The sequence below is a fragment of the Drosophila erecta genome, unplaced genomic scaffold (assembly GCF_003286155.1).
Source record: "Drosophila erecta strain 14021-0224.00,06,07 unplaced genomic scaffold, DereRS2 tig00000294-arrow-arrow-pilon, whole genome shotgun sequence".
Classification (NCBI taxonomy): domain Eukaryota; kingdom Metazoa; phylum Arthropoda; class Insecta; order Diptera; family Drosophilidae; genus Drosophila; species Drosophila erecta.
Window position 1 is genome coordinate 405,666 of NW_020825218.1, and position 144,179 is coordinate 549,844.

The 144,179-nt window shown below is 35.3% G+C and overlaps 7 protein-coding genes across 23 annotated transcripts in view; 6 read left to right on the forward strand and 1 right to left on the reverse strand.

Moving 5' to 3' along the window:
• Nucleotides 1–287: 287 nt before the first annotated feature.
• On the reverse strand, nucleotides 288–10,276 carry LOC6555835 (metabotropic glutamate receptor). Its single transcript, XM_001982665.3, has 9 exons — nucleotides 10,020–10,276; nucleotides 7,072–7,877; nucleotides 5,931–6,474; nucleotides 4,452–4,705; nucleotides 4,264–4,370; nucleotides 3,830–3,955; nucleotides 3,250–3,769; nucleotides 2,902–3,197; nucleotides 288–917 (listed from the first exon to the last, which is right to left on the reverse strand). Exons 2-9 carry the CDS (start codon nucleotides 7,757–7,759, stop codon nucleotides 525–527), a joined length of 2,928 nt encoding a protein of 975 aa, XP_001982701.2. The 5' UTR covers nucleotides 7,760–7,877; nucleotides 10,020–10,276; the 3' UTR covers nucleotides 288–524.
• A 2,269-nt stretch (nucleotides 10,277–12,545) lies between these two features.
• LOC6555836 (eukaryotic translation initiation factor 4 gamma 1) lies at nucleotides 12,546–33,471 on the forward strand. Of its 3 annotated transcripts, XM_015153198.2 has the most exons (17): nucleotides 12,546–12,799; nucleotides 13,252–13,303; nucleotides 13,366–13,569; nucleotides 15,880–16,644; nucleotides 17,453–18,100; nucleotides 18,214–18,394; nucleotides 18,476–18,587; nucleotides 19,101–19,156; nucleotides 23,596–25,898; nucleotides 26,206–26,443; nucleotides 26,499–26,653; nucleotides 30,060–30,528; nucleotides 30,735–30,958; nucleotides 32,484–32,630; nucleotides 32,690–32,912; nucleotides 33,032–33,133; nucleotides 33,194–33,471. In XM_015153198.2, the coding sequence occupies exons 3-17, from the start codon at nucleotides 13,492–13,494 to the stop codon at nucleotides 33,253–33,255; spliced, it is 5,763 nt and encodes a 1,920-aa protein (XP_015008684.1). In that variant the 5' UTR covers nucleotides 12,546–12,799; nucleotides 13,252–13,303; nucleotides 13,366–13,491; the 3' UTR covers nucleotides 33,256–33,471. The 3 variants fall into 3 exon arrangements, with proteins under 3 accessions (XP_015008684.1, XP_001982702.2, XP_026839258.1); XM_001982666.3 differs by lacking the exon at nucleotides 15,880–16,644 and having other exon boundaries at nucleotides 12,596–12,799; XM_026983457.1 differs by lacking the exons at nucleotides 12,546–12,799; nucleotides 15,880–16,644 and adding an exon at nucleotides 12,823–13,048 and having other exon boundaries at nucleotides 33,194–33,459.
• A 2,213-nt stretch (nucleotides 33,472–35,684) lies between these two features.
• LOC6555838 (protein unc-13 homolog A) lies at nucleotides 35,685–72,542 on the forward strand. 5 transcript variants are annotated; one of them, XM_026983347.1, is made up of 25 exons: nucleotides 35,685–35,850; nucleotides 37,081–37,215; nucleotides 37,270–37,726; nucleotides 37,970–42,159; nucleotides 55,084–55,215; nucleotides 55,519–55,527; nucleotides 57,227–57,301; nucleotides 57,581–57,800; nucleotides 57,859–57,979; nucleotides 58,218–58,324; nucleotides 62,461–62,602; nucleotides 66,326–66,650; nucleotides 66,736–67,008; nucleotides 67,080–67,238; nucleotides 67,293–67,418; nucleotides 67,814–67,981; nucleotides 68,037–68,318; nucleotides 69,066–69,287; nucleotides 69,388–69,554; nucleotides 69,619–69,910; nucleotides 69,972–70,329; nucleotides 71,721–71,819; nucleotides 71,875–72,037; nucleotides 72,107–72,233; nucleotides 72,299–72,542. In XM_026983347.1, the coding sequence occupies exons 2-25, from the start codon at nucleotides 37,210–37,212 to the stop codon at nucleotides 72,458–72,460; spliced, it is 8,382 nt and encodes a 2,793-aa protein (XP_026839148.1). In that variant the 5' UTR covers nucleotides 35,685–35,850; nucleotides 37,081–37,209; the 3' UTR covers nucleotides 72,461–72,542. The 5 variants fall into 5 exon arrangements, with proteins under 5 accessions (XP_026839148.1, XP_026839147.1, XP_026839145.1 ...); XM_026983346.1 differs by lacking the exon at nucleotides 35,685–35,850 and adding an exon at nucleotides 35,897–36,240 and having other exon boundaries at nucleotides 37,270–42,159; XM_026983344.1 differs by lacking the exons at nucleotides 35,685–35,850; nucleotides 37,081–37,215; nucleotides 37,270–37,726; nucleotides 37,970–42,159 and adding exons at nucleotides 45,578–45,745; nucleotides 46,285–46,340; nucleotides 46,394–52,353.
• A 2,065-nt stretch (nucleotides 72,543–74,607) lies between these two features.
• On the forward strand, nucleotides 74,608–84,261 carry LOC6555839 (GIGYF family protein CG11148). 5 transcript variants are annotated; one of them, XM_026983214.1, is made up of 9 exons: nucleotides 74,608–74,871; nucleotides 75,384–75,753; nucleotides 75,812–75,985; nucleotides 76,048–76,342; nucleotides 77,504–80,107; nucleotides 81,728–82,693; nucleotides 82,750–82,824; nucleotides 83,748–83,902; nucleotides 83,982–84,261. In XM_026983214.1, the coding sequence occupies exons 1-9, from the start codon at nucleotides 74,858–74,860 to the stop codon at nucleotides 84,105–84,107; spliced, it is 4,779 nt and encodes a 1,592-aa protein (XP_026839015.1). In that variant the 5' UTR covers nucleotides 74,608–74,857; the 3' UTR covers nucleotides 84,108–84,261. The 5 variants fall into 5 exon arrangements, with proteins under 5 accessions (XP_026839015.1, XP_001982705.2, XP_015008686.1 ...); XM_001982669.3 differs by having other exon boundaries at nucleotides 74,608–74,678; XM_015153200.2 differs by having other exon boundaries at nucleotides 74,613–74,684.
• Nucleotides 84,262–93,238: 8,977 nt separating this feature from the next.
• Nucleotides 93,239–98,261, forward strand: LOC6555840. Its single transcript, XM_001982670.3, has 2 exons — nucleotides 93,239–93,530; nucleotides 96,298–98,261. The coding sequence occupies exon 2, from the start codon at nucleotides 96,361–96,363 to the stop codon at nucleotides 98,173–98,175; it is 1,815 nt and encodes a 604-aa protein (XP_001982706.1). The 5' UTR covers nucleotides 93,239–93,530; nucleotides 96,298–96,360; the 3' UTR covers nucleotides 98,176–98,261.
• A 2,313-nt stretch (nucleotides 98,262–100,574) lies between these two features.
• Nucleotides 100,575–136,252, forward strand: LOC6555841 (transcription factor SOX-5). 4 transcript variants are annotated; one of them, XM_001982671.3, is made up of 6 exons: nucleotides 100,575–100,592; nucleotides 101,171–101,422; nucleotides 107,187–107,267; nucleotides 112,956–113,073; nucleotides 133,296–134,219; nucleotides 134,553–136,252. In XM_001982671.3, exons 4-6 carry the CDS (start codon nucleotides 112,975–112,977, stop codon nucleotides 135,378–135,380), a joined length of 1,851 nt encoding a protein of 616 aa, XP_001982707.1. In that variant the 5' UTR covers nucleotides 100,575–100,592; nucleotides 101,171–101,422; nucleotides 107,187–107,267; nucleotides 112,956–112,974; the 3' UTR covers nucleotides 135,381–136,252. The 4 variants fall into 4 exon arrangements, with proteins under 4 accessions (XP_001982707.1, XP_026838982.1, XP_015008687.1 ...); XM_026983181.1 differs by lacking the exons at nucleotides 100,575–100,592; nucleotides 101,171–101,422; nucleotides 107,187–107,267; nucleotides 112,956–113,073 and adding exons at nucleotides 129,964–130,231; nucleotides 130,446–130,491; XM_015153201.2 differs by lacking the exons at nucleotides 100,575–100,592; nucleotides 101,171–101,422; nucleotides 107,187–107,267; nucleotides 112,956–113,073 and adding an exon at nucleotides 129,964–130,231.
• Nucleotides 136,253–141,747: 5,495 nt separating this feature from the next.
• LOC6555842 (mediator of RNA polymerase II transcription subunit 26) overlaps nucleotides 141,748–144,179 on the forward strand; it is a 9,724-nt gene continuing 7,292 nt past the window's right edge. Inside the window, exons 1-3 of one of the 4 annotated variants that reach the window (XM_001982672.3) lie at nucleotides 141,748–141,947; nucleotides 142,123–142,251; nucleotides 142,306–143,140. In XM_001982672.3, coding sequence (XP_001982708.1) covers nucleotides 142,186–142,251; nucleotides 142,306–143,140 — 901 coding nt within the window. In that variant the 5' untranslated portion in view covers nucleotides 141,748–141,947; nucleotides 142,123–142,185. Of the gene's footprint in view, nucleotides 141,948–141,990; nucleotides 142,252–142,305; nucleotides 143,141–143,190; nucleotides 143,358–144,179 lie in introns of those variants that run through there. The other 3 variants (XM_026983208.1, XM_026983206.1, XM_026983207.1) reach the window with 3 other exon arrangements.

A 144,179-nucleotide genomic window follows, 5' to 3' on the forward strand; every position in this document is an offset into this window, starting at 1 on the left:
CAACTTTACTTTACAAGTTGGTGACGCCTCCACATATCGTACAGTCATACATTTTTATCAGTCTACTTTTCCTTTCCTAAACTATATTCCTACCGAAAAGTATTCAAGTCAAATTAATATTCCATATGGTATGATTTGAATACTATTTTGGTAATAACTTTAGTGTCTATTGAAAAAGTACGCCTTGGTGTGAATTACTGATTTTAAATTCCATAACGGGTCCCCGATAGTTGAGGCACTCGGCTATATCAATTCATCCTGTTATTTTTGTGAATAAGCAACGTATATTGAACTTATAAAAATGTTATTTATTATGATGAACAGATACCGAACACAAATCAATAAATTCCGACTAAAAAATTATAAAATGAATTGAAAATACGCATCTGAAAGTTTGAATGTTACAAATGTTCTAACTTTGAGGACCTATTCTTCTAAGTCCTTGCATTAGGGACCAGATTCACAATTTATTTTCTCATTTTGTAGCACAGTGTTATAATGTTATATTTTCCTCGTTATTAATCTTACTTATTTACTCGATTACAGATTGGCCCAACGCAATCGCCTTCTTCGGGTAGAAATTCTCCATTGCTCTTGTGAATAACATTTGTTTGGCTTGAAGCTTCATCATTTTGGCTATTTTGTGTCGGAAGCGCACTTGAAGACGCATTTGTTCCTACCGCACCTCCAGTTATGGCAGTGGTGCCTGGCGCCTGCGTGTGACTATATCCAGAGCTGGTTGGTGCACCCTGAGCTCCTGCCGCCGCCGATCGCCTGTAGACGGTGCTGTTCATAGTTAGTTTGCGGACATTCTTGTCCGGGTGAAAGACGAGGATGTATACTTTAGGTGAATATAGACATACAAGAGCCACTGATGCACTAAGACTTATTGAAATGCACAGAGTAGTAGTTTGCACCTAAAAAGAAAATACGATACTTCGTTGTAGTTATCTATACCGTGTAGCTAGAAACCAGCAGCTCCGTTACAGTAAAACGATTTCCTTGATGATGTTTTGGGATATAATAAAACAGTCTAAACAGTTTAAACCTAAATTAACCTAACTTAACTTATAGTAAAAACACCGTAGTAGGTATTTCAAAAACATAATCAATCCGTAAAGTTTATACTGATTTTAGTTAGAAGTTTGAAACACTGTGAATAAGAATATAAGATTTTAATTTAGTTTGATCGACATCGGAAGACTATATAATACAGCTGCCATTGGAACAGTCGAAAAATGACTAGCCAATTATTGTGAAAAAAATCGTAACTTCGATGCCTTTGATCGTAAAGCGATTTTTATATCAGTTTTTTTTTTGTAATATAATAGTTTTAATTTGTAATATAATAAAAATCAAACGACTATATCATATATGAATTGAAAATATTAAATAAGAAGTCGAATTTTGGTTATTCTTCTGTGCTCAAATTCTTATATAATGTACAGTAATTATATTCACTTATATTATAATAGGTTGGCAAATATCTCCCGCTATCCGCTTTTTTTGCTCCTTATTCAATGCTTTATAAAAAGTGTTACAGTGATCGGATTTTTTTCAAATATGCGCCGTTTTGTTCGATAATCTGTTTCCATCTAGACGGCAACTTCATAATACCTCCCTCGTAGAAGCCCCCCTCCTTATTTGCGAAGAACTCGGACAGCCACTTTTCACAAGCATCTTTTGAGTTCAACTTTACACCACCAAGGGCATTCGCCATGGACAGGAACAGGTGGTAATCACTTGGCGCTATGTCCGGGCTATATGGTGGATGCGATAAAACCTCCCATCCGAGCTCCCGTAGCTTCTGACGAGTCAACAACGAAGTGTGTGGTCTGACGTTGTCCTGGTGGAACACTACACCCTTCCTGTTGGCCAATTCTGGACGTTTCTGGTCGATCGCCTGCTTCAAGCGGTCCAGTTGTTCGCAGTAGATGGTAGAATTAAGCGTCTGGCCATATGGGAGCAGCTCATAGTGGATGATTCCCTTCCAGTCCCACCAAACACACAGCAAAACCTTCCTGGCCGTCAATCCCGGCTTGGCCACTGTTTGGGACGATTCACCGGCCTTCGACCACGACCGTTTTCGCTTGATATTGTCGTATGTGATCCATTTTTCGTCGCCAGTCACCATCCGCTTCAAGAATGGGTCGAGTTCGTTCCGTTTCAGCAGCATATCGCAGGCGTTGATTCGGTCCAGAAGGACCGAAGGACCGAAGCAGCATGCGGCACCTAAACATCAAGCTTTTTTTTGTATCCAGCCTTCTGCAGATGGTTTAAAATGGTTTGGTGACTAACTCCCATCTCCTGTGCGATGTCACGAGATGCCACATGCCGGTCTAACTCGATGTATTCCATGATTTGATCGGTATTTGTCGTCACAGGTCTTCCGCCGGCTGGCTTATCCATGGTGTCGTTTTCACCGGCTCTGAATCGTCGAAACCATTCCTTCGCGGTTCGAAGTGATAGAGTACCATCCCCCAAAACACCATTAATCTCACAGAACGTTTCTCTAGCGGATTTGCCTTTAACGAAGGAAAACTTTAAAATAGCGCGAATTTCGGCGTTAGTGAACTCCATGTTTACACGTCTATAACTGTTGAACGCAATATCCAAACTAATCATGCATAGCGTTTTTTAGGTTATGTCAAGACCTTTCAAATTATGTATAGTATTGCCAGATACGAGCTCTGTAGCGCTTTGTACATACCCGCGAAATTCAAAAGACAAAAGGGCGGAAGGGAGATATTTGCCAAACTAATATATAGTATATTCACTTCGGGTAGCCAAAGCTGGTTTCCTATCTTGTTTAAATCATAATTTGGTCTCATTAACTATATAACTTATGTGTAATTTCACCAACGTAAACAAAATCACCACAATAAATTAACAAATACATACCTCATAGGAATTTCCAGTTCCAAAATATATGGGCACAAACGCAAGCCATATTATACATGTGGTATACATGGTAAATCCTATAAACTTTGACTCATTAAAGTTTTCAGGTATTTTTCTCGTTTTAATGGCATAAATAGTGCAAATGGTTATGAGAATCATATTATAAAGCTGAGAAAAGAGAAAAGACATGTCTTGTATTTTGCACTTTAGAATCACCTCTCTTCGGTCTGGGTAATAGAATCGAGTTCCTGGTGGTTCAACAACCATCCAAATCATTGTGATTAGTACCTGTATAGCTGAAAGGATTTAACATTAATGAAGGACCTTTAATAAAAGTAAATATTTTACCGATCAAAGAGGTGGTAATCACCACTTGTGATTGTGGACTAATATACTTAAGGCGTTGAGCTGACTTAGAAGCAGAGTGAAAGATTCGTGAAATTCGATTTGTTTTTGTTAGCAGGGCACTGTATATAATGGAAAAACCAACCCCAATACCAAACCTCTGCAGAACACATGAGCCAATTGTTGGTTTAGCTATCAGCGCAAAAGTATTACAATAACAAACCAATATACCAAAGAGAAGAGTATAGCTTAGCTCCCGACCTGATGCTCTTACCAATGGAGTGTCATGATTTTTTGCAAATAATACTATTACAATAATGGTCACTGCAATACCAAAGATTGCAATAGCCATCGGAATAAGGGCAAACAACGAGTTCCATTTCATATACTGGATGTCTAAAGCATAGCAGGAAAGCTTGTCAGCATAGGGCCAAAGCCCAGGACCGCAGTCTTTACACGTAAACTCATTATATACGTATTCAAAAGATTCACAGCTGTCGCATATCCAGCAACAGGTATCCCCCTATAAGATTAAAATTCGGTATAAATATGACATGACGAAATTGGCTGAAATGTTATTTACCTGTTGTTTCTTGATCATCCCAACTTCACATGGTAGTGAACAGGCCGAAGTAGGTTGTTCGCTTTCCTTGTTCCACACAACTGTTTCTGAGTTTAGTTGCAACCCATTAAACCATTTGCCAATAACCTGAAAATTCATTCGGCTATAGTTAGATACATTACAATTCTCAGGTTTTAATATATATGTGTTTGGATATTATTAACCGAATCGCTTTCTAGCCATTTAAACTTTACGATATCAAAATGCTGATGATAAGAGCAACTAATTGTGTAACATGATAAAGCTTTTAGTTTTGCTTTTGTGTCTTCTCCGTGATAATAAACAAATAAAAATAGTATATATTGGGAATCCCATAACATTATTTGTGTCATTTTTGAAAAACTTTTATTAATTTACTTCGTTTCACTTTAAAAAATGTGTGTATTTTATAGTACCTTATACTGATATCCTGAAGAGTTTTCTAGCCGTTGATAATTCAAAATGTCATATCTAGCCAAACCATCGCCCTGCCGATCAAATTTGACTTCGCTGCCAGCAAGATCTATTCAGGACGAACCCCATGCAGGATAACAAAGTCAATTACATATTAGTGAAAAATATTAATCAAAAGGAAGTACTCAACCTATAAATGATACGTTCAAAAGGTAATTGTTGTAAAAATCTTTTCCGTCATAATTAACCATGTCAGGACACGCTTGGGACTTGGTATCCGTCGAAAGTTTTCGATACCACACAGATTCGCTCTGTAGATGCTTCCTTGTCTCAGAAGTTTGGTCGCTTTGCGTTTTACAACGATCATTATGCAAATTATGAAGTGCATAGGCAAATGCGTAGACGGCATCCACAACGAATTGAGTCTTTGACTCCTGTTCGTATCTGTAGAAATATTGTGTCCTTGTTATTATTCCATTTCATTAAAGTCAACTTGTTGCTTATAATTAATATTAATAATATATATTTTTAATAATATTTTAGGGGCAGGCTTTAATAAAGAAGAAAACAAAAAAGAAAACGATGAGGGTAGTGTGCAGTTCTCTGCGCACTTTTGAAGGTGAACGCTAGACAATATAGCGTCACAAGATCATTTAAAGAAATTTTAACGAATTCGAAAGCTAATTAAAATTCTCCAACGCTTCTATGAAAATTTTTTTTTTTTCATAAAAAAGTTTGAATTTTTTTTTACAAAAAACGGCACTTCCCTGAAGACACTAACAATACTAAGGCAGAAAGTGCAAATTTATAGTTAAAATCACTTAATTGGTCCAGGTCCTTATTACGCGTCACTCGTGATCGCCACTGGCCCTAATCACGGCGGAAAATAAGGTGGACTTTAAACAGACCCCCAGCGCCAAGAAAGCAATATGGGCTGTAGCAAGAGAGCGTATAGCAAAACCCCAGCCTCGAGGAGTGGATTAGGCCGAAGAATGTAAAAAAAAACTTCCATCTGATCTGGCTGCTTTCGCAATTTTTTGAAGCACTTTGGCCACGGGAGTGTCCATGGTGTGGAAATGGATGGAGCGACACCGTAATGCACGTGCTTTTCAAGTGTGGCAAGTTAGTGAAAGGGAGGATAACCATTGAATCCTTGCTTGGTAACAGTCTGAGTACGGACAACCTGATCCCATTTATGCCTTAAGAAGAGGAGGAGTGGCAAGCGGCTAACAGCTCGCTGCAGTGGAGACAACCAAGCTCAGAGAAACAGGAACAGGAGATAGCGTGTGTGAACGGTCCCACCATTCCCCCTAACAACTGCAGAGAGCGATCCCTTTGCATATGAAGATCAAAATCCCAATTATTTATTTGTCATAGCCAAGAAAATTATCCGAAAGGTTTTATTCAAAGTTTATATATTGAGCTACAATTTGTATAGGTAATTTTGTTTTATTTTTACATTATATATGTAAGTATACAAGGCTTTTATATATTATACATGGCAAGCAATGCCATATTCTGTCCACAGGAAAATCAGAACTGTTTACCTCCTATACTTAAAATCTTTACATTATTATAGACAGACGGATAAACGGACATCCTGATTTAGAGTATCCTTTTGATCTATAAGTATTAATGGTCTAAAAATAATAAACTAGTTGGAACTTACCCAACTTTTTCTGATAACCGGTAACTATCGTCGCATGTTGTTTTAGTCTTGACGCCGATTATATTGTCAGTAGAATCAACTGATTTTGCAGTATCAGATTTATCCGAACCAGATGTCAGAACACAGTTGAAAGTATCCTCCCAGTACTCAGCAAACCATGGATTCCTTTGATTTGTCTCTGGGGACAGCTGCATCATGTAGCGATCAAAATCTGAGATTATCTCTGACTGCAGTTCTACAGTAATTGCACCCTCAGCAATGTCCTCTAAGCCGTCGAGTAGTTTTTGTTGTTTCCCCCAACCATCACTTGCTATCCAATGAAACGGTTGGGATAGGTTAGCTCGTTTAGCTGCTTGTAGAATTCGACGCGCATCTTCAGCTCTCGTAAAAAGTACTACGCCGCGAGCGTTAGGCTTCTTTTGAAGTTTGCTTATAATGGAATCAAAAACTTTGTCGTCTGCGGCACTGGGTACTTTCTCGGCTACTGCTATGCATACATTTCGTTCGGTAGCTTCCTTATGCAATGCTTCAATCCCATATTCACCTATTAAATGGTTCATTAAATATCATACAAATAATATCATACATTAATAACGTATATAATTATATAATATATTATATACTATATATAATATATATGTATATTATATATATACATATATAATATATATATTTTATAATATATTATATAGTCGAACTATTTTGATTACATTCAAACCGAATTTATTTGTTTATGACAAAATTATGATTTCTTTTCTATTAATATGTATAAATATATATATATATATTATATATTAATATATATATATATTATATTATATATTATATTATATATTAATATTATATACATATATATGAATAGAAAAGAAATCATAATTTTGTTGTTAGTGACCATAAACAAATAAATTCGGTTTGAATGTAATCACAATAGTCGACTATATAATATAACTGCTAGTCGGAAAATTAATTGCAAATATTAAAAAAGAAATCATTGCTTCGTTGTTATTAATTATAAACTATTCTTATTCGGGTACAGCCGAATTTATTTAATTAATTTGATTATTTTTTGTATTTAATTATGATAAATAATTACAGCAAGGGTATATAACCTTCGGATTGCCGAAGACTGATTAAAACTCACCATAAGATCCTTCCGAATGTATCGTTGATACGTAGGACCAGTTAAAGTTTTTTAGTATATCCACGAGGGCTACGGATTGGAAAGTGTCTGGCGGTACTGTTCTAGCAAACAGATCAAAGCGTGATTTGTCCGAAAGTGTCTTAGCGGTTGACGCCGGTGATACTTGAGGAATATGAAACAGACGCAGCAAATTTGCCACTTGCAAGGACACTGAACTGTAAGATCCACCAATAACTCCAAAAACTGGCCCCGATGAAGTATTTTTTTTTAGTTGTGGGCTTGACTTATCTGCACACTCAAACACTGATGTGTCTAAATTGTTGAGGGATGCTCTCACAAACTGAAGAGACTGGTTGAGGGCATATGTGTCTCTTGAACAGGTGTCAAGTATATGGACTCCTATCGTAATTCCAGGGAGTATATTGGGGTCATTGTTTACACGATCTATAGCATACAGCATTGCTTCCAGACGTTGAACTCCCCTATTATATACTTTTGGTCCGCATGGAGCACCTTCACCTTTTTCATGGACGGGAAATAGCCCACCTAGTATTATGTCGCCGGGCAGATGAACGGACACTGAATCCTGAGTATGTGCGTTACTGTGACTTTTTAGGTCTACTACTGGACTCCAGGATAGCACAATCACGACGACTAAAATTGTTGCGATATTTTTTTTCTGTTTCATGTTTTCAAAGACGTGAATGATATTATGTGGTAAAATGTATTAAAACCGCGACTTAAAATACCAGTTCATGTTTTTGCCTATCGTTATTGGATGTCTGCCGAAGGGTACCGAGAAAAGTCTATAATTAAAAATATATTACAAGCTGATAATTTTCATATAAAAGCAAGAGAAAATCCTATAGTCGAGTTAATCGACTATCAGATACCCGTTACTCAGATACTGGAAGGGTGCACGAAAAATGTTAACATATCTGCCTGCTTCATTCTCTTCAACGCAACTTGTATACCCTTTTACTCTACAAGTAACGGGTATAACAAGGTAACGGGTATAACTTAAATTTTAAAAATATTTTGTCATATTGATAGAAATTGGTAAGACAAATAATGAAAAAACAAATCAAAAACTGTTAAAAAGTGTGGTTTTAGGCGACTTGCGCTGCGCCTAAATCATTTGAATCTACATGTTTATCCTCAACGTTGTAGGTTCTATAGTACCCGTTGACGTGTTCATACGGGCGGACATGGCTGTATCGACTCCGGCTAGTGATCTTAACCAAAAATAAGGTCGAAATTACTTTCTAGTCGCAGCACATGAGGCATGAAAAATGTTAATATTGGATTAGTGCCAAAGTATGCAAGGCTTTTGAGGATTTGTTACTCAGAATGTTATTAAATCAGTGCCTATTTTTTCTTAAAATAAAACCTTGTCCTGAGGTCTAAAGAAAGAAATAATATGAATATTTATATAAATGTTTTTATGTAATGCTTTTTAAAAGGTTTTTTCTGAATACTGTAAACAAAACAGGAGAGAGTTCCCCAACTATCAAATACCCGTTCCTCAGCTAAAAACTAACCATTTTTCAAATATGTGGGCGTAACAGTTTCGGGAGATTTGTGGGCGTTAGAGTGTGCGTGGAAAAATGTTTTTTGGCAAAACAATAGAACTTTACAAGACTAATAAAAAAATGTAAAAATATCAAAACATTTGTCAAAAGTGTCTCTGGAAGCTGCATGCTCAATCTTCTGATCAAGAATATATATACTTTATATGGATGGAAACGCTTCCTTCTGCCTGTTACATACTTTTCTAAAAATCTAGTATACCCTTTTACTCTAGAGTAACAAGTATAATTAGGGCTCGTTATCCACGACCTAATATACCCATTAACAATAACAAAAAAATATTTTTTATCTAAAACAACGAAACTATGATATCCCTTTTAAAATGTTTAATTAACTGTTCCTTTGGACTGCTCCTATGGTAGCTATAGGATATAGCATTCTAAATTTGATAATATTAAAACCTATCCTAAATGTACTTAAAAAACTCTGTATTCGAGATTAGAAAATCTTATAAGTAAAAAAAATTAGTAAAAACAAGAAAACAATCTCTTTTCTGAAATCTTCAATTAATTGTTCCACTCTTCGAAATTATACATTGTTAAAAACTAGTGTATACCAAATTAGAACACATTAGATCAAAACGACGAAGATTTATTTTCTTCAGACGCTTTTTTTACAACTTTTATATAATAAGTAGGGGTACTAACAATATATTACTTTATATGGTCGGACAAGTTGGTCGGTCCAACGTGCGGTACAAGCTTTGGTCTGAAATAAGTATACTATCTGCAAGGGTATGAACACTAAATAATGCGCGATATACCCATTTTGTAACGAAAAATTACTATTTACTCCCCAAACCCTGTAAAACATTATTTATAGGAACCGTTGTTGGGCACTGCCAACAACAGGTGTGGGATAGTCAGAACACCAGGCAATTGCCTTCATACTTGGTTTTGTATATCATTTTGGAGCTTCGTCAACCCTTCGGTTTTTGACTGTGGTAAAAGCACTCACTATTAACACGAAAGCTTCGAAATGTAAGGACAAGCAAAGAAGTACCAAAAAGAATGGTACTGATGATGGCGTTGCTCTGAAGCTGCAAAAGCAATGTGTTAGCAAAAGCCCTTAAAAAAATAGCACAGTTATATTCATATATGTACAAAGTTATTGTTAAATATCGAATCCCTCTAACAATACATTTTCAAGTACAGCTATCTTATATGTACGCGTAGAAAAGTGTAACTTTTTCAGAAAATTGTGTTTATTTTTTGTCAACGAAATGACTTTATATATGATGAATATTAACTCTCCAACCACTTTTAAATTTGCAATAATTGATGAACTTTTATCACTCCTTTAGAACAAGGTTTTCTTTCCCATAGAACATATATTTTTATTATTCATAATTAAATTACCTCTTTGCTTATTTAAATTCTTATACAACTTTATCGCAAACTTTCTTAAAACTGTATTTATATTTCTCTAATACGCGTACGTCTTGTCCTAGCATTACCAGTTGGTTGACTGATTTATCCATGATAAGCCAACAGAAAATCAGTTCTTGTAGGGGCAGCAGCACAACAACAACCAAGAAATGGGCACCAGCAGCAGTGGCCAAGAAAAAGAACAACAATGGCAGCAGCCATCTACAACAATCCTTCTTAACTGTCCATCTCTCACGGAATTCGAGAGAGAAAAGCACCATAACGGTAGCATACCAAAGAGAAACAACAAAAAGCATCTGTATTCTCTTAAACAAAATGCAATAACATTTCTTAAGAGAGCTGTGCGCGCATAGGGGTATTCCTGATTTTAAAGTAGGTATGTTTTCAATAAATAATTTAAGATTTTCAGGAGTCTGCAACCATTTCTTAATTCTTATTTTAAAATTACAAAATATTAAAATAAATACGAATTTAAATTTGTCCGCATCTGTTCGTAGATAATGCTCAGAGAAAAAGTGGTGGGTCATACATGAGTCGTAAAATACTTACCCTTATTTGACGGATATCTTAATTATGACGGTCTATTTTCATTTATTCATCTAGTGTCAACTAATGTCCGATTCCTTTATTCAAAATAAATTAACTGTAAAATTTCATATCTAAACTCGAAAATTATTATCCATGATCTTAAAATAATTGTTTTCTAATTTAGTCGACGTAATTATCCCTGTTACTCGTAAGTTATACAGATATGCCAGATTGGTTAATAAGTATGCAACAGGTAGAAGGTAGCATTTCCGTCCCTATATCGAATATACATATATTCTAGATCTATTGGCCACGCTTTCTGTAATGCCGACATGCCGCCTTTTTCTTTTCATAATTCGTCTTTGCAAACTTATATATATAAGCCAAAAAATTTTTTTTGCCCAAGCACATCCAACGCTCCTTCTAACACCCACAAACCGCCCAAAACTGTTTCGCCCACATTTTGAAATTTTTGCATTTATTTTGTCAGGGTCTGTCGTTATTTCAGGAAACTAGACTTTAGCGTTCTATCTTATTTTATGTTCCGTAGATTAATTTATTCTTCAGATCTGGACAAATTTTGTGGCGCAAATCCATATGTATATTTCAAAGTCAGTAAAAATTATTTAAATATAATTATTTTTTTTTTTAATTATTTTAATATTAACTAAAAAGCTACAATAATACTGATAAGAAAACTTTCATCGAGTTTGTGTTTAAGGCCTTTAGAGAATAGCTTATGTCATTCTTTACTTGAGTTATCCCGACTTTTACATATAATTAATTAATCGTACATATAATTGTATATTTATTTACATACATTTTTAGAAATGGGATCCGTGATAGGAAAAAAATGGGTCTTAACTACGGATTCTATTTATTTTTTTTCGATTTCCGGGATATCGCTTGTCTATCCCACAGCTGTATGTATTTAATGTGGTGCACATATAAAAAAAAAATTGTTTTTTTTCTATATAGGCGATAAACTGATTTAAACTGTAAAAAATGAAATAATTATATTAAATCTAAATGCAGAAAGGCTGAAACAAATAATTCGTTGTGCATTTTTAAAATTGATATCCCTTCCAATTAATGTTTAAAGAATAAACAATAACACTAGGTGTGGTAGCCACTTCTGCGTTTCTCCGTTTTCATAGATATCGATATATTCTCGCATAAGTATATTTCTATGCTTAATTTAAGACTAATGTCATGGTCCGATGTATTGCTATGGACTTCAGATAACCATGGGGAGAGCAAGCATTTATTAGCGTTAAAGCATATGATAATAGTCTTATTCATTTTTGAGTCTGGTCGAGTCGTGAAAAATTCCGAGGATAAATTCTAACCTTTTGCTCTTGCCATTTTGACTAAAACCATTGCACCAAATTTGATAGAGGATATCGTCGAATTCAGATATTGTATTACTTATGCTTACTATGCACCTATGCACAGTTCAAACATTTTCATTTTATATGACAAATTATATATTAGCAATAAAAAAAAGTATAATAAGTGATTGCTAAAACAAACACAATTAAAAATGCTTGCATTTTAAATAAATTGCCCCGTAAATACATTTTTAACCAATTTTTTTCATCTTCTTATGTATTATGTGTGTGTGACACGGTCTGATGTGGGCAATAATTGACTATTATTAATTTTACTAACAAGTCATCCGTTATATAAACAAGGTAAATCTTTTGTTTTAAAGTGGTTCACAATTAATATTTTATGATATACGGATGTATATATTCAAATGACAAATGGCTTATATTTAAGAATACATTTTTAGTAAGGCAAACCGCAATAGAATAACAAAATACAAAAATTGTAATTTCAAGTATTTTCTTTAAAAAAAATATATATATAATCAGTCTTGAAATATGTGAAATATGTTTCAACAAAAATTATTCTTATATATGTTTAAGCGTTTGAGACTGTTACTTAACTATCGTTGAACAAAATGTTCAGTCATCTGTATTACTTGTGAGTGTGATATCGATGTTTCGAATAATAAATGCAACTCTGTTCCTATGAACAGAACACATTGCATGTGGAAATTGTTAAAAAATAGTTTTTGAATGTAAAGATATAGCTGGAATTACGGCTTGATTAATTAAAATAAATACATTTTCTAAATACACTTAAAGTGGAATTCATAACATTTGTATTTTTTGTACATAATCACATCGGATAGGCACATACACACATTTGCTCAGGTAAATTGATGGGTAACAATGGGCAACAAATATTACATGATACTTTGCAAGCTGACTTCGCAGAGTTCAGGGCAGAAAGATTTTAACACTAACACTTTAAAAAGTGTCTCATCTTTTTAAAAATGATGCAAACCTTGAAATTCGTTGCACGTTTTCACCATATGCACCTTTGTGATAAACGATTAAACGTCCAAAGTCACAACGTCAACGTCGGCAAATAAGTAAGGCTACCAGGATGGACTGATAAAAGTAAATGGAAATTGTTTCTGGGCTTCAGCTCTAGACTTTTTAAATCGAAATAAGTGTACATAATATTTTTATGACATTAATTTCGGTTGAAAACTTAATATTTAAAACTTTTTAATACTTACTTAATATAATACTTTCAAGTTACATCGATATGAGTGTTCTTTCTAGACATTAAAGACATTTAATGATTTTATTCGTGTCAGCTCTTTTAATTTCAGAGACGTTTCTGAAAGTTATACACCAATATATTTCCAGGTAAAATATTTTATGCATACCTGAAATAACGTTTCATTAATTTCAATTAATATTAATTAAAGAATCAAATGGTTGAGTGACGTCTTATTTTAGTGGGTCTAAAATCGCCCCAGAAATCGTCTATGCAACGGCTAAGCTAACCGTTTGGCGATTTCCTACATAACTAACTCTAGGAATAGACATACGTAATGCAACAAGCTATACCAACTTTATCAACACAATCAGATATAGATAAAGTCATGCAGCCCCATTCAGCACAAAATATGGTAAGTCGATATGACAATAACATCTTCAAAATTATGAACATACATATGTATATCCATTTTCACATTATTTGCTATTAAGTATAAATTTCATTGTATTCGTTTTAAATTATTTGGCTGTTTTTCCTCAAATAGTGTTTGAAAAGAGCTCAAATATTTATTTTTATAAGGTTGCCGACTCTTGTCTATGTGAAACAAATGTATTAACATGGTATCACACTTCTCGTACAGTAAAGCGAAATAAAAAAAATTAAAATTTATGGAGTATTTGTGTGTATTTTCCGTACAATTATTAAAATTAAAGTTCGTGTAGATTGTTATCCTGGCACGCACCATCGTGCGTGACAATTTTACGATATTGTCTGTTCATTACCATTTATATCCATTATATATTTGAATATATATATATATATATATCCATATATATTTATATCCATTTGATTTCAAAAAAGATACATTCAGAAAAAATTAGCGGAAAAGTGCGAAAATAACATTTCCAAATGGAATTTGTTGATGCCGATGAAGCAAATTACTTTGAATTACGACGAAACCTCAATAACTGAATGCAAAAAAATATCTGTCGCCAGTAGGCCGTTTGGATTGAAATTTTCGTTGTAGTCTTTTGACCATAGTTATAATTTTATAAAACAGGCCAAGCGAAAAACTGTTGTTTTGCGACCCCGAAAGTTAAACGACTTCAGCGACGAATACAGCTGAATACAGCTCTTTGTAGAAAATTTTAAATTAGGAAATTATAGTCAAAATTAGATTTTGTTTTGTATGTTTTGCGACATAGTTTTTGTAGCACTTTAGATTACCAAACTTTTGGAATACAACACATATCAGTTAAAACTTGCTCTTCGTAGTTATTTTCAATCATAAATGTACTATTTTGTTGTACATACAGGTAAAGCATAGTAGCATTTGAACCAAAATGTTAGAAATGAGTCAGCAAAGCTTAATCCAAATTTGAATTTAATTTAAAATTCTAATTTTTATTTAATTTATTTTTATTTATTTTTTATTTAAATTTAGTCATACCATATTATAAAATCTTTTAGTATTGTTATACTTTATTATTAAAAAAGACATTCCCAAAAATAGTCAATACATGTTATAATTTATTTTTTATTGATATTGTTAGTTTGATAAAAATTGGGGTTTGTATACAAGCTTCTTTATTTAATTATAGAAATATATAGTACATATGTGTGCAATTAAGAGAATAGTCTTCACACAGTTTATTGAAGTTGGCTTACTTAATTAAGTAAAAGTAATAAAAGCAATCTCTAACTTGATTGTTCACTTAACTTCGTGTTAACGTCTTCTGGGCATGGTATGAGGTAACTTATTTTAATACAACAAATCTCATTCTAAAATATTTCGACATCAAACAAAATCACATTTCAAGCCAGGTTCCAAAAACCTTGAATTTCCAAACATATTTTATAAATTTCACAACGTTTTTGTGGGTGCAAGAAAACATTAATTAAATTTTATAATGCTGAAACATGTACCTGTTTGTTGGTGAATGGCAGAATAACTCAACAACGTTTTAATTATCTAAAAGCTAAACTCAAAGGCGGCCTCTTATCCAAACACGTAAATGTTTTAAACAATTAAAAGTGGAAAAGGTTTACAGAATTAAAGGCTCCTAATTTTGATGTTTCAGGGAGAAACTGTTTCATTGCAGTGCTGGCTTTTTATTCGCTGTTTGTGTATTTTTTGAATCGCAAATTGGTCTCTTCAATTTCTAATGTGGGTCAAAACAACGGCCGACTTGTAAACACGACGGTGTCGGCTTTGAAACAGTCTGAAAAGTATTAAAAGCTTAAAGCAAAGAAATTATAGTATTATTAGTTTTAATCATATAGTGTTCTTATTTGATACACACCAGTTTAAATATATAATTACTACAAGGGATAGCTTCCTTCCTTGTTTATTATTAAATTCATCTTGTAATCTATCATTTGAACTGTTAAACAGCTCGATTTTATAAACATTTTGCTTTACGGGATTTAAAAAAACCTGAGGGAATTGCAAAACATATGCACAAAATTGAAGATTGAAAAGTGTATAAAAAACCAAATTGCATAGTGCAGAAGTGTAATACTACGTAAAATTCAGGTTTTTGATTTTTCAATTTCATATTGTTTTAAAAAGGGTTTGTTTAGTTTTTTAAATAAATTTCATTGAAGTCGATAAGTCGACTAATAGTTTTTTTTTTACTCTTCGGCTGAATTTTATGTTTAAATTCATTGTTAATTAAATTTTACAGTCCGAAAATATTCCCACTCTTGTGATCTGTTGTAGATTTTGCCAGCCAATAAAAAGACCAAAAAGTATGATCAACAGGTGCCAACTTCAAAGCCACAATCTCTTCAGCAGGCTCTTCACCAGCAGCATAGCCTTCCCACTGCACAGCCTCAGTTTCAGATAAATAAGGCATACAATGTGGTCTCTATTCTTAAATCATCAGCGCAGAACGCTCAGCAGTCCCCACACTTGACGAATCAGCAGCATCCACCAATCCATCACCTTCAGCAAACACAGCAGCATCAACAAAGCTATGCAAACGTTGTAAATAGAAACTTATCTGCGTCTGAACCAGTTAGAGCCCAGTCATCGGTTATATGTAACGGTTCAAGCATATTGACATTAAATGGTAGTCAACTGAATTCGGGTGATTTGAATTCGACTGCCATTTATAACATATCCAGTTACCGAAAATTAAGTGGAAATCTAGATGGAAACGTTTGCTTTCTAAATATACCGGACATTACAAAAAATGGCAACATCGGTGGGACAACAGTAGTATCAAATAAGGCCATCGCCGGAGTCGGAAATGAAAAAAGTTCTTGTTCTGGAGTCAGTATTAACAACCAAATAGTATTGCCTAATGCGCACATAGGAACTTCTATGGGAATAGCTCTTGGAACGACAACAACAGGCACAAGCTACATGCGCGACAAAAATATCGTTGGCCTTAGCGTCAATTGTGTTAATACTAGTAAAAAGTATAATTTTAATAACAGTAGTTTGGTATCAAATAATAGTTTCCAGGCATCTACAATAGAGGTAAACATTCTAAAATTCTGTGACTTTAGGAAGAGGTGCACTCTAATGTTTAACTTCATTTGACCTCTTTTTTTTTAATAATTAGTTTTTAAATACATAAAAGTCCCTTTATTTATTAATTTGCAATACTATTTTTGGATTAGAGCCCAATTCCTAGCGAGAAAATGTATACATTTATCTCAGAACTACAGTGCCCAATATGTAAAAAAAAGAAAAAAACGCTATAGTCAAGTTCCTCGACCCGTTATTCAGCTATAAGTGCGAAAAAAAATGGTCTACAAATTTCATCGGCGTGTCGATACGAATTCGCAAGAAAAAATTTTGAAGTACAAATGATTTTAACATTTTGGAAGATTGTGGGCATTCTTTTGGGGCTTTTAGTCGTTAGTGGCAATAAATATTTTTGGCATACTGATATAAATTGACAATTCGGGCGTGATAGTTTTGGTCGGATTGTGCGCGTAGCAATCTTCTGATCATAACTGCTTGCGTGCTTTTATATTTTCCGAGAGCGCGGCGTTCATAAGAACGGACAGACGTATATGGCTAGTGAGTCGTATTAAGAATATATATATTTTATAGGGTCTGAAACGCTGCCTTCTACCTGCTACATACTTTTCAACGAATCTAGTGTAGCCTTTTACTCTTCGAATATATATTTGATATATACTGTAATTATTAAAGTTATTGGAAAACAAATGATCAGTGCTCCATTTATTTTCGTTTTTTAATTTTGCAGTATCTTTATAAAACAGACTTTCACTCCATTCTTTTACTGATTTTTATATTTCTTCTCGAATACTTGCAGTATGTTTCAACGGGAAACAACAATGGGAATACCCGATCTAATCCACAAAGTGGCGGAATATTTCGAGGACCACCATCCACGCCGAATGCCCCAAGAGGTGCTAGTGGCGGAGCAACACGCCATGTCCACGTACAACCCATGTACTCACAACCGCTTCACCAGAACATGGTGCTACAACAATACACACAATATAACCCGCGACAACAAACATTTCCAGCTTCTCATTTGCAATATGCACCCGCCCCCATGCCGTACTACCAGTACCAATACGTCCCGACTCTTCAACAACAACCGCCCCATACTCGTAGTGCTGTAACGGTGAATACGAACGTCAATGTGGGAAACAATTTGCAGCCAGTGCAGTCTGGACCTAATGGACCTCTGCCTGGTCCGGGGGCTACTTCGTCGCAACTTCAATTGCTCACAAGCACAGTGCAGCCAGGAGCAAGCACTGTAATGGGCGTTGGCGGTCCTGGTAGTACAATGGGACAAGTGGGTGTGCCCCCGATGGTTGGAGTTGGTGTAATGCCATCAAGTGTGCAACCGCAGTCTGTGCAGGTGCAGCCTCCAGGCCGGCGCCGGCATCAGCATCGTTTGCAGATAATCGATCCGACGACTAAAAAAAATATATTAGACGATTTTGACAAGGCAAGTAATATATGTATTTTATATTTCAAGTCACTTAAAATTATTTGTATTATTAATAAATTTACTTTATATTTCAAGTCATTTAAAATTATTTGTATTTTTTTTTTTTTAAGACAAAATCAAACACAGACAATGACTTTTCCGATCAGGTAATCTCCACAAACACACCAGCAACTGCCCATTCAGAAGGTCAAATACGTATTTCACAGCCAGATAGTTTTGGTATAAATAATTTGGTCAGTTCATCATCACAAGGATCAGAATCAAGGACAAACGCGTCCTATAGCCCCATTGGTAGGTAGTTTGGGAGATGCTTGAAGTTTACCTCACATTTTACAACATGCCGAAATGTAATAATTATTTAATATTTTCCAGAATCAACACCAATAAGTCGAACAGATGTTGGGCAAACTCCAATAGTATCCGCGATGTCTGATGCACCTTCAGTTGAAATATTACCAACGCCCCAAAGAGGGAGAAGCAAAAAGTAAGAAACTCATTGTTTAGGAGCGGATTCTTCCAAATCGTAGAATTTATTCAAAGAAATGATCGGCCATTTCTTAATAATGAGCTTAGAAACACAGGTTAAATTTGTTTTATTATTTTACGTTTCGTTTAAAATGTTACGTAGAGTGACAGTCTTTCAGATGCCTTCAAATTGAATATGTTGTGGGTTGTTTCCGTCCTTTCCGTTTGCTTTTCCGGATAAACGTCGATATTTTGGGAACTATAGAGATTAAGCCTACAGAGTCTAGTGACGCTAAATGTGGAAATTTTATTTTGGTCACATTATCATCTACGACCAAAATTGTTAAAAGCGGGGTACTAGAAACCTTCCCAGAAGTTAATTTAAAGTTCTTTAAACGAGTCCTTTGGCTGAATTTTAGTATTCAATTTCGGCTTGCTGTTGCACATACTTTTCTGCTTCCAAAATATGAGATCCGGGTTCTTTTGTTGTATTGTTAAATAATGTTGTTCAATATTGTTCTAATTTTTTTAGAATTCCCATAGTGCCTCCTAAAAATGTATCTGAGCCCATAGATGCTCCTATCACTGGTAAGTTGTAATAAACGATTTTACGTAGTTCGTAGTTTTAAACAAATAAAGGAGTATTTCTTAAGTTAATGTTCCTAGTCTTTGTCCGTTATATATAAATTATAATATAAAATTATTCTATTTATGAGTGACTAATGTAAAGTACATAGTGAAGTTTTTTTTTTTTTTTTCAAAGAAAGGTCTAAATAAAAGCTATAACGCAGAGTAAGAAGAAATCAACTTTTAAAACTGTGTAAATATTAAATGTCTAGGGATGTAGAATGTTAAGTGACTATACTTATCCGGAGTTTTGAGTTTATTTCACGAGTTTATTTTAACGCTTGAAATAGTAGGGGCTATTTTTTGTTTTATAAACAATGAAAAATAATTATAAATTTGTTCTCATTCTTCATAATAAATTATAATAGATTACGTTCGGTTGCGGCGTTTCTTTTTTTTTTTTTGTTTTCACTTTCGGCGCCAGCTTCTTGTGCTTCCTACAACAGCTAGAATCTTTCTTACAGAAATTGGCATATACTGGCGTTTTATTAATCGATAAAATGTAACGTAAAATACGTGGAAGGCGAAAAATGAAATAGTTTTCAAGAGTATTTGGGGTAATACCCAATTATAGGGATACTGCATTTAATAACTTCGAAGATTTATACGATAATACAACTAGATGAAAATATAAAATATTTGCTAAATACTGTCTAAATAAACTTGATAATTAAGTGTTATAAGGTCGTTTACTTAGGTATTCCAGAAACAACATTGTATATTTTTATAGCCGTTATAATAGATTCGTTGTAAAGTATGAAACACGTATATGAAACCGTTGATCAGGATCAACAGCCGAGTCGACAAGCAGCTCAAAGCTGTCACGCCCACACTTAAATAATTTTACAATTTTTTTTCCCAAATTTTTATTGAGGTGCTAGAGTTTTGGAATTTCTTGTTCTTGTTCTACTAGCTGAGTAGAGGGGATCCCGACTATGTCGTTGTTTTTTTTATTTATTTTTTTTGCGGATGTGTGCAAAATTTTATTACGAACACACAGTACTCAACTTGAGTGTATGTCAACACAAAAAAAGTAGTTTGACTTTTTCTTTATTCGGTTCCAGTTTACTCACAAAAAAAACAGCTTTTGTAAACGGTTCGGTTCGTTTACTAAAACATCTGAGCTGATTTTTTGAAGGGGAAAGGAAATTGTATAAAATGTTGTATACAATGTTAAATTGTATAAAATTGAGGGAAAATGTTGCAACCCAGCAAATGTTGCACCAAAGGAGAATCCGAGAAATTCATGGACTAAGGGGATATTCGCACCATTTAATTCGAACAGCTTGCTTTTTGCAGTGCGCAAAGTTCAGCACACGATATTTTCAATACTATTAAACATTACGCATACGCATTACGCATACAATTGTCTGCAAAAAAGCTTTTGTTGTATTTCTGACAACAAACAGATTGGAAAAATATAATATAAAATACTAATAAATAAAACTCTGCTTAAGTTTACCTTTATTTCAAAAGAAGAACAACTGGCACGTGGTAAGCATATTTGCAACAAAATCAGATAATTGTTTAGATATTATTAAAAATCTGGGAGGACAATTACGGAGATAAGCAAGCAATTACATTTTTTTAAGTCGCCATTGCAAGGGGTGATACAAATTTTCGAGAAAACATGAAACACTGAAAATAATGTTGCAAATAGAGGCCCTACATTACCAATAACACCCCGCGACAAAAGGGAACTGGACAAAATTGTTAGGCCAATCTTTTAAATTTTTGGCTTCTGAGTTGTCACAAAAAATTGGTAAAAACAGTCAAGCGAGAAAGACGCGACAGCAGTTAAAAACAAGATAGCTAATGGAAGTGCAAACGAGAAATTTCAAAATTTTCTGGAATATCGGTAGAAATTTGGGAAAAAGTAATAAATTTGGGCGTGGCAAAAAGTTGTTTTGCAAAAGTGAAAAAATATAAAAAATTGTGAGCGTGACCTTTTGGGCGTGGCAACATCTGCAAATAAACTTTCGCTGCGTCTATGTCTCTGGAAGTGAATGCTTAATCTCAACATTCTAGCTTTTGTAGTTCCTGAGATCAAAGCTTTCATACGGACAGACGGACATGGCCAGATCGACTCGGCTACTGATCCTGATCAAGAATATATATACTTTATATGGAAACGTTTCGTTCTGCCTGTTACATACTTTTCCACGAATCTAGTATACCCTTTTACTCCTCGAGTAACTGGTATAAATATTGTATAGTATTGTAGAGAAATACGCGACGGCAGTCGAAAAATATTGTATAGCACTGCAAGCGTTTATAATGGGCTCGGAAAATGATATTTTGGCCTAAAAGGCAGTAGGACAGCGATGACGCTAAATTTGATGTTAGTGTCACCGGTATGAGAAACCGCTTCATCCGAACAAAGGCAGAAACATACCAGGAAGACTGCCTTAAAAGTTCAGTAAACGTTCTTGCAAGCACTTTGGTGTGAAGATGAGTGTCTGCCAAAAGATTAGAAAAACTGCATTTCATTGAAAAGACTGATAGTGCTGAGAAATTAATAAATGATTATTTTAAAAGAATACCAAAACTGGCAGATTGTGGTGAAGTGCTTAATACAGGTCAGAAAACTGTTTTTTAAAGAAACTAATATATTTATACTACATATTATTTATTAGAATGTAACAAAGACTTCAATTCTTAATGTGTAATGTGGGGTTTGCTGTGTAATCTTATACAAATTAAGGTAATTTCACATTATAAAATCCATTTAGTCAATTTAATTTGATTGTATAACCGGTATATATATTTTTTTAAGGGCACATAAGTGATTTTGCCGAGTATTGGCATTGTTACTAGGTAATTGTATTTACTGACTTCTAGTGTGTCGTCATCCAATACGGACCATTGTTTCTGTAGTTCGTAGCAAATGGATTGTCACCTTGGTATTAGTGTTAGTGAGATACAAAATCATCTGTGTCTATCTATAGCGACTGGGCAATAAAGCGACAGTTGGTCACTAAGACATCGTGCGCTTATGTGAAAGAAGTACAAACACTTGTATGAAGGCATACGTCAGAAATATATAATAGGAAAAACGTGAATACATTTTTTTAAATGTTGGTTTATGAATGTAATAAAGTGAATTGCCTATTCAATGTTAAAAGTGGGTTCTTTTTCGAGTATATAATTTTATAAGTATACCTTATGAACATAACTAGTTCCTTTTATTTAATAGTGTGCCTAAAACACAATAATAAATACTACTACTAAAAATACTACTATTACGAATAATAGATTGCTAGACTTTTTTTATGAGCGTTAAATCGGTATGACCGGTCAGCGGTATGAACGTCCCATTTAGTCTGGCTCTAATATCTATTTTAAAATGGATAAATGAAGGATATATTGGTAAAAATTATTAGGTATCAAAAGCATTACTTTTGTTACATTCTGACATTTTTGTTCACATATATATTTATAAGGTGACATTCTAAAATTGAAACTATAAAAATAATTTTGGAATTATATAAAATAATTTCATGATAATGATAAAAACAAATACAAGAATTTCTACAGACTTTGTAGCAACGCAGTTTACTTTACTTTTTTTTTTTAATTGACTTAGTATATACCTTATATGCACAATAATAGCAAAAAAGCATTTAAATAAATTATTTCTGTTTGCATAACTACATTTTTATATTAGATCTTCCAAATCCTTGGAAATTATTTTTCCAAGTGGGTTTTATACTTTTATGTTTTCCTCACGTAAAGGCCATTTTGCGATTACATTAATTATTAGCAGCAGATTTATATATTTTATAAAAATAATTTACCCGTGACCAGTTGGTTCAAAGTTTTTTGTTGGATTGCCTTTTAATTAAAACTGGATGCCAAAACGCGACTTTTTTAATGTTCTGAATTAAAATGTATTAAAATATTTCGATTTTCTCTAGCTGCTCTTAGGCCGGGACTATAATAGGAATAAAACTAGAGGTTTCTTTTTTTATCGTAGTTTTGTATAATATGGTGTACATTATTCGTTGAATAGCATCTATTTTTTTATATATTAAATTTAATATAAAAGGCACAATGTCATATCAACAGAAATCCATATAAATTAGAACAAAATCCAAAAAAAAAGGGTTGATATTATTTAAAATTGAAATTGGCCATGTGTATGTATGTATATATAAACTATATATTATTTAGTCAATGATAACGTGGGAGCTAAAATTTTATCGATGAACCATTTTTTTAGGTTTAAAAAGATAATATTCCGAGGGTACAAACTTGAATTCCTCTGATTTTATAAAATATGGAAAATCGTTCTTATACCCGTTTCTAGCATGTATAGCGTATAGCATGTAACGTATATTGAAATACATACAAATCGCTCCAGTTCAAAATTAAATGTAAATACAATTATACAACTTCAGATGAAACTGATGATGCAGGAGCAATACCGATATCCGGCGCCACAAAAGAACCTGTGCAACCGAATCTTCCCCATCAAAATTTACACATATCTGAGTCACCGAAACAGAATCAAACGGTATCAAATACTGAGATTACAACGGAAGTGCCAACTGTTTTAAAGGAAACAAATATTGCTGAGCTGAAGTCCAGTGTATCCTCTGAAAATGTTGCTGTCAATGTCAATAAGAGTCCGCAACCATCGGATTTTTCTGCCGATCCTGAAATTGCTAGTATTGACAAATCATCACCTACGAATTTTGCCGCAGATTCTCCTATTATGCAATCAGTTTTAGAATCTACTGAGTCGACTGAAGAATTAGAGAATTCTACTACAGAAAGACTCAAAGATAGCCAAAGCGTAGAGCAACCAACTCATCAAGAACTAAGTTTAGGAAATGTCCCAGATGAGACTGATATATCCTCTATGGCATCCTCTATTCAGGAAGTGAATAGTTTGGATAATCGCCAAACTGAAACAACATACCCTATAAAGTCGAAACAAAATGTCGATGTTTTAAAAGACATCTCCTCAAAAGAGTCAGCAATAAAGTCAATTTCAACGAATAATACAGGAGTAGATGTAGATCTCCAGTCAGACTCTAATCCAGATCCTAAGCCAGAGACTACCCTTGACGATAAACCGGACTCTGATGATCCAAAAGTGAAAGGGTCAGCAAAAACTTCATATATCATAAACTATAATGAGGGTCAATGGTCACCGAGCAATCCAAGCGGAAAAAAACAATACGACCGAGAACAGTTATTGCAGTTACGCGAGGTAAAGGCCTCACGTATACAGCCAGAGGTGAAAAATGTGTCTATTCTTCCTCAACCAAACTTAATGCCATCGTTTATTCGAAATAACAATAATAATAAGCGCGTTCAATCGATGGTTGGTATCATTGGCAATCGTAGCAATGAATCGGCAGGAAATTATATTGGTAAACAAATGTCGATGTCAGGCGTGCAAAGTGGTGGCGGTAGAAGCAGTATGAAAGGCATGATACACGTAAATTTATCATTAAATCAAGATGTAAAGTTAAGTGAAAATGAAAATGCATGGCGCCCTCGAGTCTTAAATAAATCTGATGGTGATAGCGACGCTAAATCAGCGCACGAAAAAAATGAATTAGTACGTCGCGTTCGGGGTATTTTAAATAAGCTTACCCCTGAAAGGTTTGACACACTTGTTGAGGAGATTATAAAATTGAAAATTGATACACCCGACAAAGTGGACGAAGTAATTGTGTTGGTATTTGAAAAGGCCATTGATGAGCCAAACTTTTCTGTGTCTTATGCCAGACTATGTCAACGACTCGCTGTGGAAGTAAAGGTAATAGAAGAGCGCATGGAAAGCGAAGCCAAATCTAATTTGGCACACTTTCGAAATGCATTGTTAGATAAAACTGAACAGGAATTCACCCAAAATGTTTCACAAAGCACCGCAAAGGAAAAAAAATTACAGCCAATTGTGGATAAAATAAAAAAATGTACCGATACCAATGAAAAAGCGGAACTTGAGGCAATTTTGGAAGAAGAAGAACGAAAAATAAGAAGACGATCTGGAGGGACAGTACGATTTATTGGCGAACTGTTTAAGATATCTATGTTGACTGGCAAAATAATATATTCTTGCATTGATACACTTCTTAACCCTCATTCTGAAGACATGCTAGAGTGTTTATGCAAGCTGCTCACAACTGTGGGTGCTAAATTTGAAAAAACACCAGTAAATTCCAAAGACCCAAGTCGGTGTTATTCATTGGAAAAATCGATCACCAGAATGCAGGCCATCGCTTCAAAAACTGACAAAGATGGAGGCAAAGTTAGCTCCCGAGTACGCTTTATGCTTCAAGACGTTATTGATTTGCGTAAGAATAAATGGCAAACATCGAGGAATGAGGCACCCAAAACTATGGGACAAATTGAAAAAGAGGCAAAGAATGAGCAGCTATCTGCACAATATTTTGGTACACTTTCCAGTACTACACCCGGAGGATCGCAGGGCGGCTCTAGCAAACGAGATGACCGTGGCAGCTCTCGATACGGTGAATCTCGTTCAGGTAGCGCGTATGGTGGCAGTCACAGTCAACGCGGTGATAATGGGAATCTTCGACACCAGCAACAAAACAATAGTGTCGGGGGTAACGTCTCTGGAGGTGCTGGACACTCCAATGGAAACAATGATGACAATACTTGGCATGTGCAAACCAGCAAAGGTAGCCGCTCTCTAGCGGTTGACAGCAATAAACTGGAAGGTCTGGTAAGAACTACTTATGGTATATACTATACATATATAGTTTAGTATAAGCACAAAAAATTATTAATTCAATAAATACATCTAGACATATTAAAAATAGGTCGCGAAAACTGTTGTTTGTATAGAGTATAAACACCATATTACTTGATCTTGTATTAAAAAAAAAACACAAAATATTCACAAATTCAGTATTATTTTTGTATCTTTAAAGGGAACTACTTCGATCCATATATTTTTAGTTGGCATCCACTTACAGCACCTTTTCAGTGTATATTTAGGATTAAAAAAAATGTTTTTTTAAATATTTCAGTCTAAACTTTCTGACCAAAACCTAGAAACAAAGAAGATGGGTGGATTGACGCAATTCATTTGGAAGAGCGACGCGACAAGTCAATCGTCGGCACCGACACCAACCCCATCCAATCCTTTCGCTGTGCTCTCATCCCTAATCGATAAAAATAGTAGTGATAGGGATCGCGAACGCAGTGGACCAAGAAACAAGGGGTCATATAACAAAGGTTCTATGGAGCGGGATCGCTATGATAGAGGTAATATTAATAATATTAATAATTGCTTAAAATAATAATATGGCACTATAAAAAGGTCTGCATTCGAGAACTGGATCATCTCAGGGATCACGGGAAAACTCATCCTCCCGCGGTGGCCAGCAGGGACGAACTTTATTGAGTTCAGTTCAAAAATCTGCTAGTCATTCAAAATACACCCAACAGGCACCACCTACACGGCATACTGTAAAAGTAAGTAATAGTTCATGTATATATACATCCATACATAAACCATGTTGATCTAATGCTATTGCACTCTATGTAGAGATTCTTTTCTTGAATTTTAATTGCACTTATTTTATCACCCCTGTTGATGCATTACCTGTAAATTTCTCGTTTAATATGCAGCTTAGATTCTACATAAATAATAATTCACAAGATATTTTCTGATCTCGTATTTATCAGCTACCTAGATAAAGCTAAAGCTTGCAGGAAGACAGTTTTAAAACGTACGGCTCTTAATTCGTTCCGCGCATTTGATCCTGAAAATATATGACTATCTTCAAAGCTCTCTATATAGTATATGGGAGCTCATTGATTTTCCAACACAAAATATAAAACCTTTAAAGTTTAAACTGTTCCAAACGGTTTAGTATTGCATTAAAAACCTACTGTCCGAAACTATTTATGCAAAAAAAGTCAAATTCCGTAGTGTAACATTTTTAATAAGTATTTGGTTATCAAATTTAATTACATTAAATAACCCGTGGGCTCTTTAATAACTCAATCTCTTAAGAATTGTGTAATTTGTTTTCTAAATCCATAACTTTCAAACTTTTAACATACATTTTTTAACATTACATCATAACCCAATAAAATTGAATTTTTACTAAGAACAAGTGGATTAACTTCCTTTTAGCCATGCGTTTTTAGCAATCAAAAAAGCCCCTAGTTTGTATGCCTAGCTATGGAACTATACAAAGATTGAAAAACGTATTTTGACAGCACTTAATATAAAATAATAAAAATTATTAAATGAAAATTTCGAGTGAAACAAAACTCTACCAATATGTAACTTAACATTACATTATTCAAGAGGCAACGATGTTGTCGAGTTCCTCGTCTATACTTGTCACCAGTTACTTGTCCAAATGGAGTAATGGATTGAATTGTCAAATATTCAGTTTTTCGCTAGATGTTGACTGATTTTATTCTTTTGTTTTTATTTTAGTTTATCAGAAACGACTTTTATAATAAATTACACGTTTGAATGTTATATTTTTACTCGGAAAAAATAGGGATGTGCTGAGTTGTTGAATCATAAGACGTTTTGTATCATACGAAAAGATTTAAAATATATATTTAATAATAATATAATATATTTAATAATATATAATATATTTAATATATATAAATATATATAAATAAATAATAATAATAAATAAATAAAATAATAATAAAATATATATATATAAATATAATAAAATAATATTAGTTTGGCAAATATCTCGCCTTTTTGTCTGTTGAATTTCGCGGCTATGTACAAAGCGCTACAGAGCTCGTATCTGACAATACTATACATCATTTGAAAGGTCTTGACATAACCTACAAAACGAGGCTATGCATGATTAGGATATTGCGTTCAACAGTTATAGACGTGTAAACATGGAGTTCACTAACGCCGAAATTCGCGCTATTTTAAAGTTTTCCTTCGTTAAAGGCAAATCCGCTAGAGAAACGTTCTGTGAGATTAATGGTGTTTTGGGGGATGGTACTCTATCACTTCGAACCGCGGAGGAATGGTTTCGACGATTCAGAGCCGGTGAAAACGACACCATGGATAAGCCAGCCGGCGGAAGACCTGTGACGACAAATACCGATCAAATCATGGAATACATCGAGTTAGACCGGCATGTGGCATCTCGTGACATCGCCCAGGAGATGGGAGTTAGTCACCAAACCATTTTAAACCATCTGCAGAAGGCGGGATACAAAAAAAAGCTTGATGTTTGGGTGCCGCATGATTTGACGCAAAACAACCTTCTGGACCGAATCAACGCCTGCGATATGCTGCTGAAACGGAACGAACTCGACCCATTCTTGAAGCGGATGGTGACTGGCGACGAAAAATGGATCACATACGACAATATCAAGCGAAAACGGTCGTGGTCGAAGGCCGGTGAATCGTCCCAAACAGTGGCCAAGCCGGGATTGACGGCCAGGAAGGTTTTGCTGTGTGTTTGGTGGGACTGGAAGGGAATCATCCACTATGAGCTGCTCCCATATGGCCAGACGCTTAATTCTACCATCTACTGCGAACAACTGGACCGCTTGAAGCAGGCGATCGACCAGAAACGTCCAGAATTGGCCAACAGGAAGGGTGTAGTGTTCCACCAGGACAACGTCAGACCACACACTTCGTTGTTGACTCGTCAGAAGCTACGGGAGCTCGGATGGCAGGTTTTATCGCATCCACTATATAACCCGGACATAGCGCCAAGTGATTACCACCTGTTACTGTCCATGGCGAATGCCCTTGGTGGTGTAAAGTTGAACTCAAAAGAGGCTTGTGAAAAGTGGCTGTCCGAGTTCTTCGCAAATAAGGAGGGGGGCTTTTACGAGGGAGGTATTATGAAGTTGCCGTCTAGATGGAAACAGATTATCGAACAAAACGGCGCATATTTGAACTAAATCCGATCACTGTAACACTTTTTATAAAGCATTGAATAAAGAGCAAAAAAGCGGAAGGGAGGTATTTGCCAACCTATTATATTGCAACGGTAATAGTTATACCCGTTACTAATACAGTAAAAGGGTATACTATATTCGTTGAAAAATATGTAACAGCTACAAGAAATCGTTTCCGACCATATAAAGTATATATATATTCTTGATCAGGATCAATAGCCGAGTCGATCTGGCCATGTTCGTCCGTATGAACGTCGAGATCTCAGGGACTATACAAGCTAGAAAGCTGAGATTTGGCATGCAGATTCCAAAGACATAGACGCTGCGCAAGTTTGCCAAATGATGGTGCCACGTTAACGCTCACAAACCGACCAAAACGGCCACGCTCACACATTAGTAAATTTCTCCCACAAACCGCCCAATACTGCCACGCCCAATGTTTGAAAAATTATCTGATATTTTTCCATTGTTTTATTAGTCTAGTAAATTTCTATAAATTTGCCTAAAAATCTTTTGCCGCCCCCACTCTAACGCGTAAAAACCACATAAAACTGTCACTCCCACACTTTTCAAAAAATTTTAAAATTTGTTTTCAATATCTTTTTTCCTAATTCCTACCGATATTCCCAAAAATGTTGAAATTTCTCGTTTGCACTTCCATTAGCTGAGTAACGGGTATCTAATAGTAAGGTAACTCGACTATAGCGTTCTCTCTTGCTTTTATTTATTAACTTTACGTTTACTTTATATGGCTTTGGTTATAGGCGTGGTTGTTTGGCATTTGTTAGAACCTGCTGTACATAACTTATCTTTTTAAGCCCCCTCGTCGCTAAGGCTCGAGGCTAAGGCGTTAACAGTAATATTCACATCTGAATAGTTTGTTATAATAAATAAAATACCGCATGCCAAGAAAATGTTCTTTGATGTACTATGATACAATCTCAAACAATAATTAAACCTTTTTTTCTAGTCGCAGTCATCATTGGGCAGCTCTAACGTTAACACAGGACCACTGTACCGTGGCAGTGATCAGCAATCATCAGCAACCTTCTCGCAGACCACCCGTTCTGTTGCTCCTGTGGCAGTGTTCAATGAAGCTAGCGAAACAGATTTAAAACTTATCAAGTCTGTTGTCTCAGAAATAATAGAGCTGTCAGACGCCTCTAAAGTAGTCACGCCCGGTGTAGTTTCGTGCATAAAACGAGTACCAGAGAAACTACGCTGCAGTTTCATTTATTATATATTGACAGATTATTTGCATTTAGCAAATGTAGGCAAACAGTACAGGCGGTATTTATCTATTGCCGTGTCCCAACTAATTCAGCAGAATTACATCTCTGCCGATCACTTGAGACTGGCGTACAACGAATTTACCGTGTATGCAAACGATTTGATTGTTGATATTCCAGAACTTTGGCTATATATTCTTCAATTTGCCGGTAATGTTGTATTTTATCACGCTTACCTGCATTGTGTATTAGTTTCCATGTATTAGTTTCTCCTGTAGACATGATAACCTACATTATAGGATACAGGCATTCGTTTATTTACAATCGATGGACACTAATACACTTTTGCTGGCAACGGACCTATAACATCTTATTTTATTTGTTCCATAATAAAAATATTGTCCTTTCTTCAACAGGGCCACTAATTGTAAAAAAAATATTGACTATATCAGATGTATGGAACAACAATTTAAAAGAAAATAGCCCTTCAAACGTCTCTAAAAAGTTCCTTAAAACATACTTAATGTATTGTACACAAGAAGTTGGACCAAATTTTGCTCGGAGTATGTGGATCAAGTTTAATCTAAAATGGTCAGATTTTATGCCTGAAAGTGAAGTTGCCGACTTTATTAAATTCAACGTGAGTTACTTTTTTACATACTAATATAATACAATTAATACTAATACATACTAATATTTTATTTTAAGCAAAAAATAATTAAAAAATAATAATATAAGTTAAAAATCAACAATTCATGTCTGTCCTAAAATGAACCCAATTTAATACCTTTATTCTTAGACTTTATTCTCTTATTTTGTTTATGTGCCTTGTTTTTATACCCTTGCAAACTGAATGTTGATATCAGTCAAATTTGGAACGCACTATATAAAGTATTTATCTAGCCGAAGCGATATTGGCATGTTCGTCTGTTCCTACGGAACCTAGTCTCAGTTTAAAAGCTTTAAGAAACCTTTATAAAACTTTTCTTTCTATTGAAGGTAGAGTATAGGTCGGAACGGGCCGGCTTGGACTATTTTATCATATAGCTAACATATAAATATTGGAAAAAATTTACATTCATTGCTCTTGATCATAGTGGGTTATATTTAGGTATACACAAGTTTTTTTACAATATTCAATTATACCCGTTACTCATAGAGTATATCTTGATCATGGCCAATAGCCGAGTCGAACTGGCCTTGTCCGTCTGTCTGGCTGTCTGTCCGTCCATATGAACGTCGAGATTAGGCATTTAGATTCTAGAGACATAGACGAAGTACAAGTTTGTTAAATTATGCTGCCACGCCCACTCTAACGCCTACAAACTGCAAAAAACTGCCACGCTCACACTTAAAAATTGTTTTGATATTTTTAAATTTTTTTTATTAGTCTTTCAAATTTTTATTGAATTGTCATAAAAATCGCCAAGAACTGCCGCGCCCACACCTTTGAAAAATGTACTGAAATTTTTCTTTTTTTGTTAGTTTTGTATATATTTATCGATTGGCCAAAAAACTTGTTGCCACGGCCCACAAACCGTCCAAACCTGTCACGACCACACTTAAACAAATTTTTAAGTTTTTTTTCAATTTCTTCTGATAATCCAGATAATGTTGAAATTTTTCGTTCGCACTTCCACTAGCTGAGTAACGGGTATCTGATAGTCGGGAAATTCGACTATAGCATTCTCTTGTTTTGGTTGCAATTTGAAACAATATCATATGATCGAAATAAATGTTTAAAAATATTTGAGAAGAAATTATAGTCTCGTTCTTTTTAATTATAAAGAATTCGAATTCGATATACATCTGTAGCTTTTAAATATATATTTTTTTCTAAAGAGTATATAAGGATTTGCATGCCGAAGCTAACTTGATTATTTGTGTTATCCTTATATTATTATAAGGTACCAGCACAAATTTATGTCCTGTTTTAGGAATTATAAATAATGCAGATTAAAAAAAAGGCCATATGCGACAAAAATATGCTAAATTGGCATCTGCGCTAATTTCAACAGTTTATTTTCTAATTATAGCAAAAAAATTGTTAGTTAAAAAAGATTAAAGTGTTTCAATTAAATTTATAGACGAAACACGTTGTATTATTTTTATACCTTATTCACCCCTTTTTTTACATTGTAAATTAACTGACGGATTATTAACAGAGACTGGAGTATGTGGAGAACGAATCAAAATCGCCAGTGATTGATCACAGAGAGACTCCAGAAAGACACGTTAAAAATGTGATAGACCATATTGAGCACCTACTGAAGGAAGGAACGACGGCGGATTGCATTATTGATTACAGTAACGTAAGGAATTGAATTCAAATATACTTGTGTCTTTTTTAAAGCTACTTAAATTTCTGTAGGGAAATATAATGGTGGTTGATAAGTTGTTTATCAGAGGATTGACGGAAACATTGAGTAATTTCTCGATACACTACAAAGATAACAGTTACAAGCTTGAGTCCGAAACCTTCCAAAAGTTTTGCATACCTGTTCTACAGAGATACATTGATTCTAACGAAGACCACCAACTTGAATGTTTATATACTATGCAGCTTTTAGTTCACGGCTTGGAACATCCAAGAGGTAAGGACTTCAAACTCTACAATGTGGTTACAGTTTCATATATACTGTCTAACATAACGCAATGTTAATTTCTAACTGCAAGGCCATTGTTCTCATAAAATTGTAATGATTAATTTTAGGATTGCTAAGTGAACTAATTGGCGAGCTATATGATGCCTTTGTAATACAGAAGGAATCGCTCTGTAAGTGGCGCGATTCAAAGGATCAGTCTGCTGGCAAGGGTAATTTTCGTGAACCACTTTTTTCGTACCTACATAATGCCCATTTTTTCTATATTTTAGGAGTTGCTGTAAAAAGTCTTAATCCTTTCTTTAACTCGTTATTGAACGATGAAGCTAACTAAAACCGCAAAGTTTCTGACCTAGACAGATTAACTTTTAAAATTTGTAAAAAAAAAATAATTAATTACAGAGTTGGAGGGTGAAGAAAGTCCATTAGCAGTATATACAATTTTTATATGGACTTATTCAAAGGCGATTCTGGGTCATGCATTAAAAGTATATGCAACAATATAAAAGTGTATAACATATGTAAAATAAAGCGAACCTAAAAAAATAGAGTCTTAACACGTTACTTCTCATGTTATTGAGAGTTTTCTCAAGAAGGTTAAAAAGGGTAATCTTTCAGACAAGATAAGTAATTTAGTGTCAAAAATAAATCAAACCATAAAAAATTAAAAAAAAAAAACTGCGCCAAATTTCCACGCCCGCACGGTTGAAAAATGTTTTGATAGTTTTTCATTTTTTATTAGTCTTGTAAATTTCTATCGACTGGCCAAAAATCGTTTTGCCACGCCCACTCTACAGTCCAAAAACCGCCCAAAACTCTTCCACACTTTTAATAAAAATCACACTTTCTCCCGATATTTCAGAAAACAAAGACATTTCTCGTTTGCACTTTCACTAGCTGAGTAACGGGTGCAATAATACTGCAATGCGCAATTTTAATGGAAATGTGTGAGATATTATGTTAAATATTTCCCCAAGTATTAAACGATCACCACAGTTTTGTATACTACAAAGGAATTCAGCCTTAATTCAGTCTTAATTGAAACATATCTATCAGTAGAGTGGAAGTTGAGTTGAGTGGGATGGATTAAAGTTGAAATTCTGGCGGGAATACGAAATGCCAAATTCACTTAAATAAGGCGCAGCAACATAGAACACAAGTACGGCTCATACGAATGGGAAGAGAGAAGCGCGAAAAAGCTGCAGAAGCAGATAGTAATTGTTTCTATGGCGACTATAACGACTACTGATGCAAATGTGCAACCTGAAACCATCCTAACTACATCTGGAGTTCATGCATCAGAACGACGGACTGAAGTCGACACGGACAGTGGTGTGTCGTTAGTAAGAACGGCAGCGGCGGTTGAATATCCAGAGTATTAGGACGACGATGCTTTACAGCTGAATCCTACGCCTGGACACCGCCGAATGTTAACTATGTTAATAAACCAGTACTCCCGATACTTGCTAAGTAACGCGTACTTTTTTTTAATGACGTATTTACAAATTTTTATTTAAGATAAAATAAGTTTTAATACAAGATTTTGTTTATTCAAAGCAATAATTTTCTAAATGAGTAGTTTAGCATAGTATTAAAGATATAATATATAAAAAAACATTTGGTGATTGGGAGTCTTCAAAGTTTCTGTCGTCGAAAATTTTTGGTGATTTTCTAGTTCAATGCTTACAAGTTGACGAACATCGGGTTGCCTCCAGTTATAGGAAGTTGAGAGAAAGTTGCCGTTAGATGTTAGAGCGGCCGAGTAACCTTTTCCTTTTCTCTCCACAAGTTAAATATATTTTTTTATGTGTTTATATTTAATATTAACTGTGTTAACGGAACCGGGACACCCACCTAAGGGGACCGAAAATAAAAATGGTCGCAAACGGCTGTCTTGCTGGGCTTTGAATTAAATAAAAATTATAAATAATTTAGTCTTATTTCGCGTTGTTGATACATATAAATCTGTAATGTAGTGCCGTTAATATAAAGTCCACCAATTGCGGAGCAAGTTTTTCGAGGTGCTTGCATCTTTTTTAGACCATCTACATATTCAGCCAGGGTATAAATTATCACTATGTGGGAAGATCGAGTTGATGTTGTCGGCGGAAGCGACTCTGGCTTATTCAAAAGGAAACATCACGTTCTAAGGAATCTTGCGAGCATCATAGGCTGGATTGGTGCGCAGTCTACATCTTTATTTATCTTTATTTCATTTAAATTATGTTTACCTTATCGATGTTAGAGATCGTAGTTGCTTCAGTGTTGTGAGGCGTCCGTATCTAGACATTTTTAGTTAAGAGCTTTACAATCGAAAACAAATTCCCTACTCTAAATGATTTTCGATGTCTATGGGAGTCTTGTTAATAATACTTTAGAACTTCATTGAAAGCTATAATGGACAATAACATTTCAAAGTGATACATAATCCGTCACATATTGTTTTAATTTTTATTAGTAAGTGAAATTAATAACACTTATGTTTCTTTTGTGGAGACATTTAATAAAATTTTCTAACGATTTATAAGTGACGAGTACAAAAATGTCGTTTTTATTGTAAGGGATTTTTCAATTGCTGTCAGCTGTTGTGCAATGCTACTAAGTTTTTGACGGCACAGTGTTGAATAACGCTATGGATAAATTAAAAGACTTGCCTTGAATAAACAATTATATAGTTAATACAAATTTATTCTGTCTCACACAGGCCTTGTCTGATGCTGTTGAGAAACTGTTTTCCCTATTACAGGAACGAAACATGGTGTGAAACGCTTCTTTCACTTAATACCATATACACATATTAGCAAATGGGGATGCAAGGTCTCGCAGAGGCCTTATCTAATGAATGGAAAACTGTTTTTCCAATTACAAGAACGAAACATGGAATAAAGAAGATTTGGTAGAGTCTCTAAAATCAAACCTCAAAACAAAAGTAAAAAACATATTTTTAAATATTTATTTTACAATAACATATATTCAAATATTTATCTGGTCAAATATATTTCATCAAAGGAAAGGGTTCCATTGTTCTGTTATCCTCTCTTTGATTTGCGCATGCTCAGTGATTTTTATGGAACTGGAATTATACAATACAAAATAACCATTTTCATTTACTGTGTACAAAATTAGATGCGTTTTAAATGATTCTTGGATGCAATCGGAGTACTTTAAAATATTGCTGTTATACATACGTAACGGAAATTTAGCTTTAATAAAATGTGACATTACAGTCGTGCTCCAATGCTATCTTAAATGGAAATCCTGGAAATAAACAAATCGCAATAAATTGATTACGCATCTATCAACTAGAACATTTTTGCTGGTAAAAAAGGATTACTTGGTTTTCAGCATAAAATTGTGCTCTTAAAAATATTTACAAATGGTGATTGGTCTAAAACAAATAAAACCCTCATATTTTTAATTGTGTATAAGAATACGCAATGTCGATAAAGGTGCGTTGAAATCTGTAATGTGCATACATAGATACGTATGGAATATTGTGCCAAGGTCTTTTAATAATATCAGTCAGCCTAAACATTACACATATGTGTATTTTCACAACATAGATATCCTTACCACATTGTTTATCCCTTGTGGTTTAACACGTCCGACTACAACTGCTAAATGTGGTATAACTTCAAAAAAACAGATAATTTTTTAATAATAATAATGAGAAAAAAACACGATTAATAGCAATTTGGGATTTTCTGTTTGGATGTATTAAGTTCACCTAACATCTATTGACAACATCTATTGTTTTAAGCAGAGCTGGAAAACTATCTATGTTTTGCATTTACATATGTAAGACAATGTTTTTTCTTAATCTCTTTTTAATGCACATATATGTATATTAAAAAGGTCTGTTGTGTTGTGTTAATGTAGTGATTTATTCAACACATACATAGTTTGTAGATCAATTCGCATTCACGGATGTCATCTAATTAAAAACAATTTGATATTTGATAACCTAGTGCAAGTATCCGGTTGTTTGGTATTGATTTCAATATGTAAGGAAGAAGCTTTTTGCAAATTAAAAAGATGCAAAGGCAATATAAAACGGGAAATTGAACCTTTTATTTGTATAATTTATTATTTTATTAATTAATTTTATTAATTATAATTATTATATATTATAAAATATAAATTTTTAATATATTTTAAGCTATTTTTGGCTGTTTGCTTATGATCGGCCGACGCTACAATGTCACAGCATTACTGCATGACTTTTAAGGAATATCACGTAGAAGATAAAGTTTGCAGATAACAGTGCGGGAAAATTACACCGTAAAACATGACCGTAGGTATTTGGTTCACAAAGAGTTGGTTATAATTAAAATGATTTACTTCGCAGCACTACGCAAGGCATGATTACTTTCATAACACCCAAAACGGTGCCTTATCCTCTGACACCGGCCGAATATCTTATAGTCGAATTTCTTACGAAACACAGACGAACAAAGAATATTTTAGCGAGCCATATGCTTTAAGCAATCAAGGACCAGAAGAATACAGTCGTGGGTACCACCTAAACAGTGATACAGTACCTACAACCATAGACAAAAGCAACAATAGTTATGACTACGACTACTTAGAATGTTATGGAGCTGATATCCAGTGTGATCCGGAAGAGGATTCTGTTGACAATTGGAACGAAAACACTTCGGTTGCTGCAGATCAATATGGATTTGAACATGAAAATCTAAAATGTACCTCATCGAAATTATTGCCTAAGCTGCCAAATAATAAAAATGTAAGCGGGTCATCAAACGCATGTGCCCCTCAGATGGAAACAAAGTTTAAAAAAGAAGGTACGTGCATAAAAAGAGACCACAGCTATGGTGTCTGCATGGCCAAGGCACACGACTTCGACGGTCGTCTTTCGCCTAGTAACTACCAGAATATCCTTGGCAATAATCTCAATGGATATGCTGGTTGTGTCTACTCTTCGACAGTCCTAGACAATGCTGTGTCAGCGGCACCATTGCGGGTTTTACCGCAATCAGCGCGGTCTAGCTTTTATTTAGGTCGAGATATAATTGGATTTAATACAGACGCGGCTCAGAGGGATGGATGCGGCTTCGGCATGGATCAAGCTGTTGCGATGGGCTCTGGATCTAGTACATATGAAGTTTATGAAAAAATTCCAAGGCCATACACATCCATGTTGCCGTTAGATTACAGTTATTACCAAGAATGTTGTAACAATACCGACAATCTATCAACATACAGCGACACACCGCCAAGCAATAATGCACAACTAAAGCGGCAAAATCAAAGGAAGATTTCGTTAATGATGGCGATGACTACAGCTTCTGTGATAGCATCTGGTGAGATTAGAGTCCCAGTTCACTCAAAGCAATCTAAGAAATCTACTGAAATTCAAACAGACTCTCTGATAGGAAGCACCATCAGTACCAATGCAGCTGCAAGAGACTTAAACAGATGTTTGGCGGCGGAACCTTGTGGTGTATTTGACTCTGGTAGCGTCACAAATTTCCCATCTACTGCTGTGACAACAATATCAAAGACTAGAAAATTACCAAAGGTTTTACCAACGCCACTGTACAAATCATCTCGTCATCCAATCACCATAGACACCGATGAATTAAATTCATCATTATATACTTCAGATCCTTTACCAGAGAAAAGTCATCGCCCAAAGCAGCTGCCCAAGCTGCCAAAACCATTATCCCAGACCAAAGATCATTCAAGCCTCGATTCGAATTGGACGACCTTACCTGTCCCAGATGCATTAACATTTGATTCGTTGGAACAGAAATCGCCCCCTTCTCCAACGACAACAACAACAATAACAAAGGAAAAAGAAACCATCTCATACCTGTCTAGAACAGCTTCAATTGGTGCCAGGCATAATAACCTTCTTTATTCCTATGATAGTAAAGAACCAAATAAAGCATTTTTGGACAAGTATGTCGAAGCAGAACCATCGCCATCATGGACCCCATCATCGCCAATACAATCAAAACAAAGTCTTAGTCCACCTGTGTCGCTTCCAAGCAATAGTTGTCATAAAGTTTCACTAACATGTCACTTACCTGAAATCGAGACAGCCCGATCTGATATAGAGTCAGCCGTAAATGACCTTGTCATCGAACCGATTCCAGAAAGTGAAAAATCAGCCGACCCATATAGCGGGCCCGATTCAGCCTTATTTAACATATCTGAGTATCTAAAGCCTTATACATTAGATATAATAAATTTTTCCGGAGAAAAAAAAAATCATATCACCAATGCTGCCAGTACGTCAACCGCAACTCTTCCTTACAACGATAATGGGGAGATCATAAGTAAATTGGCTAAAACGCCATTGACTAAAAAACCAGATGACGAATTTTCTTCATATTCTAACATGTGGACGAGTAGTTGCGTTAATTTTCAACCATTTGACGTTGAATCGAGTTTAAATATTTCAGTCAAAGCAAACGCTTGCATGTATCAGGCCGAATTATTAATGACACCATTAGAAGGTTCCACTCCTCCTTTAATTTGTTCTAATGTCACATCTGATAATTTAATTTCAAGCAAAAGTTCTCCTCCCGACAGTGCGTTCACAACAACTGTTTACGACAACAATTCTGAAACGGTACCAGCATCAACAAGCGAAAATGCTTCACCGTCGCCGTCAATCTTAAAGTCACCACCATCAATAGCTCCAATTCTTTCCTACGCGGATTACATGAAACAATTTCAGTTACCAGAATTGCCGCAACCAATTATGGATCTTTCAGAAAATGACCCTGCTACTCAAAGCGTTTCCATTAATGTTATCCCTAATAATCTTACTAACGCTGACAATTTAAATTCGTACAAACAGGTGGATGTAACAAGCAAAAGTAGTGTACCATTACCTTCTTATTCCAGTGAATCATTTGATCCAAGTAGTGTGCCTAGCCTTTCAATTAAGAATAAAGACAGTCCACCAAATGTTGAAACCGTAGATTCAGCACAAATTACAACCTTAGTAAGTTTAGCAGACCCATTGAATTGCTTAAAATTATTACCAGGGACGGAATTAATAGAGAGCAATGCTGTATCGTTTGATGATACCTTTTATGATAGTTTTAATGTTGACATAAAAGAGCTGACGGCATTTGTTGACCATGCTGCCCCCGCAGAAGATGGTAATTTCCCAAAAGATAAGACTTTAATTGAATTCAGTTTTGATAAGACCGTAGATACAATAGACATGAATCAGAATTTGAGCTCAGGACAATGCGGTTATTATAAGCCATCTCAGGCACACCAAAAATCAAGTGTAGTAGCATCTGCAGCAACTAGTGTTCTTGGCGGAATTTCAAAGGGCTTCAAGGAAGGACTGGACGGCGTTTTTAGTGGTGTCAGTTCAACAGTTGAAGTTACTCACACAAATACCAGTTCCAAAAGGGGTTTTAGCTTTAACTTGGCATCAAAGATTGTACCAAGTGTCGGTGGATTGCTTACTAGTTCAAGTTCTACCTCCATTAAACAAACAGGAACAGAAACGACTCCTAACATAATTATGATATCATCTGAAAATGTTTCTAGTGATTATATACCTACGCCATCTCCATCGTGCACTCCAAAAAATGGCGATGAAAATTTATACGCGGCTACAGTTCCCAACATGTCAAATTCTTATTATGATGATGTGGAAGAAATTAGTACGACCTTAGTAAGAAATGTTTGTGACAATTACGATAATATCTATGATGAGATGATTTTAACCGACGAAATGGTTAATGTTGGGGTGCTTAACAGTGAATCTGATTTTGGCTTAATAGATTCGTACCAGGTATCAGGCAGAGAACAGATCGACAGTGCTAACACGTATAATAATACCCAAAATGTACCAAAAGATGGCATAGAAGAAGCAAATATAAAAAGTAAACCAGTGCATTTTCATGATCCTACGACGAAGAAAGCAAGTACTACATCTGTTGGCATGTTCGGATCAATTTTAGGAAAAGCCGCTGCAGCAGTGCAATCAGCAACGCAAGCTGTCAATCAAGGTGCATCCTCTGTGGCATCAGCAGTCGTGGCACAAAAGCCAACAATCGTACCGACAACGAAAAAAGTACTTTTGTACGATGTGTCCTCACCTAATGAGATTAAACAAGGCTCAGGTTCAGTTGAATTCGATTCAATGAATATCGATTACAGATATCAATCGCCCAATGTAGAATCTCTGTCAAGCCATTACGGAAATACTGGCGATGATTATGATAATAGTAATATGAAAATGCATGAATTTAGTACATATGCAGATGATAGGGTATACGCCGATTACCATTCGAATGGCAATCAAAGCCAGTTTAAAGATGGCCCGGTGATACCTGGGCAAACGCAAGTAATTGGAACAAACATACTCCCGACTGTCCCGCTAACCGCCGGCAAAAAACTGCCTACCGTGAATGGTAAGTCGCCGTTGCTAATTAAGCAGACGCCTACTGAGGTATATGACGATGAATCAGAATTAGGTGAATTAGATGCCAGTTCATCAACAGGAAAAGTACCTAGTTATCGTATTTATAGTGAGCAGGAAGAAAAATACTACATGGATCTTCAGCAAACGACACCGTCGATTCAGCCAAACGGTTTTTATGAACAAGTCAATAATGGCTATGACTATCGAGAGGATTACTTTAACGAGGAGGATGAATATAAGTATCTCGAGCAGCAGAGGGAGCAAGAGCAGCAGAATCTGTCAAAAAACAAGAAATATCTAAAGCAGGCCAAAAGTATGCTATCAAACAGACAACCACCATCATTAGATTTCATTGACGTAGGACAAGACGATGACTTTATGTACGACAACTATCACAGCGAAGACGACAGCGGAAATTATATAGAGGGTAGCTCCAGTGGTAGCGTTGGTCCTATGGATGGGTCAAATACAAAGGTGGACTCGAACGGAGAGACTTCGTATGCTTCAATCACCAAGAAGAGTGACTTCATTACACTGACAAACAATTCCTTTCAAAAGCATGACACCGTTACTGGTGAATCGCGCTTTAGCACAGAAATAACGTGTCCAGACGTGGACGAAAAAGATGAAAACTTAAACGATAACCTTTCTGATCTTACTGACTTAAGTAAACGAATCTCGCAAAAAAAAAAACCGCTTTTGAGGGGAGAAACTGAAGAAGTCGTAGGTGGACACATGCAGGTGATACGTCAACCGGAAATCACAGCTCGGCAACGATGGCATTGGGCATACAACAAAATAATCATGCAGCTTAATGTAAGTGCGTTATATATATTTTTTAAATATTTTATAGCAAACCTAAATTACCCTAGTATAGACAATAAGTTGTAGTCGAGTGACTCGACTATTAAATACCAAACTAAACTAATGCACACGCAGCGTGTGCCTATAACTTTAAGTCCGATTATAGTTTTTATGGCTTGTAAATCCATATCGATAAGCTAAACATATACCACTTAAATTTAACATGTGCACCTGACCGATTTAACTCTATAGGCGCAATGGGTGTTCATGAAATTATTTTGACATATCGAATCAATCAAAACATTTTTCAAAAGTATATGTGTGACAGTTTAGATAGGTTTATAGAGTGGGTTTATAAAGGTTGCAACTTCTGGAAAAAACTTGAAAGTTTGTTGGCGTGGCAACAAGGCCAGCTCGACGCGGCTAGTGATGCTGATCTATAATATACGTATATATACGCTTTCTAATATCTATTAAATACTTTTTAACGAATCCTGTATGCCATATTACTCTAGGCGTAAAAAGATATTAAGATAAATCTCAAACATGTAGCCCTCATAGAATCCGAACAAATAATAAAAAAGGTCAAAACGTTTTTCAAAGCGTGACTGTGCCAGTTTTGTAAAGAAAAGTATGAGAAGAACTTTCAATTGACATATTTCAGCGGATTGTGAGCGTTGTGAGCGGACAAAATATGGAAAGTAGAGATAAAAGTAGATAAATTAATGAAAGTTTTATGGCGTTTTGGACGAAATAGCGGGAGTTGCAATATTTTAAAGCAGACTTGCATACATTAAGCATCTCAAGAATCTTCATGCTAAATCCCAACTATATAGCTTAATATAGTTTTCTAAATCTTTTTGATAAACAATATTATATACTTTATATCGTAATCTTTTCCTTCTAGCTGTTACATACTTTTCAACAAATGTAGTACACCTGTTCAACGTAATGTTTTTAAAGTTGATAACATTGTTTAAATATATTCTTACATTATCAATGTTACGTTGTCAGTAAAGCGGCTTTCTTAGAAGCAGCTCACTGACATCAAATAAGGGTTAATTACAAGGGTGTATAATGTATGTATACATGTTCCCATGACAGCAGACTTTTGAATGAGCCGACTTGCGTAATCAGCTATGGTTTGTTTTGAGGGCTAATCTTGTTTTAATACTTAAATGCGGGCAACCGAATAGTTGAAGGTGGAAACGTAAATGTTTTTGCCCGCATTGGTAGGAATATAAGGTAGCGTAATTACTCGGTAAATCTAGTATAATGTTTTCAAAAATGCCTAACGATCTCTCAGGATGGGTGGAATTCGGCATTTTGATTAAAGTCAATAGTCGAATTAATCTAATGAATTTTGTTCCCGCAAGATTATTTTAAAAACAAGCTCAGTATTCATAAAAAAAAATGTCCAGTACCAGGTATTCGGGTATTCGACTAATACTTTAAGTCTGCTTAAAATATGTATACCTATGCGACACCCTCGGCGAAGATATATTTCGCTTGTGTCGAGTGACTGGTTAACATCAAAAGTTTGATGCATTTTTTTTATGAACAGTTACACAGTAAAACGACATCTTTCGTGTCCGACATATGGAGTCTGGAATACCCACAGAAATTCGAAAAAAGAACTCAGTCCATGGCCGAACGTACCCGTAAACTAAGCATTTTTTTAAAGTACCAAACGAAGACTCCTCATGTAAGTCTGTACTGTAAAATACTTATTGCATTGGTTTTCTGTCGCCCGGACAAAACCATTTATCGCACAGTCGAGAAGAATTAAAAGTATGTTTATATTTAGGGCCTTAAACTCATAACGAATGTTAAGGTTCTAGTTTGCGAAACGGTTCGTCGGCTTGCTGACAAGATTTCATTCAAAACAAGAGAGAATGCTATAGTCGACTTCCTTGATTATCAGATACCCGTTACTCCACTGGTAGAAGTGCGAACAAGACAGTTTAACATTTTCTTGAATATCGGTAGAAATTGAAAAAAAAAAATTTTTAATTGGGCGTGACAGTTTTGAGTGGTTTGTGGGCGTAGGAGTGGGCGTGGCAAAAAGTTGTTTGGCAAATCTATACAAATTTAAAAGACATATATAAAAAAGTGAAAAATATCACTTTTTTCAAAAGTGTGGGCGTGACCGTTTTGGGCGATTTGTGGGAGTTGTAGTGGTCGTGACCAAAGGTTGTTGTGCAAATTTATAGAAATTTCAAAAAGAAGGAAGCGTTTCCGACCATATAAAGTATATATGTACATGTACGATGTATATGCTTGATTAGTATCAATAGCCGAGTTGAACTGGCCATGTCCGTCTCAATGTCTACAAACCAAAACTTCCACACCCAAACTTTTGAAAAAATTTTTAATTTACATATTTTTTTTTTTGGAATTTGCTGCGATATATCAGAAAATTATAAAATTTCTCGTTCGCACTTCCACTAGCTGAGTATCGGTTATCTGATAGTCGGCGAACTCGACTATGGCATTCTCTCTTGTTAGCATTAGAGAGAAGCAAAGTTTGGCGAAAAATTGGAGAAGTCTGCAGCAAAGGAATTTGTAAGAAAAGTCTGAACTTTGAACAAATGAGGATTACATTTGAAAAAAACGAAGCAAAAGATACATATATTCAAAACGAGTGTTTTGGGAAACTTTTTTCTCGGCTTGTTAAAGATACGTCATTTTGCAACAAACCGTTATTATTATTATAACATTTACTTATTCGGCAGTACATTTTATATAGTGCACTATAAGGTAATTTTTCGTCAAAAAAGTTAATACCTTGACGTTAATAGAAACAGACAGACGGAAAACCCTACTTTGCCTCGATTAAAAATTCTTATAAAAATATTCTTTTTTGTCCGTTTTCTTTCGTTTTGCTTGCGTTCGATTTGATTGGTAAGCTGTGCCAATATATAGGAACATTCACCCAAAAGTTGTAAGAAATTATTGTTTCGACCGCAAGGTGGAACAGTTCTTCACATTCCATTTATCTGAGTAACGCGCATGTGATAGTCTAAATACTCCACTAGAGCTTTTCTTCTTATCCTAATTTATTTTCTTCTTTACGTGGTAGTTCTTTTGGATGTAAGGCCATTTTGGTACAACGCAATGCATTGGCCCTTTCAATGGAATCAAAATTAATTAGGGATCTTAAGATTTTATCTTTATCAGAAATGTTTAGGAAACTCTTGACAAAATAGTTCGGATTTCCAATCACTTCTGTAAACGATTAATTTAAAAATTTGTGCGCAGTGTATGAAAATGTAATTTCATGTGACATTCTACAAAATATTTAGTTCAGTTCTGTACAAGAACTTTAAGAGCGTTTGACAGAGAATGGTTCGGTTCAGACATGCGCAATAGGTAAAAAACTATTCTCTCTCTTTCCTTACCCACACTTGACTTTTTTCTGTATACATAAGCTTTGCAATGGTGTACTAAAAACTAAAGTTCTAAGTGTGTAACTGTCATCCGCACAAAAGCTTATTGCTGATAGCTTCATTAAAACGGAGCTAGGCGCAACAAAGAATTTACTAAATTGTTGTGTGCATTTCAACGCTTTTTAATTCTCAGCAGAGCACATTTAATTGTTCGTAGTAAATAGTTTTTGTTAAGAAAGGCAGATAAAATAGTTTAAGAAAAATATCTTTTTCATTTAAAAGAAAATTGCGAATACATACTTTTGTGCAAAGAAAGACTATAAAACAGTTTTGTTTTTATAAAAATTAAAACAATTTGGAAGCTGGAACTGCCCTTTAGAGCAATACCTGAATAATTAATAAACGAATTCCATTCAAGATCCACTTAATGTATTAATATTTTAATATATACAAGCATAATTGAAAACCGAATAAATTCGGCGACACCTTTGGTGCTATTTTATTTATTGTAGAAATTCATATTTGGAGTACATTTCATGTAATTACAGAGAAAGGATTGATTTGTTAAAATTACATATATTTAGATTTAATTTTTAAATACTTTTAGTGTCTTCATAAGTGAAATTCGTTCATAAGTCAAATTCGTTCATAGTGAATACGTTTTGAAATACACATACATATTAGAAGAACCTACTTTTAATATGTATGTGTATTAGCTTTTTTCACTTAACACTAAACGCTTTCTTAGGTACATATGTATATAAAAATTCAGTATTTCAGACGAAATTGACTATTGGAGTAAACGTATGTATTTCACATAGATCATAAAAATCGATTTTAAAAACAAAATTATTTAGGTAAAAACAAAAGCAAGCTATAGATTTGGAAATCAGCACTTAATAACGGTATGATGAACACATCTCAGCTGCAGGCGACCGGAGATCCGGAAAAAAAAAGTCAGTTATTTAAAAAGGACCTCAAAATGAACACCCAGGAAAAGCTTATCTTTGCAGAAAATGCTCTCAAAAGCCAGATTGAAATAAAGGAGCAGTTACGACTTCAGCAACAATCAACAATGTATGCGTCGTCACTATTAAGTACTTCTGCTGGTGGATCAGTAAGAGAACCGCTCTTAAACCAGCGGCATCTTAATTCTGTCCAATACAACAAGAAATTCGACCGTGCCCATACGCAAATACCGCAAAGACAACCAACGATGAGTAATTCGCCCGTCGGATTAGATTCAACCTATTTGAGTTATCCAAGCACAAATACTCATGGAAGTATGATATCGATTAAAAGTGAACAGCAGTTGTGCCAGATCTACAATTCGCAGCAACACTCTGACTACATTATATCCGATTATATGGATAAAATTGCAACAAGGATTAGTTTACTCGAGACGGAGCTAAAGTTTGCTTGGCGTGCATTGGACTTGCTGTCTACGGAGTACGGAAAGATTTGGATTCGTTTGGAGAAGCTTGAAAACATATCAATAGAACAGCAGTCTGTCGTCGGTAATCTTATGGATCTTATCGGAGCATCAAAACAAGAACTACATGAAGTCGACATGGAAAGAATGGAAGTACCTTTATATCAGGAGGAAGATCAATTGCTACCGTTGGTAATGGAGGACACATTGGATATAAATATCAAACCATCTGATCATGACTATGATAAGAATCTTACTTTTGAAAATCATAACACCTTTGTAACAGAACTTACGCATGGTACTGAATCTGATGAGTTTATCAATTCTGCTTGCGCAATAGATTCCAATCCAAATTTTGAAAACGTTACATTGAATGACAAAAGCTTAGAAATTGGGATAATTAAATTTGATTTTGACAAAGGATACGAGCGAAATCAGAAAGGTATTCAATCGGATTTTGAAGCTTCACACAAGAAATCAAGGATTCAACTTTACTCAGATTCTGACCTTATGTTATATGAGAGGCAGCAGTTTTTAGCTAATAGCGCCCGTGCCGAATTAATGAAGGAATTTTTAAATGGACGTCGCGTTTTAAATGAGATTTCGGCATCCTCAGGTGCATTGTCCAAAATTTCTAAAAAGGGTACAGATCCTGTACAGCCAAGCGAACCACTTATAAGTGACCAGTCGCAATTCGAGATAGATGACAAATACGTGAGACAGACAAGCAATGAACTTGACAGCCTTATTGGTGATAAGTTTTTTCGTTTAGCAGCCTCTAAGACAGGCGAGGGTGATACACAGGTACTACCCATTGAAGACACTGGAGGAACAGAAAGTCCAGCTAATATGAATGAAGTAGACGAATCTTTCTATAAAAAACTAAACGAGGCTTATCGTGACAATGAATTGAGCTCTGAGATATTTAAGGTAGATGCATTGCTACATCAGTCTGGGGCCACACATGACCAAATCGCATCTATCCGTAATAACTCAGCTTCTTCCCATGTTTTAAACAATCAGGGGGTGAAGGATATTACAGATATACAATCTTTGCAGACTGAAAAAACCAGTCTCGTAACGCAGGCAAACCAAAATTCGAACAAAGAATCAAGAAAGCATAGAAAAAAAAAACATCATACAAACGAAATGGATATGATTAATAAACTAAAGTGTATCCTTGCACAAGCGCAGTCAACACAGATTAATAAAGAAGACTCTGAAGAATTGGATTCAAAACTTTCAGGTCCGGTTGGTAAACTAACTGGAACGGAAGGTACAACTTTGCAAAATGAATCAGACAAACATAGTAGTACCAGATATTTAAGAGATGATATACGGAAAATTTTAAACAACGTAATACAGACTTTATTGGAGGAAATAAATAAAATTACAGGCTTACAATCATTGAGTGCATCACAAATTAATCAGTTACGAAATGCTGTCTGGTCAGAAGAAAAGTTTTTTCAAAAAATCAGCCAAGTCGATAAAAAATTAACCCTGCTCTTACTTAATCCGTTAACAGTAACAGAAGAACTGCAAAGGCTTAGCATTTCAAACACAAATGAAAAGTTTGTGCTGGTTATGAAAAAGTTAAAAAAAAATATAGATACACTAAAAAAGTTAGTTGGCAGCTCATTGGATGATTTTAAAATTGATAATTCACATGCAAATACGACCACATCTCAAAGCCTTAATTCATCCCTTAATTCTAATGTTACTAGTTTTAGTGCACATTTATTAAGAAATAACTCCAATCTGGATGAACAGTTGAAAATTCTTGAAACTCAAGAGATTGAAATCCATCGGAAAAATAAAATAGACCAAATTGTAAGCGGACTTTCCGAAGAAGCCGATACCTTAAACCCAAATATTGAATATAAGAACTATAATAGTTGTACCAACTCAACTGATAATATTTTAAGCTTTTCAAAAAATATTTACAATGAAGATGAATACATAAAGTCTTTGAAAAAGAGTCTAGAACGCCACAATAGCATGATTTTTTTACTTCATTTGCAAAATCCTGAAAAACACAAAGTGTTGGCTGATATAAATGATGCACTAATAGATTCAAACAGAGCCAGTCTCAGTCCTCCACCACCAGCTCCAACCGATACAATTAACTTAAATGAGGCCATTAATCAAATTTCATATCAACAACGAAATGCAAAATCAGACTCGGGACTATCGTCGATGAGTGGTTGGTCACCCAATTCCCAAGTGTCGGTAGGAATTCAAAACTACGATTTTGTCTGTAATAATATTTTGGAAAATTGTAGCGAAGGATTGCAATCATACCATTCATTGCATTTATCTGAAAATTCAAACATTCACAGTTTACCAGTCAGTTATGAACGAGCTCAAACTAATAATCAAAATGAGCTTGTAATATTAGAAGAAAATCTAAACTATATTTATGAGCTTTCTAAAAATTTACCTATTTGTTCTGCCTATGAAAATAAGTCTATTTTCGATATGAATTGCGACTCAAATGAAATAAGAAAATTTTCCACTGTTGATGAAATGCTGGAATGGGACCAGCTCAATGAACCGGATAAACAAAACTTTTCTGTGAAACGGATAAACTCCAACCTTATGCCAGATCTCCTGACTGCGCAAATACAAAATTCCGTATCAAAGCACAATAAAAACACATATTCGAGCATTGAATATGCTGGACAAAAAGAAAATGGAAGCCTGACAAGACGTAGCATCATAGAACCAAGTATTTATAACGGAGAATCGCTAAATCAATCCTGCAGACCTTGTTTGACAGATAGACTAGTATTTTATCCCTCATCAAACTCTATTACTGATCACAATAGCAGCCATAATTTGAATTATTTGGGAAAACAGGATAAAACACGGATTAGGGAATGCGGATCTACACCTTCGAATCAAGATCCAACGAACTATCTTGATTATACTCCTGGTAGTTATTCTAAAGGGAAGCCGGAGGTTCTTACTGCCGCAACGAATTACAGTCAACTGGAATTCAAGGTCGAATCGGAGTCACTGTTAAATTCTCCCAATATTTCTAGCTATTGTAAACAAAAAAGGATTGTTCAGGGAACATCTCCTGCAAAGCCTTCAAAGGTATGGAACAGGCTAAATACCATATTAACACATAATCTAAAGCTTAAGCGTGCATTAAAATTTAATAGATCACAGTCTTTACCCGGTGATATGCAAAGTCAAGACGTCCAGAGACAGCCTCGTGGCCAGGCCGGTTCGTGTCCGTTTATTTCCCACAAGCGTTCCAATCTAGGCGGAAGCCAGGTTCAGTTATCGAAAAGAATTCAAAAGCTTCCAATGCGATTTATACGACAAGCGACAGGAGCCACATTCGTGCGGCACTTGTCAAGCCCGGACTCCGCTGTTTCATTAGATTCCGCTGCCGATGAACGCTTCTCAAGCGAAAGAAGTTTACAAAAAAAATCACTTTCGTCCAAGATGAATAGTTTAATGCAAAAGGCAAAGAAGTACAAACGGCACAACATTGTCCTGCGCCGCGGCTGTAACATGTCGGATTCTGAATTAGAGACGACGGACTTTGTTTCATCGGATAACGATAAAAGTTTGATATCGGAAAGTGAAATTTTATTGAATCAATCGGTCGACGTAGAAGACGAACGAGAAGAAAATTTTTATGATAAAAATGGGTGCGACTTTGACTATAAAAGTGAATTAGGTGGTTCAATTGAGAAGTTAAATGGCAACCCACCAAATAATCTATTTGCTATTGTAGGTGACCTAAAAAAGATTCAAAGCCCCATACCACTGGCTGTCTCAACAGAAATTCCTCTTTTTGAGCATGAAAATAGTAATGAATCCGAAAATCACAAAAATTCACCCATTGAAATGCCGAAGATTCTCTTAGAAACGCCATTACAGTCATGTCATCAAGAATTAAACTCAGCACATTCTGACGACGAAGTCGTTAAGAACTTGCTGGGAAACTCGGTCGAAAATAATGTAAATGCCCCCACCCTTAATATACTTAATACGATCGACCCAATGATGACTACATTTCTTACAACAACAATGACAGCTACAACGACAAACAGCAGCCGTAATCTCAATGGCACTAGCGCTTTATGGGTCACGCAGCAGTGCTTAGACCTTCCAAACATTTCCGGGTGTGGGTCCCGAGAAGATGACGACAATCGCAGTCAGTATTCTGCTCGCACTCTTTCTTCTTCTCGTCGACAAAGCACTGAAGATAGCATAGATACAGACGACGAATACTTTTATTATGAACTTCGCCAGTTAGAGGAGCAGGAAAAGCAACGGGCGCAAACTTCTGCAATTGCATCTTCCGAAAGACAAGATGACAATGGAGTATTGTTTTCACAAATTGGACAACTTCTCCAAAACGATGTTAACGGAGAAGTCTGTTTTAACCCTTCTGATGTCTGTAAGGATGAAGAAGACGCTATTATTTATTCTCCAAGTGAAAGTGTAAAGTTACGGATGTCTGAAGTATTTAATGAACTGAAAAGCGTGGTTAGTTTAGTCCCAGGTGTATATGATGACAGTGAGGTATTCGCAGTGTCTGTCGCGACTATTGAAGGAAATTCTATTGTAAAACCAACATGTGAAAAACTTGCGACAGTCTCCGACATGCACAGTGCTTGGCAGGATGTTAATGGGGATTTACAAATTACAGCATCAGAAATCGATTTTAATGACGACCTTATTGCAAATAAGGGCAGGGAAACTCTAATTTATTTAAATAACAAACAACGAAAATTGAGACGGTTAAAGAAAAAAACACGTGATCGTAAAATAAATATATCTAACAATGCAGCCAGTTCCAGTTCCTCTTGCCAATCTGAAAATGATTGTGAGCAGCATGAACGTAATACTCCCCTTGGTAAATATACCCAAAAATCGGATGCAGAAAAAGCTGAGAATGATATATCAAATAAATCGGACGCATCTAGCGAAACATCAGGACCAGATACGCCAGCAGAGCTGAGCGATGTTGAGATAAGCGAAACTGAAAACGGTGTGAGGACTGACGGCCAGAATATAGATAACATGCATGAAAACTCAGCAGCCCTTTTAAAGGTGAATCGGAAGACCCTATGCAATGACCACGATTTAAAAAACCAGTCTTTGGAAACATATCAGTATAATACGCAAATATTAAAGAATATTACAAGTAAATCACTTCCAACGCAGAACCAAATTGACTCAAAAAAGTTAAATAGTCAAGAATCAGATGCTGATGGATCCCAGGCTATAGGCAATGAAATCGCGGCAGGTCTTAGCAGTAGCAAGTGGAAATTGCTAAAAACTTTGAAGGAACGCAAGATCGAGGAAAAAAATAATCAAGATAAAATTAAAGAAGATGAAATGACAAAGGACAGGGACAAGGTAATTATAAAGAGTTTCAATTTATTTTAGGAATACTTTAAAATGTTGTTTTTCTATCATTAAATCAATTGAAAATTTTGGTAACAACCAAGGTTGTGAACTAGTGCCTAATTATTTTAAAGCCATTCCAAATTTTGGAATGCAAAACGCAAAACGCACTAAAACGCAAAAACTGTTTTTCGTTGGGACTCATTTAGTTAATATGAGTCAATTTAGTAAAGTATGCAAAAAGTTGCGGACAAAAGTCGATTGTCGTGCAATATCTGAAATATCTAGTAGGCATCGACAAAAAAAGCTCAAAGAAACTGTTCGGTCACCAGAGCTATGCAAAACATATTTAAAAAGAAGAATACGAAATGAATATATCTGTGACAAACCGATGATTTTATACCATATAAAGTATATACATATATTTTCCTGCCGAGTCGATCTGGCCATGTCCGTCTGTTCATCAGACTGTTGTCCGTCCTTGTTTACAGTATGGGTTCACAGCCCTGGTAAAAAAAAGATTGCTTCTTACATAGGATAGAGTTGAAAACTTTATTTTAATGATCACACACTGTAATAAAAAAATGACCAATAATATTAGTTGATTACGATGCATATATTGCGAAACTGGTCACACAAACATTTGTTAGTTTTGACCGCCAATGATAGGCAAACGGACTTATGCTCAGTATTTATATAAAACCGATACGACGTTGGCTATAGTTTCCTTATTTCCTAAAAATCGTGAAACGAACCTAGGGCATTTATATACACCCAAAAAATTCATGCACTTATTTGATTCGTATCAGCAAATGCCTGAAAAAATCCCTATTTGACTCCAAACTTTGGCAGCTCTGCTTATATAGAATAAATAATCGTAATGTCTAGTTTGAGACCACAAGAAATGTGTCAAAAAAAACCTTCATTTAAAAAAAACGCCACAACATATTCGGTTTACATTCTTTAAACGTAAAAAATACGAAGTACTGCCAAAGAAATATAAAATTTTTTGTAGGTATTGAGCTATTGAGCATTAAAAATGATAACAATTAACAACGTGTCTAATTTGTGTTCCCCTGGCGTGGGCGGCGTTGCCACCTACATTATACAGGGCCACCAGAGCTGCGATGTAAGAAACTTTAGTCTACCCGCTCTTCTATCGGCACAAAAAAGGTCAAAAAAGCTAAAATTTATACGCTTATAACTTTAGAACGGGCGTTAGAGTGGGTGTGGCAACATTTGGAAACAAACTTAAGGTGCGTTCGTCTAAAGTCTCTAAAATCTGCATGTTTAGTCTCAACTTTCTCAAAATATTAGAAACGAAATCAGTTACATTGTTTTTGATCTTGTTGAGTATTAATAAGTTTTTTTAATAAAATCTAACTGCAAATCAATGTATATATGCTATGCCGAAACAAACATATACTATGCTATATTAACTACCGTTACTCGTAGAGTAAAAGGTAAACTATATTCGTTGAAACGTATGTAACTGGCAGATGAAATGTTGTCACGCCCACTTTAACCCCCACAAAACTCGCCCGTACACTTTTGAAAAATGTGATATTCTTTAATTTTTTTATATCTTGTAAATTTTCATAGATTTGCCAAACAACTTTTTGCCACGCCCACTCCAACGCCCACAAACTGCGCAAAACTGTTACCCTCACACTATTGAAAAGTTTTTTGATATTTTCTTATATATCCTGTAAATTTCTATAGATTTGCCGAAAAACGTTTTGCCACGCCCACAAAGCACCCAAAACTTTCAATACGCCAAAACTCTATACTCCATACTTTTAAAAAATTTGTTATTTTTCTTTTATTATTTTTTCCCCAATTTCTACCGATATTCCAGAAAATTTTGAAATTTCTGGTTTGCACTTCCACTAGCTGAGTCGGGGAAACCGACTATAGCATTCTATCTGGTTTTATTATTAGTTTGCCAATTCCTATCAATATGGGAAAATATTTTTACCAGGCCCACAAAACAAACAAATCTGTCACGCATATACTTTTGAATAATGTTTGAACAAATTTTTTTTTAATATATAACGGTCGGAAATCACTAGGTGAGTGACGGGTACCTGATGCCGAGGAACTCGACTATATCGATCTTACTTGTTATACCCTTTGAAAGAGTCCGTCTGTCCTTCTGGTCGTAATTCTGTTTCTCCGCAAACTAGTCTCTCAATTTAAAAGCTATTTGCATAAAACTTTCCCAAAAGTTTTTTATTGCAGGTAGAATTTAGTTCGGAACGGGACTAGAACGAGAATTCGCAAAAATTTGTCACTCCTGAAATTTTTAAAAAAAGTTTGGGGTTTCTTATTTTACTTCACAATTTCTATCGACATTCCAAAAGTCCTTCTACTAGGCGAGTGACGGGTATCTGATAGCCGAGGAACTATAACGATAGCAACTTTCTTGTTACACCCTTACAAATGGTTCCTCTGTATTGTAAACACCAGTTTTTTGGCAACGAGGTTTAAAAACACGATAGACATCGAACGACTTTATCGTAATGAATCGGAAAAGGAATTGAAAATATTATACAAAAAATCATTATTTCCTCGGTCTACTCCGTTCATAATGTATAAGCGTAATATAACTTTATCTCAAAGGGCTGTCAATCGCTTTCCATTCTTTTGTATCAAACTTTTTACATTTTAATGTTGTGGTATTTAATTACTATACTACCTTTCGAATATTGAACCTTCTGTAACATATAATTCCTCTTTCAGAATGGAGGTGGTACTGGAGAAGCGGGATTACGTACGAATGGTCATCCCGGTGACAATCCATTTTATAGCAATATTGACAGTATGCCGGACATAAGGCCTCGTAGAAAATCCATACCTCTTGTGTCTGAACTGGTAAGTTCTTCAATAATTTTTCACATTATGGTTTACTTTATGCAACGTTTTAAACAGTTAACGCATAAAATAGGTATTACTAAGACAGTCGCAGATCCAGCAGTAAGTTTAGCGGATTTGCAGACCAATAGTTTCTTTACCATTTGTTTTCCAAGTTTCGTGAATCAGCCGTTGATTTGAAATAATTGATGGCTCCCTTAAGTTAAAGGACAATAAATTAATCTTATAATCTATGACTCTGCTTACTCTACCATACCTTTTTTAAAATATCGTTTCTTACGTCGATGATTTGATGGACGACAGGTTCTCAAGGTATAGACTGAAGATTTTCAATTTAACAAAAAATATTACAAAATGTTAACTAGTAATTTTTATACTACAAATATTTTCTTTTTAAAATTCACTGAAATATGCAAAATGTTATTGTTGTTTTATTTTAAATGTAGCTTAGCACCGTAGACTCCATAGAACACAAGTTTAAGAATTAGCTACCAATATCAGTGTAGAATACAGTAGAATAAAATGTGGAACGCAATCCTTACCATTGTAAGGAGCATACAAGTACATAGTTGAAAATTACCTTTAACAATGTAAGTTGAATACAGTCCTTAAGCAATGTTGAGCATAGAAAGCTTTTGACCAGGATCAGTAGACGAGTTGATCTGGCCATGTAAGTCTGTCTTTTCGTCCGTATGAACGTCCACCACCATCTTGAAAATTATAAAAGCTAGAGGGTTTCTATTAAGCATGCATAATCTAATTATGCCTGAGCTGTGCAAATTTCTTTCAGAGGATTGTCAAAACTACAAGCCGAGCATAATAGTCACGTGCACACTTGTACGAATTAATTCAATTTTTTTAAATCACTAGGATTTTAGCTTACCTTATTGACCTACCCTGAAGCACTAAAGAAATACAGATTAACGCCAAATATAAATACGAATTACATCTATTATACATCATAAAAATTAAAAAACAACGACTAAATAACGTTTTATAATATACAATTTTTTTGTAGTTAATATATAATGCATGCGCTTTCATATTAAGTCTCTGAGCTTTTTTTAAACTTCAAAATAACAAACAGAACAAATAGAAAGAAAACTGTTTTTATATGAAATAATAAAACAAAATTATGTTTAGTTTGTATTCGGAAAAAAAAAACAAAATATAGCAATGTTTTTTGTCTCGTTCATTTATTTTATCACAACTTTTCGAAGCAGATATTTTATACTACTGGTCTGGGACAGCGTAGAAAATAATATAGGATTAGTGACATTCTTTTTCGAGCAGAAGTTAGCAAACTGAATATATATTTATTTATATACAATTCCTTAATTAATTAGAAAGAAATTTCGTAGTACCTATGAATGTAATTCACGAATTTGTGCATTTATAAATCGAATACCTTAAGATTAAATACATACGTAATTAAATACATACGTAATTAATGCCGTGAGTAATTGATAATTTTTGATTCTTTTGATCAACGGCTATCAGGCGAATTATCTATATGCGCCCGCAAAAATGGATCAATGTAATCTGCTAAGTTTGCATGAAAGTTACGAGACTACGGTTGGTAGATAAAATACGTACACGTATGCAACGTATTTCTATTATACGGCATAGAAACCCCCTTAAGAAATACGAAAATATTTATATCGAATAGATGTGATTCGAAATATTACAGTCGTTTCTAGTTATTAAGAAGTATACCAATGGTACATAAAGATCCGTGCACTTTTAGTTGTATTTATCTTAAAATTGTCATTATTGTATGGACTTTTATTTGTGTTTGCATTCTGCCTGTATCGCTTTTTCTTATTATTATTGAAGCTGGAAGCGTAACGAAATTTACTAAAGTATCTTCAGTAGAGTTGCGAAGAAGAACCTTAATTTGCCTATTAGTTTGATGCCAAGTTTGAAAAGAGGGGTTTTAATATAAAAAAGATTTATATTAAATACTTAAATGGAACTCATTGAACTCTAATTCCTCGTTACGTCTCTTTAGACGATGGCCGCTACAAAACGAAATGCTGGACTCACATCTGCTGTTCCGCGTGCTACGCTTAATGACGAAGATCTGGTAAGGCCATTTGCTTATTTTTTAAAATGTATTTTTTTTACAAAACTACGACTTAAATGAACTTAATAAAATACAAGAAGTACCATTTTAACTAGTGAGCTAGAGAGAAAAATAAAATTACCACGGAGCCAGTTACATATAAATTCAGTTATCAAATATTAGCGGTTTTTTTTTGGCTTGAACAAAATGAGATCTAGGGGAATAAGTAACAAGTTTTGGTAAAAAAAACTTCCTTAAAAATTGTTCTGTAATCCATTGGTATCTGTTTTCAATCTATAGAAAATGCACGTGTACAAAAAAGCGCTACAAGCCCTGATCTACCCTATATCTTCCACAACGCCACACAATTTTTTGTTATGGACTGCCACGTCTCCAACGTATTGCTACGAGTGTGAGGGTCTTTTGTGGGGAATAGCACGACAAGGGGTACGATGCACTGAGTGTGGTGTAAAGTGTCATGAAAAATGTAAGGACCTGCTGAATGCGGACTGCCTGCAGCGTAAGTACTTTTACATGTGTACTTTTACGAATTTATAAGTTTTATCATATTATCAAAGGTGCTGCCGAAAAAAGCTCAAAGCACGGCGCGGAAGACAAGGCTAACTCGATTATTACAGCGATGAAAGATCGAATGAAGCAACGAGAACGAGAGAAGCCGGAAATTTTCGAGTTAATTAGGTAACATTCAATTCCATATAACGAGTTGACTAGTGCGTATAATCACAGCGATAAAGTCGTTATTTTTTTTTTAATTTAAAAACTTTGAGTGGGGTAACAATTTAATCTAAACGAAATTATATTTGATGTTATGCAAACTCCTAATCTTACATATTAAAATAAGTCAGCTAGTTTGGTAAGCGGCCAGAACCATTAACCACAAAAGAAAGTTAACTTTGAAATGGCATTCATTCACTAGAGCCGTATTCAGCGTTGAGGAGAAGAGTCATACCGGTCATATGAAGGCTGTGAAGCAAAGCGTCCTGGATGGCACTAGCAAGTGGTCGGCCAAAATAGCAATCACAGGTTTGAAATTTTCCTCTAATCGTCGTAGTATTCTGTTGTCGGTTTAATTTAAGTTGGATGTATGTGAATGTATTTGCATTTCGCAATTGAATGACACGCTGTGTTTATTATTATTATATTGGTATGTATATGAAAAAAACAACATTGATTTTCAATAATGAATGTATGATTATATGTAACTGTAATTAATCTTTGTATTCTTAAAGTGTATGATATGCATGTACGCATTACATACATGTATATTTGGGGAATCCACATATATATAATAAGGTGCGAGTTTATTTCTATTAAACAATTTTTCAATTTTATTTATTATGCAGCATTTAAGAAGCTTATGTAGAAAGAAACAAACGCTTGTAATTTGATACTGAATGGCGCCAGTATTAAATAAGACTCGCGCCCGAATTTTATGTATGCGCTTCGTGCTAACATGTAAGATTCAAAGTGTTTCACAGCTCTTGCAAAGGTAAACCACATGAATAGGGTTAAGAACAAATTAATTGAACAGCCCCCTTTAGTGTTACGATATAATAAGGTAGGCTTCTAGTGATATCGAAATAATATAGGTAAAGGGCCTAGCCAATACAATTACATACTTTTAGTATTTTGATAATTAATAATTTTTCATTGAACGTCAAAAGAAAGCGAATATCATAAATGTATGAAACTAATTTAATTTAAGGATGACATTCGGTGTGGATCCCGATACACATATAGATTCATTAGAGCAGGCTGAACACGCAACTGTTGAGGGAACATCTAAGTGGTCATGCAAACTAACAATTACAGGTACACAAACAAAGCCATATGATATTGCTTTAACTCTTTTTTATGTTGTTTTATAATTTGATCCTTTCCTAGCATCCTAAATTTTTTTCCACTACAATTTTCCACTTTCCAATTTTCCACTACAAACTGGATTTTAACCAATTACTTAAAAGCAAAGGGCCTTATTTTTTTTTTTTTGGTTTGCGATTAATGTAAATAAATGTATAATTTGATTTTAAACATGATATGGGGGAAACAATGGTTTGAGTCTAGCATACATTGGATTTTGTTACTCTACTTTTCTAAAGATGATTTCTAAATTTTGTTATTATTACATTTTAAGGAATTTACGTTTTAAGTAAATTGTTTGTATTACCATTACTTAACTTCCCAGTGAAAATTTGTTGGGTACTAATTTGTATGGTCTTATCCCATATAGAGTTATAAATACACACAATATTCTATTTTAAGTAGATGGTTTTGAAATTTTTTTTTTTAGATGATCACAGGCAATTTTAAATTACCTTAATACTTAAATCATATTTACCGTGAATATTACCCTCAGATACACTGCTGTGTTATATTGCGAATGGGCTACTACTGGTTGAAGTACTCATGAAAGACTTAAAATAAAATCAACGCTAAACGTTTTTTTTCCTTAAAAACATTATTTAAAAGATGAAAAAATTATTTTATACGAAAAAAGGGGTTATAACTTAAATGCTTTACCCCCTTGCAGAGGGTATAATAATTTAATTCAAAAGTCTGCAACGCACTAAAGGAGAATTTCCACCATATAGAGTATACATATATTCCTAGTCAGTATCAACAGCCGAGTCGATATTGCCGTCTCTCATTTTTATATCTATCTGCATGACCCTTTCTAAAAAGTCTTCTTTTTATTACAAGTAAGGCCGGGACGTCAGAACGTTTTAATAAAGTGTTCAAGTTTTTAAACTTGTAGTCAATAGCAATAGAAAACACGGTTACAGCTCTTTTACTATTCTAATTAAACTGACTGAATTTTAATGCAATATGATATTGTAAAGTCCAGTTCCCCGACCCTCCCGTTACTCAGCTAGTGGAAGTCCGAATGAAAAATACAAACATGTTTAATAGAAATTGGGAAAAAACATTGGGAACATGAAAAAAAAAATTTAAAATGAGTGTAAGCGTCGCAAAAAATTTGTATGGCAAATCGAAGGAAAATTAAAAAGTTAAATAACAAAATTGAAACAATATCAGAACATTTTTCAAAAGTGTGGTAGTGACAGTTTTAGGTGTTTTTTGTCCGTTAGAGTGGGCGTGGCAAAAAGTTTTTGTAATCAGTAGAAATACACAGTAGAATTTACAGTAGAAATACACAATATTTATACATACATTATGTATAAATTCAGACTCGAATTACTTTTTTTTACAATCCACTTTTTAAGCATTTAGTCATAATTGCGTTTGCTATCATTCTCAGGACAAACTTTTTAAATTACTGTTCAAATCTTTTCCTAATACCTTTTACCATAAAATATATTATTAAAAATATATTTTTATAAAGTCAGCAAAATACTGGAAGTTTTCTTTTCGCATTTGATTTGTACTATTTTAATTAAAACTATAAATCGAAATAGTAACTTAAATAGGAAGAGTATTAAATTTTTAAAATTATATGAGTTTTCATTCCGGGCCATATTAGCTATTAAAATTAAAAGGCGGTACAATATCTATGTTATTTATTTATAAGAATTATTTTAAATATATGCGGGGCAATTAAGTGCAATTCATTGACAGATTTTATTTATTGTGATTATGCTTTGAGGTTTAGATTTTAAAAGCGTGAAAGCAAACTTGCCCCTTTTTTAATGCGACATAGCCAAATTCATGCTTTTATTTCGTCTGAGCTGATAGAAATTGACAAAAAGCTCTGGTATCGGATTCAATAATTGCTGAATTTTTAGACAAGGCAAGAAAGGCGGAGCTCGTCCGCGTTGAAATGAACGGACTGACAGGCGGACATAGTTATGTACATCAACTCAGCTGTTGAAACTGATGAAGAACATACATACAATATATACTGTATATGGCGTCAATATGTCTTTTGAATTGCGTTGCCAACTTCTGACTGCAAAGTACATAGTTTATACTATGCTTATGCATCCTGGAAAAAAAATCCGCAGCTGCTACTCTGATATAAGACTGCGGCTTACAATGAAAACCAGGGCTGCTCAAAACTGTCTTACTGATGACGGCACTTTAACAAATACCTATGCTAGATACATATGTATGTACATATTCAAAATTACCTGTATATACATATGTATGTATAAACAATATTTACCTATCCATATATATACACTGATCTGTACATTAATCTGTAAATAAAACAGGGATTGGTAAATCTTTATTGAATTTTGTTTGTTTCTGTATATTTGATTTTATAAAAAGAAAGGCTTTTTGTTGGCAATTGGCAATTGTTAAAAAGCAATTTTTTATTACCTATGTACATTTATGCGTTTGAGGTAATAATAATGCTATCCGATCTCGTAAACATTAATGTATGTATGTTTTTTGTTTTTGTAAAAGCATATGTACATGTTCTACACTGTTTCAATGCAAGTTGGTGTATTTTTTTTTCTTATGTAGGTTATATATATACATAGTTATATCTGTTGAACCACTCCATTATTACTAAACTAAATATATTGTTTTTGTGCTCTTGTGATCTTTAAAAATATGATCAGTTTTTTGTATTTGTACAGAACTGAGTGTTTTTCGTTATTGACAAAATACCTTTGACAATTACCTACATACATATGTCACTTGCATCTTTCTGACTAGCAATCATGTGTACATAAATGTATATACTTATATTATCTTAGCGATTGTGTATATGTACATACATATGTGTATATGTGACAGAGTAATCAAGTCAGCAGCACTGCACTGTTTCTGCTGAGCTGATATTAAAGATCATTACTAAAAAGACTCCGTTTTTCTCTTCTTCTTTCTCCCTTGAAAATCAATTTCCAACACTGAAAATAAAAACCAACAAAATTTAATCAATAATTAAATGCACATATTAAAAAACTCTCAAAACTACTTTCTTCGTTTCAACTCCCCAAAATCGCTTTGAAAATAAAAATATAAAATTTCCAAATCTTAAATTTTAACTATTTTAAAATCAATACAAACATCAAATTAAAATTGGCGACTAATGAAATGAAAATGACAAACTTTAACATCTGGAACATCATTTTAATCGGCATGCATTATTTGATAACCACACTCGAAATTGTTGATTTGCGGATTATGGTTTTGGAAACGATGAACTGCTGAATTGATGAACCCACTATATTTGACCTGGTTTGATGCAGTGATTTGTGCTCAAGGCCTGATAGCGAAGGATAAAAGCGGTACCAGTGATCCATATGTGACGGTGCAGGTTAGCAAGGTGAAAAAACGAACGCGAACAATGCCGCAGGAACTTAACCCTGTGTGGAACGAGAAGTTTCACTTGTGAGTACTTGTGCCCTAAATTAAATCCCTTACTTAACCTCCACAATATCAATTGTGTATGCTTATATACAATAATTACACCTAAAATGCACTCCCACTTGTGGTATATTCAATATATAAAAATTAGGATCATTATTATTTGTAATGATCAATATTGGTGACAATTTGATGCTTATTTTTGAGCAAATATTCAGGTGCAAAGTGTAATAGTATTTAATACTAGGGCATTAATTAGGGCATATCGTTTAACAATGCTAATGAAAGGGGAACTATACATAACTGTTTTGTTTCGTATTAAAACATCGTCGAAATACTTATATAAAGCTCAAAATAAGTTTCTAATTGAGTTAAGTTACTTTTTAGCTACATATCTAAATATACACACATACATTCATACATATATCTCTTTTAAATGAAACACATATTTATTTCGTGAATGAAGCGAAACTGAAGCGTTACCATTTTTTAATCGTGTAATAATACTAATATTATACCCGATGCTGGTAGAGTTAAAGGGTATACTAGATATGTGGAATAGCATTTACCAGGTAGAAGAAAGCGTTTCCGAAACCACCGGTGAAATAGTACGGTCATCTAAAGCAATTCACTAAGAAAGTTCTTTGCCACAGAACTCTGAGAGTTTTACTAAATTATTTTGTTTTACTGATTATTGAAAGTTGGGTAAAAAATAAATAAAACATATAAATTTCTATGTTAAATGGCTGCGCATTTGACGCTAACTTTTTTACAACTCTTATACTTTATACAGGCATAGATGAATAGATGGCTTTCCAAGGGATCTTTGATTTGATCAGTTTTTTTTCGATAGTAGTGGATAGTTATTAAGTTAATTTTTTAATTTTGATTTAATTTTTTTTTTTCAAGTCGAATTTTGAATTTTTCCGGTTTTTTTTTTTTATTGTTACAGAGTAATATTACAGAGCCTTATTTGCACAATTTGGCATTAAAAATCTATATTATCTTAAATGAAATATTTTCTTTAACGCCTAATTAATAAAAACGGCAGTACATTTTTTTATTTAATATTACTTCAAATTCTTAATACAAAAAAGTTGTCAGTAGTGGCGCTATCTCAAAGTGTATACATATATATAATATATACTTGAATAGGATCAATAGCCGAGTAGTCCGTCCGTCCGTGTGAACGACGAGCACTCGGCACTACAATAGCTAGAGAGTTGAGATTAGGCATACAGATTCCAGAGATTTGTTTACTGTTGCCACCCCAAGTTTTGGGCGGTGGGTGGCAACATCAGGAATCCAGCTTGCGTTACGTCTCTAAGATCGGAAAGTCTAGTCTGAACTTTCTAGCTCTTATAGTTTCTGAAATGGGCAGGGCCAAATCGCCTCGGCTACGTGTTACATACTTATCAACGAATCAAAAAAGTAATATAAAATTAATTTCGTATATATATATGTACATACATATGTATTTATGAATTTACATGTGCATTTCACTCCAGCATCTTCATTTACTTGTTCACTGCACTTGGTGATTGCGTTTTTATCGTTTTTGTCTTGCATTTTTTGTTTTCGTTTTGCTTTGCGCATAATTTTGTTTGTAATCAAATTAATTTATTTCCTCTTTTTTATATGGCACTTGCCTGCTTATATTCTGTTCGGGCTGACTTTGATATTTTGGTGCTGATTTCACATTTGATTGACTGCTTGTATGTGATGATAGAACAGGGCATTTCTAATTCATGATGGTGAACCCGACGCCATTCAAATTTAAATGGGATTTCCAGGACTTGGTCCGTATTCCACCCAGTCACGGGATTGAAATTAGCAAGCATGAAGCCTAACAGAACAAGAGAGAACCCTATGGTCGATTGCATCGACTACCAGATACCTGTTACTTAACGGGTAAAATAATTACGGTGATATTAGAGGGGGAGGGTCATCATTTAGGGCGCTTCATCACTAATGTACTGTTATCCACCGCTATACGGGAATTAACATTAGTCTGCTGGAATATGAGGAAGTAATATACGGCAAATAAGGCAAACAGTGAACCGATTCAATGCGATCCGAGTGAACTCCACATTGAGAACATACCAAACAGGTGATCAATAGCTAAGAATCGGACAGACTAGCGAAATAAGTAAGGTTTTAGTCAAGTAAGGATCATTAAATTCCTTTGACCATCTGTATATAAAACAAAGAAAAGCCATGGCCTACTGACAATATACGAAATATGATCTGAAAATTTATGTTTTGGGTCCAGAAAAACACCAAGATCCTCAACCCATATTATTTTGTCCAAAGAGCACACACTTAGAGTGTAAGTTGAGTGTATTGTCATAACTTTACACTAGGACCCATTAAAGTTTATCACGACACTAATTAGAAAGCTGTCTAGACCGAATTGTAAGTCCAAATGGCCTTAAATTGCAGGCCTCATTTAACATCGTCTGCGAACATAAATTCAAGCGAAGGTTTTATTACAAAGGAAGGTCATTAATAAATAAGGTGGCTCCCTTGTGGGATGTCGGATAGGACTCGGGGAATACGTTGTCATTCGATACATTGACATACAGTGCCATTCAAATAACTTGAAATGCAATTTAAAAGATCAACCGGGAAACCTAATAATTAATAATAGAGTCTAATGCTAATATTAAAGTCAAAGTAGATGACATATTTTTGAAGCGCTGTATTACGAAGAAGTTAAGTTAGAGGTTGTTGATCTACGTTTCATAAAACCGATCTGACATGGTGATATGATTGACCTACAAAGGTGCTAGGAATACCCGACAATTTAGAGATACCAATTTGTTCCTTATCAGAAATGACTCCTTTCACATATACGGAAACTTTGAACTTTCCAGAGATAAGGCAAGCAGTTTCAGAAGAGGTTTACACAATGCTTCAGCATAGAACTTGGGACCCGAGAACCCGGAACCTGGCGAATAGACAGGTCTAACACTTGGGCTTAGCAGTAAGCTTTCGCTTAAAGTGGGACAAAATATTTAATTCGACTTAGATTCCGCAAAAAAATTCAGAGTGAGGTAATGCCTGATCCGATGCTACCTTATAAGTAGGATAATATGGATCTTCAGATTGAGTAAGAGGTGCTACTCTGGATAGAAACACACGTTCAGGCCGTGTTACAAAGCATAAGTCAAGCAATCGATAACGATATGTCGAGCAAGACGTTAAGCAATTCATGTGCTATAGGGAGAAATATATTTTATTTTTCTTCTGTGAACCACGTAGAACCAGGTCACCTAGAACTACAAATTGGTCCCTATCGGATAGCTTATTTGAGACCATTTGGATAGCGGACAAATGACGCCAATTATGACTCCACCTCCCCGCCTGGAGGGACGATCGTGCCTTTTTAATGTGTATATACATCCTGGTAACACTTTAGAGTTTAGTATCTCCGGCTTTAACCAAGTCTCTGTAAGCACAATTATAAGGGATGCAAAGGAAAGGCAATCAGAATACAACTGAGTAAGCTTGCTTCTTGAGTTTCGGCTTATTGGTTTTATTTAATATTATTAGTTTACAGTTTACAGCAAATGCAATAATAACATAATTATACGATTATAATTCCAGTAATCCCAATGCAGGCTAGTCACCGAATATATTATATTATAACATGTTAGAAACAATTTTTTTCTTGAATTATAATAATTATATAATGAATGTTTTATTACAATAATAAATAAATTATTGTTTATTGGGTGAATTTAGCGAATGCCACAACTCCTCTGACCGCATTAAAGTTAGAGTTTGGGACGAAGACAATGACCTGAAGTCGAAGCTGCGTCAGAAATTAACTCGAGAGTCGGACGACTTTTTGGGCCAAACAATTATTGAGGTTCGTACTCTTTCCGGTGAAATGGATGTATGGTACAACCTGGAAAAGCGTACAGATAAATCCGCGGTGTCAGGCGCGATAAGGCTTCATATATCAGTTGAAATAAAGGGCGAGGAAAAGGTAGCTCCTTACCATGTACAATATACCTGTCTTCACGAGAACCTTTTTCATTATCTTTGTGAAGAAAATACCGGAATGGTAAGTAATACATTTAGTTATTTATTTATTAAAAAGTTCTTGTCTCATCTCATACAAATCATGCAAATTGACAATCATTTTAAAGGTCAAGCTGCCAACTCAAAAAGGGGACGATGCTTGGAAGTTGTATTTTGATGAAATACCCGAGGAGATTGTCGACGAGTTTTCTATGCGATATGGAATTGAGAATATCTATCAAGCTATGACACATTTCCATTGCTTATCTGCTAAATATCTTTGTCCAGGGGTACCAGCTGTAATGAGTACCCTGTTGGCAAACATAAATGCCTATTACGCTCATACGACTGCTTCCTCAGCAGTATCGGCCAGTGATAGATTTGCTGCCAGCAATTTTGGGGTAACCAATGAATTATCATTATTATTAGAAAATATTTCAATCTCTTTAAAACGAAATCTATTCTTTCTTAGAAAGAAAAATTTGTTAAGTTGCTGGACCAGTTGCACAACTCACTGAGGATCGATTTGTCAATGTACAGAAATAACTTTCCTGCATCGAGTCCAGAAAAGTTAATGGATCTAAAATCTACAGTCGATTTATTGACCAGCATTACATTTTTCCGCATGAAGGTAATATAATTATATTCAAAATTGAATAATAATATATTATATATACCAACCTAGGTACAAGAGCTATCTAGCCCGCCGAGGGCAAGTACTGTAGTCAAGGATTGTGTTAAAGCATGCCTGAGATCCACGTATCAGTTCTTATTTGAGAACTGTTATGAACTGTACAACAGAGAATTTCAGGTAAAAATTATTGCATATTTTAGAGTATCATACATACATACTCGTACAGTCTTAGTAGTAGTACATAATATTAGTATAATAATAATAATTATAAATTAAAAATTAAAATAATTTTAAAGATGTATGGCCAGAATATACTATTGTGCTACAGCTCTCTATCTAGGATAGCTTTCTAGTCTTGAATTTGATTCCCGCGACAGGCGGGCTTTCGGGATTGATGAAACGATTAACGGGTATCTAAGGTGAAGATTGTACAGATTGTAGCGTTCGTTCTTGTTAATATTATAATGCTATGATCGCTACTTATGTATCTTATACTATTTTTGGCATATACTCTAGTCCCCTTTTTTTAAAACCTTTTTTTATTAACCAACTTGTTGTTGAACAAAACCCAGGTTGATCCCAACGAAGCTAAACGTGCACCAGATGATCACGAACCTAAGCTTGATAGCGTTGACTTCTGGCACAAGCTAATAGCTTTAATCGTATCGGTAATAGATGAGGACAAAAACAGTTACGGAACCGTTTTAAATCAGTTTCCCCAAGAGCTAAATATTGGACAGGTAAACTTTTGGTTGTTGCTCTTGAGAACATTTTTACTTTGATATACGTATGCAGTTATCAGCATCTTCAATGTGGCATCTCTTTGCTGTGGACATGAAGTACGCGCTCGAGGAGCATGAGCAGCATCGTCTATGCAAGTCATCCGCTTATATGAACCTCCACTTTCGAGTTAAGTGGCTATACAGTAACTACGTCAAAGAGGTGCCTCCCTACAAAGGAGCGGTGCCCGATTACCCAGCATGGTTCGAGCCTTTTGTGATGCAGTGGCTAAATGAAAATGACGATGTCTCATTGGAATACCTTCATGGCGCATTTAAGAGAGATAAAAAAGACGGGGTAAAAACTATAAAAATCTGTTGGAAAGTGAAAGAGACCTGCTCGAGAATGTATCGCATAAATATATGTGATTTATGTATTATTTCATTTTTAGTTCCTGTATCCATTTGGAAGTAGTTGGGTGGTGTTTTTGCAGATATGTTGATCATAACTATATCCCTTTCATTTCTCATCCTGGAAACAAACGTTAAATATTTCAGATTTCTGATTTGGTGCCCTATGGGTCTAACCCTGATTTATAACTATTTTGTTAAAAGTTTATGTGGTTATTAAACATACAAGATGTTGCAGGGAAATTATCAGGGAATCAAGTCGCAAATCACTGTCCCGACCAGCTTGCATATCTTTCCACTGCGAGCCCTTGTTTTGAACTTTGGGAAAAGTACACATAATATAATAAAATTGTAAGTCGATAAGAAAAACTCCATAGAGAATTATACTATTAAAAAGACTAGCAACACTAATATCATATTTTCACATTGGGTGATCTAACAGCTCGTAGGAAAAGGCCCTATTTATGTAGAAGGCATCTGAGATCTGCTTTCAAGCCCTTCTTTGCTGATAAAATAAAAAAAACACAATAGGCTGTTTTATCATTAAACACCCTCAAGCGAAGACGAAATGATCTATACACTTGCTTTACTTTTTCCATCACATTTATATTTTGTTTACTTGTGCAGGTCTTCAAATAATATTATTGCTATTATAACCAGTTCTGAAAATAAAACTATTTGCGTTGTGTTGTAGTTTCAAAAGAGCAGCGAGCACGCGCTTTTTTCAAATTCTGTAGTCGACGTTTTCACGCAATTGACGCAATGTTTCGATGTTGTTAGCAAACTCGAGTGTCCTGATCCAGAAATTTGGAAACGTTACATGAGGCGTTTTGCTAAAACAATCGTAAAAGTGCTAATAGCCTATGCGGATATTGTGAAAGTAGAGTTTCCAGAGCATATGAAGGATGAAAGAATCGTGAGTAGAAAAATAACTCTGTAATTTATATAGAATATATTTAATCATCCACGATATATATGACGATATATGACCCCATTTTTCCTCTCTACCCTGATAGGCTTGCATACTTATGAACAACATTCAGCAACTGAGGGTGCAGTTAGAAAAAATGTTTGAGTCCATGGGTGGGGATAAGCTGGAGGAGGATGCAGCGAATATTTTGAAAGAACTTCAGCAAAATCTTAACTCAGCGTTGGACGACTTAGCTTCACAATTCGCAATAAGGTTGGTTTCAGTAAACATCAATGTTTAAAAATAAAATATATACTTTTAAATTAAACATCTTTAGTTTGGAGCCACGTATTACTCAATCAGTGCGAGAACTTGGGGACATGTTGCTTTCTATTAAAGGAGGCAGTGGAACTCTTGCTGTTGGTAATCTTGCAGCCCAACGGAACGCGGTCGCCGTTGAGGCCGATGAAGTTTTAAGGCCGCTTATGGATTTACTCGATGGCTCTCTAACTCTCTATGCGCAATCATGTGAAAAAACAGTATTGAAGAGATTACTAAAGGAGTTATGGAAGATCGTAATGCGAATATTAGAGAAAACAATTGTCTTACCACCTATGACTGATAAAACTGTTCGTATAATAATACTACGGAGCTTAGTGAAATGTAATTAATGTCTACTTTTTTAAATAGATGATGTTTAAACACCTTACTGACAATGCAAAAAACTTGGCATCCAATGCAAAAATTGAAGATATGGGTCGTTTGTTCAAGTCACATATGGCTGGAAAGCAGGATGTTAAAAGTGCTCTGAGCGGCGTAATGGACATATCAAAAGAAGTGGAAAAAAACTTGTCACCCAAGCAGTGCGCAGTTCTCGACGTTGCCTTAGATACAATAAAACAATATTTTCATGCGGGTGGCAACGGACTGAAGAAGACCTTTCTCGAAAAGTCGTCCGAGCTTCAGAGTTTACGTTACGCACTTAGTTTATATACACAAATGACAGACACATTAATCAAAACCTTTATATCCAGCCAAGTTCACGAGGGTAAGTACACTTTAAAGTGATCCTGCATAATGACAGCTGTTATTTTTTTCTTAAATATTTTTAATTTTTAAAGTTTTTAAAATTTCTAATACATAAAAATGTATATTCTGACGAAAGTATTAGCAATGCACTGTATTATTTCGTTTTCGATTCGTTGAATGAATTCAATTTTAAATTAAAAAACACTTTTATGCGTTTATTAGAATATTTCGGCTGGGGTACGTATCGCCCTCACAAGATACCTTCTTTAAATACTTCCTAGGTATTTTTTTGTTTATATAGAGTATAGATATATGTACATACATAAGGGCTGGCCATTGCACTGCCCAGACTGTCACGCCATGCTATTGAACGATTTTTTATTTTTTTATTTGAAAGTGTATTTTGCCATTTTTAGTCGGTACACCAAAACTTCTTTTGGCCACATCCACCCTAAGGCTCAAAATCCGCAACAAACTGTTAAACCCACACAAAAGACATTAAGACATTAACATTTTTTTCGAATTGGCTTCTAAGATGGTTCTATTGTACTCATAGAGCTGGTTCTAAAGCAATCTACAATTCATCGATGCCCAAAAACATTACAAAATCGTGCCTAAGAGACACGCCCTTTATGGTTTTTGTGAGAAGCATTGAGAAGGATTTCCGAATTAAATTCGTTCATTATTTCCCAGGTAACCAATTTATAAAAATAAAAACAGACAACTTTTCTTTAATATTTGTTTTTGTTATATAAATATTTGTCTATGTTAATCAATCATATGGAAAATTTTAATCCAACCAAATAAACTACAAACAAAAAATAATGCTATAGTCGAGTTCCCCGACTATCAGGTACCCATTACGAGAAATTTCAAAATTTTCTGGAATATCGGTAGAAATTGGTGAAAAAAAAAAACCAAATAAAAGAAAACTTAAAAATTTTTTAAAAGTGTGGGCTTGAGAGTTTTGTGCGGTTTGTGGGCGTTGCAGTGGGCGTGGCAAAAGTTTTTTGGCAAATCTATAGAAATTTACAATACACATAAAAAAGAGAAAAAATATCACATTTTTCAAAAGTGTGGGCGTGACAGTTTTGTGTGGCTTGTGGCCGTTAGAGTGGGCGTGGCAACATTCGGAAACAAACCTGCGCCGCGTCTAAGTCTCTGGAAGCTGTAAAAGGAAGAAGGTTCCGACCATATAATGTATGTACATATATGTATTCTTGTTCAGGATCAAGTCGAACTGGCCATGTCCGTATGTTCTGCCATATTTCTGGTGGAGCCCAAAATCGCCCATTTTGACCATACTTTTAAAAAATACCTTTTTTAAAAAAAATTTTGTTTATTCTCAAACCGCAAAAAGACTGTCCCGTTCACAATTTTGGTAACTTTGATTTCATTACATAAATGTAGTCGATCCAGAAAACTCAGAGGATAGTGTCGGCGAAATATCCGTGCAAATAGACTTATTTTCCCATCCAGGCACCGGTGAACATAAAGTAAACGTGAAAGGTGAGTTCAAAATATCGCATAATATTTATATATGTCATTACATGTTTACCTCTAGTTGTTGCTGCTAATGACCTTAAATGGCAAATACCTTCGGGTATGTTCAGACCATTTGTTGACATTAATTTGATCGGACCGCACCTTCAAGAAAAAAAGAGAAAGTTCGCGACAAAGTCGAAGTCTAACAACTGGTCACCCAAATACAACGAATCATTCAGCTTGTAAGATTCTTCATGAAATGGTAAAAAATGTAATAAATAATATTAATAATTTCCTTTTGTGTATACTAGCACCATTGGAAATGAGGAGCAGTTGGACTTCTTTGAATTGCACATTTGCGTTAAGGACTATTGTTTTGCTCGTGATGATCGACTTGTAGGAGTGGCTGTAATTCCATTAAAAGATATATCGGAAAAGGTTTGTAGTTCCTATGAAGTCGTATGAATGAAATAATGTGAATTTATGTATGTTTTGAATAATAGGGATCGGTCGCATGCTGGTTACCCTTAATGAGACGTATTGAAATGGATGAGACGGGTTGGACCATTTTAAGAATTTTGTCGCAGCGAAATAATGATGAAGTGGCTAAGGAATTTGTCAAGCTGAAGTCGGAAATACGGCAGGAGCCAACCATGGGCACATAAGGCGGGCACCTCGTACTACCAAATCCTCACAACTACTACAATATTAAATACTACATAACATTGTATAATTTGAAAAAAAAAACTTTATTTGAATTTATTTTTTGGAGAGGTTTATATTACAAGAATTTGTAAAATCAGAAAGAAATCATTCATAATATATGAATATAAATATATGTCTTAACTTAAAATATGCTATAAAAGATATGTTTGGTCACGTATACAAAAATATTATGAATATTATGTTAAAAATTTATATTTTAAGCGCACCCACACACTTACAAAAATTAATATACTATTTCTGTCTTTTGGCATTTGTACATTTGTACATAATGCAGGGCACTGAATTATTTATTTTTTAAATCCATTTTCATCTGTACATTTTAAAATCACAAACGCACATTCCTATTTATGTAAATAAGTACCTGTATAATAATGAATTGGTAATTCTTAAAAACATTTGTTAAAGATTCTTCACATACACAATAAGTCCATGTTAGTCTTTATTTTTTTCTATTGCAATAAATGAAAGTATATTAAGTAAATCTTGAAAATAATTATCAATGTGTTAAGATAATCCTTAACTAGACCCCTACATGTGAATGTACCATTGAAGAGGCTTACAGTACGAAAGTAATATCTTAATATCTGTAATATCCAAGCGGTTTCATTCAATTTGCGATTAGACATGTTTCTTGATCTCTATCTCATTAGTGGCTAAATAATTACTTATAAACATTACGGTAGCTTATCCAGAAGGACGAGAAGACTCATAAAACCTATGGCGCATTGTGATACTTGGAGAGGTAAGCTTTGCGAGGGTAAATGCTAACCCAATTTGTTGGATCCTTAAAAATTAATAAAATGTATAGAAACGAGCAAAAAATTTGTTGCTGTGGACTTAAAAACTTCCATTCTGTTTCCATTCTGTTTCTGTAACATGCGCATGCTTGCGGCCACGTGCGTAACGACATGCATTTTAGGATGAACAGAACAGAACGCTCACCCACAATACATTTTTCAGTATTATAAAAATATTTTAGAATTGGATGATGCGATCAAAATATCTTAAAACATAATTTTTAGTAAATGAAAATGTTTGCTTACAAAGAAAATAGTATAATTGATTCTCATACGGACGGACAGATCAGGTATACAAATGAATAATTTAATCACTAAGTAAAGGCTTGGTTTTGTACTATGCAGCTAATGGCGACAACGGTATAGTGCGCTCTCTCTCGCCTTTTGAACAATAATCACTGATTATTTATTTATTCAAGATCTAATGGAATACCCAAAAACAGACCTAAAACGTTCTAAGTTAGATGGTTTTTAAATAATTAAAATTTTAGGGCGTAATACTATCAGTGACGTCAGAAAGTAGCAAGCAGTAAATGTATCCCCAGCCATGTGGTGTTCAATCTTGAATATCAATTCTTTCATTCTCACTTAGTAACAGAGGCTATCTGATAGTCGAGAAAATGGGGAAGTGTTCTCACTTGTTTATTTTTACAAAAGCTAGCTTCGGCGTTGAAAATAATGAAATAATAATGCAAAAACAACAGAGAATGCTATAGTCGACTTCTTCGACTATTAGATACCCAAAACTCAATCAAAGGGAATCCGAAGTAATTTTTAAAATGTTGGGAGTAAGAGCGGGCGTTGCCAAAATGTTTTCGCAAAGACAAAAGAAAAAAATCTCACTTCTCTTCTACCAGTTACATACTTCTAACTGAATCTAATTCCTGGTATAAATATCTAGCTTAAGTTCAACATTATTATTGAATTTCTTCACAAGAAAGTGCTTATGTATATCCATCTGTATATTGATATATCTGTATATTGATTTCAACTTTGAAAGTTCCAGAAATTTGCATATGCGCTCGAAACTCAAATTGTTTGTATACAACAAGCTCAATTATAGCTAAAATGTGTTTATTTTTAGGAGAAAATGTTTTATATTATAAATAGCATACGCTGTTTTGTTTCAGAAAGTGAGAGTAGAATATTTTCCCTACCTCGCGGTTTAGTGCTTAATGTAGCAATGTGGAAACAAGGTTGTTGGATCTGCCGAGTATTGGTAGTGGAGCTAGTGTAGAAGGAACATAAGGTCAAAAACACCCCTATGCTAAGTTATATAGTTTACTTTACATTTTAAAAGACGGCCACACTGGTTTCACCCTCTATATTGGTATTGGTATTTTACGATAATATCTTGGTGGTACGTGTAAGTAGAATATTTTAACAGAATTCAATTTTTTATTAATAATGTGGAGTTGTAGTAGCCTAATTTTATTAAGACCAGCAAAAAAAAATTAACTAAACAACATACATGCTATGAGCCCGTCCATTTGCACGCATCCATACGAAAGAGCAATAGTGCGATGAAACCACATACATATGTACATCACTGTGTATGTAGATACTAAAGAACTTTTTTTTTTTTTTTGTAGTTCTCTACTTATGCTGTGATTTATATAAATTTAAAGAATTCTATTGAAAAAGGAGCTCGAATGAGGCATTTGAACTCTATGAACATGTATGTTTAAAATGTGTGTTGAGTGTGCATGTGTATTTGGCGTTCGTGTATGACAGTCAGTTTCATATTTTAGGTTAGGTTTCTGTGTTGCTTTATATTTTGTATTATAATATTTAGCTATTTCTATGCATTCAGTCAAGCACTGTCATGTTTATTTATCATTAGTCCTTAAGTTACTTTTAAAATGAATCCTGTATTGATTGCTTTAAAAAAAAGACTATTTGGATTGAGTGTGCTTTATTTATAGAACATCAACTGTGAAAAATAAACAATTGTCTACCTAATAATAAAGCCAATAAGAGTTTAACGAGTACCACGAAAATTTAATTTTATTGGCGATCTGAACATGTGCAAATCAATCAACTAAAAACATTTTTTTGAATTTAGTGTCAGCATAACATTAAACAGGAGGCAACTGAAAATGACAGATTCAATGAAATTTGGTCCGGAATGGTTACGCAATATGTCAGCCGAGCCTTCGAGCTCTCCCAGTACCTACAACGTTGGTACTGGTGCTCAAAACATCTCGATTGGAGGGCACAACCTGGGAAACAACACGACAGCATCCACTTCGCGTAATCTATTTCCAGAATACCGGTACGGACGCGAGGAAATGCTGTCCTTGTTCGATCGGAATTGCCTACTGCCTCATATCCTACCATCGTTCAGAAAGCTCTTCGTGGAGAAGGTCCAGTACCCGCTTGCACTAACACCGAGCTCGGAGGAGGACACCAACCAAAACTCGCTTGGCAATAACGTATGCTAAGAAATTTGACATGATTTTCGTAACATAATTTCCTTTACTTTGAAAATAGTCTCGTCCTGCCTGGTTGCAGCGCTCGCCCGGTGGATTTGGTAGTGCCTCCCGAGGATCTGGACGTGGTGGAACAGTCGACCGGGGCCGAATGCGCGGAAAATCTGCATATCATCCAATATACCAACGCCCAAGCGGTCTATATGATGAAAGCTTATCGGTAATATCAGTTAAGGTAATTTGCAATACGGATTAAAAAAAAAAGTACGATTCGTTGCTGATTTTGTTTGCTCCCAGGCCGAACGCACATGGAGCGATCGCAACGGAACTGGAGATTCTGCGGCTACCACCACCTCCACTAGTGGCCCTGGTGGTATAGATTGGAACGGAACGCCAAGCTCAAGTCCTCGAAAAGATTATTCTAGTCATCATCGCAACTTGGAAAATTGGCGACGAACACGTAACGAAGATGGATCCGGAGATGGTCCAGCTACCAGCGGTTCCATCGGAGGACCCGATATTGCTGGTTGGCGGAGCGGTGTCGTCGGTGGAAGTACAAGCACAAGTTTTGGTACCAATAGCCATCGCTGGGGTTAGTCAATTACCACTATAGTATTATTTTTATATTCAATATAGTTATAGTTCTTTAAAGATACCATTCATGCTACAATCTGTTTTTTAAGTTTGTATTTCTTTTAAACTTCTTCTTATACACTTTTTTTTTTTGATAAATATTATATTATTATTTTTTATAAGAAATCTTTTAGTAATGAGGCTAATTTTTATAAAAGATACCGCATAATAATCTTTAAAAATACCTATTTTCAGTGGGAAATTCAGTGTTTTTGTATTTTTGCCAGAATACACTTGATTTATCAAAAAACACGAGCCCAAAATAAGCCTTGTGTCAAAGCTTAACGGCAGTTTTAAAGTTCAGGATTATAAAATATAGAAAATAGCATGTTTTCAGCTTAAAAAAATGTAAGCAAAGACAATTCATTTCGTTTTTGTCTAAAAAATGTTCATAAAAATGCTGCTTACTACATAGTGGTATTGCCATAGATAGTATATAAATATGGGTTTAGTTAAAATGAGTTCCAATAATGCTACAATGCTCCTTATCATAAAGGGAAAGATTAAGTAATGAAAAAAGAAAATCTCATGGCCTTTGACCTTGACCTTTGTAGTTGAAGTGAAGCTCGCATAAGAAGGTGTATAACAATGCTTTGCTTGCCCTCTTACTTACCAACAAATTATATCACCGTAATTTTTATTATTTACTTTAATCGCGCACCAACAAGTAGCTCAAAACCCACCGAATAATGTTTTTTGCTTCATAATATTAATTTTCGGGTTTTGTAGCGGTGAATACAACTGATGGAGAGCATAATACAGCATGCAATCGGATTGATTGTCCCGCAATGTCAAAGAGCCAACATATTATGTGTACCTAGTCTACAGAAAAGTGCTTATTACAATTTAAAAGCTTGACATTTTAATGAAACAATTTTTTTAGTTTAGAACTCAACCACAAAATATAAATTAAGTGTGCAATCCATGTATAAACATGTGGAAGACGCCTTCCGTTGCCGATGTGAAGTACAGTGTCGCCGACTAATACATTTTATTTATATTGAGTTTACAACCTTGGATGGGTATCCGTTATTCCTCTTTTGTAACTGGCCCAAAAAATTGCAATTTAAATATAAGAATATAATGTAACAAAATTTTTCTTTTCATATTTTTTTTTTAGGAAGATCTACAAGCTGGCGTGATGAAGACCCTAGCGTCGAGAATACAACTAGTTTGCAACGTTCGATTTCATCAGTTGGGACTTTAGGTACAGATCGAGACCGCACTGGAAACAGTAAAGGATCTGGAATGGGAGTTGCAGAGCCGGGAGGAAGCACATCGCACCCACGCTTGTCGAGCCAATTATGGACTGTTAATAGTGCAGGCGGTGTTGATGTCGACGAAAATCTTCCCGAATGGGCAATGGAAAATCCATCGGAGTTGGGTGGCAGTTTTGATGCTAGTGGAGCGTTTCATGGAGATACCGATCTAAAACTTAACAAAAGTTCGCATATTTTAAAAACCGAAAGCTTAAACTCCGATAACGATGTGACAAACCAAAAAAGAAAAGACCTGTCTGATGCAGATAGTGTTAAAGATAAAACCTCAGAAACCTTATTAACGAAAGATTCCAATTCAGCAGCTGTGCAAGAAGAAGTTGAAAGCAGTTTATCCCCAAAAAGCTCTACAACGACAAAGAAGGAAGAGATCCATGGAGATATTTCAGAACGGATCAAAGAGGTCGCCGATGAAGTAGAAAAACTTATAATGGATGATGATCATAAAAGCTCGGCGAATCAAAGCGAACTTCAAAATGATGACCGGTTTACAGCTGCACTACCAAGTCTAGCAGCCATTGAGATAAGCATAGAACCGAGTGTTACAGGAGTGCAACAGCAAGCGCCTTCCACCATGCCCATACGAGTTCCCAATACAATTACAGATGTCGCTCATCCAGCCCATCAGCATCCAGGTGTTTCGTTTTCGGATCATGAGACTTTGCAACATCATAACATGCATCTACCACATTTTCCGATGCTTCCTACACCGCATATGATCAATTCAAATCTGAATGAATTGTGGTTTTACCGGGATCCGCAGGCAAATGTACAGGGGCCATTCAGTGCCATTGAGATGACCGAATGGTATCGCGCTGGCTACTTCAATGAGAACCTCTTTGTACGCCGGTACTCTGAGAATAGGTTTAGACCACTGGGAGAGCTTATAAAATTTTGTCATGGTAACATGCCATTTACGCACAGTCACTTGCTTCCTTCGCCTATAGACCTAGAGAACCTTTCTGTTGGTCAAATACCAACCCCTCTTACAGCGTCCCTCTCAATTACACCCCATAAGCCATCACCAATTCCTATCGCACTGTCTGTTGTTGAACAGCAGTTGCAGCAGCAAAGAGATGAGCATCTGAAGGAAAATGTAACCGCAACCGCTGAATCTCTAAGTGCTGCAATAAAAGGAAATTTTAGCGGAAATAGCATTAGTAATACATCTCATTTGCTTACAATGCGGTTTCAAATGCTTCAGGATCAGTACTTACAGCACCAGGAATACCAAATACTAGCTGAGCTGTCGAAAAATGAATGCTTTCAGCGGCTTTCGGCTGCCGAGCAGGAAACAGTTGTTCGTCGGAAAGTTCAAATGCTGGTTCTTCCTGAGTATTTGATTAGTTTAAACGGATTAAGCAACTCCTTGTCCGTACTGAACCCCGTCGCCGGAAGACAGTTATACAGTACAGTGGTTGAGCAGGCCAAGAAAGATCAGCAACATATTTTTGCAAACAACAGCGAGCATCAACGTTCAGTGGGCAATTTACTAGATGCTAATAATTTTATTCTAAACGCCCAAATAATGCATCAGCAATCGCAACAAGAGGTAGGTGCCTTGGCAGCATCCGTTGATTGTATTATGCAAGGTGGAACTGCACCCGACCTTAGTAAGCCTAATGAACAGCCAAGGAATGAGTTGGACTTAATTAATGAATACAACTTACGGATGCTTTTGCGGGGCCAACCAACAAGTACTCAACAGCATCCACCTTCGCTGCCGAACTCTGCTAACGAAAATCTCTCTGGAGTGGATTTTTTAACTGAAACACAATTGTTACAGAGGCAAAATTTAATGATTCCTATCTGGTTACCCCCTAACAAGCAACAACAATCCGACCAACAGTGGGCTGGAATGACTAACGCGGAAGCATCATTATGGGGAGTGAGCCACTTAAATGAAGAGCGTAATGACGATCAGCAACTATATGTGCAGAAGTCTTCTGAGGCGTGCTTTGTAGATACAAAAAAAGATGTGAAAATTTCACCATTATTACAAGTTCAATCGGGAGATATTGTTAAACACAGCACTTCAGGGGATTTAGATCAGACCGCTGAAAATTTAAAGAATTCACATAATCAAAAAATAGTCAAATCCCTTGTTTCCGACATTCAACAGAATCATAAGGAACAAAATTCACATCAGCACCAGGCAAAGCAGGCTAATAAGCAGAATCTGAATACAAAACAGAATGCGACACAGCCAGCCTTAGTTAAGCAAATTAATGAAGATGATCGCAAAAGAGAGCAGACAGAAGAAAAAAAAAAGCAAAAGGAGGAACGCAAGCGCCAGCAATTGGAAGATGAAAAACGTAGGGCGTTGCATGAATCTGAAGAACGAGCCCGCCAAATTCGAGAGGAAAAGGAGAGGCAACAGCAAATACAAGCCCAACGTCGAAAGGCATTAATAGGCAATGCTGAATCAGTTCAAAGTGGGACTCCAGGTTAGTACTTGAAATCGAATTATTGCTGTATACAGTGGTGGACACTAATTTAGCACATGGTCGATTTTCTTTTCTTATTTTTTCATTTGTAAAATGATTAGATCAGTACTATTTTATTGTGCGGGTAGGTTACTAAGTAGAGAAGATTTTTATTTTCACCTCTAGCTTTTGTCTTCTTTCTTTGCCATTCGTTTTTATCCAGACACCCCCAAAATGGGCTGGACACGAATTTAGCACACTTGACAAAACAGTGTATTTTTATACAGTAATAAATGTTTTTTTTATTTTAACTTTGAATATTATGTTGGATTCCTTTATGTTTATATACTTCATGAAGTCTTTGTGGCAAACTCTGCACCAAATCTGGAATCCCTTCTGCGGTATGCGAGACCAAGCATTTTTTATTGTGCTGGGTGTTACAAGTCCAATCTGCTTCTGAACATCCACCATTCTCAATAGGATTGAGGTCGGGGGATTGAACTGGCCCTTCATTACGTCAATATTGCTATCCTCAAGGCAACTCTTCACTAGTCGTGAAGTGTGCTTAGAATTGTTATCGTGCATAAAACGCCAGTGTAACGGTAAATCTGCATAGAGGATCATAACATCAGAGATTATTATTATTATTATATTATATATTATTATTATTATTATTATTATTATTGTTCATATGCTCCTTGGCGAATTAAATTCTTGCCTTTATATTATTTTTGTGCTATATATATTTTGTGTTGTGCTATACATCCGCGTAGATTTTCTTCATTAAGACGTCTCCTTATCGTTCTGGAAGACACATTTACTCCTTGGGGTAATGAAATTTCATTTCTAATCGCCCTTGAAGCTCTGGATTCTTTTTGAATGAGACTGTCCTGCCAGGCTGTGGTTTTTCGGGGTTGTCGTATTTGTTTTTGCCTTTTTCATTACCATTGTTTTCAATATGTTTCAAAGCGTTATAAACCATTTTTCGAGAGCAGCCAAGATCCTTTGAAATATATGAAATTGATTTTCCCGCCGATTTAATGATTTGGATGACATTTCGCTGTGCTTCAGTACACCAGCGACCTTTAGCCATTTTAAACCTAAGTTTTTTGTATTTATCGAAGTAATAAAGCACAATTAAATAATTTAAGATCGAAAAATTCACTTGCTTCCAACAACTGTAAGTAACGATCAGAGTGCCAATTGTCCAGCCAATTTTGGGGGTGTCTGGATAAAAACGAATGGCAAAGAAAGAAGAGAGGTGAAAATAACGGTACTTCTTCTCTACTTAGTAACCTAACGGCACAATAAAATATTACTGATATTAACAACATATAACATAACATATTACTGATTTTAACAACTGAAAAAATAAGAAAATAAAATCGACAATGCGTAGTGTGCTAAATTAGTGTCCACCACTGTATATGCATTTTATAACTAACATTAAATATTTGATAGAATGAACATAATTTAAACCATTTTTTTAATAAAAAAAAAAAGGTGTTTTAAACTGGGAGCTTATACTTTGGTTTTAGTTTAAGAACAGTAATATTTGCGAAAGAAATTAAAAATGCCATCAAAGCGTTACATTTTAAACTCTTATTGCAATGATTTATTATTATTATGTTTTATTTATAGGAACATTCGCGTCTGCACAAGGCAACAGGAACGACGCAGCCAAAACAGCAGAGCCGCAAGCATCCTCTCGCTTACCATCTACATCCGTAGCGCCTTGGTCTCTGCAGTCTCCAAATTCTATGAGCACTGCGCCTGGTCTCGCAGAGATACAAAAGGCAGAACGTCGAGAGCGTCGCGCAGACCAGCAGCGACATCAAGAGCTATTAGATAAGCAATTGCGTGCCAATGCTGCAGCTGCAGCTGAAGCCAATGATGCTCTGCTCAAATGGCAGTCAACGCCAGCGTCGGCCCCCGTAATAAGTCTAGCCGAGATTCAAGCGGAAGAGGCAAGACGGTTGGCCAACGACCTTGTGGATCAGCAGCGTCGACGCGAATTGGAACATCACCAACAAGCTCCTCTATCATCAGCGGTTTTGGTAGCAAGTGCAACTTCCAACATCTGGGGTAACGCTAATAAAGCATGGAGCTCGTCCGCTTCTCAATCACTTTCATTAAGAACAAGTTCTGGAACTGGTCTATGGGACGAACCGAATGCACTAGGTTCTATTCAACCAATTTATGGATCTGGAACAAGCTGTGCCAGTTCCGTAACTGCGGCGGCAGTCCTGGCAGGAGGATTGAACTCAACTAGTAAATCCAATCTACAAGCTCAAAATAAGTCTTCGGCTTTATTTGCGTCGCCTCGAAATTTGCGCAAGAGTCAAACAGTGCCAGCCTTAAATAACCCAGGAAAGGCAAATAAAAGTGGACCAGGACAACGGCCAGAGAAACAAAATTTGGCCCAAATTCGTTCAAAAGGTCCACCTGTCTCAGTTGAAGAGAAGGAAAAAGAAAGAAAGACGAATGTAAAAAGTCATGTGCAGCAAAGCAGCACCGACCAAGTCATTAGCAAGGTTAATGAGTATGAAAACGAGTTCACTAGCTGGTGCATAAAGAGCTTAGATAATATGTCCGCTAAAGTCGATGGTAAATATTTGCATAATTTGTATCTTTTTAAATCTTAATTTTCCTTATATTTTTAGTACCCACGTTCGTGGCATTCTTGCAGGACTTGGAAGCGCCATATGAAGTAAAGGACTATGTCCGAATATACCTTGGTAAGTAATAAACAAGTAAAACGCTTTAGTCGAGTTCCTTGACTATCAGATACCCTTCACTAAGCTAGTTTTGAACGAGAAAGTTCAACATAGAAATTGGGGCGCTGTATCTCTGGAATCTGCATGCTTAATCTAAACTTTCTGGCTTGAACCTATCATACAATAGGTTGAACTTTCTCGTTCACACTCCAACTAGCTTAGGATTTTCTAAGATTTTAAGTAAAGGATGATTATTGTTTTAAGCCAGTTACTGAAAGAGTAAATGAGTAACCTAGATTTGTTTAATTGTAAGCTACTGGTATACATGTGCTTGATTAGGATCACTCGCCGAATCGATCTAGACATTCTGTCCGTCCGTACGGCGTTCCGAATGAGCAGCAAGATCGCGTTAACTATTAAGCATGCATATTCAAGTGATGTTTAAGCTGCGAAGTTTGTTTCGAAGAACTTCCACGCCCACAAATAAATATTAAATGACGTTACACAGTCGTAAAATGAATATAAATGGGGTAGCTCCAAAGATATTTTTGGATGAAATTTTCTTGTAAGCTGTTCGATTAATATTAAATAACGGATTTAAAATCGAATGGACATAGCCTTCAAAGTTGAACTATATGTAACAGCCCAATTTTACGTAGCCGCATTCAGATAAACATCGGAATCCGCAGAAGCCACAAATGGAATTGAGGCTGAACATAAACATTCTAGGTACTCTATCGGACTGAAAAAGTAAAAAAAAATTAATTTAAAGAAAATCAAAATTAACAAATTTTTTTTTTTAATTTTCTGATAACAATGTTTTTTAGTACTATGAATTTAAAATGCCGGTAACCGGGTATAATTTTTGACAAACTTGAAAAGGTCTTTCCAAAAAATATTTCGCTTTTTAAATTCGATCTTTAACCCAGAGTGTAATCTTTTAGGTGATGGAAAAGATTCTTTGGATTTCGCAAAACAGTTTTTGGAGCGACGTAGCAAATACAAAAGCTTGCAACGTGCCCAAAATGCACACAATGACGATATGTGCAAACCGGCTCCTGCTATTACTCCATCTGCGAACGACTATGCTGACAGCAAGGTATTTATGAGCATATATATGAGCATATTTATTTCACATCCCATTAATTTTATTGAACATAATTGTATTTATTTTTAAGAACAAGCAGAAAAAGATTAAAAAGAATAAGATGACTAAGATGGACGCCCGCATTCTTGGATTTTCAGTAACAGCTGCCGAGGGTCGCATAAATGTTGGCATTCGAGACTATGTCGAAGGACCATAACCACTCCGAAAATGCGATCAAAAACTTAAATTTTTCTATAAAATTAGAAATGTTATGAACTGCAGAATAAAAATATACCTTAGGTCACAAGAGGATGTGCGTTAAACCCTGAAATACCTAAATAAATATATATACATATATATACACTAACAAACTAGTTGTTACTCAATAATTCTTGGCATTATAATATTCAGCAGTCGAAGCAATGTCTGTCATACTCGTCAGGGTTGTAAGAGACACCCTCCGGCAAAAAACACAACGCAAGGGTGAGTACATAGAAATACACATTTGTTGCGGCTCCATCCTCAGTTGGTTCTATTTCCGCCTTTCCCGGCTTTGTCACAGGTTTTAATATTTGTTCGTTGTTGTATAAAATTTGTGCACTCAAAAATGTATACATTGCGAAATCAATGAAATTAACGACTTTTGTCTTTTTCCACTTGAGCGCAAAATAATACAAAACAGTAATGTTTTCTAATTTTGGTGTTTTTTGAACAACTCATTGATTTGACACGATTTTATATTTGTTTCTTATATAACATTCATTGAATGAAATTATAGTGTAGCTTGCGAATATGTCATTTTTAGATAGCGTATTTACATATCAACTCCAATTGTTTTTAGTATAGTTTTAGTATAGTATAATAGTTAGTAATGATAGTCGATCTCGACTATCAGATATCCGGTTTTCAACTAGATGGACTGCAATGGTAAATTTCAGTTTTATTGGCATATTGATTGAAATTAGCAAGAACAAGAGAGCATGCTAAAGTCGAGTTTCTCGACTAGCAGATACCCGTTACTCAGTTGGTGGAAGTGCGAACGAGAAATGTCAACATTTTCTGGAATCGGTTTGTGGGCGTGGCAATAAGTTTTTTGGCAAATCGATAGAAATTTACAAGACTAACAAAAAAATTAAAAAATATGAAAACATTTTTCAAAAGTGTGGGCGTGACAGTTTTTGGCGTTTTGTGGGCGTTAGAGTGGGAGTGGCAAAATGGGTCAACAAACATCCGCTCCGTCTATGGAATCTGCATGCCTTATCTCAACTTGCTTTTATAGTTCCTGAGATCTCGGCGTTCATACAGACGGACATGGCCAGGTCGACTCGGCTATTGATCATTGTCAAAAATATATATAAATATACCTATATGGAAACGTTTTCTTTTACCTGTTACACACTTTTCAACGAGTCTGGTATACCCTTTTAGTCTACAAGCAGCTTGGGTAATGCGAAGCTTTGGGTATTTATGATAAAAAAAGCTACTTTGAATACTTTTCTATTATTTTCAAAGAACTTTCCGATATATACGGATCAAATTAAAATAAAAATAATATATAGTGTTTAATTATGTTATATGGTTTTGCCGAATAAGAACGTTTTACTTTAATTTTTCTACTTTTCCTCCGGCAGCTATAATATGATATAGTCCAAATTTGATCAAATTAAATTGATCAACAGTGTAAAATTTTACAACAAATAAGACTCTTAGGAATAGTGCCTGAATTTGCTCTTAATTTGTTCTTTGGCAAAATAAAATGTTGGTTTTAATTTGATGAAAATTTGACGAATATAGCATGTAGCTGCCATATAATCAGTTTGGAAATTACTTGGTAATAAATAAAAAAAAAATCATAGCATCTTTGTTTTTAATATAAAAAGGTTAAAATCACCGATTTTTAAACAATTTAAATACGACAATTTGCAATTTTGATAAAAAGCCTGTCCCTAAATAATTCAATAATAATTCAAACATTTGTAAAGGTTATATAGCTACTTATAACTTATATTAATTAAATTGTCGTTTACGAGGTGCAAGTAAAATGTTTGCTATCAAGTGCGAAAATTAGGGCCATCAAATAGAAATGTCAAGAAACACCACCATTAATAAAATTCTGCGCACCCTCAATGTACGCGCGTAACCAGTTTTATCAGATAATAAACAGGTATCTGGTTTCAATTGTGAAGTTCCAACATCTGTCGCAACCGCCCAATTACAACACAAAGTCGAAGCTCATATAACTCAATTAGAGCATAGATGAAATCGCACCATCCGCTTTTCAGTCCGACTTTGATATTTTTTATTTTAAATAAAAATAAAATTCATTGTTGTACATTTTGTTATAGATCTATTTTAGTTTAAATAAATAGTAGCAACTTAACAAAAGATTAATTGGTTAGAATATATGATTCGAAGGTAATAAACTGTTGGCATTACATTATTTTTCACAAAGAAAACAGAAAAATAGTTTTTAAAAATTAAATTTTGTTGAATTTAACTTGCACAGCACATTTTGTTGTTTTATAACTGACACTATTTACGCGAAAATTAATAAACAAGTTTCTTGCTTCTGCATAGCATATTTTACATTACTGCTGACGGCAGTTCACGTAGTGACGAAGCGCAGGAGAAGAGTGCTAATATTTCAAACAAATGAAAATCAGCTGTGCTTGTTCGATTCTAACGACTAATACACACATAGAAAGGTACCAGGCTCAGGAGGAAAATCTATGAAGTGTAGGTTTAAAATTTAAAGAAACTGTCCCTGGTAGGGTTTGTAATGAGTAACATTTTTTTTAAATAGTAAAGGAACGAGGAAATAGGTTAATATTAGTAAGAAATAATTATGTGTTAAATAAGTTAGTATTGATCGCTTTGAGAGCGGCAGAGATAATACTCTGTATTATGTCATTATTGTCATGCAACTCAAAGTTAGATCTACAGTGATTTAAAATTCTGGATAAGTAGTTTCTAGTGAATCTGCTTGGAACAGAGAAGTTTAGCCGATTAATCAAGTCGGGACTATAAAATTCACCACGAATCAGATTACAAATAAATACTGTTCCAAGCATTGTGCTACGGTTAGCTAGGGAAGGCAAATTAATTAACATTAGTGTACTAGAATACATTACCAACAAAATATAATACAAATTCTAGTTTGAAATACGCATTGATTGATCATTTGATTTTAAAGATTTTATTCCCAAAATACAATTTCGGAAAACTTCTTAAACCAAAAATTGATTGAGTGTATTTCTGTGACAAAACGTTCTGGGATCTCTTGAAATAATTTTTTTTTGTGTCAACCGCTCTGGAAAAACCCGCTAGTCAAAAAATTTTCATATGCTAATAACTGTTAAGGCATTTATAGCCATTGACATCTAAATTAAAACGGTAGCTTCTTTTAACTTTTTTACTTAAAAAGATTTAATAATTTGAATTAAATTTTGTAAATTTAAAGGTGGGTCTATGTTATCACGCAACAAAAACAGACAGAAGGATGCCTTTGCGACCATATAAAAGCAAACTACAAAATCTAGAATGTTGAGGTAAGGCATGCTGCTTTTAGATGCTTCTTGCAGCGCAAGTTTGTTTCCAAATGTTGCCACGCCCACAAGCCGCCAAAAACTGTCACGCCCACACGTTTAAAAAATTGTTTTTTTCATTTTATTTTCCTTTCCCAATTTCTACTGATATTCCAGAAAATGTTCAAATTTCCCGTTCGCACTTCCACTAGCTGAGTAACGGTTACCTGATAGTCGGAGACCTCGACCTCGACTATAGCATTCTATCTTGTTTTATTTAGATATATGTGTATATAACATATTTTATTTCATTAATTCACCTTCATTGTACCGAAAAAAGGTTTTATAATAATTGGATATACTTTGAGCTGTTTAGGCGACTCTTCTATCTTATTCTAATTCTTTGTAGCTCCTGTAGTTGACAAGAACTAGACGTTCAAACAGAAGCTAATTGTAGAGGAGAATTTATAGGCGTTCTTCTCAAGGTTTTTTTGCATCAGAATTTGTTTAAAATAAAGGGAGTTTGAGATATGGGTCCTTAAATCATCCGTCAGTACGCCACATTTTTCATAAAAGAAAATGGGGGTGCTCTATTGCCCAGCGAGTTTCAATGGCTTCTATTTCCCAATGGGGTTTATTGGTTGTAAACGGATTGTAAGCTCAGAGTACTTAAACACCGGCTTCGGAAGATCTTGCTCAGCTCCAATGGCAGCCAAAGCAGATAAAAATAATTGTTTTGGTAGTCACCAGCCATCAGCCACCACCCACTGCCTACTTCACTTGTCCACATCTAAAGTCGCCTTGGCCCATCCTCAATTTTACTCAGCGCCGTTTCATTTATTTCATTAGTGTCCTGTTCCCCTTCTTCACATTGCTGATACGCCTTATTGTTGGTGTTATCCTTGCATGACTGATGTCGCTGTTGCTCCGTTACTGTTAAAATTACATATTTTTGTGGTTGCTTCCTGCTGTGCGTGCGTCTTGGGATTAGCTGGCCTTTGTCCTTGTCCCAGACCTGGTTTTGCTAGTTGTTTAAAAACCGTTTAACGATTTCCCGTCGGCGAGCAGCAGCAATCTTGTTTTTGCCTTACAGCTAATAGCAAATGAGAAAGAAAGATGCACTTGTAAAAATGTCCCAGTGTTTTAAAGCTCGATGTTTATTTGTTGTCGGTATGGAACTCCTGGAGGCAATCTATGAATTTGGGATTTTTCTATCTGCTTTTATAAATAAAAGACACTGGGTCGAAACGCCTATTTCGATTTGTTACATCACTTTTAATGAAAACAAGTAGTAATAGTAATACCCAGTCTGCGAACCCTTAAATATTACAAGTATATTACTATAGGAGCATATAAATCTTTGACACCTTTTAGTATTACAAATAGTGTTAGCAATTTTCAACATATTTAGCAGTATATCTTAATGTAAATTGTACAGGTGTTTTTGCTTATAATCAAAATGTTTTAACAAATAAAACAAATTTAAAACCTGAATTTTAGTTATAATTTACCAAAAATTATATCTTTGTGGAAGATACTGCCTTTCATTTATGCAAAGATATTATTAAAAACAGAAGTATGTATGTGGTTTTTTTTTTGCGAGTGTAGATAACTACCCTTCTGTCTCATTTCCTTGGCAGTCACAGTTGTATATATGTATGTATATTCTATTGTGGAATTAAACTTAATACGTTAACTCCTTCGGGACTGGTGATTATCAAACAATTTGCACACATTACGGTATAATGTTTGATTAGGAAAATTCAAATTATCATTCAATGAAGTTAGTAGCCAGATGAATACGCGAAACCATAATTTAACACCTGATTTAAAAATAAGTTTTTCAACCGACACCGTCTTTCAATAGCACGTAAAACTCAGTATGTATGTCGGAGTTCCCTTTTCCATAGATTTTTTTATCAAAGGCACGCGTCTTGCTTTATTTTTAAAATAATCGCATATATAACACACTTTAGAATAACATTCGATCCAAAATTAAAGCAACAAGAGCATAAAGAAATTTTAGTAAACGGAAATTTAACATTACTATATTTTTATGTAATCATGATCAGTGCCATTATGCAAGTCGATATACATGGACATGGATATCTAAACTTGACTGTAACGTTCTCTCTTGTTTTAAATTTGGTTTACACAATTGATTGTGTTTCTTAAAATCGAAGTCATATTTTTGAAGGGAAATATAGTTTACTTGCCAATTTGGAATTTAATACATTAGAGGGCCATATAAAGACGTGGAGCTAGTGAAATTGCGAACGAGAAATTTCAACATTTTTGCAATATTGGTAAAAAAAATAATAAAATGAACAAAAAATACAATTTTCCAAGATTTTTTTAAAGTTTACAAGACTAACAAAAATAAATAAAAATATCAAAACATTTTTCAAAAGTGTAGGCATGTCCGTTTTGGGAAGTTTGTGGGCGTTAGAGTGGGTGTGGCAGCATCACTAAACAATCTTGTGCTGCGTCTATGTCTCTGGAATGTGCATGTTTAATCTCTACTTTCTAGTTTTTATAGTTCCTGACATCCCGACGTTCATAAGAACGGACAGACAGACGGACGGACATGGCCATATCTTCTATTGATCCTGATACAAATACATAGAACGATTTCATCTACCTGTTACGTACTTTCCAAGTAATGTGTATAATAAAAGCTATTAACGTCACCCCGAGTGCAATCTCTAAAACGTCTCCTTACTTCTTGTTAAAAAATTCGATTTCTGCTGGCTACGGCCATATCTTTTATCTCTCGACTATAGCGTTGTCTCTTGATAAATTTCTTAATAAAGCAACGGATATCTGAAACTGATCGTTCTTGGTTTACAATGCTTTCTTTTCATGGCGAGAACTCATAACCAAAATTATTAACCGATAATTGGAACCCATTATATTTTAAAAAGATTCTAATCTTTGGTCTTCTTTCACATTTACACGGTTCATTCTGTTATGAGATGAAGTTTAGTGCTAGCTTTTATTCACGAATTTCAGAGGTCATAATTGCAAGTGACGTCCATATGGCAATCGATGACTTTGTTTATTTATAATGACTGTATACGACCTTTTGTTTCCTTCAGTAGACAAAAATTCCAAACCAAAGTCTTTACAATTAAATATTTTTAGGTTGGTCCTTACTTTTTATTAAGTGAATACACAACTAATGGCTATACAGAGTATCATTATATAGATTTCTCAAATTTTTGGCACAGAGATGGGCCAGGTAAATTATTTTTTATTATAAAGAAATACAAAATAAACAAGAATGAACGCTATTGTAGAGTTACTCGAGTATCAGATACCCGTTACTCACCTAGTGAAAGTGCGAACGATACATTTCAACATTTCCTGGAATATCAGTAGAAATTGGAGAAAAAAATTATAAATTGAAAAGCAAATTTAAAATTTTGAAAAAATATCTAAACCTTTTTTTTTTGTAAAGTATGGGCGTGACAGTTTTGGGCGGCTTGTGGGTGTTAGAGTGGGCGTGGCAAGAATTTGAACAAACTTGCACTGCGTCTATGTCTCTGGAGTCTGCATGCCCATTCTCTACCTTCTAGCTTCTATACATCCTGATATTCTGAGATCTCGACGTTCATACGGACGGAGATGGCCAGATCGACTCCGCTATTGATCCTGATCAAGAATACATATACCTTATACAGTCGGAAACGCTTCTGCCTGTTGCATAGTTGTCAACGTATCTAGTATGCCCTTTAACTCTACGAGCAACGAGCAACTCTACGAGTATAAAAACTCTATAACAAACATTAACTGCTCACAACTCCATAATGCCATTAACTATGAAACGCGTGGAAATCTAAAACGCGAATTACAGTGGACGGCAATCCACGGAGCGTACCAGAGTATTGAACATTGTTGTTCATACCTTTGTAGAGGGTATATTGATTTCAGTCAAAAGTTCTTAACGGCGTAGGGGGATACTTGCGATCATATATAGTATATATATTCAATGCTTCGGCTTGCCTCAGCTAGGGTCCTTTTTCATTTATGATTAATTCTACAACTTCATTCTACCACTTTTAAGGAGAGTAATTGTTTTCATTATTTTGATAATTTCTAAACAAAATAGCGTCCTTTATATACCTAAACAAGGAATTAATATCAGCTGTTTAGACTACTGTTTACCAAAGAACAATTTGAAGTGGTTTCCATTAGGTATTCTAAGAAAATATAGTCTCATAATAGATCAGAAAAAGAGTGTCGAATACAAATAATAACAATGATTTCAGCAAATTGTTTACTTATAGAGCCTGTCAGACTTCGAAAGGTGATATGTAAGTGTTGAATGACAAAGAGGTATTATTTGGCAAATCTTAATCATATTGCTGGCAATCTTTAAAAGAGGTTGTGCGACCAGTAATCCCAGAAAGGTGACAAGGTTACCAGGAGTCGACAAGATTAGGATTTTAACAATGAGCATATGGGCTTACCGCCCATCAACCAGAGTTAGGTAGATTTGGAATAAAACAACTCTTCAAATACCAGTACGTCTTTACCTATATAAGTACATCGCTTTCTTAAGGTTTCTTAAGGTTTAATCCGTGGGAGGTTTAAACGTTTTTAAAATAAAAAAATGGTTTTAGCCAGGGTACGTAAAACAGTCGACTATTTAGCTGGCATTGATCCGAAAATTAAAAATAAAAATACATGTTCAAATAGTTTCAACACAGCTTCCTTTCAATTGAATATTCATTTATATTTGTCAATGATGGAAAGAGCATAGTAGTAGTAGTATAGTTATAATATAAGTTTTTCATTCAAAATGTACAACTTTTGTGATTGCTTTACCAATCATTGCTTAACCGTAGCTTCCAGAAAATGTTTGTATAAATAAGGGAAAATCCCTATACAATAATAACTTCTAGCTTATAAAACTGAAAATGAAGGAGTTATTTAATAATTCCGTTGATGTTTTAATTTATTTTGCATTTAGCCAATATAGTAGTGAAAGTTTTACAAAAATGCTGCATTGTATACACCTTAATAACGGCAAGAGATTACAAAAAAGTTTTTGATATGTCGACAGGTATGGCCAATAAAGTAATTAACTATTAAACGTTGGGTACCAACATAAACAAAAAAAAATCCAGTTTTTTACAATATTGAATTGTCAATATAATAATGTTGGCATCCGTTTTATAAATACAGCCTTTTCATAAATGAAGTTTCCGTCATATTAGATATTACTTTAATGAATAATTCTCATATTTGTAGAATATAATAACCTTTAAAAATTGTTATGAATTAGCATTGATCCCGAAAAAATTGTTTTTATGGAAAACCGGTTCTGCATCTACACTTTATTTTTGTTTTATTAGCATGTTTTCAAACACAGTTTAATAAAATGAGCAATCTGATGGCGCTCCTATTGATTACCTACGATGCAGATTCGGTATACCTTAAATCCATACATATAAAAAATTAAATAAACTTCCTATTATATATTTTGGGAATGCATATATACACCGCACTTTCTACAAAAAGAATTAAAGCCCACATGTCGATTTTCTTCTTTCGGAAATGCGAGTGCTAGAACAAGATGGGTGTAGGTGTAATTGGTCGAGGCCCATTTTAACTTTTAAGAGGACCAAGAGAGACAGCGCTAATACCATGAATGGCCTGAAGAGGACAGGCCACACATCACCGAATATTTGAATGCCACCCTGAGCGCGTGATTTTTTCGACCAATGGAAAGCGCTAGGGTAAGGCAAGGCGTGGCCTGAACCGCGTTTGTGCTACTTGCACCCTAATGGCCAAGCCCTCAGCCATTTTAGCCCGACTCAGACATAGTTTGAGCACCGCGTCGACCGCACGTTCCTGATTTTCACCAAAATTTCGCTTGATGAAACTATAAAGAAAATCGCCCATGCTGGTGCGCTCACGTCGAAGGCAGTGCCATTACATTCGTGTCCATTACATTTGTGCCATTATCGTGTTTTTATGAATAGTTACAGTTTACCATTCAGTGACAGTGATAAGCAGTTGTTGTCCAAAGTAATTATTATTAAATGTACTGGAAATGGAGTGACGAGATGGAGTCATGCTTTACTTATACAGTTGTATGGATTTAAATCGTAAGTGCAGACGGTGTATAATATTATAATATATGGTTTCTCAATATATGGGTTCTCTAAAAGTGAAGGAGCAATTTAAAAAGTTTTACAGATGTATAAAATAGATGTGGCCCCAAAAAAAGGAGTTACCAAGTCTTTCATTTGTGGTCATTCCAGTGAGTGCCAGAAATGTTTTAAAACTAACTTCCACAGCTGTATTCTTAATCGCAAGAACAGGGGACAGAAGCACGGACATGGCTCGATTTCACTGGTCAAGTCGATCGATCCATGGCCGCCCTGATCACGAATATACATATAAACATATAAACACTTTATACGGTCGGAAAACCTGTCTTATTCGTGTTACTCTACGAGCAACGGGTATAGCTACTCAGATCGGACGACTACATATATCAAATAATTAGCCCCTCAGGACAGATCCTGCCAACCTCCAACTGTTTTGCTAGTTTCAAAAAATGTTTGGCAATGTTATGGCTGCCTGGTTGATGCTTGGTAACAATTATACTATTTTCTGGACCACGCCCAATAATTTTTTTTTTTATATACCAATCTCACTCAATATTGAGTTTTATATTTTATTGACTAAGATCATTCAAAAAAGAAACAACTTCTCATCACTTGAACAGTGACGTAAAGATGAGTACTTATTAACATATGTAAATGCCTTTGATTGAAAATGAGTTCAGCTTTGGTCGTACCATATACCTTTCAGTAAGATAAGCAGATGTTCGTAATAGGAGCCTATTTCTTTACCCGATGAACTGATTTATGGGTGGAATATTGACCACGTAACAAAGTCTGAAAAGTACACCGTTACTCTCCTCCATGATCGAGAGGTCGAGAGTTGATTGGGCTCAAACAAAAATACAATAAGAGAAATTTCCCCGACTATCAGGTACGTTCCCAATATTGGCTAGATTTGCTACCGGTTTTGTCCAGTGGGTTTATTTATAAATCAAAGAAGAGAAGTTAGCTTTGGTAAGCCGCAAACGTTGTTTATAAACATCAAGTCATAAATATTACAGCTCGCTTGGTAAAAGGGTATACTACATTCGTTGGAAAGTATGTAACAGGCAGAAGGATGCCCTTCCGACCATATAAAGTATATATTTATATACTTATTGGCCATGTCCGTCGGTCCGTCCGTATGAACGTCGAGATCTTAGGAACTTTTAAGGCTAGAAAGTTGAGAATAGTCATGCATATTCCAGAGACATAGACCCAGCGGATGTTTGTAAAAGTATGTTGCCACGCCCACTCTAACGCCCATAAACTGCCAAAAACTTTTAAAAAGTGTTTTGATATTTTTCCATTTTTTTTTGTTGTAAATTAGTTCGATTTTCCAAAAAACTTTTTGCCACGCCCACTTTAACGCAACTCCCCTTCTAACGGCCACACATTTGAAAAATGTTGAAATTTTTTTCAATTTATTACTTTTTTTGTCAATTTCTTTCGATATGCCAGAAGAAGGTTATAATTTCTCGTTCGCACTTTCACTAGCTGAGTAACGGGTGTGCCTGTTATTATGAAAGAAATGTGTGTTTTTGAAAAGAATGAACTGGAAATTCTTTACAAAAAAAACAAGTATTCTTTAGAGAAGAAGCACATAAGACCAAATACAACGAAGCTAAAAAATGTTTTCAATTCCATTGATTTCTAATCGATTCTATCGAAGGTAAAACTATACAAAAAAAAGTCGCAACTGCAACATACAAAAGATCTGATTTTATCTTATGAATATGACTGAATATAATATATAAATTATCTAAGACTTTGTTATTTTATCTGTTCGTGTTTTTGTTTATTATAGTTTTTTTTATTTAAAAAGGTCACCAACATTGACTGCCGTTACCAGTCCGTTTATAAATTTATAAAGATTTTCTCATATTTTCTTCCAAATAATAAAAAAATAACAATGCGAAAATTTTAAAATTGTACTTTCATTCTAGCATTCTTAGCATTCTATATTTTCATATATGTCCAAGTACAACAAAAAAATATAAGCAATTGAAAAATTTAACTATTACTGATGTGAAAATAGTTATTCTTGCGATGCAAACCCTAGGAAGACTAATAAGTATAAGCCTAATAACAAGCTAATAATTCACGTGGTATTTTTCTTAAACAATGCACTTTAGATCTTTTTTAAAGTCTAGATCGCTGGCCAAGTCGATGTACTTTGGCTTGTCCTACTGCCCATCCCATTATATGAACGTCGAGATATAGCGAAATTTAAAATTGAAAAAAATTAAGATAAATTTTGCAGATCCTAGAAACGCCTGTGCTGTTCAAATTTGTTGCAGAACATCGCCAAGTACACTCTAAGAGCAAAACTCGATCTTTTAAAAACGTTGCAACTTTCTATGTCAAAAAAATTTTAGACAGATTTTACTGAGGGTAAAGCATACAAATAGACGGTAGCGTGCAGTCTCAGAAACGCGCATTACTAACTAACTAGTTAGTTTCCTCTCTTTTCTTTATTCCAATAATGTTATTTTATTAAATTAAAAAAAAAAATACCGATAAATTCAGACAGTTGGCTTGACTGACCCGACTTTAAATCCAAATCACGAATAAATACATATACATATATATTAAAAAGACATAAACATAAACAAAAATATCCTTTTGGCAAAAGACTCCCACGTGACGGGTATCTGATAGTCGAGAAACTCGACTATAGCATACTCTTCTCTTTTATCTGGTTGCCTGTTTAAATATAATGACTTATATTAAAAGGGAAACTGTTTTTGTTTATTTTAAACAGGTCAAATTGGATGGTTTTCGATGGTGTTACCAATGTCATTTTAGTGTGAAAGTAAAGTAGCAAATGGCGCACTCTGACATTTGTGCTTCGCAGGCGACCAAGGCCGACCATGATCAGGGAACGTCTTCAAGCGACAGCAATGTCCCAAAGCAATCCTTGCCCAACATATACCCACTTGGATCGACAAGAACTTCACAAGCTCAATCAACGACGATGACTCTGGAACAATACCGCCTCCAGCTCTATAACTATGCCCTAAATATTGAACGACTACGCTGCCCCCAATATGGTGGGACGGGAGGCAGTGGGGCTGGTGGTCCTTGGTTACATTTAAGTCCCTACGCACCCCATAGCTCAGGCAATTTTCCATCGGTTAACCGAATGGCCGCTCTTTCAACAATTTCCCTCTTCCCACAAACGCAACGCATTTTTCAACCCGAGGAGCCTAAACCGCAACACAGCTATATTGGTTTGATAGCCATGGCCATATTGAGCTCAACTGATATGAAGTTGGTCCTCTCAGACATTTATCAATATATTTTGGACAATTATCCTTACTTCAGAAGTCGGGGCCCGGGCTGGAGAAACTCCATCAGACATAATCTCTCCCTGAATGATTGTTTTATCAAATCTGGCCGAAGTGCAAATGGCAAGGGGCACTACTGGGCAATACATCCAGCCAACATGGATGATTTTCGCAAAGGGGATTTCAGACGTCGCAAGGCGCAACGTAAGGTCCGAAAGCATATGGGTCTATCAGTGGATGATGCCAGTACTGACTCGCCCAGCCCGCCGCCGTTGGATCTAACAACTCCACCTCCACCGAGCTCCCAGCCCGCACTGCAACTACCTGTTCTGGGCTATCCATACCACCAGCATTATATCGATCAATTCTTTAACCGGAGCTCAGCACCTGGTATGACACAGTATTCCTCGCCAGATCCATCCTTGTTAATGCAACGACAACAGGCTAATCACCTGGATCAGACAATCCAACCAGCTCAGCTTCAGCAGCAACATACCCATCAGCAGCACATTGCCTATATCAACTCCACCACGACAACAACAATCGCGAATATGTTTTCGCAGACACGGAAGCGCCAGTTTGACGTGGCTTCGCTACTGGCACCCGATGTCCAAATCGTTGATATTGTCTCTGAAGACCAGGAGTCCTCAGTTACGCCAACCACTTCGGCGAGGACAACGACTCAAACTCATCATACAGTCATTACCAAACAAACTATTCACCGCGAAGTAGTTTTGGAATTAGAAAAACCTGTGCCAGATGCAGACATTGACACAGATATTGATGTAGAAGTTAATGTCGACGTGGTAGACGATAGCATTAATCCTGACCCTGATTCTAATGCGGATGCAGAAGAAAGGAAAAAAAAAAGGGGCACTTTGAAGCAAATATTTTCCATTGAGGACAATAACTCGTACCTAATCAATGGCAGGCTATCTTCATATGATGCCGATGCCGATCCCGAGCATGATCATGACCACGATCCCGAAGAACTGGAACAGCACAACTTTTCAATTTCCAGCTCCGCAGCGAGGTCCTTGGCTAGCAGTAGTAGCCAAAACGAGGAGTCTAGCTCACTAGAGGACTGTCCTATAGAAGAGGGCATTGTCCCGCCCCCAACTGCACTCATATCGTCAATACCGTCAATACCTACTGCGAAACCATCAGCTCTGACAGTTCCCATTCCAGATGCATATATTGAACTCAACCAAGTTGATCCACACATGCTTAGTAGGTACTACGGATCATATATTGCCGCAGCTGCCCGACGAGCCAGTATTGATGCGTCAAATAGTTCGCGGACTTCCTCTATTACGCCACCTCCAAAAATCGAAATGGTCTCACAAAAGTAATAGATCAATTCTTTGGCAAGAAAACAAACAATTATTGTAAAAGATATATAACAAACTATATTACAAATTGACCACCCACCCACACAAGTCCATACCATACCATTGTATTTATTAAATAGTGTTCTTTCAATGTAGATTTAAACGTGCATAAAAAGTGTTAAACTATTGTTAAACTTCATGGAATGCAAAATAAATTTAGTGTATTAATACAATTCAAAGTAATGTACATTTCAGTTACATTTTCAGTACGGTTCCAGTTCTAGTCATATCAAATCTTTATAAATCAACAGAATCTAAGCCGAATTTGACCAAGAAAAATGAGTAATAAAGACTCAGCTTGACCTTATTTTAATAATATCTTTCAGTTCAATAATAAAAAACAATTAACAAACATGCATGTGTCCCAGATTTTGTGGGCTTGTGGGCGCTAGTGTGGAATTGGTCAACTGTTGATATGAGAATCCCATTGGTGGGAGTTTCAGGGTCCTTTGAAAAAAATCACTGTATATAACTGTATTGAGTTACAGTGGTGGCCACGAAGGACTTCTTTTAATTATACAACTTTTGTTTTTAATTTGTTTGTACTGGACATAAATTACCACTGCGTTTCATACTTAAACAGCACAAAGTCACTTTTGTTCTTTTTATCATGTTTGCATATAGTTTACCAGATACTATCAAATTGATCACAATTGGCATAAAGAAACGACTATTGAAAAAATATAGAATGCTATAGTCGAGTTGCACGACTATCAGATACCCGTTACTCAGCTAGTGGAAGTGCAAAAGAAAAATTTCACAATTTTCTGGAATATCGGTGGGAATTGGGGAAAAAATAATGAAATGAAAAAAACTTAAACATTTTCCAAAGTGTCGGCGTGACAGTTTTGAGCGGCTTGTGGGCGTGGTCAAAAAGTTGTTCGTATACCGATATAAATTAGCAGGAAATACAAACATTTCTCAAAAGTTTGGCGTGGGAGATTTATTCAGTTTGCGGTCGTGGCTATATAGCCATCTATTGTTCATTTTTTAAAATCTACATTATTTGTGAGCTGTCAACCTGGTTTCTACACATGTCGAGAGTTGCCATTCTGATTTCTACGATAAGTTTCAATTAGAAATCAGCATGGCAGCACTTGAAATCCGTATATGTTGGGATGGTAACGCTAACCATGCTAACAATTCAGAATGGCAACTGTGGAAATACTGATTACTGCGAATGGACGCTTTTTTAAGATTGCTTTTACAGTTGTGAAAAAATAAAAGCTCAACTACTTTGAAGCTTCTATAACTGCGATGTTCGCTCAGGCTTAGGTTTAGGATAATTAGTGCTTTGCTTTGGGGTTCTATATAATAAAATTTATATTTAAATACGTTTGCAATAGATCTACATGACTAAATTTATACAATGGGTTTTGCCTCTGCTACACACATACCAAATTCCAAGATACAAATACAAATGGATTTTCACACAATGCATTTTCAAAACGTTATTGAATATTTTTTTGGTCTAGGACAATGTATAAAATAACTGCTAGACACTTAAACTGCCCTAAAATTGTTTTTGTACCTTACTAAAGCCTCCAGGAAACTGTTTATATATTAAAAAAAGGTTTGCATCAAAGACGGCTTACTAAAATTAATTTAAAATAGTTACATAATGTAAGACAATCTTAAACGTTTTCCACAAAATGCTAAATTACCGAATTCAGCAAAGTGTTGAACCAATCCGAGACATTGTATGAAATAAGCAAACACACGTACCGATTTTTAACATCCATAAATGCGTAATCGATTTAAATGGAATTCGCATTTTTATAAAGTTTTCGAATTGCGACACGAAAAATTTGGTTTTGGTTAAGGCTAGAAAGTTGATAATGAAATGCGAATTTGAATTTCAAGTATGTTTCAGAACGTTGTCACACTCTAACGCCTTCAAGCCGCCCAAAACTGCCACACTTTCAAAAACTGTATTAATTTGTTCATTTTATTATTTGTCTTTTCATGTACAAACATATTCATAATCATGCTTTAAGATACCAAATAAACACATATTTTGGAAATATTCATCGTGTATTTGTAGTTCCTGTTTCTTTAATAGATAGGACTTAAAGTAAATTTGCTGCAAAAATCGACGTGCGCGAGAATGTCAAACTTCAGAGCCGCGATTGGACGTTGTCGATTTTAAAACAAACCAAATTCAAATTCGTTGGCCACGCCCCTTTTATTTTTATTCGCTCTCTGCAAAGAGAAAATGTTAAAAATATTTCAAAAAAGAGAAAAAAATCACGCTTTTAAAATTCTCTTTAATGTTACAATATAACATACGTTCTCTTAATGTACCACTTTAACATGCAGTTAACAGCTAAAAGCATTGGTATGAATCAGTGACTATTGAACATCGCTACACAGTGGTGGTAACATTCCACGTGCGCGGGCTAACTTATGCCGACTTTGGGTCGGAATCAGAATGACTTTTGACTCAAGCCTGCAATGTACTGATTGCGAAGATGCAACAATGGATGCAACACTTTTGCATGTGAATGCCATGCACGTGCATCTGGCTTGTACACTGTGTTGTGCATTTGTGTTTAGTGCTAGCTACAAATACAAATAAAGTCCACTGAGCCTAGTGATGATGTGTATTCTATATTTTTGTAGAATTCCGTGTCATGCAGTTCACATTTTCCTTTGCATTGATCAAAGTCAACGCCAAGACAAAGCAATCAAGTTCAAATACGCAGCACAGTGCAGAACGGTTTTGGTTTTTGCTGCTGATCAATAATTGCACTTGCAAGCTCCGAGCGCAAAAATTTCGATAAGATACGGAGCTGAACTCAAATAGTGATTATGCACACAACGTGAATTATGAACTGGCAATGGGTTGTCTGAAAATCCATAGAAAATGGAAAGATGTATATCTTTAAGCTATAGCGCGCGGGGGGAGCTCTTATATGTGCCATGATCATGATCCAAAGTATCAATACGTTTCTAGACGTGTCGTGAGGCAATCAAACGGGAAATAGTCGGAACGGAACGCATTAAATGTGACGTAGGAAAATGAAGTGAATTTTCAAAGTGCCATAATATAATTTATATATAGATATACGTATCATATTTATATATATTTGTTCTATAAATATCGTTAAGTTGCCCACGGTAATGCCGGTAATGCAATCCTTGAGGCACCTAGTCAAATGAGTACGACTCAAAAATATCTAATCTCAACCGGGTTCCTTAGGAAAAGGTGAGTATACTGTGTTTCCTCGCAGTGGCACTATTCAAATTCTTAGCTCCGTGGCTCGGCCAGTTTGCCCGCATCATCATCATCGCGGTTTCTTCTGCTTGTTGGTGCTCTAAACAAGCATTGGTCGCGACAGGTGCATTGCCACGCGAGAATATCTTTCGGAAGGGGAAAAGGGGTTGATGGCGAGGGGGGGGGGGGGGGGGGGGGGGGGGAGAGATGTTGGAGCTCTAAGGCAATGATCGGAACTGGAATCGAAATTCGGGCTGGTCGCAGAAGGGTCGGAGGATGGGAGGAATACTTCAGGAGTAGCTGGCTCGGAGAAGTTGGGGATCGTATTCGTATATAAGATAGCTGGGAGTGGACTGGTTTTTGAGATCGCATATGCTTGTGTATTCGCACTCGAATGGGGACATAAACGAAGTCACAGATATATTAAAGTATTTTATTGCGGGTTTACCAATCCTATACATACAAATAATTGCATTTATCCATATCCGTTTTTCGAAACATAGGCTCCCATTTGATTTTGATTTGCGCGTTCGGTATAGTTCTCTTTGGCACTAATGAAATGGGTATTGAATATGTTATACAATTGTACTTGTCGAGCTATTGTTGCCGCTTTCCGATTGTCTGTTGGAATGGTTTACTGGTTGTCCAGTGGTGTCACTCTGGATCGCCATAAATTCTGGAGCCCATAAGAACAGAAAGCAGCCGTGTTGCAGCGCAGCGTTTTTAACAGGCTCCTCGGTTACATGAAAAAAACAATCAAAGGCGAAACAATGATTAAAATCCCACCGTCTTGCAGGTTTCATCTTCAATACTGTGCTTCAGGCGAATAAGGATAGGCGCAAATCTATCGATGGGAACGCAATGTTTATTATCCAACCGTAACAACTTTTCCTTATCGTTCAGATATATGAATCATGGCTTGGGTTTAGGAAAAGAAGAAGAAGTGAAGAAAACTTATTGTAAAATGGACTTCCCTTTTTGTTCCAAGGCGGTTGAAAAATCACGGCAGTTTGGATTCATAAAATAGCCTGTTTATTATGTATTACAAATTTCCTATTTTTCTTTTATAGTATTTCCGATTTCCTTATATGTATGCACTTAGTATGGGAGAACAAAATCGTAAGTGTTAGGGTAGGCCTCGGCATCGAACAGTTCATTCAATTCATTAATGATGTTTGCTTGAGCATTGTACGGTTTGTAGCTTACACTTCACTTCAATTACGGCACTACACATATGCAATAGTTTTATATTCGCAGAAATACTGAATGCACTTTTAAAAGATCCACAGCGCTTACCCATTTGCACGCACGATCATTAACTTCAACTTGAGGAGTACGTACGGGGGCAACATGACAGGTTGTTTATCCAGTTCTGCCTGAGAGATCTGGCAAAACTGGCCCACAGAAAAAATTAGCAACAGCGAACTAAACAAGAAAAAAGCTTGCTTTCGGGACCAAAGCTTGAAATACACTTGGAGTACGTTTCGCTCGTTTAAGCATCGTCTCAAAATAATTAGATCAAATATGTCGTCTTTGATGATGCCATTTCAAACTAAGACTACTAGGAAGATATTTTATGCAGTTGTCTGAGCATTAGGCCATTAGCGACGAGTAAAAGTTATCAACAATATAAAACTATTAATGTAACTATTTATCTCTGTTTCTTGAACCCCCTAACTCTGTGTTTAGATAGGACCTAATTCAAAAAGTAGGTTCATAAAAGCTTGCAACTAATTTCCATCCTTGCGAACATGCTTTTACGCAAGCGACTAGATTTTGCAAAACTCTGTCTATTAAGAAAATGCAGCGGAAACATGTTTTGAGTTATATAGATAAAGCCCGAATCCACATAGCCGTGCTGCAAATAGCGTCGATCCACCGGGACGACATAAGACGACAGTTGGCGGGAATGCAGCATGAAAACTAGTTGTATAGTTGACGCTAATGCTGTTGTTTTTTTTTCGTCGATGCTCAAAAAAACCAACAATCCAGTCGAAATATCAACAGGTGAATGCGAATCCAAGAAATCAATAAAAATAAAACAAGAAATATGTGCTAGCCGGATCGATGAGGAGAAGGTAGATTACTGGCAAACTGAGTAAATAAAGCACAACAATCCAGCAAGACTTCGTTGTTTAATTATCTTTATTATGCAAAAAAAAAAAACCCTGAAATGTAATAATGAGAATCTAATGAACTACTTGTATCCGATCTATATTCTATAAATCCGGCTATATTCTAACAACAAAAAGATTTTAATTTTCCTTACTTGAAATATACCCTATATTACCTATATAAGTCTATTAAACGTTTAGTAAGAATAAGAAGAAAGCATTTTTGACCAAATAAAATACATATATATAAAATATATCATGGCCCACAAGCAGTGTTCATTTAAGATCGATTACTTTAAGTGCTAGAGAATCTGGATTTAGAACCGCGAAAAATCTGTAGGCTCACATTTTGGGAAAAACAAAAATATATATTTCAAATTAAAATTTACATTACAATTTTTAAAAATGCATTAATTAAAATTTTTTTTTCTATCGATATGCCATAAACCGTTTGGTCACTCTCACTTTTTGAAACAGTGCAGTCCCATTGTGGACGGCAATACAGGACTTCTGTAGCTACTATATAGTAGCGTTGAATATCAGCTTGGAAATATGTATATAAATACTTTATAGTACATACATATACTAGTACATAGAGTTAAGGAGGGCACTATTTTTGATTTTTTTTCGCTTAAGAACATTTTAATATATATTTGATTTTAATATAATTTTTAGCTGCCGAAGAACAATACAAACAAAAAAGCTTCACCCGAGGATTAACGGTCAGATCAGTCTGCTGTCTAATATAGCCGTTTTACTACTGCTAACTTTTCAAAAGTTAGTAATTGGCAGGAATTGCTAAGGCTTTGAACAACTCTATTTAGAAATATTTGGCTTAAGGTTGCGTCACAGCCATTTTTAGCTTTTACAAATTGATATCAATTTACTGGGTATCCCATTGCTTGACCAGATGATGTCAACGGAAAAATCTTTGAGTGAGTAGAATCAAGCCAATACGACAATTGAATACAAAAGTTGTTTTGTTTGTCCTATATGAAAGCCACTCCCCCATCCACTCTGATTTTATTTAACAGACGACGCGTCTGTTTTCGTATTCTCGAGTGCAATAATAACGCGGCAGGCAGTAAGTGAGAATATCTTAAAAACAATAAAAATTTGATCTAAATTTTTAGATTGTCAAATATAAGGTCAGGAAGTATCTAATTGTTTAAAATCACCGAACCCGGAATGCAGAACACTTTAAGCATTAGCTGTTTATTATACCTGTTACTTGTGAAGGAAAAGATTCTTTTACATTCGATATGAGCAAGTAGAAGTAGGAAGGGTTTCCTACTTTTTAGGGTAATACCAGCTGAGCCAATCTAGCCATTTTTCCATTGCCCTCGTTGTGTATGGAATATCGGATAGTCAAGGCACTCCACTTTAGCTTGGTCATTTGAATTTTTTATATTCTGCTGTGTTACAAATGTATGTGTGTACAATTTTCTCTTCTTACACAAGGCCTTAAGAGTAAAATAAACGAAAAACAAAAAAAAAAATAAAATCTCCGCGCTTCGCCAAGAGAAGATACAAGCAAAAAAAATGAAAACAAAGATAGCAAGAAACACAGAAACAGTTCAAGTCAACGACTCTGTACCCATTGCAGATGCGGTGCTGTGACTGCATCTGAGGCTTTGCCCAACGCAAAATGATGTATTGCTGGTATCCCAACGACGCGGAGAAACGGAAGGGACCAAACCAAACCACTGCGCTGTAGTTTCCTTCTTCGTCTCACACGCAGTCTCAATCTAGTTGCCGATCGGCACACGCTTTCTTAAACAGTACAACACGTTTTCGTGCGAGTGTACTCAAATATAAAGCAAACAAGAGAGAATGCAATAGTCGAGTTCCACGACTATCTGATACCCGTTACTCAGCGAACGAGAAAGTTTGACATTCTTTTTGGCTTATCGATAGAAATTGGCAAGACAATAACAAAATTTAAAAAAATCAAAACTTTTGCAAAAGATTGGGCGTGGCAGAATTGGGCGGTTTTTCTATTGATATGCCAAAAAATTTTGAATTTCGCGTTTGCATTTCCGCTAGCTGATTTGATATCCGAGAACTCGACTACAGCACTTGCGCTAGTTTTTTATTTAAGTTTACTATTTTATTTACCAATCTAAGGATATGCCAAAAAAATTTTAAAATATCACCTTTCAATAGTCGAGGAAATCGAGGAATCGTTGCCTCTCCCTTTATCTGAGTGCTTGAAGCCCCTTGAGTACATGCTGTTTTTAAAAATGAATTTTTAACTTAACGTATTTTGTGTAAAAAGTTAAGATTGAAAATTGGGACAAATAAAATTGTTTCATTTACGTTGATTTTATTAGTTGACTACTATGTCAATTAAGAACTTTCGACTTAGTAAACACATATAATAAGTACATATGTACTTATTCGGTACGCTGATGGAGAAAATCTCATCTGGGCCACACATTTTCATAAGTGGATTTTAAATAATGTATTTATTTAGTTAAATGGAAAGACATGTTTCGTTTTAAAAAATGATATAACTTTTGTATTTAGAATTGTATATTACATACGTTTGCATCGTAAAGATAAATTGTTCCCCTACGTTGCCGCTTAATAATAAATATGGAAACCAATAAAATTTTGTAAAAAAAAATCTTATAAAAGATTACTTTCAAAATTATGTTTGATTCAGAAATAGAACATCTAGTTCAGGTTTTAGGGGTTATATTCACTTAATCGCATTTTATATTTCAGTTAGTTTTTAGTTTTCTTAAATCAAATAATATTTTAAGGAATCCACAAAGCGTTCTATAGCTTGCTACGTAGACAGAGGTATGGCTACCTAAGCTTAAGCTTAAAACTTTAAACCTCAAACGCTAAAGGATGTGCATCTGACTGAGAATGTGTACGTATTTGTACATATATGCATACAAAAGGTGAAGTGTGCATATGCTGAGCAGATGTGCCTCAGATGTGTTTTATAAGCAATGTACGTCCCTGTCAATCGGTTAAAAATCTGTTGTTTTGGCACTATAGGAAAAGTAAGTTCTCATACAATTATTTCCTCAGCACTATTTTTCAAAATCTTTATGGTTATGGCTTGTAACAGGTTGTACGAAAACGGTCAGAGCCTTTTTTCCTGCGTTGCAAAGTTCTAACCGAATTTACTATCACTTTCATACATATTGCATTATGTATGTATTATTAAGTATCTTGTAAGTTCCTCAAGATGCAAGGACTATCCGATTCCACTTTTCATTCTCATGTAATCCCAGATGGACTGGCACACAGCTGCTAATGCCATAGACAATTTAAAATGAAACCATGAATTTCTAATCTATTGAATGTCCGAGTGGTCATATTCAAGTAATTCAATAGCTATAATATAAGTAGGTCTCTATCTGGTATTTTTATGGACACACCATATGGAAAAAAGGCGGAGCTATGAATTTTATTGTAAGTACTTTCTACTTGAAACTTCATACATTATTAGCAACGATTGAAAGGATGGCAATCGTTCGAGGACCAAGAAAGAGGGAATATTAAGCTTATGATTATTCTAAGAATAAACTTTACACTGCCAAAAATCACTAAGCTTGTGACATATGGGCCTTGCAAAGGCCCTTAATAATTTCTATTTTTGACGATTTTACGTTTTGTTGCAGGTACAATATCGAGAAATGGATTAGTAAGCTCTAATTTGTTTTTAAATATCTTGGCAACGATTGGGAAGCAATAAAAAAAAGGTAAGTAGAACAAGTCCAACATCAAAAGCCTGCCAAACTAAAAAGTGTAATTGTTTATACCATAACTTCTGTGTGTTCGAGGTGGGATCGTCGCTAGTTAAAAAATGTAAATCGTTTGTTGCTTCATAACATTCAAATCGGCGGATTAAATATATGTATATTTTTATATGTTATATATGTATAAAATATACATGTATATATTATTAAAATATCTGTTGAGCGGAGCATCGGATTTTAACCAATGAAGGGTAGATCTAGCCTTCTACTACTCCGAACTGATTTACACGAAGTTGAACATTATTTCAGGGTCAACCCGGGATAGACATTTCATGCTTATTACACTTGCCGCACCCCATTGGAATTGGGCTTATCCACGGTGTAATTCTCTCACCCTGGTGATTGCTATGTTTTCAGAAACCGTCATCTGTCCTGTACTTAATATATAAAATCTCCCTTGTCTGCGCTTGGATGCAAAGAAATTTGTCAGCTTATTATTTTGGCTGGTTTCTGACCACATTTTAACAGTAGCGATGAGAACTTTTGAAAGGGGATGAAACTCTTCGTAATACCTTATTGATTTGCAGTCATCCAAACGACGTCTTTAATCTTTTGAGATCTTTCTATAGTACTCACGAAACAAAAGCAAATTTATTAGAAAATTTAAGTGTTCAGCGTGTAGTGGTAAAAGTGTTACATGACAAATATGCTCAGAAAATTAAAATAGCAATTGTTCCGATATACAACTTATAAAAGTGACATTTCGCGATACGCTGCATGTGGTTATAACTGTATTAAAAACACGAAATATAAGTAACAAGAAGGGCTTTAGAAATTTTCTCCTGATTGTATCATATTACATGATAACACTTTTATCAATTTTCCGTGAGCTAGTGTTTAAATTCGACTCTACAATTTAGGTGGCAATCATGTCCGCAAAAGGAAAAAAATATATACATTTTTATTGCTTGAATTTTGCTTTAGAGGGGTTGGAATTATTTTTCCTGTTTATTTTTGGCGGCTGCAAATGAATAATTTTCTACATGCTCCTTTTTTGTTAACAACTTTCGTTATTTTATTGAGTTACCAGACTTTGTTTATTAATTTGGATCTTTTCCAGCCATCGGGCATCCTTATCAGATGAGAACAACTAAATTCATGAATTTTGGATGTCTTACAAAAAAGACGGAATAGTTTGAATGGTCGCGCATGAAACCTCATAGCATAAGCGTAGTATATGATGAAAAAATCAAAGCTAGAGATATGTTTAATTCATTTTCGGAATATTCCTATGATATACACGTATGTATATAGTTTTTATATCCAATCTGTCCTAGCTTAATTACGAACTATCTGCAATATAGAGAAGTTCCAAGAAAGAGCTTTAAAACTTACTTAATTCGGACCGACAGGCCAACTCGGCTGATGATATGGATCAGTCTTACATACATACATATATACTATATACATCTGTTCCTTTTGGGGTCGGAAATGCTTCCAGTACTGCAAACACTGATCTGCATATACATATGTATATAAATCCAACTAGGGTCAAGTCATACCTACACACACACAAAGATAAGCAGAGTCGTGTCTATACGTACATAAGTATATATTTACTTATGAAAGGAAAATTGCCACTCCTCGCCACTCGGAAGGCTGGGGCTAGATAGAAATGCACAAGCATAAGCCTGCATAAATAATACATAGACCTGTCGGCGGATGGAAGTCTCGACGGCCGGATAAACGGAGCAGAAAATGTAGTCCTTTGTAAGCTATCCGAGGTCCAGTCAGCCTTTTGTTTGCGCCTTTTTGACCAAACAAGTGCAGCATCAACAAACAAACAATATACACACAAAGCGCATTCAGTAACACAACAGTCTTAAACACAAAGGCAAACCACTCTTTGAACTGCGATTTGTATGAGCGCCTCGATCCATTCACTGCCCTGAGTAAAAATAAAGGACCTTCGTGGTTTTCATATGTAAATTTAAAATGGTTATACAGCACATCATAGTCTTAGAAAGCAGCGACATCTGCTAATAAAACAAATGAAGGTGAATATACATTGTCGTCTATATACTTCTGGCCAACAGACGGACAGACGGATAGCCGACCCCTGACAAACGGACGGACACGGCGAAATCGAATTAGTTAGTAACTATACCCGTTACTCGTGGGGCATTCGGGCATGGCCAGGTTGACTGCTCTAGTGATGCTGATAAAAAATATATATACTTTATAGGACCGGCAACGTTTCCTTCTACCGGTATTACTCTTCAACGAATATAAAATACCCTTTTACTCTGTTAGAAACAGGTATAACACGTTAATAATCCGTTCGCTAAAAAGTTTTCAAATTTTAGTTTACGCAAATAAATTGAATTTAAAAAATGCCTTTACTTCAATGTATTGTTGATTTTGCGAACAGAATTTTTCCTTCATCAAACTGTTTTTCAAAATGCAAACAGTTGAAAAAAAACAGTTGAAAACTTTAAAGGCTATATAGTTTGTATTTGGAACAAAAATCGTTAATCTTTTACGAAAAACGTTACATTATATTACATTGCTATGTGATAATTTAGTAATTGGCAAGGTACATCCGCTTTTTAGTTTTGCCATATTCGAATTCGATGTGTATTAAATTGCCTAGTATCAAGTAAAAAATATTCGTCTTTAAATAACATTTTGTACATTTAGGCAGCTCACGCTGTTTGATGGGATAAAGTTTTTGTGTTTCTTCAATTTGCAAAGTAGCAAACGGTTCGTTTCAAAATGCCTGCAAGTTTCACCAAAGAACGCTCGTTGACTTTTCCCTTTAGAACCGTATTAATTTTTAATGCCAGCACGTGTTTGAGCAGCCGCATTAGGTCTACTACCAATGCTCGTAAACAATGCTGGCCACAATCAATAGAACAAGACCACAAGTCATGGGAAGGTTATGACCTCAATTGAAAATTCATTATTGCACCAAGAGGATTTTTTATGTGCTTATGATGTTTTTTGGGACGCTTGAAAAAAGGGGGAACTAATATTTATTGTATGCACCTTAGAGCACACACCAATCAACCACGTGCCTACTTATCGATTTAGAAACAGTTTGCCAGGAGAAAAAGAGTGCAAAGCAAAAAAAACCTTTAAGAAAGTGAACATTGGCTTATGTTTTTCATTGTAACTGTAAAATGACGCTCATACTCGTACACACTAATGGCTATCATTATTATTACTTACAGGAGAATAATATAATATAAGGGACCTAGAATCTGCATTTTAGTTTTCTAGATTTTATAATTCCCGAGATCTTGAACGTCATACGGGCGGACGGGCAGACAAGCGGATGATCAGACGGACATGCCCGGACTTACTTGATTACTTATTTTGAACAAGAACATATATAATTCTACCTATATACAATGGAATTTTAAACTGGTTAGAAATATGACCACTGCAATTAGAAAATTGAAACGTAGCTTGCTGGAAATGTACATAAAATGATATTTAAATTTGTAAAATTTGCTTTTGTTCGTGGGCTAGTGCTCAAATATACATATAAATAGCCTTGGAATATCAAAAACTTATATTTTGCATAAAGAAACTGGAATTTAAGTGTGCTGCTGTGACTTGGAAATTCTGTACTCGTAACAAAGCATTTCCAAACACTCCCTTAACCCTCTGTTTGTAATATTACTTGCTTGGCGTAACTAATTTGTTATTTTTTTTTTTTCGATTTCCATTACTTGCCGTTTGCATGTCTTCTTCAATATACAGGATGTCATTTTTTTAACTTACACGCGTCTACGTATGTGTAGGTGTCTATAAATATTGACATTTTAATATTAGAGCAAGAACAGTATGAAAGGAGAAATCCATTGAAGCAATTTTGCGGAAGCTATTTGTAAGTGTACAAGTCAATATTTGTGTCTACAACTGTATGGGAATCCACATCCACATAGAGGGGCTTATGTGCAACCCTCTATGCGCTTACATAGAGGAATACAGCATAAGCAATATAACTCGTGCGGATGGAGTCGCACTGAGCGGAAGTCATCATTATAAATAAAATGTTTAGTTCAAAGCGAATCGGGCAAACAATCATTTGTTGTGGAAAGGCACGGTAGGAATATAGTGCATGGGAAAGAACTTCGCCTTCTTAATATAAATTATGTGTTAAGTATCTGCTGATCTGTAAAGGCAATGTTGTTGTATTTTCATGTTGTTTTTAAATATCAATAGACATTGGCAAAAAACAAAATTTTTTATTTCAAATAGTCTTTTCGGCTTGTATGCCGCTACTATTTTTGGCATATCGGTAGGAATTGACCAGTCAAATGAATAAACTATCAGATATTTATATTTTTTTGGCATATCGATAAAAAATGGGAAAAACATGAAAGATATCAACAAATTTTTTAAAAAGTGTGCGTATGACCGTTTTGGCGTTTTTTGTTAATTTTTTGTGCTTTATAGGGTCGGAAATGCCTAATTCTACTTGTAGGGTGCAAGGCTGCTTGCCAACCCTCCACACAAATCCCTAAAAAATGTGTGTAGTTTCGGTGTATATGACTAATGAAATTTAATTGCCAATCCAGAAAGGATGGTTGACCAAATTGGAAATCTTTACGGGATAATTTAGAAATTAAGGATTGCCACACAACAGGAAATTTTACGTTAGACTTAGACAGGTGCAAGCCCCAACTGATAATGCGAAACCAAAATTGTTATTTTAGCATTTTTTATTTAATTATTAGTAATTGATAGACATATTTAAAAGCTTAATGAGCGCTTGGCATATCTGCATTTATTGGCGAGATAGATACGTTGTAATTTTAAAATGTTTAATTTTTTTTAATTAAATTATATGCGGTTCGTAAATTAGACGCACTAAATTCTGAAAGCTTAATTCCAATCGTTAAGATCCTATACTTCTACCCTTATAGTCTACGAAAACACGAAAAACTTATTTTTAACCCTGTAAATTATAAATAATTAATACATTTATTCAGTATCATAAGACTCCATAACATTAGTATACAACTTTAAAAACTATATACAGAAAACTTTTCTAAAGGTCTTTTTATCGCGTTACTCGTAGAGTAAAATCGTATACTACATTCGTTGAAAGGTGTGTAACAAGTTAAAGAAAGCGTCCGACACTATAAAGTATATATATTTATGATTACGATAAAAAAAAAAAACTTTTTGCACGCCCACTCCTACGCCCACAAACCAACCAAAACTGTCACGCAACACTTAAAAAAATTAAAATTTTTTCATTTTATTTCCCCAATTTCTACCGATATTCCAGAAAATGCGGTAATTTCTCGTTCGCACTTTCACTAGCTGAGTAAAGACGGGTATATCTGATAGTCAGGGAACCCGACTATAGCATTCTATCTTTTTTTTCTCATTTTTACCGTTAATGCAATAAATGTTGAATTTTCTCATTTGCACTTCCACTAGATGAGTAACTGGTATCTGATAATCGGGAACTCGAATATAGCATTCTCTCTTGTTTAAGTTATATCCTATTTCAGAAAAACTTTAAAGTTAGAAAGATGTTTTGATACCTAACGGCGTTAAACTTATTACTTACGACCTAAAGTCCATAGTGTATATTTCTTCCGACTACTTGTTAAAAAGGAACTCTTGCATTGTTTTAATTTTAAAATTAATTTACAAACCATTTTACAGAGACCGTCGATATGCCGATATGAAGCCTCCTGGAGAAGATCACACTAATGAGAAGGAACAATCCGACTTAGGGATGATAAAACAACTTCAAATAATACGTAATCGAATACTCAGTCAGGTGCGTCAGATCCCATTTTTATAAAAATTTCTTTTATTTAGATGAGAACAAGGATTACAAATATTTTTCCTTGTGTTTTAACTGTTAGATCCGTCTAACACGTAGGCGTTTATGGATCCTATCTTATATACCTTATATATATTCCCAAACTTTTAGATAACAACAGAAAGAAAAACAGCGCAAATTTGCCTCAAAAAGTAACGCCTATAAAAATAAAAGATGTTGAACAACTAATTTATCGAAGATAAACTGTTGTGATTGATTATAGCTTTTCAATATCAGAATATTTTTCTTTTTTTTTTTGTAGCCCATAATTAAATATACCCTTTACTCGTAATGTAAAATGGTATACTAGATAAGTAAAAAAGTATGTAAAAGGAAACGTTCCCGACCCTACAAAGTATACATATTCTTATTCCTTCCCTCTTGTTTTGATTTTGTTTCATGGTATTATTTGTCTTGCCAATTTCTATCGGTACGACATTTTGACCATTAATTTTTAGGTTTTTCTTTCATTTTATTATTTTTTTCCCCCAATTTCCATTGATTTGCCAGAAAATTTTTGAAATTTCTTGTTCGCATTCCACTCGCTGAGAACCGGGTATCTGTTAGTCGTGAAACTTGAACATAGCGTTTTTCTCTGCTTTTTATAAAGTATAACATCTTCAAATGCATAAGTGGTGAAATTTCGGCAAATTTCGTTCGATATTTATAACATTTAATAGGCCAAAATCCTCGAGACGAAACGTTTTTTTTTCCACCACTAGGCGCCCTTATGCTAAAACTATTTCAAACTAAATTCGTTTTGCACAAGGCTCAAACGATATTGCCTAAATCGCAAATGCAACCCCTTAGAAAGTCACGTATTTCTTTTAAGGTTACTTTAACAAACTACCATCCCAAATTAATATAAGCAGTCACGTAATCCTCAATGAATTCAAAATTTTCAATGAAGCGTTCAACATTTTGTTTTCTTTTTGATAAATACGGGACATTATTTTATTATTATTTTGTATACTTATTTTAACTAAACGGGCACTTTATTTAAAATGTAATTGTACCCGTTACTCGTAGAGTAAATTAGAATTCTAGATTCCTTAAAAGGTATGTAACAGATAGAAAGAACCGTTTCCGACCCTATAAAGAATATATATTCTTAATCAGGATCACTAGACTGGTTAGCATAGATTTAGCAACTTTAATTTTTGGTTATTGTTTTATTAGACTCGTATATTTCCATCGATTTTCCACGTCATCTGTTAAGACCACAAGCCCCCAAAACTACTTTTCAAAAATGTTTTCTTTATTTTTTTGTTTTAATTATTAGTCTTGCCAATTTTTATCGGTATACTAAAAACATTTTGGCCACGCCACTTTAACGCCCATGTTCCCATGTTCTGTCGATATGCCAAAAAAATGGTGAAACTTTTCGTTCGCACTACCACTAGCTGAGAAACGGGTATCTGATAGTCGAGGAAATCAACTATAGCGTTCCCTCTTGTTTTTATATTTTATTCAATTTTTATTTGATTTGCCCTGTGCCTGAATAAACTTTTCTTGCCTCTTCGCCGCTTTGTGTATAAAACCTATTTGTTGCTTTCAGTTTCTTTCATCATTTGCGCAGGTTTGAATAACCATTGTATTGTTCTGATTATTCAGAACTCTAACAATAAGCTTTTCTCTTCTCTGTGTTGTACTTTCCATTCCATTTGGTCCTTCTGTATGATGTGCTCGCCACGAAGCCGTTGTCCTTTCACATTTTCAGACGGTTGGAGAAAGTACATACATACATGTGGGCACCGTCTGTTCTTAGTGTATAAATTACATTGAGCCGGTCCAACGAGAACCTATTATATGTGAAATATATAAACTCAAGATAAATTAAAGAGGCAAGATTCCTATATTGATCTATGTATGTATGTATACCTTGCGTACCCTTGCAGTAACTATATATTTTATAAAAAATAAAATCAGGCAAATAATAAAATTATAAAATATCAACCCATTTTTCAAAAGTTTTGGCGTGGCAATTTTGGGCTGTAGACAATCAACACTCTTGATCAGGATAACTAGACGAGTCGATCTGACCATGTCAATCTATCAGTATGAACGTCGAAATCTCGGGAGCTATATAACTACTATAGAAGATTGCATGCAGCTAGCCCATGCCCATAAACCTCTCTAAGCCTTCACACTCACACTTTAAAAAAATGTTTGAATTTATTCGCTAATTTCTATCAATATACCAAAATCATTTTTTTTGTTAAGTGCCTCTTAATGATTGAACCAATTGGTTGAATCAAACCAATCTATTTCACATTACGTAAAAAACACACAGTTCGGCAACAAAAAATCTTCCTGTAAATACAAACTTGTAAACCGTTTTACAAGATTGGATCTTCCCTAAATGTTAGTATTTTTTTTTCGACCTATGTTAATAAAGTATATTTCCGCACATTATCCTTGTGATTTTCACCACCACCCAATTTAAGTGTACCTATTATTCACCGGGGAGTTATTCTGTGCATTAAGTAACGGTGAGGTAGCAAATTTTTAGCTGAAGCCGTCAATGAATAAGCACATCCTATGGATTTCGAATTCAGACTCTGGCTTAACTAAGCTAATCCGCTTGGAATCACGCTAATGTGATGTTTATCTGTGCAATACTTAGCTGAAAAAAGGGGATGATTGACGACGATGAGGGCACTGATTATTATTGTCAATGCGCAAAAGATCTAATGAAATCTGAATGTTCCGGTTCAAGTTTACTTTTTTGGGGTAGTTGTCACCCGTGCATATTAAAAAAAAAAGACAATCATAACCGCCGCAAACATAGTCCCAACGCAGATAACATCTCATACCTTAGAAGTTCAAAAGGTTCTCATTAAAAGTATATTTAAACACATAAAATTAGCCATGCTTGGTTTTGCTAAGTATTAAAATTATGTACAAACACATTAAAAATAGTAAAATGGAAAATGAGTAAAAAATTTATATTGCCTTGCAGTTTTAGCGAAAAATTATAAAAGACAGTGGACCCCAGAGACTAGTTGGCGTAGAATCGGAAGAACGCACAGATGAACACGGCTAAATCGAATTGATAATGAATATATTTACATACATATACATTATACACGTTTGAAAATGTCTCTTCCCTGCGTGGCAAACGTTAAACTAAATTCAATATACCCTATGCATGGGTAAGAATTACGTTATCGTGTCTTATCATACATACCATACATGCTATTATTTTACGCTCCATATTGGTTTTTCACATTTTCTCAAGATTTCAGAATTATGAACTATATTTATTTCAAACCGGTCGATAATATCAAAAAGCGATCGCAAATTTTATAGAAATTAACTAGGGGGAAACTATCTTTGGGTCCAGAAATTTGATTTTTTTAGTCGATTTGATGGGAAATGAAAACAGTTATTTTCAAATTCATATACAAATTATTTAGAGTGATGCCTGGGGTAAGTCATATCGCCGCTGACATCGTAGATTGTGTAAATGATGCCGGCCACAATTTTAGTCTGAAATCAACAAACCAAACATTATCTTACTCGGGAGGGATTTTTATCGATGAACTAAAATGTTTGCACAATTTAGCGTCGTCAAACATGTTCAAAGAAAAAAAATCGTTATTCTCACACAAAATGTCTTTATATTTGCTGTCAAAATGGGTCTAAAAATGTTTTGTTTTTAAAATCTTCAGACACACAACAATTTTGTATGCTCTTTAAAATTACTGCTTATATGCTAGACGGTTCCCTATTTATTTTATTATTACTTACACAATTTTGAAAGACATGGGTTTTAGAAAATGCCGTTTAAAGTTTGCGGTCAGTTTGAGGAAAGGAACTCTTCCACAACATCAAGCATTAGCTTTTAAAACTTTGGCACCTTATTAAACGTATTATATTAATATATTAACAAAGTTAGGAGGCGTGGAAACAGGAGATTCTTTGCGTATACTTACATATGTATATATGTATGTATTTCTATCTGTACGTCGATCGATAAAATAGGAAAAGCCCACGCAAGCATCCCAAGATATGGGTTAGTCTAAATCATTTCAGTGAAGAAGCGCACATTTTATAGCAATATTTATGCATTTTGTGACATTTATGGATGAGTTCAGAATTTTGGTGTTGTCATGTGCATAAAATATTAGCTGGCTGATCAATTTATATATAAAATGTTTTTACTTTTCTTAGTCCACTCTATAAATTGGCTCATAGATTGAACAGCAATAGATATGAAAAATGGGAATGTATGGTAAAGCAATGTATGGAGCCTTTCACGATTTGTGTACATAAATATATACATCAATTAATTTTTCTTTTTTTTGGTCAAGCAATGATCTATGAATGTGTGTCTATGCAGCTTGAGACATTATATTGTTTTCCTTTTTTGTGGTATTTCTATATTTATATGTGTTGATTGCAAGTGCTTATGGAACGCACCTATGAACCGTTTATATAAACCATATGAGATCCAAAATATAAGATAATCCAGTATACATATCTGTGTGTACATACATATACGCAAAAAGTACCAGCAACAGTACTATTGTATTGTAGTAATATTGTATTTGTATTTGAATGAACTTGCCAGAGAGTATATTGCGTTTAGCCAGAAGTATTAAGTATATTTACGTATGTATATATACATATATATGTATGTATACATACATTATGTATTCTTGAACAGTAGCCGAGCTCATATAGCTATAGTTCGTCTGTCAGCCTGTATATAGTTTTTTCTTTGAGAAAAGCTTATTTTAAAACTAGTTAGAAAAATGTTAAAAGTAATAGAAAAAAATCATAGATTGTTGTTTTTGGTATATGGTAAACATTCGATTTTTTTTTAATATATATTTTCTGCAAGGGTATAAAAGCTTCGGCTTGTCGAAGTTTCTTTAATTTCTTGTCAACTGCTACCCTGACACACGTGTAATTACGCTAGGAACAAAGTTTGATGTGATCGAATTGATTTTTTTTTTATTCTACCTTTTTTCAATGCGTTTTCTTAAGATTGAAAGTCTGACTACAGCATTAGTAAAGTCGTCGGAGAAGTTATAGTGACGCAAGAGGAAAATATGTATGTACATATATTCAAATAAGATTTGGTATATTTTATGATACAGCTTCCAAATGTGTTCCGTTTTTTCTGCCGTATAATTCTGTTTCTGTATTCATTCATAAATTTTGCTTTTAAAAATAGAACTGTCTTTCCTTCCTATTTCTATTCCCTCGTAGTACCGCTCCCCAGTTTTACGATTGCATACTATTTCATAGACTTACATACATACATATGTATAAACATATCTTCCTTCTTATGCAGCGATGATGTTGTCATGCCATGGTGTTGCAGTCGCTTCGCAAGGTTAGCGCTACCTGATTAATGTTAAAATATTTTCAGACATTTTGCAAGCATTTACCGGTGTAAATTGGTGTACCGATTTTCCATATTGCATAGGGCCTATGTACATACATATATGTACATATCTAAAGTCAGCCAAAATCAACTATTAATGAAAATGCAAAAACTTTTTTTTGTTATGGGAACTTTGAAAATATCTAAAGATATAACTAATACAAATCAATTTAAAATACTCCTTTATTTAGATAAGGCTACATTATTATTTTGTTTTACAAAATATCAGTTAATACAAAATACTATTTATACATTTGCTTAACTGCTATCATGCTATTATTTAAATAAACATGTAGGATTGGTAAATCGATTGGTAAATCGATTATCGATTAATCGATGTCTTCTAAAAGATTTATAACAATATATCTATGTACATAAAACCCGCTGAAGACAATAAATAATATTACTTTGAATTGTTCATAAAAAAATAGAAAAAATTATAAAATTAGTTTAAGACACATAAGAAATAATTTATGAAAACTTTACCATGTTAAATAGCAGAGCCTCCTTGGATTTCTCTACATCTTGCGGTGCCCACACAAATGCAATGGCAAGTAAGACTTCTATTTCTATTTGCGTGCGTAAGTAATGTATGTACACTTTGACTACTTACATACATACTTACTGCGTTACTGCGAATGTATTTACATAAATAGCTGGACTGGGCTGGGCTTTGCAGACATCATGCATTTATGGTAAATAAAAAATATAATTGCTTTTGTGTGAAGAATTTAGTCATCAACTGAAAGAACTGTACTTACCTGATTTATACAATTAACTTCATAAAAAGTTCACCTAAAAACACTTCAGTACGCTGCAGAAGCGACTTTAAAACAAAAACAATAGGAATAAAGGAAACTAAGTCGAAAACTATGACGGGCGCGAGTCAGAGTATATCCGGCCATAACGATGCCCTGTAACTAGAATCACTTATATGTGATAATTATATATGAATATTTTGGCTTTGTCTCAAGCTTATGTTAAATATTTTCCAACATAGTAAAACATTAGGTCAACAAAATTATTTAAATCATTTTTATTAAGACTAAAATATAGATTAAAACAATAAACAATACTATAGTCGAGTTCCCCGACTATCAGATCCCCGTTACTCATCTAGTGGAACTGCGAAAGAGAATTTTAATAATTTTCTGGAATATCAGTAAAAATTGCGAATAAAATTAAGGAATGAAAAAAAAATGGGCTTGGTAGGGCGTGGAAAAATGATTTTCCGCCAATCGATAGAAATTTACAAAACTAATAAAAAAATTTAAAAAATATTACATTTACAAAAAATGTGTTCGTGGCAGGTTTGTGGGCGTTGGAGTGGGTGTGGCAAGTTTTGGAAATAAACTTGCGCTGCGTCTATGTCTCTGGAAGCTGCATGCTTAATCTCAACATTCTAGCTTTTGTAGTCCCTGAGATCGAGACGTTCATATGGACAGACGGACGGACAGACGTACATATATAGCCAGTTCGACTCTGCTATTGATCCTGATCAAGAATATGTATAATTTACATACTCGGAAGCACTTCCTTCTGCCTGTTACATACATTTCAACTAATCTATTATACCCTTTCACTCTACAAGTAACGGGTATAAATATCACAGCTCTGTTGAAAAGCTTAAGTCCAAATGTTGCCACGCCCACTTCAACGCCCACAAACCGCACAAAATTTGCACGCCAACACTTTTAAATAATTTTTATTAAGTTATTTTTCATTTTATTATTTTTTCCCCAACTTCTACCGATATCCCATAGAATATCCCACTAGCTGAGTAACAGGTATCTGATAGTGTAAGATAGAAAAGTGTAAGAAATAAAAATTATTTGGAAGTGGTAGTAGTAAACCATCTGAAGCTTGGCAGGCGACTTAAGCCCATTAATTGCCTTTGTTCGCAAATTTCTTTTGTATCCTATATAAATAAGTAAAGTTTTAATGGAAAAGTTTTAAGAATTTGGATTATTATAAGAATTTCGATTATTAAAATGTGTATTATTAAGAACGCAAAGTGGAAAGCAACAACTACAATTAACCACCTACATCTTACTTTCCCAAAGTCGTTTGCATCATCCCTTTTAAATCCCTTAGAATACTCGTGTTCCTGCTAATAATACAAGAGGGCTCTTGAAATAGGGCTGCCTTCCTCTCCCTTTACGAAGCTAATGACTCCTGAAATAGCAAATAAATCTGTGGCGAAGTCCGTGTTTGTGGTACACAATTAGTTAAAACATGGTGTCCGGTAAGTGTTGTTCGCACGTGTGCAGGACATCAAGAAGCGGGAGTAATCACATAAAGAAAACTTTTTACCTGCATACAAAATTATCAGTGTAATTATATATGTATAACTAAGTTCAAATCAAATAGAGTCTCAATCAGTTTTTAAGCCCTCTTTTAAGGTATGATTGTATGCTAATTCAGTTATGATAGTGAAAAACTTATCTAAGCCATAATTAAAATAACATTTTCAAACGAAAACACCTTTTTACAGAAAAAAATCTTCACGGCCAAAAATTCGTTATTTAGTTATTTTTATTTCCGGCCTTATAAAGTTTATATTCTTGACCTGGATCACTAATCCGAGTCGACCGTGCCATATCCGTCTGTCCGTATGAACGTCTTTAGCTCAGGAACTATAAAAGCTAGATAGCTGATATTAAACATTCAGGTTTTAGAGACATAGACGCAGCGAATGTTTTGCAAAGCTCACAAACCGGCCGAAGCTGCTGCGCCCACACTTTGAAAAAATGTTTTGATATTTTTTCACTTTTTTATTAGTCTTGTAAATTTCTATCGAATTGCCGAAAAACTTTTTGACACGCCTACTCCAAAGCCTACAAACCGCCCAAAATTGTCACGCCCACACTTGATAAATGTGATATTTTTCATTTTTGATTATATAGTGTAAATTTCTATAGACTTGCCAAAAAATGTTTTGCACGCCCACAAAACGACCAAAACTCTCACGCCCTCTCTTCCCCCAAATTTCTCGTTTGCACTTCCACTAGCTGAGTAACGGGTATCTGATAGTCGGGGAACTCAACTGTAGCATTCTATATTTTTGTATTTTATATTTGCTGTTCCAGTTTCTATCTATTTTGGCCACGACGCTTACAACCGCCAAAAACTAGCACGCTCACACGTTTTAAAAATGGTTGTATTTTATTAAAAATGATTTTGTACAATTTTCATCGATAAAAAAGAATTCAAAAAGAATATTGAAATTGCTCGCTTGTAATTATTATTTATGACATTTATTTATGATGTCTACCAAATGGCAACACGTTATAATAACCGTTCCGACTTGTGTAACATATATAGCACCTGCTATATAGGTAGCACCTGCAATAAAAAGAAGATTTTTGGGAAAGTCAGACGGGCATTGCTAAATCGACTCGGATGTTTCATATTCATATACTCGATTTCAACGATATTATTATTGCGTTCGATTTCGGATTACAAGCATAATCCAAATTCCCTTTGATATAATTTTCTGTCACTTTTTGAGTCGAACGTATAAGACTCGAACTATCAAGTTGTCAAGTTTTGAGAAATGCCAGGTTTTCCTTAGATTGGTACTGACATTGCATAGCGGTGGATATTACTATTAAAATTCATTGGCACGCTCCGTGTGCCTTCTGCCAACTAGGCTTAATCTGATAAAAATTGAAGCAACCACAATCCCGCAACCACCAGCTGAGACATTCAGCCGCGAAGTTGTCGAATCCGAATTCCCAAGCGGCTGTTCCTGTCGCCGAAAGCTGTAACGAAAACCGTTAATATTCCAATAACACAAGGTATACGAACAGTAGTGACAGTGGACGAAAGCTGGGGCATTAGAGCTGCAAATTACACAGATGACACGCTGTGTCATCGCTTCATTGACTGACTCCTTAGTATTGGAGGATGACTCTGAAAAAAGTTTCTTTTGCGTTGAGCCTTTTCTTATTGAATAATTTCGCATTGTCGTACACATCTTGCGGCATTGTTGTTGATGGGAAGGTTGTACAAGTGCTCTTGGAGGGTTTCTAGAGACAATTCCTTTCTCAGATGGCACTAACAGAAAATCAATACCGTTCTCTTTTAAAAAGGAGCCAACCTAGATCCATTGATGGGATAAGACGAAAATAAATATTTAAAAGCAAACCTCTCGGGAAACAAATTAGACGCAACGGGTGGCTGACAAGCCTTATTTTTAAATATTTTAACTTCTTTAAAGAATTAATAATAATTGCTGTGGGTTCACAGGCATTGGATGTCCTGCGATACGAGCGATATGAAATATTAAAATGTAATGCAGAAGTAATTATTCTGATTCGTGTTATTTTTTTCTTCGCGACCAAAATGCCGTGAAATTCAAATGAAATGCAACTCAATTATCATAATAAACTGCTACTCTTTTATTGCTGACGTTAATCTACGTTTTTGTCGTTGTTCGTGATAATAGCAATTGCTACAGTCATATATCCATGCTATGTCATATATCCAGCAAAATAAAATACTAAAAAGTTTGAAACATCGAGATCTATAAGTGCTATATAACTTGAGATTAGGTATGCAGACTGTTTAGCGCTAGTTTGCTGTAAACTTATAACGCCCAAAGCCGCAAAAAAACTTTAACAAGAGCGTACAAGAATATTTTATTTCTAAATAGTATTACTTGGTTTTACCGAAATTTTGATATTAATCCGAAAGATTTATTAACAAATAATGATATAAATGTCTTGGTTAGTCATTAGTCAATGTTGGATTTCGTATATTTCTAGTAAGATCACCATTAAAATCCACACCTTACCATTAAATAAAATAAATCTCAGAAACAACATGCTGGTCTTCTGCAAGGGTGTATCTTGATTTAAAGTATAATTTTTCCAAAGTAATTATAATCTAAATTACAAGCTCATATTTCTCACATATGTGGTAGGAACGGTATCTGTCTTTAATTTTATGTCAAGATATAAATATTATAAAAATAATATCAATAATTAGGCATAGGAAATAAAACATTAGGCAATTCTTAAATCAATAAATTGACATACAAACATTACAACATTACAAGAAAGTTTCCTTTAATACTTAACACATCTCAAAGTGATATTTTTTCCTCACATTGTATCTTATTTTATATATCTTATTTTATCTTATCTTATTTTTGCTACAGTTCGTTGTTGCTTTCACGCTGAAATACTTTTTCTTTGTTTTGGTGAACCCCCTCCGGGTCTATCCCACCAGAGCTAGCCAAGTCCTATGTGGAAACACACCTGTGATTCTTCCACATTTTTGGCTGATAGACTTTTTTTTAAAAAAAAAGGGCAAGCGAATATAACTTGAACGCTTGCCTTGATGGACCCTTAAAATTCCACATAGAAAAGGGAGCGTACTGTAAGCAGGGTGATGCAACTGCACGTGCGGGTCATTGAATTGTTTGAGAATACAAATAACTGATTTGTATTTTCCTGGGGACGACTATGAGTAGAAGTGGCGAAGGCGGTGTGGCTGCTGCAAAGACCGCCACTCAACTTCTGGCTTTATTCTAATTACGAATACAAGCCGCTATAAAAACCACCCTCGGCCCACCCGCGCGGCTAATGTCAAGTGCAAATGTCTTGGTCAAAGCAAAGGTCGCGGCATATGAGGAACGAGATGGTGGGCCCGTGGGCCAGGAAATAGCATTCACTTCTTTAATAGAACCGTATTTCATCTTGGACCGCCCATCGTTTGCTGGGTAATTGTTTTTTCTTTCTTTGCACGACGATTTGTAACTTTGTCCCTGCCCTTCGACGCCCTCGTCACATACTGAATCCTGCATCCTGGGTCGGCGTCAACTCAATTACGAAATATTTAACGTTGGCACTGCAAACGGTATACGCATGATTCTTGCACATGTCGTCCGCATCTCGTATCTCGCTTCACTGTTGCTCTTAGCCAGGAAATTCAGAAATATATTGGGGAAATTAAAATTTGAATTGAAAATAGTATTTGAAAAAATGTGGGAGCTGGGTTTCATGTGGTTTGCTTATCATCAGTTTCAGGCATGCCGATACAAAGTATTAGAAGCTGTCGGCGACCGCATCGCATCTCAATTTTAAAAGTGCTATTATGAAATTCACATGAGTAGTTAGCTGCTCCAATCTTCTGACCACCCATCACTCGCCCTCCGAATAAAGCGCTTATGTAAACAATGGAAGCTCTAATGATGGAAAATGCCAGGCCCGGCTAGAAGGAGATGATTAAATCTCTAACAACAAAAGACAAAATAGCATTCAAATTAGATGCTCATTGTCAATGTTTTGTTGCCAAAGTAGCGCCACAGTCAATGTATTGGGATATTCAAGGCCCATTGTTCCTGCCAGACAATGGGGTCACAAATGAAGAGCTTGGGTGTATTCACACAAGCTGTAGCCTTCGGATGTGACGTAGATCCAAAACCCGGACGGTGATTTTTACCAAGGATATGGGCAATAGAAGTAGCTGAGCAATGCGGTATCACGCGGCACAGCTCCAAGAAACAGCAGCAACCCCTCCAATAATATGGATACTAACGATCATCAATCGACGTCATCAATCTTCATCCATTACCAACACACCCAACCCAGCAATTTAAGTCGAATAAGTAAAGCATTGGACATGCTTGAAACGTAAACTTGGCTGGCTCGATTGGCAACCCCACTGTATACCCTCTTGCATTTAAACCTAACTCAATCCCCAAAAAAGGTAGTTTGTACCTAAAATCCTAAGGCTCTTTATATTTTCTTCTCGGGTTTCTTTCTGCACATTTGCATTTTACTTGCATTTTTACGTGTTAAGGTTGGTAAGGCTTTTTATTTAAACTTTATATTTTTATTAAACATACTTTTATTTGTTAAAAGGAACGCTTTAATCGACTGCCTTGTGTATCAGTTAGCTGTCACTTAGTTATTCAATTTTAAATCTAGCACGGAGTTAGCTATGACTAATAAATTAGATTAATAAATGATCCATTTTCTTTTATGATAGGCTTCCCATCTTATTTTCCCATCTCACTTTCACTAATTAAAATGGAAATTAACTTTGTTTAGATTTCTATATTCGCCTTTCTGGAAATAGATATACCATACAATGCAGTGGTATGTGGTATGTGGTATAGTCAACGTCAGAAAGGGGGTAAATACGTATATACGTATCTGACACGGGCATTTTTAAGACCCAAGTTGCGCCAGACAATCCTTTTGTGTTTTTATTATTACAGACGCCTTTCCCAAAATGATGAATAAATAACGAAAATAAAAGAAAAGTACATCCCCGCTAGAGTATTGAGGAGAAGATTGCCGCAACTTTGAGATATGTATGAGGGGAACACGCCGAATGATATAAACACAACCCAGCTTAACCAACATTTACACATCCAAATGCAAAGTTTATGTATGTATGTACATGTATGGTACTCTCATATGTACATATATTTTTACGGCGCAAAGGTACACTAAATTTTCTTAAAATATATGCAGCGACAAGATAAAATTGATCCTGAATAGAAGGGTCAAAGTGTCCTTTTAATACTATGAAGATACTAGAATTGTGAGTGTCAGAATGTTAGAATTTGAGCTAGAACTTCGCAACTGAGAAAATTACACATTTTCAACCCCATGAAGAACATATAAATTATCTTTAGAAGTTTTTGTATATTTTTATTTTGATCTCCAAATATCGACTGCCTATTACAGAATACATCTATTATCTTTACCCTACGTTCCTCAGCAAAGCTTAGCTCTTCTCTCAAAAGCTCCGATGCGCTTGCATTAAACTAAGGGCATAAGAAATATGTAAATGACTCCAGTTAACTTATATACTCCATCTAGATCAACAGTTGAGTGAAACCCAACCGGTTCGTCCGACAATGCTATTTCAATTGAAATTATTAACAAAAATATTTAAATATTTTTTAACTTATCGGTACCTATAGGTATACCGAAGTCCGACCGTCTGTCTTTCCGTCTACCGAATAGAAGTGCTAGAAAGTTCAGATAAAGTATTCAGATCCTGGGGACGAATTTTTTCAGAAAATTGCCGCAATAACAAACCGACAAAAACTGTCACGATCACACGTTAAAATATTCTTTTGATTTTTATTCCCGTTACTCGTAAAGTAAAAGGGTGCACTAAATACGTTGAAAAGTATTTAACAGGTAGAAGGACGAGTTTCCGACATTATATTCTTGATCAGGATCAAAAGCAGCGAAGTCGATCTGGCCAGGAACTTGCATGCAGATTCCCGAGACATGGACGCGCAAGTTTGTTTCCTAATGTTTTCAGGAAAAATATTGATATTTAAAAATTTTTGTATATTTCTAGTTATTTTTAAATTTTAGTCGATTTGCAAAAAAAAACGGCTCGCCACGCCCTCACTAACGCCTACAAACCACGCCCACTGGTTTGAAAAATGCGTATCAATTCATTTATTTTTTATTTGTTTTTCAAATGTCTGCCAAACATTTTTTGCCACGCCCACAATTAAAAAATTTTTTTTTTATTTTATTATTTGTCTTGCCAGTTTCTATCGGAATCCAAAAGTGTTTTTGCCACGCCAAATCTAACGCCCACAAACCGCCCAAAAGTGAAAAATGTGTTCTCTCATGATTTGTTTATCAAGGTCTTAGAAAATGGTTCCACCATTGCCAATACAAATTAAAATAAGCCAACCCAGCTAATAAACCCAACATTCCTATGTAAGGAAAAGGCGTGTTTAACTTCCAACAGAACACAACCATAATCGAAAGTGACTTAAACAATTTGTATTTGCAATTGCATTTGTCTATCTCGTTTATTTTGGTTATGCCTTTAAAAGCATCTATGAACCAGTCGAAAATTACGCTATCCTAGGTATGGGTTGAAGGTGGGTCGGTGGAAAAAGATCAAAGGACAATTTCCTGATTGTTTTATTCCGTTATTTTATTTTGTTTGCGCTCCGTTTCGTTTTGAGCTGTTGTGTATATGTAGGTACGGTTTTATTGTTGATGTTTGGGCGTATGTTGTCTTTACTTATTTATTCGATTCGTTTACTTTGACATTCAGCATCACTCTGTTTCAAATACCCTTAGCCATTCGCTTCCCTTATTGACAACCACCCACCACGGTCAGACTTATTTATTTATTTGTTTATTTTCATTATTAAATTGTACTTCATTTGTATATTCCGTTTTGTTTCATCTCATTTATTGTTTGGGTATTACAAAAACTTAGTTGTGCCTTAAAAATGTAGAAATCTAAAAGCTTTTCGACTTTAAAGCCGATTAATTAATTGTTGAGTGCGTGTTCTATAATACAGCCAAATTGCTGTTGCTGTTTTCAATTATCACTTGAAGTTTGGACCATAAGGTGGTGGGTTTTTGCAATGTGGGGTTGTCCACACACTAGTTACATACGTGTATATAAAATAAAATAAGAATAAAGCCTCTGCTTCAATTAAAGCCGCAAGTGCTTTGAGCTCCCAGGGCCTCTTATCTGCACCAACAATATGAATATGAGCACTCCGGCTCTCATTCTAGGAGAAACCGCAGACCCGTACCCCGGCACCTCATTAACGCCGCGAAACGAACTCGACACAATGTCAAACCTTCAAGTATACTCTTCCAGCGCAGCTCATCGGAAGAGCTCCGTGGGTGAATGAGGAGTGGACTTTGGGGATGGAATATCTTGTTAAATTGTTTTGCTTACCACCAAACAATATCTTGAATCCCGTGCGGACCTCCATAGAGTCTGGCGTAGGAAAGTATTCATTTAGGAATGCTAAAGGTCAATGCATCATATGTATGGTCAAGTTCGGTTGTCTCATCTAATGCTTCGGGCGGGCCTCTTTGACTTCTTCTAATGCTGTTCGGTCACCTTGAAACTGTGAATTACTGTAATGTAAAACATAAAACAAGCATTATTCATTTGGGTTTGGCATTAGACTTATTAAAGCACCAATTTTAAATATTGACAAAAAATGTGTGTTTGCTAATTTAGAGGTGGGCTTGATTTATTTTGAAAAGGCCATCAAAATCTTGTCTTGGCTATTAGTTTAAAAAATATAGAAAGCAATTGGTAATGTTATTTGCGACAAATATCATGTTTCTAGTCTCAGGAGTTCTGGTGTTCTAGGTGTATGAAGCTATTTAAAGCTTTCTTTCCGATAAAGTAGATGGTTTTTCGAAAATTGTAGTTCACAAAATTTCGTATATCGAGTATGTTGCATAATTTAAATGGTTCGACAGCCACACAATTTCGTTTAAAAAGCATAGATAGCATTTAGAAAATTTACACTCGATATAATCGAACCTGATATTTTACCTTTTCACATTATAATGCCAGCAATCAATGGCCTAAGAGTATATACCAAAAGCACTAAGTGACATATTTCATGAGACGAGTGAAGTCATTTCTTATTTTCTTCCATATACATATTTTAATAGGTGTTTTTACATTTTCCAAACTTTTTAGTCCCTACAATATATGATTTGTGCAGAAACTGGTCTTACAGAGCTGGCTACGCCCATGCGTACATGGTCTAAATTTAAAGGCCAAAGGGCAGGTACATAATCACTCACATGTACGTGTTGCAAAGGCGAACCCACATAGGCATGTGTTTCTTATAAATATACCGGCTTCCCGCTATTCGTCCGCCAACCGAAACGCAATACTGCAGTACAATAGCAAATAATTGACGAGACAATTGGCTGAGACAAGCGGAGCAGTAACCACCACTACGAAAAGGGGCGGAGTTTCCCTGTACATAGGTACGATTGTGTTGTACAATGCCCTCCTTGGCTTCCTTTCTATCGATTTTGGAGTCGAGTAGAAACAAAAAGGTTTTTGTTTCTCGGCATTCATGTATTCACTCGGCAGGGACACGCGTACTCGCCTACGGGCTAGACAGAGACAGAAACAGTTCTATGGGATGGGGGGATGGGGCCGAGTGAGAGAGAGATAGAAAACCGTGGCTTCAAATACAAGGAGCGAAAGAGACAATTCTCGTAATTCGTGCAACAATATGTATGTGCAGAACAATTGAATCCACGCCCACACACATTTACGTCGATCCCCAACCAACCACTCGGCGAGCTGTTTCGTGACCCAAATGGGGGGAGTGCCAGTTTGGAAGCGGAGAGCAGCATAAATGAATGCGAAGAGCGCAAAAAGGTGCACAGTGGGGCGGAACGCCAAAAAAAACTGAGGAAGGTTTTGCTCTCGGTCGGATACCAAGATTTAGTTAAGCTTTATGTTTTTGTGAAAAAGAGTGCCTATGATTTTTGCAAATCGGTCAACAAATCTTAAGTTCTTCCTATATGGGCCGCAATTCAGCCCCTATGCTAGTGTCCAAACTCAAACCAATTTAGATAATGCTTATACCACAATTGGAAATGAGTCCCAATGCAAAACTTTATTTCCTTTAATTTCCTTTTTTAATTTTTCAAAATTTATTAAAATAAGTGTCAATGCTCGAAGCAGTAGTCGCAGTCGTTACAATGTCTGCACCCACTATGCGCAGCTGCTGCGTTCTGAGCGTCTCGAAGATTCAGCCTCAGCTGTAGTCGGATATTCCAGCGTCGTCAGTTTCCCGCGATGGCTCGACCGGAGAAGTAGATGCCATGGCGTCTGCGACGACGAGAGCTACTCTAAGTGCGCACAGAACGACAAGTGGATTCGGAAGTTAGAGCAGAACAGTTGCTTGGATACACTGCCCGATTTCACAGCGTATGTATACCGAACGCTGCCCGCAGAACAAAACAGACAAACTGGTCGGTGGCGGTGGAGGGACGGTGTGGATATGCAGTGACGTTTACGGGTACTGATACCGATAGTGATACGCGTCACACTCCGATTTGCCATTGTGTCGCATTGCTCTAGCCAATCAGGCGCAGATGTTTCGGGCCATCCTCCCTATTAAAATTTTTCAATTGCTCGACAGGATTGATGGCACAACTGTAATGGCACAACTCCTGGGGATGCGCAAGGTGAACCACCTGATATATTTAGAAACACCCATGGCTAGTGTGAGAGTGCAAATCAAGGAAATCTTAACATTATAACATGTGTTGATGCAAGTAAAACTGGAAGTAGTGTAAATGAGTGATAAAAAAAAAACACGCAAACTAATCATGTTTAAGTGAAAAATCCCTACTTTCGAACGCTAAGAACAGAACCAATTATATTTAAAAAGGATTCTGAGCAAATTTAAGTTTTTTAAAATGGTTTATAGGATAGATTCATATTTTGTACAAAAATTAATAATGTGATTCATTACCATAGCCTTAACAAGTTCTATAGATTTATTCACTTTTATATTCTAATCAAAATATTTTCAAAAACACAAGAGAATACTATAGTGGAGTTCCTTGCCTATCAGACCCGTTAGCTTGTGGGAGTGCGAATGAAAAATTTAACACTTTTATTATTGGCAATAAAAAATAACAAATTATTAAACAAATTAAGCGTGGCAGTTTTGCCTGGTTTGTGGGTGTTAGAGTGGAACATTTTTGGAGTATTAATACTCCAAATTAAAAAGACAAATGATTAAATTAAAGAAAATCAAAACATTTTTCTATTGGGTGTGGCCCTAATTAAAAAACATTATTCATTAGAGTAGGCGTGGTAGTTTCTGGGCGTTACAATGGGTGAGGCAACAAACAAACTTGCGCTCTAGAATCTGCACGCTTAATCTCAACTTTCTAGTTTTCACCGATTTTCTAGTTTTACTTACCGATATTTCGACGTTCATACGGACGGACATAATCATCTATAATCAGTTGTTAAAGATCGTCAAATTAAATCAATATACTCGCGTCGTCCATATTTTGAAACTAGTTAACAAAATCAAAGCTTAAAGAAGTAAAAGTCAAGACCTTCAACTACGTAATTGTTATACCCGTTACTCATAGAGTAAAAGGGTATACAAGATTCGTTGAAAAGTAAGTAACAGGTAGAAGGAAGCGTTTTCGAATATAAAAAATATATATATTCTTGATAAGGATCTGTTCGTCCGTATGAAGATCGAGATCTCAGAAACTTGCATGCGGATTCCAGAGATTTCATAAACGCAGCCCATCTTTGTTGACCCATGTTACCACGCCCACTCTAACAACCCCAAAATGTCAAACCCTGTCATGCCAACACTTTTGAAAAATGTTTTGATACTGCAACGCCAACCATTTTGAAATCATTTTAAATTTAAAAACAATTTTTTTCGCAATTTCTACCGATATTTCAGAAAATGATAAAAGTTTCCGCTCGCACTTTCACTAGCTTAGTTACGGGTATCTGATAATCCGGGAACTCGAATATAGCATTCTCTCTTGTTTGTTTTGGTTAAAAGTATCGATAAAGAGCACCGGGAAGTGCGAACTACAAATCGTTCCAAAAGGTGCCCAGTTTTGGTAAAGCGGTGACATTACCAAAATAGTATACCGGTATAAATGGTATAAATGTATACTAGATTTGTTGAAAAGTATGTAACATTCAGAAGGAAACGTTTCCGACCATATAAAGTATATATATTATTGATCAGGATCAATAGCCGAGTCCATCTGGCCATGTCTGTCTGTCCGTCCGTCTGTCCGTATGAACGCCTCGATCTCAGGAACTACAAAAGCTAGAATGTTGAGATTAAGCATGCAGCTTCCAAAGACATAGACAATTTTGTTTTCAAATGTTGCAACGCCCACTATAACGTCCACAAACCGCACAAAACTGTCACGGCCACACTTTTGAAAAATTAGGTGATAAACTGCCACGCCCACACTTTTTGCAAATGTTTTAATATTTTATTCCAATTATTATAACCTTTACTAGTAGAGTAAAAGCTATCTGATAGTCGAGGAACTTGACTATAGCATTCTCTCTTGTTTTTAGTCTTATAAATTTCTATCGATTTGCCAACAAATTTATTCAGGTTTCAGATTTTCAGGTTTTGGTCAGGTCGGTATGTATTTTGTGATTTAAGGTGATTTAAGGTAGATTTGGGTCTACTTTTGCTGCCTCATCGGCGAGTTAATTCATAAAATCTTCAGAGGACATGGTGTCAATAAAACTTTTATTTTTAGGCAATTGTAAACTCACGAATTTTTTTTTACAGCATATCAGTATTATCTTTATTTTGTAAACTTCTGTCCTACAGAGTGAATCCGTGGAAATTAATATTTTTGTTTAGTTATAAGAAGTGAATTCTTTTTCCACTTTTAAAATATTTTGCATCCACGTACAAATTGGTAGTTTGTGTGGTGGGTAATGTTCCTAATGCGGACGTATATTTTTATTAGTCTGTCAACTTTTGCCGTATATTGGAAACGCATATTCTATTTAAACCATACAAAGACTTCAAGAACACTATGCAAAGTCAGATACGCGTTACTCAGGGAGTACGAAGTAGGAATTTCAAATAAGAGCTAAAAATATATTTGGTTATCTATAGAAATTGGCTAGACAAAAAAAAAATTAACAAATAACAAATGTTCCTTATTAAAATATATTATATGTAAACATATACATATGTACTTCATAGAGTCGAACACGATTTCTTCTACCTTTGTTACATACTTTTTAACGAACCTAGTATACCATTTTTTTTTTTTTTTTGAGTAACGGGTGTAAAAATGTGTATACGTTATGCGTTCGCAAATTTCTCGTTCACTTTGATGCAAAGTACCCTCGTCAAGGGTACAATTAGACGATATTATTTTGGTTTATGTACGTCGACAGTTATTTAAAGGTCAAATGTGATTTCCAATTGAATTTATGTACCTCCAATTGTTGTATTTTCCAGACTCATTACGTTAGCATGACCGACATTGATGCGAGTGCTAAACAGCAACAACGCCTTCAGAACGTGCAGAGACTGCAGCACGAAAGCTGCCTTCAGGAATTGCACAATCAACTGAGCAGCCAGTTCGGAGCAGGTCGCTTTTCTGCATCGAATCCCCAGAATCAGCAACAGGCAGTTTCCGTAAATTCCGGAAACTTTATGCCATTCCTTCCGGCCTTCCTACAGCCCCCAATGCCTGCTCAACAGCTCCTGCAGCTAATTCCCGGTCATTCGAGTCCCCAATCTGTCCCTACCCACCCTCACAGTCACCCACAAAGTGAGCCATCCAGCACACACAAAATGCCACTAGCTCCTATGTGGTCCACTGCGGCTGTGGCAGCTGCGCACATTCAAGCAGCTCTGGCGGCTGCAGCAGTAGCAGCTGCCAACAATAACAAAAACAGCAACCGTTTTTCGAACAACACTAATATAGTCGCTTTATCGACCAGTGGTAATGAGCTACCGAACACAGAATCTAATCCCCATATGGAAATTGGAGAAATGAGAAGGGGCGGCAATGGGGGGCTCTGCTTGTCAAGGCCGGAGTCCCCAACATACGAAAATCACCCTTATGCAATCCTCTCCTACAGCCATAACACACCTCCGGAATCGCCACATGGTCGAACAGCTGATTCTTCCAAAAACTTTCCACCATCGCCGACAGACAATCACAGCCTTGCGAGCCTCTCTGAAGCCCAAGACTCGGAAATGGATGCTCCACTTAATCTCAGCAAGCCAAAGGGATCACCAAGTTCGTCGCCGAACAGCTCTTCTCAAAGGGATAACAGCGAAAGCCTTACTCCCGTTGTGTCTAGCCCGCCCCTCAGTTGGCATCAGGGGCAACCACATTATGCCGAGATAGAGTCGCCCCTTATAAAAAGTCACGTATGTACCAATATTATTGCGGAATATTTTTAAAATCAATTTTATTTAAAAGCACGTTTTCGGCCTACCAAACTTAATTTTCAAACTGTTTCTTGGTTTTAACTTTTAACTTAAATTGGAACATAATTCTTTCCATTTATATTTTGTCGTATGGCCCCTTGCAACTCTGAAACTCACTTTCACTTTGTGTAATATATAATATCTGAATTATCTTTATTATCTGAATTACAAGATGTCGACGATCTCTGTCGACTATATCACTCGGTCTTGTTTCTTTTAAAGCCGAATACAGTTTGTAGGTTATTAACGAGGGTTTTTTTTAATTCGTTCTAGGGAAGAGTGTGGAACTCAGCTGTCGTATGTTCTGGAGGATCACGGGCAACACGCATGAGTCGTGACTCAGTAAATAGTTGTGGTACGAATTCAGAACGATCGGCTGCGTTGGACCCAGAAAGTATAAACTCAAGTCAACTAGGCCCTATACCTTCATCGCCTTCATCGCAGCCACTAAGAAATGGTCATGGTCAAGGACATGGGCACGGAGACAACCACGTCCACGTGCACAACAAGCCACACATAAAGAGGCCAATGAATGCGTTCATGGTGTGGGCAAAAGATGAGCGAAGAAAGATACTAAAGGCTTGTCCGGACATGCATAATTCGAATATATCAAAAATTCTTGGTGCTCGCTGGAAAGCTATGTCCAATGCCGACAAACAGCCGTATTACGAAGAACAGTCAAGGCTCTCGAAGCTTCACATGGAGCAGCATCCGGACTACCGCTATAGACCTAGACCGAAGCGCACCTGCATCGTGGATGGTAAAAAGATGCGTATTTCCGAATATAAAGTCCTGATGCGAAATCGGAGGGCTGAGATGAGACAGCTATGGTGCCGTACAGGCGGGGTCAGTGGTAGCCCTGGAAGTCTCTGCGCCGAGGCCTGTCCAAAGGGATCCGGGGGATCTAATGCTCAAGTCGCGGTTGCAGCCGCTGCAGCTGTTTACCATTTGCACGATATGGCATCTGCAGCAGTTTCCACCGCTCATGACTGTGGACACACATCCCCCCAGCAGTTCTTCTATCCCCCGGAAAGCTTATCGCCCTCTGGCTTTTCTTCCGATGATGTGGAACTTGCATCTCAACGCGAGCTGGACGACTAGGATGGTGGTTACCGAAGGCCACAACCGGGATAGTGACAATTCTGGCAAACAGTGCCAATTCTCAAAAGATATTTTCAATAATACAAATAAAATCAGTTTGTAAATACAAAATGAATAGGATAGTCATTGTTTAAAGTAATCATTTAAGTTTCAGTTCAAGTGCCATTACACGTACATAAATATACATATATAGATAATTTGTGAAACCATAGTTCACAGGGCATTCGCCCTCGAGAACCAATTTTTGTGCCATTTACGCACCAATGCTGTAGCCATAATAATATACCCCAGATTAGGCATAAACAAATAGGTAGTTAGTATCGATTAATATTTGTAAAATATACAAATATGTACATGTCAAATTTGTATGCGGCCAAATACGCAAAACTAGTTTAATAGAACCCACATAAATCCATAAGTATATATTACATATATTTAATTAGTTGTAGATTTTCATAAATACTTTCAATTTTATTATATAGATTGGCTTGTGTGCATACTTAGTAAACATATTACGATGTTGTTATTATAACATTATAGTATTCCTATTCCGGCCGTAAGCCGCTATTGCATAATCCTGGTATTATAATGTGCTAGTAATCTAAATGCAAATTTAAGAAATATAATTCACATGTATTGTATATGAACAACATGTCTAAGTGTACATTTCGTCATATTATTTTTCACTCTAACCTAATTAATTCTTAACATATACAATGCAATTGAATCAAAATGCGCATAAATTAAATATGAATTAAAAAATTATTTCCAATCAATTGTATATTAAAAGGGAGAAATAGAATACTAGCATAATGGCTTGGAACCAATTAAACAAGAACACGAAATATATCTTTTTGAAATTTCAAAGAAATTTTTTTTTCCATGGGTAATAATTTCATTAAAAATATTATTTCAACAACGCATCAATATGTCTTTAGAGGATGGCGGAAAAAATAACATTTATTTTTAAATTTTCACCAATCCCAAACCTCTTAGAATTGTTAATTGATTACGGATCAGTGTCTTTTATCCCCTTTACTCGTCAAGTAAAATGGTATTCAAAAGTTGTTGAAAAGACAAAAATAAGAAACCATTTCCAACACACTAAAGTATATTCTTGGTTAGGACACTAGCCGAGGCAATCTGGCCATGTCTAACTATACAGATCCACAAACCGCCCAAAAAAGTCACTCCCACACAAAAAAACACACTTTTGGAAAATGTGTGATATTTTTTTAGTGGTCTTGAAAATTGCTATCGATTTTCCACGCCCACCCACAAACCGCCAAAGTCTGGCACGCCCACACTTTTGAAAAATGAAAACAGGCTAAAAAATAATATATTATATTCAGATATATATGTATTTTTTTTTATTATTTTGTATTATTTTTGACCAATATACGATCTCACAGGCTAAACCTATTAAGAACTCAAATTTAACAAGATAGAACGATATAATCGAGTTCCCCGACTATCACATACCCGTTACTCAGCTAGTGGAAGTGCGAACGAGAAATTTCATAATTTTCTGGAATATCGGTAAAAATTGCGAATAAAATTTGTGAATAAAAATTTTTAAAAGTGTGAGCGTGGCAGTTTAGGGCAGTTTGTGCGCGGTAGAGTGGGTGTGGAAATATTCGGAAACAGTTGAGCTGCGTCTATGTCTGTGAAAGCTGCATGCTTAATCTCAACATTCTAGCTTTTGTAGTTCCTGAGATCGAGGAGTTCATACGCACAGACGGACATGGCCAGTTAGACTCGGCTATTGATCCTGAAATAAAATCAATATAAGTGTGAAAGTAATGGTGTAAAATAATTTATTCTGTTAGGGGCAGCTGTATCGAAATTATTCATATAGACTGCATGGTTGGTGTGGATATGCATGTGGACTGGACCACCCAAAGGCCACCAAAATGGCCCAAAATGAGTTGCAAAATATATGTACATATATACTATACATATATGTGTATTCTTAGGTATTCTTTTGTTTTTTTTTCAATCATCGCTAACATCGATGTTTACTTAAGTTACATCGATATTTTCAAAGAAGTGAAAAATGTAAGTATATACAGTGGCTCGCAGCTTATTTCGTGCAGTTGAAAAATAAAAGTTTAAAACGCACTGCCGTCCTACTTTTGGAGGTTTCAAAAAAATTTAAATGGGCTATTTTAACACTGAATTCTTTAATTTCAAATACAAAAAATTAATTTTCTAAATTGGCTCAAGAAAACAGAATTAAAAAAAAAACAAATAATGAGCTCGTTTTAATGCCGCAGCTTATTTCGTGCAGTATGCTTATATTCAATGATTTTTTTTTTGTTTTTACATTAAACATAACATTAAATTTTAATACATATACAGTGGTGGACACTAATTTAGCACACTACGCGTGATCGATTTTCTTTTCTTATTATCTCAGTTGTTAAAATGATTAAATCAGTAATATTTTATTGTGCGGGTAGGTTACTAAGTAGAGAATAAGTACCGTTATTTTCACCACTCTAGCTTTTGTATTCTTTCTTTGCCATTCGATTTTATCCAGACACCCCCAAAATTGGCTGGACACGAATTTAGCACACTTGAGCACTTTGATCGTTATACTTACAGTTGTTGGAAGCAAGCGAATTTTTTCGATCTTAAATTAATTAATTGTGCTTTATTACTTCGGTATATACAAAAAACTTCGGTTTAAAATGTGTAAATGTCGCTGGTGTACTGAAGCACAGCGAGATTTCATCCAAATCCTGAAATTGGCGGGAAAATCTATTTCATATGTTTCAAAGGATCTTGGCTGCTCTCGAAAAATGGTTTATAACGCTTTGAAACATGTTGAAAACAATGGTAATGCAAAAAGGCAAAAACAAATACGCCAACCCCGTAAAACCACAGCCTGTCCAGGACAGCCTCATTCAAAAAGCGTCCAGAGTTGATGCCTTCATAAGTTCAAGGGCGATTAGAAATGAAATTTCATTAACCCAAGGAGTAAATGTGTCTTCCAGGACGATAAGGAGACGTCTTAATGAAAAAAATCTACGTGGATGTATAGCACAAAAAAAAATATAAAGGCAAGAACTAAATTCGCCAAGGAGCATATGATCAAGTCTCTGATTTTTTGAAAAAATGTGCTTTGGAGCGATGAATCCAAGTTTTGTCAACTTGGATCAGACGGAAAAAAGTATGTTTGGCGTCCTCCGAACATGCAACACCATCCACGACACACCATAAAAGACGGTCAAGCATGGTGGAGGAAGTGTAATGTTGTTGGCAGCATTTTCTTGGCATGGTGTGGGTGAAGTACACAAGATGGATCAACGGATGGAACAACAAGTCTATACAAAAATAATCTCTGATGTTATGATCCTCTATGCGGATGATAATTTACCGTTACAGTGGCGTTTTATTCACGATAACGATCCCAAGCATACTTCACGACTAGTTAAGAGTTGCCTTCAGGATAGCATTATTGACGTTATGAAGGGGCCAGCTCAGTCCCTCTCAGAATTTTCGGGTGGATGTTCAGAAGCAGATTGGACTTGTAACACCCAGCAATTTAAATGAACTAAAGAGCACAATAAAAAATGCTTGGTCTGCCATACCGCAGAAGGGATGCGCAGCTTTGGTGGAGAGTTTGCCACATAGACTTCTTTAAGTATATAAGCATAAAGGATATCCAACATAATATTAAAAGTAAAAAAAAAAAAAAAATTTTTACTGTATAAAAATACACTGTTTTGTCAAGTGTGCTAAATTCGTGTCAAGCCAATTTTGGGGGTGTCTGGATAAAATCGAATGGCAAAGAAAGAATACAAAAGCTAGAGAGGTGAAAATAACGGTACTTATTCTCTACCTAGTAACCTACCCGCACAATAAAATATTACTGATCTAATCATTTTAACAACTGAGAAAATATGAAAAGAAAATCGACCATGCATAGTGTGCTAAATTGGTGTCCACCACTGTATATTCTATGGGATTCTACGATTGATCGCCAGGCCACCTGGCACATCCATTGAGCAGCGGTAACGTGTCCTTAAACCCATTTAAAGTGTAAAAAGTCAGCGGGGTATTGGGGAAATGGTGTCCGTAAGCCCAATCAACGTGCACTATATTATTCAAGGAATCGGTTGGGACAACCATATCCAAGATAGAAGCCAAAAAGGACCTTAATCTCACTAAAAAAAACTAATGAAAACATCAAGCAATCGGTACCAAAATTATCAGCAGATCAAGGACGAAATGGGCAAGAAGATAGTCATGATACAGTGTGCCTTGTATTACATGATCATTATGGTATTTTTATACCATTATTTTTATGGTCGAGTATTACGAAAGAAGCCTTTCATAAGCCAAAAAAATAGAGCTGCTAAGATAAAATTCTCAAAGGAGCACATAATCGTTACGATTTCGTTTTAGATCGGTGTTATTTTTGCTACGAACCTTTATTAAACATTTTGTATTAAAAGTGGACTGCCGTCCACATCGACAATAAAAATATGTAAGGGTTTTTTTTATCAACTTATATCGATAGGCAACACAACATTTTGGGCACGCGCAATTTAACGTCCACAAGTTACAATTACAATAAATAAAAACGGCACTAGGTTGCCCTAGGTCTTCTTTCTTGTTTGCATAAACCCATTTCCTTAGAAATCCTACAAGGTGCATTAATCAATCTTTACTTGTTTTTTTTTTTATTTGAGGTTGTATGGTTATGTGGATTGACCCGTGCCATATTTTTTTCATCCATAATTTTGTAATATAATTTTAATACATTTTTGTATATATCAAACTGAATATGTCCGATATTCTTCAAAAATGAGAATGACCATTAAAAACTATTGCAGTACCTCTGGCATGAACTTTAAACGTTTTTTGTTTCACGGAAAGTGACCGCAAAAAAAAAAACAAATACGACATGTTCTAGTTGGTTAAATTTTGCCATGGCGTTGTTGGTAATTACTTTTCATGTATAATTTGCAGTTAAATTTTAATAAATAAATCACTTTGTTCAGTGTTACCAGAGTTTGCATAAAAGGTCAGGAAGATATGGTGAAACCCATAAGCAGAGGCTATCTTGTGTTCACGTTTTTAAATACTCTTAAAAACACATATAGTAGTAGTATATTATACTGTTTTCATTGAAATCTAATTATATTTTCCACTAGCCACCAGGTTTTCCACTAGGAGATAGCACGATAGAGGATACAGTTATTTAATCAATTTTACAATATATATTTATAATTTTAATTACAACACCTCATGAAATTGTGTTCAATATAATCGTGATTAACAACAAAAACAAAAAAAGGTTCTATAAATATTTTTATACATTCTTTTGCCAACCAAATTCTTATACTTGACAAGTTTTATACTTCTAAAAGGGTGTACTAGATCCTATACATGTCTAGAGACATAGACGCAGCGCAAGTTTGTTTCCAAATGGTGCCACGCATAATTATCGCACAGAAACTGCCAAGCCCACTCTCGCGAGATTTTTTTTTTTTTATTTATTGTCCCAATTGTATATCTGAAGAAACGTGCTACGCACCAACAAATATTTCGTTTACAAATATGGGCCAATAGAAGATTTGTTCTACCACGGATTATTAGAATTTTAAGTAATAGTACTTATTTCACGGTTTGTATAATTTTCTAAGTAATTCATCATCAATGTTACCCAGTGTGAACGGGTCGCACAAGCATTTTTGCTACACTGGGTATTCATAGAAGCGAGTGTCCATCTATATCGCAATTACACTAGGAAAATACAACAAAAAAAAATCACACAGGCGATTTCGTAACGCGGTTTTTGACGAGAAGCCCAAATAATTATCTGTTCAGCTGGAGATTGACTATAACAAGTAATTAAAAATCAATCATTTTTTAATTAGTAAATTATAAATAGTGGATATAAAAAATTGAGTACATATTTGAGTACATATTTTAAAATTATTATTTTAGTATTGTCCATAAGAAAATAAAGTGCAACGCTAGACGCAGGATATATAAAATTTTTTTTAGGGGCCGCTCCTATATATCTCGTTAAATTTTCTTGTCCAACGAGATAAAAAATAACACAAATGTAATTTTCCCTTCCGTTATTGACTTTTGGTTATTGTTAACTTTTAATCATTTCTAATTCACCATATCTTACATTTTTCTTATTTAAATCATTTTCGCATATATGTGCATTTAAATGTGGTAATTTTTCACGAACTTAGCTTAAAAAGTTGACTTGGTGACCTAAGTAATTTATAATCTCTTAAATTTTCACACTGGTGTATAACACACTTCTCATTTAATTCTTTTGAATACCCGTCTGGCCAGGCCTTTCAGTTAAAAGAAATTCACGTGAAAATATATCGATACGTACTAAATACTTATCGATTTTCTTCCACCCTTGAAGTACAGCTGTCATTGGTAAAAATGGCGAATTATAATAAAGTCGGGAAGTCAATCACAAATTATTAATTTACTTTATTTTGTGACAAATATACAAATTTTCATATTGAAGGAAGTGCGCTGGGGAAGCACAGACTTAACATTCGAAGTGTGCACCTTATATTTGTAAGCATAACGATTGAGCAAGATACGTCTTATATTGGTGTGTGTTTCACAGACAGCACTCATTCGTAAATTCTAATTTTTGAATTTCTGGTACTTTAAACTTTTCTTTATACCGGTCTAACAACGTGAAGTGAATACACTTTGTTTTTATACTATCTTTGATCCAACTTGACAGTATTTGCTTTTCGCCGTCCCTTGAATTTGGATCAGGGCAATATTTGTATACCGCAAGATATAAATGAACCAAATCCAAATACAGGAACTTACTACTCACCTATCCCAGGCACTCGATCAAAACTACGATGTAAGGAAACTTATTACATGTTCAACAAAACAGTTTATAAAAAGATGTTTTTAGGTCGTCAATATGGATACAGTGGTCTCTGTCATATGTGCATTGGAGGGCACAACTATCACCAAGGAGCAGCTGGAGGCCACCAGATTAGCTAAGTACATCAATCAGCTCAGAAGAAGGACCAAGAATGAGCATTTGGCTCGACGTGCAAAATCCTTGCTGAAAAAGTGGCGGGAAATGGTGGGAATTCAGCAAACCCCCACTGAAAATTTGACACATCCCAGCCAAATTTCTTCTTCACAGCCAGCAGTAGATTTGGCTAAGTCCCCTGTCAACAGCTTCATTAGCGAACCAATTGTTCCTTCGCAGGATATAGTTACAGATATGCATTCTAATATCGATTCTGCGGAGCCTCCGCCTTTGGGTATACAAACCCGGCTTCATCCGAACTTCTCCAACCTTGTAAATAGTATAAGTGATAGCGATCGCCACGAAAACTTGGCTACAACGACATTGCATACTAACAAGGACCGGCGACATTCGCATCCCATCCGAAGTAGCCACGAAGTAGCCTCTCCTCTGCCAATCGCCATAGATCATTCGATAAATTCGGTGTTTAACTTGACCGATGACAGCACCGTGAAGATAAAGGAAGCTTCGGTTGTTATTGACATAGCGTCTGATTCCGATGAGAATGACAATCACAGTTTGTTAAATCAGGAAAAATCAAAATCAATTGTTCCTGCGCCACTTCCAATACCATCTACACCAAGCTCTCGACAACGAAAATTAAAAAAGGAAAAAAAAAGTAAGGACAGAGGACAGTTTGCAACAAATAACAGACTTGGTGCAAGAGTCAGCGACGGGTTCCAACAGGCTGCTCTGACAGCAGATTCAGGTATGACTAATTGTATTTGTGTTTGATTGTATTTAATTATATCCTTGCAGAGGAGTTATTGATTTCAGTCAGTTTGCAACGCAGCTGCATTTACTCATATCCAACGCTTACCAAGACACTTGTCCAAAATTACTAACACATTTTGTGAAAAGCATAGACAGCATGTGGAAATATCTTGCACCAAAAGTTTCTACCCTCAGGAGCTTAGGAATTAGGCGTAGGAAATTTTAGTTATTTAAAGCTGATTTCCGCTGTACTAGCATGTTATTCCAAAAGTAGTAGAACTAAAGCATTTAATAGTGATCTGTTTAACAGGAACAAAATAAATTCAGTACTTAAAAATAAGTTTTTGTTGCAATCAGAAAAATAAACCGAAAAAGGTAAAGTAATATTTTCCCAAAATCTTGTTTTGGGAATATACTTTTAACCTTGTTTTTAAATATGGTGTTAGCCTATGCACATTTTTATGAAGAATTTATATACATTTTTGTTGCGGGTAATGTTACCACAAACCCATATTATTTTAATGTCTTGGTATGCAATCTTACATTGCGTTTTCTTTCGATTGGTGCCTTTCGTCAAAACGTGGACTTCAATCTAAAGTAATATACATATATCAACATATATACATATCAACAACCGAGTTAATCTTAATTGAAAAGAACTGATAGTTGCATTTTTTTTAATCATAGTGTTTTTTTTCGGTATGCAACTCTTACCCATTACTTGTAGATTATAAGGGCATACTAGGCTTCTTGAATAAAATATTTAATGAAGCGTTTCCGACCTTTTAAATGCTGGGTTTTCGGAAACTATAAAAGCTAGAGTGTTGAGATTAAGCATACCTATTCTAGTAATAGTGACACTGTGCAAGTTTGTTTCAGAACTTTGCCACGCCCACTCTAACGACCGAAAACCAACTTAACCTCTATTGTTCCTGAGATTCTAGTGTTCATACGGATAGACACACGATCGAACAGGCGGATATAGCTAGATTGACTCGTTCGGTGATCAAGAATATATACTTTATAGAAATGGA

Coding starts and splice junctions, on each gene's coding strand:
- LOC6555835 (XM_001982665.3), bottom strand. CDS start 7,759: ATGAAACAGAAAAAAAATATCGCAACAATTTTAGTCGTCGTGATTGTG. Junction 4,706..5,930: donor CGGTTATCAGAAAAAGTTGG/GTAAGTTCCAAC, acceptor ATATTTCTACAG/ATACGAACAGGAGTCAAAGA. Junction 3,956..4,263: donor CTTCAGGATATCAGTATAAG/GTACTATAAAAT, acceptor ATGAATTTTCAG/GTTATTGGCAAATGGTTTAA.
- LOC6555836 (XM_015153198.2), top strand. CDS start 13,492: ATGCAACAAGCTATACCAACTTTATCAACACAATCAGATATAGATAAA. Junction 25,899..26,205: donor GCAATAAACTGGAAGGTCTG/GTAAGAACTACT, acceptor TAAATATTTCAG/TCTAAACTTTCTGACCAAAA. Junction 32,913..33,031: donor CGGCTTGGAACATCCAAGAG/GTAAGGACTTCA, acceptor GATTAATTTTAG/GATTGCTAAGTGAACTAATT.
- LOC6555838 (XM_026983344.1), top strand. CDS start 46,444: ATGATGAACACATCTCAGCTGCAGGCGACCGGAGATCCGGAAAAAAAA. Junction 58,325..62,460: donor GGCCAAAATAGCAATCACAG/GTTTGAAATTTT, acceptor GGTTTGATGCAG/TGATTTGTGCTCAAGGCCTG. Junction 69,288..69,387: donor ATATGAAGGATGAAAGAATC/GTGAGTAGAAAA, acceptor CTACCCTGATAG/GCTTGCATACTTATGAACAA.
- LOC6555839 (XM_026983213.1), top strand. CDS start 74,971: ATGAGGCATTTGAACTCTATGAACAT. Junction 75,754..75,811: donor AAAACTCGCTTGGCAATAAC/GTATGCTAAGAA, acceptor CTTTGAAAATAG/TCTCGTCCTGCCTGGTTGCA. Junction 82,825..83,747: donor CTATGTCCGAATATACCTTG/GTAAGTAATAAA, acceptor GTAATCTTTTAG/GTGATGGAAAAGATTCTTTG.
- LOC6555840 (XM_001982670.3), top strand. CDS start 96,361: ATGGCGCACTCTGACATTTGTGCTTCGCAGGCGACCAAGGCCGACCAT.
- LOC6555841 (XM_001982671.3), top strand. CDS start 112,975: ATGAAGCCTCCTGGAGAAGATCACACTAATGAGAAGGAACAATCCGAC. Junction 113,074..133,295: donor GTAATCGAATACTCAGTCAG/GTGCGTCAGATC, acceptor TGTATTTTCCAG/ACTCATTACGTTAGCATGAC. Junction 134,220..134,552: donor CGCCCCTTATAAAAAGTCAC/GTATGTACCAAT, acceptor AATTCGTTCTAG/GGAAGAGTGTGGAACTCAGC.